The sequence below is a fragment of the Mustelus asterias genome, chromosome 5, assembly GCF_964213995.1.
Source record: "Mustelus asterias chromosome 5, sMusAst1.hap1.1, whole genome shotgun sequence".
Lineage (NCBI taxonomy): Eukaryota > Metazoa > Chordata > Chondrichthyes > Carcharhiniformes > Triakidae > Mustelus > Mustelus asterias.
In genome coordinates, this window is record NC_135805.1 from 42,536,187 (window position 1) to 42,658,082 (window position 121,896).

The 121,896-nt window shown below is 43.0% G+C and overlaps 1 protein-coding gene across 3 annotated transcripts; it reads right to left on the reverse strand.

Annotated features, from left to right (window-relative positions):
• Positions 1-36,357: 36,357 nt before the first annotated feature.
• On the reverse strand, positions 36,358-120,454 carry lca5 (lebercilin LCA5). Of its 3 annotated transcripts, XM_078212442.1 has the most exons (10): positions 119,743-120,212; positions 117,413-117,538; positions 110,119-110,150; positions 109,107-109,506; positions 90,173-90,702; positions 86,063-86,200; positions 84,473-84,569; positions 78,790-78,917; positions 62,563-62,716; positions 36,358-37,365 (listed from the first exon to the last, which is right to left on the reverse strand). In XM_078212442.1, the coding sequence occupies exons 4-10, from the start codon at positions 109,468-109,470 to the stop codon at positions 36,608-36,610; spliced, it is 2,169 nt and encodes a 722-aa protein (XP_078068568.1). In that variant the 5' UTR covers positions 109,471-109,506; positions 110,119-110,150; positions 117,413-117,538; positions 119,743-120,212; the 3' UTR covers positions 36,358-36,607. The 3 variants fall into 3 exon arrangements, with proteins under 3 accessions (XP_078068568.1, XP_078068567.1, XP_078068569.1); XM_078212441.1 differs by lacking the exon at positions 117,413-117,538 and having other exon boundaries at positions 119,743-120,454; XM_078212443.1 differs by lacking the exons at positions 110,119-110,150; positions 117,413-117,538 and having other exon boundaries at positions 119,743-119,864.
• Between the last annotated feature and the right edge of the window lie 1,442 nt (positions 120,455-121,896).

Genomic DNA, 121,896 nt, shown 5'->3' on the forward strand with positions numbered 1-121,896 from the left:
CTTATTGCCCATCCCTAATTGCCCTTGAAGGGGCAGTTAAGAGTCAACCACATTGCTGTGGATCTGGAGTCGCACGTAGGCTGAATCAGATAAGGATGACAGATGTCCTTCCCTAAAAGGACATTAGTCAACCAGATGGGTTTTTGCGACAAATGACAACAGTTTCACGGTCATCATTAGACTTTTAATTTCAGATTTTTATTGAATTCAAATTTCACCATCTGCCCATGATTTGAACCCATGTCCTCAGAGTCCCCAGCTCTGATGAAGGGTCATCCAGACTCGAAACGTTTGCTCTGTTCTCTCTCCACAGATGCTATCAAACCTGCTGAGATTTTCTAGAACTTTATGTTTTTGTTCACAGAGCATTACCCTGGATCTCAGGATTACTAGTCCAGTGACAATACCACTATGCCACCACTTCCCCTGAACTTTCCATTCCTCTGATTGGTCTTCTGAACACCCACTCCCCGCCCCCACCCACCCTCCCCCCACCCCACTTCTCTTCCTTTGCTCCACTATTGACAGCCATACCTTCAGCTGCCTGAACCCACGCTCTGGAATTCTCTTCCTCTAAGATTTTCCTCAAAACTCATCTCTCACCAAGTTTTCAGTCATTGTCTCCCTCTTTGTCTTCATTTGTTATCTGATTGCCTCTGCGAAGTGCCTTGGGAGGTTTTATGATGTGAAATGTGCTATACAAATGCCAATGGATGTTGTTGTTGTTGTTGTATATTTGCCCTGAAATTCCATGCCATTTTTGCCAGCCATTATCATAAGTCTGGTGGGAAACTAATGAAACATTCAATAAAATGCAAAAATCACGCATACCAGCACTACTATTTTTGAGTCCTGCAACCTCCAATATTGATGCACCTTTGTTATTTCTTCCCAGTCCTCAACAATAAATCTGCTTTAAAAATCAGCATCTACTGCCCTTTTATAGCATAACTTGGAAGCTCACATATGGTATATGATCTGTAATAAAATTTCACTGGCATCTTGTATCAATTCTAGGCAGCAATTGATACAAAGAAGTGTTACAGGCTAGAATTGTAAGCCATTCAGTAGTTTTTAAAAACAGTTCATTCATGAGATGTGAGCACGTTAGCAGGGTCAACCCCTGATTCCCCTTGAGAAGGTGGTGGTGAGCCCCCTTCTTGAACCACTGCAGGCTACATGGTGTAGGCACACTCAGTGCTGTTAGGAAGGATGTTCTAGGATTTTGACCTAGTGACAGTGAACAAGCAGTGATATAGCTCTAAGTCAGGATGATGTGTGACCTGAAGGGGCATCTGCTGCCCTTGTCCTTCTTGGTGGTAGAGGTTGTGGAATTGGAAGGAGTTGTTGACGGAGCCTTGGTAAGTGCACTGTGCTTCAAGGGTAGTGAATCTTTGGAATTCTCTGCCCAATGAAGCAGTAGAGGCTACCTCATTAAATGTGTTTAAATCACAGATAGATAGATTTTTAACCATTAAGGGAATTAAGGGTTATGGGGAGCGGGCGGGTAAGTGGAACTGAACCCACTATCAGATCAGCCATGATCTTATTGAATGGCGGAGCAGGCTTGAGGGGCTAGATGACCTACTCCTTCTCCTATTTCTTATGTTCTTATGTTCTTATGGTTGAGGGAGTGAATGCTTAAGGTGGTGGATAGGGTGCCAATCAAGGAGCTGCTTTGTCCTGGATGGTGTCGAGCCTCTTGAGAGTTGTTGGAGATACACTCATCCAGGCAAATATTCCTGGAGAGCATTCCATCACAGGCCTAACTTGTGACCTCTGGACAGGCCTTGAGGAGTCAGAAGTGGGCGACTCACTGCAGAATTCCCAACCTCTGACTTGCTCTTGTAACCATAGTGATTAAATGGCTGGTCCAGTTACATTTCTGATCAATGGTAACCACCAGGATGTTGATGGTGAGGGACTCACAGTTGAACGTCAAGTGGAATGGTTAAATTCTCTCTTGAAGAGAAGGTTGTTACCTGGCATTTATGCAGCTTGAATGTTACTTGCTGCTTATCTGCCGAGGCCTGAATATTATCCGGGTCTTGCTGCATGTGGACACGGACTGCTTCAGTATTTGACGAGTTGGGAATGGTGCTGAATATTGCACAATCATCAACAAATATCCCCATTTCTGACCTGATGGTGGTGGGAAGGTCTTTGATGAAGCAGCTGAAGATGCTTGGGCCTAGGACACTACCCTGAGGAAATGCTGCAACAATGTACTAGGCTGAGCTGATTTGCCTCCAACAACAACAACCTCTTTTTTTGCTAATTATGATTCCAACAAGTGGAGAGTTTGGTTTCAATTTCCATTGATTTCAGTTTTGCTAGGGCACTTTGATGCTACTTTGGTCAAATGCTGTCTTGATGTCAAGGGCAGTAACTCTCACATCACCTCTGGAATACAGCTCCTTTTCCATGTTTGGATCAAGGCTGTAATAAGGTCTGATCTTTGGTGAGCAGCTTATTGCTAAGTATGGAATTGCTTGATTGTCAAGGACATCTTCCATCACTTTATTGATGATTGAGAGTAAACTGATGGGATGGTAATTGGCTGGATTGGATTTGTCCTACTTCTTATGGGCAGTTTCTTATATTGTCAGGAAGATGTCAGTGTTGAAGCTCTGCTGAAGTAGCTTGGCTAAGGAAGCAGTTAATTTTGGAGCATAAATCTTCAGTACTACAGGCCCTTTGCCTTTGCTGAATCCAGTATTATCAACCATTTCTATATATACCTTGGAGTGAATTGAATTGATTGAAGAATGGCATTTGTGATGTTGGCTACCTCATGAGGAGGCTGAAATTGGACATGTGGCTGAAGAGGATTGTAAATCTGCTTTTTGCTTGACACTGCCACTAATGAAGATGGAGCCTTCTTTTCTGAACACTTTTTCACATGAAAGGCTCTGGAACTCTGTAATTCTCTCCTGCATAAGGCTGTGGTTAATTGAATGGATTTAAGTGACAGATCAGCCATAATTTAACTAAAGAGTGGAGCAGGCTTGAGTGGCTGAATGGCCCACTCCTGTTCCTGTGTCCCTAGAACCTTGTAGATCAAATTGCTTTAGTAATATTTCAACTGCACTGTCAGTACTTACAACATTGAGTGGAATTTTATGGCCTTGCTTGTCCTGAAACCATAAAATCCCACCCAAGGTCAACAGACATTCCCATTGTCTGCCCCTCGCCCGCGGCGATTCCTGTGGTGGGGTGGCGGTAACATTCCGGCCATTGTCTCACTCATTCAATTATGACATGACTCATAGTAATCCCTCTTATTCCACATGTTAGCTTTCCTTCTTACAGTGCTCAATAGAACTTTAAGAACCATAACACCATTGACTTATCCTCTATCCTTCTGTCGTGTATAAAATTGGAAGAATGGTTGAATGGCAGATGTAAATTTTCTGGAGTAAAGGTTATAGTGGGTGGGTGGGTAAGTGGAGCTGAGTCCACGAAAAGATCAGCCATGATCTTATTGATTGGTGGAGCAGGCTCGAGGGGCCAGATGGCCTACTCCTGCTCCTAGTTGTTATGTTCTTATGTTTGGAATTAGTATGAGCAGCCCCACATCAGTTGCAAAGTAGACCTCACAAGGACCTTTCCCCAACCATAGCTGAACAATCACCACTGTTGTAATATAACTTCTTCCAACTTCTCTATTAATCATTCTTATAGTCTTTCCAATTAAAATGGGCAATATACCACCAGTGTGATCCAAACCATGGAGAGTTCATGGCTACTGGAATCAGACCAGTAAAGACTCCAGTCATTGAATTTTGTCTTACTGTGCCTCACAACATCTACAGTCTGATATCTCAGCTCAGAAAAGTCATGTATAGAGTAGTCAGCTTATAAAGTTAAATGATAGGGTGGACAATTTTTACTTTTCTTTTACGAGACTCGAGTGTCGATGGCAAGGTCCATATTTGTTGTCAATGCCTGATTGCCCGTGAGACACAAGTTAGTAGTGAATTGCACTGTCCAATATTAGTAACCCCCCCCTCCCCCCATAGTATATTTCTTTATTTGCTATTTTAACTAAAGCATTGGCTAGTTTATTTAAAAACAGATTTACAAATCATTTTCGTCACAGATTTGAAAGTAGTAAATTAAGGTTAAGTCACTACATACCACGCATGCCCTGGAATGTTCATATTAAAATTTCAGAGCTTAACATAGGAACTCATAGTTGATGTAATAGAGTAGGTTTAATATTGTTAAACATGGGAGTGTTTAAATTGTAAGAATATATCATGTGGCTTTCAGAGCATGGTTTCAGAACAATTATGCATGAAAATACTTTCTTGTGGCAGTATCCTTACTGAGTGCTCCCTTTACCTTGGTTGAAATTTTATGTGGTGACTTAACCTATTACTACTTTCAAATCCACTACGTAAATGAATTTGTAAATCTGTTTAAAATAAATGAGCCAATGCTTTAGCTAAAATAGCAAATAAAGGAATGTACTACAGGAGAGTTACTAATATTGAACAACATAATTCAGATTAGCAAAAGCAGTAGAGTCCAAAGCAAGAAGGACATCTTTATGAGGGCTTCAAATTTGATGGCTTAAGTCTGTTCGACAGGAAAATCGGTAGCTCTTCCCTTTCATCTGTTCAGAACACAAGAGATTTCTAAACTGGGAAGCACACAATTTATTTCACAAATGGCCACATGCTTCTGCATTGAACCTCTTTGTCCCTTTTCAATTGCCAACTTGTTTTTTTAGTAGGTAATTATCTTCCCCTGTATTAGCCATTTGTTCCACCTGCTTAGTTGGCTAAATGCTAGAAATTACACGCAAGACTAGAAAATTCCACTTACTGACTCTGTGTTCATTCAGATACTAACTAGGCTGTTGTGAGGCAAACCCTGCAGCCAACAAAAAAAAAACAACAAACACGATGTCGTCCAGGTGTTCTACCAGGATTTTCCATTCAAAATCAATGAACTAGCCTCGATGATGTCGAACCCCAGCTAGCAGTACAGTGACACGCAAATAGTGTCCACTTGATGTCATGAATGCTGGACCTGCTCCAGCTTTTGAGGTCAAGCTTATCAACATATTGTGTGTGAGTTCCAGCTAGTCATGTTGTTATGATCACAAATGTATTGCAATGGGATATGTGATGTTCACAAGCAACCAAATTGAAGCTTAATGCAAGTTGCTGATGGATGAGTTGAGTGACTTTTCTGGAAGGACTGCGGGAGAAGGTTCAATCACAACGTTCAAAATGGGAATTAATACTTAAAGGTACATACCCCGATGCCAGAACATCAGAAAGGACCAGAAGTACCTAGCAACACCAGAGCTGCAACTGCAACCTGTCCCTTTCAAACTTTAGCCCTACCCAGAGATCACCAACCACCAGCATATCCAAAAATTTTCCATCTGTAATGCTGAAGTCAATGGGGGGAAGAATCTGGTGGGAGCAGCAAAATTGGTGAGAGATCACCCAAAACAGGCACTAAGAGCTGACACCAGGCATTAATTAGTTTTCAGCATTTGTACAACACATGAAAATTATAATCTCTTTTGAAATCTTTATAAAGTGTGTTCCTCTAGTAGGCACAGGTGGCATGGTGGCACAGTGGTGAGCACTGCTGCTTCACAATGCCAGGGACCTGGGTTCAATTCTGGCCTCGGGTCACTGTCTGTGTGGAGTTTGTACATTCTCCCCGTGTCTGCGTAGGTTTCCTACGGGTGCTCCAGTTTCCTCCCACAGTCCAAAGATGTGCAGGTTAGGTTGATTGGCCATGCTAAATTGACCCTAGTGTCAGGGGGATTAGCAGGGTAAATAATAAGTGGGGTTACGGGAATAGGGCCTGGGTGGGATTGTGGTCGGTGCAGACTTGATGGGCCGAATGGTCTCCTTCTGTTCTGTAGGGATTCTACAATTCTATGAAAACTGTATGCAAGTGGCAGAAATTTGCAAGTTTATGGGGAAAGAGCAGGGGAGTGAGACTTACTGGTTAGCTCTTTCAAAGTTAGCTCTTTCACAATGGGGCGAATGGTCTCCTTCAGTGCTGCATCATTCTATGACTACAAACTGTACTGATTGAGTGGGTCAGGAGCAAGGTACAGCACTCTATTGTAGAATTTAACATAGAACATAGAACATAGAAAGCCACAGCACAAACAGGCCCTTCGGCCCACAAGTTGCGCCGATCACATCCCCACCTCTAGGCCTATCTATAGCCCTCAATCCCATTAAATCCCATGTACTCATCCAGAAGTCTCTTAAAAGACCCCAACGAGTTTGCCTCCACCACCACCGACGTCAGCCGATTCCACTCACCCACCACCCTCTGAGTGAAAAACTTACCCCTGACATCTCCTCTGTACCTACCCCCCAGCACCTTAAACCTGTGTCCTCTCGTAGCAACCATTTCAGCCCTTGGAAATAGTCTCTGAGAGTCTACCCTATCCAGACCTCTCAACATCTTGTAAACCTCTATCAGGTCACCTCTCATCCTTCGTCTCTCCAGGGAGAAGAGACCAAGCTCCCTCAACCTATCCTCATAAGGCATGCCCCCCAATCCAGGCAACATCCTTGTAAATCTCCTCTGCACCCTTTCAATGGCTTCAACATCTTTCCTGTAATGAGGTGACCAGAACTGCGCGCAGTACTCCAAGTGGGGTCTAACCAGGGTCCTATAAAGCTGCAGCATTATCTCCCGACTCCTAAACTCAATCCCTCGATTAATGAAGGCCAGTACGCCGTACGCCTTCTTGACCGCATCCTCCACCTGCGAGGCCGATTTAAGAGTCCTATGGACCCGGACCCCAAGGTCCTTCTGATCCTCTACACTGCTAAGAATGGTACCCTTCATATTATACTGCTGCTTCATCCCATTGGATCTGCCAAAATGGATCACCACACACTTATCCGGGTTGAAGTCCATCTGCCACTTCTCCGCCCAGTCTTGCATTCTATCTATGTCTCGCTGCAACTTCTGACATCCCTCCAAACTATCCACAACACCACCTACCTTGGTGTCGTCAGCAAACTTACCAACCCATCCCTCCACTTCCTCATCCAGGTCATTTATGAAAATGACAAACAGCAAGGGTCCCAGAACAGATCCCTGGGGCAAATTTAAAGGCCTAAAACATTTTAAAGGGCCACCAGGCATGATTAGACTTGCAATAAGTTCCATTACAGTAGAAAAAACATCTTTGGTCAACAACCCTCTACCAACACCTCTGGGTGCAGCTGTGAAAACATTACTCAGGAAGAAAGTCCCATTTGGAGCGGAGCAGCTCACCGGAGGGGAGCATTCAGCAGCAGTGGAAGAATTTGATCACAGCAATAAGTGCAAACTGCATCACCCATTCCTGGCCACTCGGTTCCAAAGAAAGCTTAATGACCCTTACAGGAAAAGGTTAGAGGAGCCAGCCTCATTCTCCAAGAACTCACTATGCACTCGCTATCTGCCAAATTGTCGTTAAAAACCCATCTGGGTCACTGTCATCCTTCAGGGAAGGACACTCAGTTGCATCAATTTGCTCAATACTGTGAGTGTACCTATACCACATGGATTGCAGTGGTTCAAGCAGGCAGCCCACAACTATCTTCCGAAGGGCAATTAGGCGTAGGCAATTAATATTGGCCTAATCAGTGACATTCACATGTCAGGAATTATTATTAATAATAATAATAAAATGTCCTATACCCACAATATGTTTACATGTTTAAATTACTAACCCTCAAAGCAGGGCAAATGTCTTTTGATGCCTCCACCCAGTCTGCATGTGTTCCGGCCTTCAGGCTTATCATGCTACCTTATTATGGTCTGTAACAAACTGTTGCATGCTCACTTTATCGTGCCCATTATGGGCTGCATGCTGAGAATTGCATGTCATGGTAACCAAAAGTAACGTAGTTCTTTTAACTTTCTTTATTCACTGAGGGTGGGATTTTCCGGCCACACTCACTCCAAAACCGGAAAATCCCATCCAAGGTCAATGGACCTTTGCATGGTTCGCCCCCGACCCCCCTCCCCAACCCGCTATGATTCCCGTGGCGGGTGGGATGGGAAAGTTTCTCCCAAAGAAGACAGCACATAATAGCTAAGAGTGATTTCCAATTGGTGGAGCCATCCCAAACCTCCAGCCTCACATTTTGATGAGGCAGAAAGCAATCAAACTCAGGGGATAGGCCACTGAACATATCAGAGATGGGAAAGGAGGGAGTCGTATTGCAGTTGTGGGTTCGTCTTGACATTGTGCTTAGAAATCATAGATCCCTACAGTGCAGAAGGAGGCCATTCGGCCCATTGAGGCTGCACCGACCACAATCCCACCCAGGCCCCATCCCCACAATCCCACATATTTACCCTGCTAATCCCTCTAACCTAGGCATCCCGGGACACTAAGGGGCAATTTAGCATAGCCAATGCACCTAACCTGCACATCTTTGGACTGTGGGAGGAAACTGGAGCAACCGGAGGAAACCCACGCAGACACGGGGAGGACGTGCAAACTCCACACAGACAGTGACCCAAGGCCGGGAATCGAACCCGGGTCTCTGGCGCTGTGAGGCAGCAGTGCTAACCACTGTGCCACCGTGCCGCCCCCAGCTTCTGCTGCAACTTGCGTTAACTGCCCCTGAGCAATATTTTGAAACCCTCATTTCAAATTCCTTCCACCCAAAGCGACATTCTAAACTAAAATTAATCTTTTTTCTCTCTTCTGGGTGCACTGCAGGAAGAAGACATGTACCCCCTCAATCCAGTGCCACCTATACTTACTTTGGCTCTTCCAAGGAACCACAAATTGTATTTATTTAGTCGTTTCACAGAGGGACAGAAAAAATACAGGTAAAGGGCTAAAAATAATATCATGGGCTGAATTTTATGCTGGGGTGGGATTTCCACCACTGGCATGACAGTCAAGGGGGCGAGCCAGCTCCTGCTTGGCTGACTCACCTTGAAGCCATTGATTTGCCATCACACAGTTCATTGGCTTGAGGCAGGCCTTGCACCCCAATCAGGGTGGATGCCCCACCTCTGGGAGCTGCCAGCCAGAGAGCCAGCAGCTCTCTGAGCTCAGCAGCATCACGGGAGCAGTGGCCAATGCTGGGACTGCAGGCAGATCCCTGAAGTAGCGTCAGGAGTCAAGAGTCAAGAGACAAGGGTAGGATCGGGGTCACACCAGGGCTAGGCTGGCAGCCGCCGGCAAGGAGTGTGGGGAACTGGGGTGGAAAGGGCAGAGGGGAGGGAAGGGGAAAATGGTAGAGGAAGGGGATTGCCTTGGGAGGGGCGTTGGATTGGCATACAGGGCCTGAAAAGCAGGTAAACCCCCTTGCCGAACCACCACCGTGGGGGAGCTGGATACTTGGCACAAGCTTTCCACATCCTGGGTAAAGTTACAGTGGCGGCAAGTGGAAATGGGTAGTGATTGTATGGATACTTACGTGCATGCCACCGCTCCTCCCCTGGTGGAGCGTTGAAGGGAAGGGGGTGGCGGGGGGGGGGGGGTCACTGCCTTTTAAAAATGGTTGCTAGAAGAGGATCATGCAGAGTCTACCACATATCTCGAATACCACAATCCCACCCAGGTGGACTTGCGGATAGCGAAGAGCATTGTCGGGCAATACAGCAGGATATAAATAGGCTGGAAAATTGGGCGGAGAGGTGGCAGATGGAGTTTAATCCGGATAAATGCGAAGTGATGCATTTTGGAAGAAATAATGTAGGGAGGAGTTATACAATAAATGGCAGAGTCATCAGGAGTATAGAAACACAGAGGGACCTAGGTGTGCAAGTCCACAAATCCTTGAAGGTGGCAACACAGGTGGAGAAGGTGGTGAAGAAGGCATATGGTATGCTTGCCTTTATAGGACGGGGTATAGAGCATAAAAGCTGGAGTCTGATGATGCAGCTGTATAGAACGCTGGTTAGGCCACATTTGGAGTACTGCGTCCAGTTCTGGTCGCCGCACTACCAGAAGGACGTGGAGGCGTTAGAGAGAGTGCAGAGAAGGTTTACCAGGATGTTGCCTGGTATGGAGGGTCTTAGCTATGAGGAGAGATTGGGCAGACTGGGGTTGTTCTCCTTGGAAAGACGGAGAATGAGGGGAGATCTAATAGAGGTGTTCAAGATTATGAAGGGTATAGATAGGGTGAACAGTGGGAAGCTTTTTCCCAGGTCGGAGGTGACGATCACGAGGGGTCACGGGCTCAAGCTGAGAGGGGCGAAGTATAACTCAGACATCAGAGGGACGTTTTTTACACAAAGGGTGGTGGGGGCCTGGAATGCGCTGCCAAGTAGGGTGGTGGAGGCAGGCACGCTGACATCGTTTAAGACTTACCTGGATAGTCACATGAGCAGCCTGGGAATGGAGGGATACAAACGATTGGTCTAGTTGGACCAAGGAGCGGCACAGGCTTGGAGGGCTGAAGGGCCTGTTTCCTGTGCTGTACTGTTCTTTGTTCTTTGTACTCCACTGTCTGTAAATTGTCAGACTGCTTGTCTGACATCCTATATTGGGTGAGCAGACATTTCCTCCAGTAAAATATTGGGAAGACTGAAACCTTTGTCTTCACTTTGCACAACAAACTCCACTCCATGGATACCAACGCCATTCCTCTCCCCGATGGTTATCTGAGACTGAGCCTGACTATGTAACATATTTGAGCCATCTGGAAGTGAACTCCTGACTACATATCCATACAATCACTACCCATTTCCACCTCTGTAACATTGACAGTCTGCACTGATCTATTGCAGGAACCCTTATTCATGCCCTTGTTATCTCCAGCCTTAGCTATTCCAACACCTTCCACATTCTACCCTCTGTACCATTGAGGTTATCCAAAACTCCACTGCCCATGTCCCTACTCACACTAAGTTCTGTCAATCAATGTTCCTTTGTCCTCAGTCAAGCAATGCCTTGATCTTAATATTCTCATCCGTGTTTTCCAGTCACTGCGTAGCCTTTCTCCTCCCTATCTCTTTAAACTCCTCTAGTTCCACAACCCTCAGAGGTATTGGCGTTCCTCTAATTCTGGCCATTCGAACATGGGGTGGCACGGTAGCACAGTGGTTGGCACTCCTGCTTCACAGCTCCAGGGACCTGGGTTCGATTCCCGGCTTAGGTCATTGTCTGTGTGGAGTTTGCACATTCTCCTCGTGTCTGCGTGGGTTTCCTCTGGGTGCTCCGGTTTCCTCCCACAGTCCAAAGATGTGCGGGTTAGGTTGATTGGCCATGCTAAAAAATTACCCTCAGTGTCCTGAGATGCGTAGGCTAGAGGGATTAGTGGGTAAAATATGTAGGGATATGGGGGTAGGGCCTGGGTGGGATTGTGGTCGGTGCAGACTCGATGGGCCAAATGGCCTCTTTCTGTACTGTAGGGATTCTATGATTCTATGATTCATCTCCAATTTTAACTGGTCCACTATTGGTGGCCATGCCTTCACCTGCTTCGGTGCTAAGCCCTGGAACTGCCTACCTAAACTTCCATTTTTCTACCTCTTTTTCCTCCTTTAAGATGCTCCTTAAAACCGACCTCTTTGACTAAAATTTGGGCAACTGCCCTAACATCCCGAGTGACTAATTTTGCTATATAACATGCTGATGAAGCACCTTGGGATGTTTTATTATTGCTACACAAATAAAAGTTGTTATTTTCTTTATTAGTGCCACAAGTAGGCTTACATTAACACTGCAATGAAGTTACTGTGAAAATCCCCTAGTTGCCGCACTCCGGTGCTTGTTCGGGTACACTGAGGGAGAATTTAGCATGGCCAATGCACTTAACCCGCACATCTTTTGGACGGTGGGAGGAAACCGGAGCACCCGGAGGAAAGCCATGCAGATTCAGGAAACGTGCAGACTCCGCACAGACAGTGACCCAAGCTGGGAATTGAACCTGTGTCCCTGGCGCTATGAGGGAGCAGTGCTAACCATTGTGCTGCCGTGCCGCCCCGTGTTGTTACTGTAATAGACGGATGTTAGCAGAGCATCAAGCAGTGTTCCTCACACCCATTTTTAATTTTTTTTAAACAAGAATTCAATGACTTGGACAACTCTTGGGGCTTTGGAGTAAACCAGGATAAATACCAAGACATTGAAAAGTATTTGGGGAGTTGTGAGCCCATAAGAGTTAGGGAATAATGGCTGATGGGGATCTCTGGTGTTGATCTCATTGGGGTTGGTGGGTTTTGGGAGTTGTTACTCCACAATAGAACAATACAATACAGCACAGGAACAGGCCCTTCGGCCCTCCAAGCCTGCGCCGCTCATGTGCCCAACTAGATCATTCTTTTGTATCCCTCTATTCTCGGTCTGTTCATGTGGCTATCTAGATAAGTCTTAAACGATCCCAGCGTGTCTGCCTCAATCACCTTGCTTGGCAGGGCATTCCAGGCCCCCACCACCCTCTGTGTAAAATACGTCCCCCTGACATCTGTGTTGAACCTTGCCCCCCTCACCTTGAACCCGTGACCCCTTGTGTTCGTCACCACTTACATAGTTTGTAAAAGAAGACTGATTACAGAACAACAATAACAAACGTCTTGCATTTACATCGAGGATTAACAAACAAAATTTGACATCATGCCTTGTAAGGAGCTATTAGCTCAAAAAAATAGATGTAAAGGAGAGCTTTAAAGGAAGAGGAGATTTAGGGAAGGAGTTCTGGAACATCGTGTTTTGGTTGCTGAAGGCACAGTGGCTTCAGTACAAGGACAAAAAAAGGTGAGGGGACAGAAAGGAAGGTGATAGCGACCTCTGGAGGTGAAAAGGAACCAATGGAAAAAAAGTTGATAAATAACTTTAGAATCTCTTAAGCCTTCCGACTTCAGGCCCCAAAAGGCATTTCACAATCTAAAAGACTGATTCTTACTTCAAGCAGGAATCAGGGGTATGGGGACTGACACAGGAATCAAAACCTTTACTCTAATTGGTATGGTAAGCCCGAGAGATTTTACCTCCCGATTACTGCACAGGCTCTGACACCTGCCAGTGGCATCACCATCGGTGAGGAGTTGTGGGGTGGGGCGGAGGGGGGGTGGGATTGGTGCAGTGGGCTGGCAGTGGTCAGACTACTGCTGAAAGATCCATGGAAAGCGTCCCCAGCAAGCTAAGTATGGGGGTGGGATGGTGGGTGGTCGGGTGCACATGGCAATGGGGGCTCCGAGGTATCTTTCTGGGGCCAAGAATAACACGTGCACCGGCCTGTATTTTTAAAATTGTTTCATGGGATGTGGGTGTTTCTGGCAAAGCAAGCTTAAGTTGGTCATCCCAAATTACCCTTGGCCTGAGTGCATTACTGGACTATTTTAAAGAGTAGTTAAAAATTGACCACACTGTTGTGGGACTGGAGTAGCGTGCAGGCTAAGGATGGCAGATTTCCTTCTATAAAGGGGAAGGGCGGCCTGGGGTGGGCAGCCTTCATATGCCAGAAGTCTGTTATGTAAAAATGGTGGCGGGAGTGGAACTATGTTGGAAATGTGATTGCAAATTCACCCTTCACCATCTTAATCATAGAATCCTAGAATCCCTACAGTGCAGAAGGAGGCAATTCGGCCCATCGAGCCTGCACCGACCACAATCCCACATCCCATATCCCCGTAGCCCTACGTATTTACCCTGCTGGTGCCCCTGACACTAAGGGGCAATTTACCATGGCTAATCAACCTAACCTGCACATCTTTTGACTGTGGAAGGAAACTGTAAACTGGAGCACCTGGAGGAAACCCACCTGGGGAGAATGTGCAAACTCCATACAGACGGTCACCCAAGCCGGGAATCGAACCTGGGTCCCCGGCGCTGTGAGGCAGCAATGCTAACCACTGTGCCACCGTGCCGCCCACCCTTCGCCATCTTAATTCGGCCAGTCCTGAAATGGGACCTCTCCAGGATGCTTGGACTTGGGCCGAACAGATGCTGAGATTAACCATCTGCTCCACCTTGGTCAAGCTGAGAGACTGAATCGATGGGAGCATTAGTCAGACCATGGACCTCTGGTCAATGAGAATGCGGAGCTGAAGCCTGATCATGGGGAGTAGTTGTGCAATGAGAATGGAACATGAGTTTCCCCATGGTTGATCAGGACCCTAGTCAAACCATGGGTCTGACTGTTGAGTAGTTCAGTCACCATCTCTAGATTCCTGACAGGACTTCGGGAATAGCTCTTAACTCCAAGCTGATGGCCTCTCAGCTGCAGTGCTTGATGGGAAGCTGGAAGATTGATACAATATAAAAATGACAACCAAAATATTGGACAAAGTTCTGCAAGATGGGGCTTGATTTGATTTATTATTGTCACATGTATTGGGATACAGTGAAAAGTATTGTTTCTTGTGTGCCATACAGACAAAGCATACCATTCATAGAGTACATGGGGGGAAGGGAAGGAGACGGTGCAGAATATAGTGTTACAGTCATAGCTAGCGTGTAGAGAAAGATCAACTTCATGTAAGGTAGGTCCGTTCAAAAGTCTGATGGCAGCAGGGAAGAAGCTGTTCTTGAGTCACTTGGTACATGATCTCAGACATTTCCTGATGAAAGAAAATGGAAGAGAGTGTGTTCGGGTTGCGTGGAATCCTTTATTATGCTGGCTGCTTTTCCGAGGCAGCGAGAATTGTAGACAGAGTCAATGGTTGGGAGGCTGGTTTGTGTGATGGACTGGGTTTCGTTCATGACCATTTGTAGTTTCTTGCAGTCTTGGAGAGAGCAGGAGCCTTACCAAGCTGTGATACAACCAGAAAGAATACTTTCTATGGTGCTTGTTGGTGATCATGCGCATTAATGAAAAGGTAGTCTTTGTGCTTCATGCGGACGTGGGCTTGTTGGAAGGAGTCTGTATGAATGTGCAATTATTGAGGTCCTGGGCTTGGGCAAAGCTGTAAGCTGTGTTAACAACAAAGTCATGATGTGGAGATGCCGGCGTTGGACTGGGGTAGAGAAACCCTGGTGTTGTTAAACTTCTTAACAACAAAGTCCCAGCCTATTGCTTCCAGATGCCTGCAGTGAATGTGATGAAACAAGGCATGATTCACATGCTGACTGCAAGTATGATCTGTAGACTGGCCTAATATTACAGAGTTCCTGGAAGGAGCTGGAACCACAGAAGTCGAAGGCTGCAACATCTTTAACTGCAACAGACAGTGCTATGCCAGCTGGCTACAGACCTCATTGCAGCAGACAACACAACTTTGACATCCATTCAAAAAAAGCAGAGTCCTTTGCACTTCACTTGCCAGAACTGAATTGCCAGGAGGACCCCATGAAAGAAATAATGTGCATTAATAGAAGCCCCTTCCCAAGTTCATAATGTTCTACAGCCAATAAAAACATTTTATAGGTTTCTTTTTAACAACTTAGAGAATTTCAATGTAATACAAGAAAAATGTTTGCTGAATCTTGCCAGTGTTTTACTTCAGAGTAGCTGAAGATGTCTTTAGGGACTGTCGGTTTAGGCACTCAATGCCTGGTAAAAAAATGGGTGGCACATTCATGGCACAAATCTGTACTTGAAGGATGCCATTCGGGATCATTTTTTACTGCATTAGACTTTGATTTGCCTATCATGTGAACTTTTGCCTGAAACAAATAAACAAATAGAATCGTAGAATCATAGAATTCCTACAGAGCAGAAAGAAGCCATTCGGCCCATCGACCCTGCACCAACAACAATCCCACCCAGGCTGTATCCCTGTAACCCCACGTATTTACCCTACAAATCTCCTTGACACTTAGGGGCAATTGGGCATGGACAATCAACTTAACCTGCACATCTTTGGTCTGTGGGAGGAAACCAGAGCACCCAGAGGAAACACGCAGACACAGGGAGAATGTGCAAACTCCACACAGACAGTTACCCAAGGCCAGAATTGAACCCGGGTGCCTGGCACTATGTGGCAGCAGTGCTAACCACTGTGCCACTGTGCTGCCCATCGGTACATATAACTATGATGTTGTAGCTATCACAAAGATTTGGTTGAGAGAAGGACAAGGCTGGCAGTTTAACGTTCAGTGATTTAGATGTTTCAAGCATGATGGAGAAGGATGCAAAAGATTTGCAGTCTTTGAGGTGCTGTTAAGGAGGGAGTTCCAGAATTGTGACCCAGCGACAGTGAAGGAATGGTGAGATATTTCTAAGTCAGGCTGGTGAGTAGCTTTCAGGGGAACCTCCAGGTGATGGTGTTCAAATGTATCTGCCACTCTTGTCCTTTGAGGTGGAAGTGGTCGTGGGGTTGGAAGGTGCGGTCTAAAGAGCTTTGGTGAGTTGCTGCAGTGCATCTTGCACTGTTGCCATGATGTGTTGGTGGTGGAGGGAGTGAATGTTTGTGGATGGGCTGCCAATCAAGTGAGCTGCTTTGTCTTGGATGGTGTCAAGCTTCGTGAGTATTGTTGGAGTTGGAGCTGCACTCTTCTGGGCAAGTGGAGAGTATTCCATAGTGACATAAGTCAAAAGAGGTCAAGTGGGAATTGTCTGAAAGGAATAAAGTTCCTTTTCTATTTATGATCTGAGCTGTGCTTTCGAGAGGATGCTCGCTGTAAAAGAATGAAGAAAACTTTGCACATATAACAAAACAAATATTTGTCCTCTTTTTACAAATATATGATTAAGTGAATTATCTTGTCACTATCTTTAATTCATTCGCAAGACAGGGGTGTCACTGGCTGGGCCAGCATTTATTGCCCATCCCTAATTGCCCTTGTTAAGGGGGCAGTTGAAAGTCAACCATATTGACAATGATTTCAATACCACTATTGTCCCAATTGTAAGGCTAGAGCTGTCACGTCCACTGGGGAACGTATCCTTGCTACATTGCATGTCCAACTCTGAACCGGCAGCCAGTGCACAGTCATCGACAAAGAGGAAATCACAAAGTCTGTCCTTGGAGACCTCAGTCTTTGCCTGGAGTCACCTCAGAGTGAACAGCTTCCCATTCACTTGCTATCTGATTCTAATGCCAGGATCATCATCATGGGAGGCATCAGAGAGCATGGAAGAGAAAAATGAAGAGAGTTGGCAGTAGCATGAAGACCTATTTAACCACATTAGTGACTGGGAATGGGTCAGAAGGCTCATCATCATCCAGGACAGTCACTAGCGTGCCTTCATGGAACTGTCGAGACATTGGGATGGATTTCTCAGAGCAGCTGAATCTCTCCATTACCTTCCAAAGGCCATCATGGCTGACTATGTCAAAGCCCTTGGTCAGGTCAATAAATGTGGTGTTGGAGTTCAGGTTCTGTTCTTGGCATCTCTCTTGGAGAGTTGCCCAACTGTAAACCCATACTGGAGATCCTGAACCTTTTCTGAAATTGCACTGACTCTGGCAGCAGTCCTGGTCGACATGTGCACTTTGCAGTTCAGGAGGATTCTGGCAAAGATTTTGTCAGCGATGAAGAGGAATGAGGTTCCTCTATGATTGTCACAAGATTGTTGAGTTTCTTACTGCTGCTATATGTGGACAATAGAGGCATCTTTGATTTCTTGCAGAATGTTTCCAAGTACCACATCAAAGGTTCTTGTGGAAGATAAACGCTCATAGTGTAGGGGGCATCATATTAGCATGGATAGAAGATTAGCATGTTGGCAAAAAACAGAGAGTATGCATAAATGGGTCTTTTTCTGATTAGCGGGATGTGACAAGTGGAGTCCCGCAGGGGTCTGTGCTGGGGCCTCAACTTTTTACAGTTTATATCAATGATTTAGATGAGGGGAGTAAGGGCATGGCAGCTAAATTTGCAGATGACACAAAGAAGGTAGGAAAGTATGTTGTGAAGAGGACATAAAGAGGTTGCAAATGGATAGAGATAGGTTGAGTGAGTGGGCAAAAATCTGACAGAGTATAATGTGGAATAATGTGAAGTTGTCCACTTTGGTAGCAAGAATAAAAAAGCAGAATATTACTTAAACAGTGAATGGCTGCAAAATTATGAGGTGTATGAGTCAGAGAAAGTTATGGTACTGCAAGTAATTGAGAAGGTTAATGGAATGCTATCCCTTTATTATAAGAGGAATTGAACCTAAAAGTCAGGATGTTATGCAGGGCATTGGGGAGACATCAAAGTATCATTTGACCAAATGTGGCATCATGTACCAGTGGCACCTTAGTATCTTAGTACTATTTTGGCGTTCCTTCACTATTGCTGGGTCAACCTCCTTCCTAACAGCACTGTGGGTGTACCTACAACATAGGGACTGCAGCAGTTCAAGAAGGCAGCTCCACCACCACATTCTCATGAGCAATCAAGGATGGGCAATAAATGCTGGACTAGCCAGTGATGTCCATGTCCCTTGAATGAAGAATTAAAAAATAAATGAGCAAGATATTTCTCCTACGTTTCTGCACCCAGAAGACTGAAGAGCACAATATGTATGAAAATGTTCCAGTAACTGAAGTTGCTGGTCCAAGGTGGTTGTGGCCGGCAGGAGAATGACTCATTGGTTCTGCATGGGGAAACAAGCAGCTTTTTCCTTCTTACACCTGAAACACTAACTGGTGTTCCACAGTGAGGGGGGAAAAAAACGAGATGCAATGGCCTAGTGGCATTATCACTAGACTATTAACATAGAAACTGAGCTAATGTTCTGGGGACCTAGGTTCGAATCCTGCCGTGGCTGATGGTGGAATTTGAATTCAATAAAAACTATCTAGAATTAAGCATCTACTGATGAAATGATTGTCCGAAAAACCCATATGATTCACTGATGTCCTTTCGGGAGGGAAATTTGCCATCCTTGCTTGGTCGACATGTGACTCCAGAGCCACAGCAATGTGGTTGACTTTCAACTGCCCCCTGAACAAGGGCAACTAGGGGTGGGCAATAAATGTACAAGGCTGCTTCAGCAAAGCCTTATCTCAGGCCCAGGGTTGCATTCCGTGAGCAGAGCCTGTCAGCAGTGAGTAAATTCGCAAACATCAGTCTGGGAACAAAGAGGTGTGAGTCTGCCTGGCAAACTGTAAGTCCATGGAACAATATGCTGCCCACTCTGCCCAAGAAGCTCAGTCACTTTCACTGGGAGCTGCCTTCAGAAGCTTCTGAAGATCAAACAGCAGGATAATATACCAGACATTGAGATGGAATGCCAAACGTCTGCACCATATTGAAACAGTCACAACTGAGATGGGCTGGTCATGTAGTCAGAATTCCTGATACTTCTTACCAAATCGAATCTTCTATGGACAGCCTGGGTTTGGGGTAGGGCTCTTATGTTTGTCAAAGGACATTCTGAAGGCTTCATTTAGGAGTTCTGATATCGACTTGGAGTCCTAGGAGAAACTCACCCAAGTTCACTGTGCCTGGTGCAACCAAATAAAAGCTGTGTGGCCTCCTTCAAAAGAAAGCGCATATCAGAGCCAGAGAGAAAATACAAAGAGAGGAAATCCTTAGAAACCCTACATCACAGAAAGAGGCCATTTGGCCCATTGAGTCTGCACCGACCACAATCCCACCCAGGCCCTACCCCCATATCCACCCACTAATCCCTCTAACCTACACATCCCAGGACACTAGGGGCAATTTTAGCATGGCCAATCAACCTAACCCGCACATCTTTGGACTGTGGGAGGAAACCGGAGCACCCGGAGGAAACCCACGCAGATACGAGGAGAATGTGCAAACTCCACACAGACAGTGACCCAAGCGGGAATCAAACCCAGGTCCCTGGAGCTGTGAAGCAGCAGTGCTAACCACTGTGCTACCATGCCGGTCTATAGCCTAGTCTATCCTAGTCTAGCAATTTGTCCAAAACCAAATCATCTGGGGTATCCTGTCCAATTTTCAGCTGAACCTTCTGAATGTAGGTTAGGTTAGCAATCACCTCTGTGCCCATCAGAAGGAACCACACCAAACACACTAGAGGATGGACAGTCATCCTCACCACCAAGGGCAAACAAGAGAATAGGTGATGCAATATTGCCATCTACTGGTCCAGCAACATATGACATGTAAGTATCACAAGAGTGGCAGTCCAAGGATGATTGGCACTCCAAGGATGTTTGGCAATTCAAGAATGATTGCCACTCCATGGAATATAATTCAGCCCATTTTTCTTTTGCAAAGAATAGACATTGAAATTTACAAGCAAAATACTGCAGATGTTGGAATCTGAAAGAAAAACAGAAAATGCTGGAAAAATTCCCAACTGGCAGCATCTGAGAAGAAAGAAATTAGAGTTAATGTTTCAAGTCTGTAACTTTAAGCTTTTTTATTTATTAGTGTCACAAGTAGGTTTACATTAACACTGCAATGAAGTTACTGTGAAAATCCCCAAGCGCCACACTCCGGCGCCTGTTTGGGTACACTGAGGGAGAATTTAGCACAGCCAATGGCCAGGCATGCATCTAACCTGCACACCTTTCAGACTGTGGGAGGAAACTGGAGCACCCGGAGGAAACCCAGGCAGACATGGGGAGAACGAGCAGGCTGCAGTCAAACAGTGACGCAAGCCAGGAAGCAAACCCAGGACCCTGGCGCTGTGAGGCAGCAGTGCTAATCACTGTGCCATGGTGAGTGAGCGGGGAGGGAGGGAGAGAGTGCCAGTGAGGGACAGAGCGAGAGAGAGCATGTTACAAATGTACACACATCAGATCACCCCAGCTGCCTTTGTCCTGAGACCCAGGAACATCCTTTACATCAAATATATAAAATATAGAAACAGTCAAGACGATGAATGCTAAAATACCACAGACACTGTTAAGGTAACTTCATTTAAACCAGAGATTCCTGCCTCCTCATTCCACCAAACAGTATTTTGCAAAGATAGTTGAGCTGTTACTCGTAACTCAGATATTTGATACAGTACAGGAGACCATTTGGCCCATCATGCCTATTCCAGCTATCCAATTAATCCCACTCTCCTGCTCTTTCCCCACAGACTTGCAAATATTTTCCTTTTCAACTAGTTATCCAATTCCTGTTTGAAAGTTGGATGACCCTTCTTCAGAGTTAAAGAGAGGGAGAAATGTGTTGGATTATATGTGGTGTAAGAGGGGAGAGACAATGATCGGGCGAGTTGATCCCCCTGGCTAGTATAGGTCAGGGTAGCCGATGAGGTTAAACGTAAGGAGTCGCCTGATGCAACTCTTCAAAGCCATCTCAGTTTCTTGGCTAAGATGAAGCATGGGATCAAGCCAGGATTGAGAGCAATGCCTCATCCTGCCGGCTTGGGTCTTGTTTGTCTCTCTTGTGGGGGCCCTGAATTGGATTCAATTGGATTGAATAAAAATTTGAAAAAAAATCTCAGAACTGACAGTTTCAAAGCGAGTCACCTGACTAGCCAGTGGTTTAGGCTAGAAATTACTGATCAGATTAATTGAACTTTGAATGGGAAATAAATGATTTTAAGGAAAAGCTTTAGATTTTACTGCAACAACAAACGTTCCTTCTCTCAAAAACAGCTCCATGCTGACACAACATAAAACTCAAAACTTGAGGCATGATTAGTCTCACTGAGCGGTTTACAATCTCAGAGTCTCTGACTAGGCCTGATCCCTGACCCTGGCTGCCAACGAGTCGGCCTCATATATAGCAGTCAAAGTTCTTTAATGAGATCTATCGCAGTGGTTCTCAAATTGGGCTCTGTGGATGTCTGGAGGTCAATACAGACTTTTCGTAGGGTCTGCGACGCACAGCCAGCCATTCGGGTGGTGATGTGGGCAAGGGAAAGTGAATGAATGACAGGCAGAGGTGTGCTCTGCCCCCCACCAGGTGTATCTGGTCTCTCCCTGCTCATGTACTGCTTTCCACATGCTCTGCTCTCTCTGTACTATCGTTGAGGTTAGACAAGCAGTGTGCATTGAGAACATAGACTGAAGAGATTCAAGAAGGCAGCTCACCACCACCTTCTCAAGGGCAACTAGGGATGGGCAATAAATGCTGGCCAGCCAGCAACGCCCATGTCCCACGGATGAATGAAAAAAAAAGAACCAGGCATTGACTTAATGTATTTTTAACAGCATTATAAAAATGCTCCTACTGCAGCCCTTTCACATTATAATTGTGATGGGTGGATTCATGACTTCTAATCCATTGAAAAGAGAGTCCATCATGCAAAAAAGTTTCATAACCACTAAAGAATATTAAAAATGTACCTGTCATGATGGCAATAGGTGATCAGCCTTTCGTAGAATTCAAAACAATGTTTGCTCACACTATTTACAGCATCAATGAAACATATAATTCAGTCAAGATCCACAGTTTTCTGGTCATGGAGTGGCACAGTGGCACAGCGGTTGGCACTGCTGCCTCACAGCGCCAGGGATCCAGGTTCAATTCCTGGCTTGAGTGACTGTGTGGAGTCTGCACATTCTCCCCATGTCTGCGTGGGTTTCCTCTGGGCGCTCCGATTTCCTCCCACAGTCCAAAAGATGTGTTGGTTAGGTGCATTAGCCATGCTAAATTTTCCCTCAGTGTACCCGAACAAGCTCCGGAGTGTAGCGACTAGAGGATTTTCACAGTAACTTCATTGCAGTGTTAATGTAAGCCTACTTGTGACACTAATAAATAAATTTAAATGTACAAAATAGTTTGAAGGCCTCCCGCAACCCAGCCCCCGACCCCACTGCACCTACTTAATAACAACATTTTGGAACTTAATGAACCAGATAAGCAAAATCTAAACTGAGAAGGTTTTACTACACACTGATCTGAGCTTCTTTAACGATGAACTCCAACAGAAAGGAGTTTCAGGCCATGTGTATAACAGGTGACTAACCCAGACTGCACCAGTTTTAATGTTACCCTGTTATAATTTACATCTGTGTAACTCAGTCCATCTGTTCCTTGAGCGACTGCGTGTTTCAAAGGTGTGTTACAGTAAGGAATTTTACTGTAAGTCAATGTGGGCTTTTAAACAGCATTCACCATCGCACAAAGGAAAATATTCAATTTTCATCAGGCCGCAGAGAGCAACCCACTGTCCGTTCAACATTGCTCCAAATTCACATTGAACCTTTAAAAATCAGTCTAATATTTCAACTGCAGCCCTCGAATTGGACGTGTTTGTGTGTATTTCTAAATATGCTTCTTTGTAACACAGGGTGAAATTGCCCCAAAATTGAGTGTCAGCTTCAGACTGAAAACCGATGTGTATCTCTCCAGATGCATGGCCAAGTTTTCATTCCAGGCTTTCTGGTGCTAAGTGCGCAGAGAATCTGGGGACGTGGTTTACACCGTCAATCTGACGGGGCGGGCTCCACAGAGATCGGGGCACCATCTTTGATCTGCGCAAAAAAAAACTCCTCTCCAACCAAAGAACACGGAGTGTGATGTATGGACTGCCCCTTTAAGAGTGTGTCCCTTTAAGAGAGGTCAGGTGATCCCTGGGCAGTTAGCTCCTCCCAGTGCGGAACCCCGTTGGGCAGTCTTAGACCTGGATGTGAATGAGTGCACACCTCAAATAAAGAACTCCCAGTATTCAAGTTACCAACCCTACCTCGTGATTCTTTACGCATCCTTGGTCTATAAGGTCATACATAACAACTGACGACAAGGCTGCTTCATGCCCTATGCATTCAGCTGGCGTTCCGTTCTGGCAAAGGGAGAGGAGATCGTACATCGCTCCAGACTTTGTATGGATGGCGCTGGATAGGAACTGTAGTGCGACAATCCCGTGAAGAAAGGGTAGGAGTGTTGGGACTGCATTTCTTTGTTTTGGACTGTCTGCTCAGGGAAAGCTAGGACTTGCCTGGGAGCCAGCCGAAAACGTCACGGGAAGCGGGCATTGAGGGGACTTATGTTGCGGGCGGCTATCAGTGGCGGCAGAAGGAGATTTTGGGCCTAGACTCGTATGAAAACTGGCACCGAGGGGACTTGGGCTGCAGTCGAAGATGGGGAAGGAGTGCTAACCACCGTCGTTGAGGGAGTGCCACCCTCAATTCTTCTTCCAAGTGGTATTTAACATGGAGGAGTACTGATTCAGCTCAGAGACAAGCAGTTTTTCACAAGACCTCATTAGGTCCAGCAACAATGTTGAGGACTTCCGAAGCTACCATATGCCACCATATACCACTGCCAGAACTGATCGGCTTCACCCCATACTGTTGGGATGTTCAGCCTGAGCTCTTGTTTCTCTGAACTATCTGCTTCCATTTTGGTCCATTGTATGTAAATGTTTCATTTCAATCCACCAAGAGAAATAGTCAACAATGATGAGGAAGGACTTACTATTGTACTTGAATAGATCCATTCCCGAATGCTCCCACAGTCTGGTAGGGAGCTGGGTGGGGATAAGGGGCTCCCCTGGTCTGGTTTGTGCAGAGTGCACAACTGGCAGTTTAAAATCATCTCTTCAATTGCTCTTGATATTTCCGGCCAGGAGACTGCAGACTGGGCTCATGCTCTGCACTTTGTGATGTCCAAGTGGCCTTGATGGATTCATTCTCAGATCGCTGGTCAGCGTAAGACACTAGCAGATCCTCAATGACAATGTGCTTCTGCTGTTCAAAATACATTTTCATAACATTGCCACTTGGATGCAGCAGCAACCCATCTTGTAGGCAGTGCCGACAGATGTAGACCCACTCTTCATCTCACACCTGCTCCTGGTGTATCTGTCGAAGATTGTTGGAGCTTAGCAGCAGCAATGTTGTCAGGAACTGAGACCATGACTCAGCATTCCAAGATGTCAATCTGGGATCATTAATTTCTCCCAAGAAGCATTGTCAGACTTTGTCTTGCTGTGGCTTATCCATCACTTGTTTGGGATCCTCCATGCGTTTCAAAATTTTTGGATTTACACATCTTCCCAAAGTGTCCCAGGTGGTTGCAGGGGAAGCATGGCTCAGTGATTACTGGACACTACCTGTAGCTGTGAGGTCTTTTGGCACCACAGCGGTGACATGTTCAGCCACCATCTTGTGTTTTGTCGGGTACTGCTTTCCTTGCCCTGGAGTCTCTTTGCCCTTTTATTGATTAATGAGTTGGGTATGGTCTGTCCCATGTAAAATGGATTGGTTTTGCCGGCTACTTCCACCGTCTGACGATTTGGATGATTTTTTCCAAAATTCAAAAGTGTATCATTGTCCACTCCCACTACTATTTGGTCTCTTATGTGCTCCGACTCAAGGTCAACATAGTCACGGCCTTCAGCCAATCTGTAATATTCATTTATGAAAGAGTCTAAGATCTCCATGGTCATTTGGACTCTCTTGTTAATTTTTGCTCGCCCTAAAAAGTTCATCGCTTCTTGGGATTAAAATAGGTAGCAAAAAACTTCATGACCACTTCAAAGTTATTGGAAGATCCATTTACCCCTGGTCTGGCACTTATGCCATTGGCTATTGGACCTACTGAATATAATGGTGTATTCGCTTGTTCAGTATCTTGTTTCTCATTCAAACCAGATGCTCTCATATATCTTAAAACCCTTCTCCATAATGCCCAATTTGATGCCTGGTTTGGCCCTTACATTTGCCTAAATTAGTCTGGCAGTGCCAATTTACTATCCATGGCTGTTTTCAGCATGGGAGAATACATTTTTAAAAATTATGCTGCAGTAATCAATTCTTTTCTCTTTCCGCACAGGTCGGGATTTGGTGAGCTTCAGTTGCAGTTATGGATTATGTTTTAATTCTGCAGAATTTGATTCTGCAGAAAATCTTTTAAACCAATCATGCTGACCAGCTAGTTGTTTTCCTAAACTTGGAGAATCGAATTGAAGCTGATTATTTGCTCTGACTTGTCCATGAATATTTTTTCTGTTTGTGCGCTGTCATCAAGTGTTATGGCACCAACCCTGGATCTGGGCTGCAGCATTCCTAAAGCTACGATTGTTAAAACAATTGGTCTGCCCGTGCTGCCTGATTACTTGAAAGTTTAATTCAACCTTTTTTTTTGCATTTTCTCACCTATTTGCGATTTGGCTAGATCCTTTGACTCTGTTTTTGATTGGGTCCCACTATGGACTCTATATGCGCCGGTGGAGACCTCATATGCTGCACAATGGATCTTTCTTCTATCTTTCAGCCTCCATGTCTGTAATGGAGCTTCTTAGGCCATTTGCAGTTTTCTTTTCAAGGTCTTCAAAATTAGGTGCACTTCTCTCAGGTCAGACTGCAGTTTCTGTACTTCTTCATTGTTAAGGATTTTAGGGTCCTTTACCTGCTGCCACCGTGTTGTAAGGTTGAATGTTGTCTGATGAAGAGGCTAAGAAGCTTGCGCTGAACAACAACTGTCTATTAATACACACAACTACACATATGTACAGGATACAGTCCTGACCAACTACTATCTTCATGCCAGACTCACTCTATCACTACAATCTACTACTCCCATGTGAATCTCTAAATCATATTGTGAGCAGTACTGTTTCCACAGTCCCACATTAACCCTTAGAGTCCCAAACACCCTAATATAACAGCTAAACCACATGGACCACAGCACTTCAGAAAGTGGCTCACCGCCACCTTCCGGAGGGTAACTAGGGGTGGCCAACACAGGCTGGTCTTGACTTATCCCATAAACGAATAAAAGGTCCGCACTGCCAGAAGTGGCTTCATCTGACGGCAGTGCACAAAAAAAATGTAAGTGTGCGCTGCTCTAATTCACATCGCTAGGGGGCAGGGTGTCACCAAAAGTTACTGCCATGAGGGCTTGGTAGAAATCATACAATGACGCATTCAAAAAATCAATTTATGCAAGCCTACTCATTTGTAATTGAGATTTTACTTTAGAATCACAACAGCTTCATTGTCATAGGATTGTTTAGAGTATGGTGATTCAGAGTAATAATAACACGCTGGGGTAGGTGACAGCGATACCAAGGCATCTGCTCTTAATTTTTAAGACAAGATCCTGGAAATCCTTGCACTTGGGTTATTTCTAGATTTAACTATTGCAATGAATATTGAGACTCTGACCTTCTCTGCGCGTAAACTTAAGCTCACCCATGTTAAGAACAAAGAAAATTACAGCACAGGTACAGGCCCTTCGGCCCTCCATGCCTGCACCGACCATGCTGCCCGACTTAACTAAAACCCTCTACCCTCCCGGGGACCATATCCCTCTATTCCCATCCTATTCATGTATTTGTCCAGACGGCCCTTAAAAGTCACTATCATGTCTGCTTTCACTACTTCCCCCGGCAGCGAGTTCCAAGCACCCATCACCCTCTGTAAAAAACTTGCCTCGTACATCTCCTTTAAACCTTGCCCCTCGCAAGTTGGCCTAACTTGAACCAAACAATACTTTTCACTGTATGGGATTACATGTGACAATAATAAATTAAATCAAATCAAATCAAATCAAAAGTGCTGTTCATCTATATCAGATGAAAGTCTGCCATGTGCACCGCTAGGTAAGGGAAGAGAAACCACAGCGAATAACTGTTCGTCTCTTACCCGTACTTGCTGATCTACATTGGTTCCCCGTTGAGCAACATCTTGTCATCATTGTTTTCAAATCACTCTACAACATTGTCATCTTTCCTATCTTTATAACCTCCTCAGATCCTACAAACCTCCATATCTCTTTGCTCCTCCAATTCTGTTATCTTGCACAAGCCCAATTTTAGTTGATCAACTAATGGTAGCTGTGTTTAGAGCCTAAGTTTGGGGTTGCCTTCCTGGAATCTCGCTGCCCCTCTGTCCTCCTTTAAGATGCTCCTTAAAACTTACCTCTTTGACAAAATATCTCTTTGTACTGCTCAGCATCATGTTTTGTTTGACAACGCTTTCATAAAGTGCTTTGATACGTTTTACTATATTAACAGTGCTATATGAATAAAAACTGCTTTTTGAGTTAAGGATGAAGTTAGAGACCAGAAATAACCTGTAGGGATAGAAGGATTTGGCTTTGGAACATGAGCTGGAAAGCTGATTGAGAGAGATGGTAAATAAAGGAGTAAGGGTACAGGTTTAGGATGACTTTTTCTGCAGAGGTTAAAGACCAACTTGGAATATTTCTGTATTGCAAATTTCTATGCAATCTTCAATGGAAAATGACTCCGTAAGCCTAGCTTAACTGCAGCAGGTGGGTTAGCCATGGGAAATGCATGGGGTTACGGGGTGGGGATGGGGGTGTGGTCCTGGGATTGATGCTCTTCTAGAATGCCAGTGCAGAATGCTCTCCTTCTGTTGATGTTAGACTAATAGGTCTGCAGTTCACTGTTTGCTCTCTCCCACTTTTCTTAACATTTGCAAAATTCCTATCTAATCAGACCCATCCTGAACACAAGGAATTTTGGAAAATCAAGCTAGCTCATCCACTATTTCTAGAGATAACTCAAATTTTTTTTATTCTTTCAGGAGAGGTGGACATTGTTGGCTAGGCGAGCATTTATTGTCCACCCCTAATTGCCCTCAAGAAGGTGGTGTTGAGCTGCATTTTTGAACCACTCCAGTCTATATATTGTTGGAACACCCACAGTTCTGTTCAGAAGTTTGGGAATTTTGACGCAATGGCAGTGAAGGAATGTCAATATAGTTTCACAACAGGATGGTGTGTAACTTTCAGGGGAACTTGGAAGTTGTGGTGTTCCCGTGATTCTGCTGCCTTTGTTCTTCAGGGTAGTAGAGGTTGTGGGTTTGGAAGGTACTCTCGGAGGAACCTTGGTGAGTTACTGCAGTGCAACTTGTAAATGCTAATAGTGTAAATGTTTAAGGTAGTGGATTAGGTGCCAATCAAGCGGGCTGCTTTGTCCTCTATGGTGTCAAGTTTCTTGAGTGTTATTGGAGCTGGACTCAGATTTTTTCCAGCAGGTGCACTGCCTGAACTATCACGTGAAGTTCTTTTCATAGACCTAACAGGTCTTCCCTGCAAGCGTTCCCATCTTTTACCAGGGTCTACTCAAAGTCTGGAACAAGGTCACCTCGTGCCACAGCTCTCCCCCATCTGGACTAGTGGCTGTCGTCAGGGAGCCGCTGCTCAGGAATCTGCACCTCCACCACCATTTCAGCTGCCTGGCAGAGGTACAGGCTGTGGCTGCCGGGGTGGCCAGGGTTGGGGATGTGCTGGGTGGTAGAGGAGTGGACTGGATGACACCCCATGTATTGGCACATCACGTGGCGGTGAGGGGCCAGTCCACAACCAATGCCACCCATGACCTCAAAACGATCATGCTCGGATCCGAAAGCACTCTTGATCTCAGGGCAGTCAGCAGTCCACTGTCTGAGTGCACCCTGCTCAGAGGAATTTCACATTGGCCTCAAGCCCCAAATCCCCCTTGAGAGCCGGAGCCGCACAGCCTGAGTCACCTTGTGGAAATGCCCTCAGTGCCCTTTCATACGGCACAGAGGGGTTTCCTGTATGGGCTACTGCTGCACACCCTTCACTTCCTTGCCCCTGTCCGTCATCCAGACATACCTTGGTGTGCCTTGTTGCTGTCTGGTGGCAGAGGTCCCCAGTGGAAGTCCCTTTACAGTGGAATCCTCTCCCTTAACATTGGGGACCAGGGGTGGATGTTGCACTCAGCAGTTTTATAAAACTGTAGGATGCATCGGTTCATTGACTCCCAAGATACCTGTCCTTTTTTGCACTCTTGTGGAGTCTATGCTTACATAGGTTGTTTTAAAGTGAAATCTCTTTTAAGTTGGATAAAGAATATTTTGTTGCAGTTTTGTTTGCACCTCAGCCCCACGCCCCTGATCTATGGGCACCCGGTGTGAAGAGGGGTGGGGAAGGAGCAAGACCTCCTTGTGAACTTGCTCCTGGGCCTTGTCAAACTTGCCATCGACAAGTCCAGGCAGCGGGTGACTGAGGGTCATAGAATCCCTACAGAGCAGGAGGAGGCTATTCTGCCCATCTAGCCTACACCGACCACATTCCCACCCAGGCCCTATCCCCATAATCCCACAAATTTACCCTGATAATCCCCCTGACACTAAGGGGCAATTTAGCATGGCCAATTAATATAACCCGCACATCTTTGGACTGTAGGAGGAAACCAGAGCACCCAGAGAAAGCCCATGCAGACACAGAGAGAACGTGCAAACTCTATGCAGTCACATGAGACTGGAATTGAACCTGGGTCCTTGGTGCTGTGAGGCAGCTGTACTAAAGACCGTGTCACCGTGCCACCCATGTCTGACCCGACTATCTGGCCCTCTTCCAAGACTACAATCTCAGCTGGGTGTCCCTGGAGGGAGAGCTTGCGGTGTCCACCAGCACCCTTGAGGCTTTCCACGATCATTGGGAACCGCAGAGACTGGGGTGCGTTATTGAGCCTTTAATCATCTTTTAGTTTAATGATTTAAGTTTCATTTGTGATTTGTTTAGGGAAGTATCCCTTTAAGGGGCTTCCCCTTTTACTTTGTCCCTCACTTTGTTTAATTGTATTTTAACAGAAATAGTTGGAGCTGCACTCATCCAGGCAAATGGCATGCATTCCATCACACTCTTGATTTGTGCCTTGTAGATGGTGGGCAGGCTTTGGGGTGTCAGGAGCTGAGTTATTCACCGCAGGTTTCCTAGTAAAGGAGCTGCTCATCACCACAGTATTTATATGGCTGGCTCTGTTCAAATTCTGGTCAGTGGTAATGTTGATAGCGGAGTATTCAGTGATGGTAATGCTATTTAATATTGGGGGTGGGCGGAGGGTGGTTAGATTCTCTTTTATTGAAGGTGGATCATTAACTGTCATGTGTGGCACTTCTATTACTTGCCACATATCAGTCCAAACCTGGATAGTGTCCAAGTCTTGTTGCATTTGGACACAAACCTCTCCAGTATCTTTGGGGTCATGAATGCTGCTGAACATTGTGCGATCTTCCGTGAACATCCACATTTCTGACCTCATGATGGAGGGAAGGTCATTGATGAAACAGCTGAAGATTGTTGGGTGTAGGACACTACCTTGAGGAAACCCTGCAGCAATGTCCCAGGATCAAGAGGATTGACCTCCGACAACCATCTTCCTTTGATTCAAACAATGGAAAGACCCCCAACAATTCCCATTGGCTTTAGTTTTGCTTGGGCTCCTTGGTAGAAACATAGAAAATATGTGCAAGAGTAGGCGATTCAGCCCTTTGAGACTGCACCACCATTCAATATGATACAGAATGGGATTTATCCTAGGATTCTCTGGGAGGCGAGGGAGGAGATTGCAGAGCCTTTGGCTTTGATCTTTATGTAGTCATTGTCTGCAGGAATAGTGCCAGAAGACTGGAGGATAGCAAATGTTGTCCCCTTATTCAAGAAGGGGAGTTGAGACAAACCTGGTAATTATAGACCAGTGAGCCTTACTTCTGTTGTGGGCAAAGTTTTGGAAAGGATAAGAGATAGGATTTATAAGCATCTAGAAAGGAATAATTTGATTAGGGATAGTCAACACGGTTTTGTGAAGGGTAGGTCGTGCCTCACAAACCTTTGAGTTCTTTGAGAAGGTGACCAAAGAGGTGGATAAGAGTAAAGCAGTTGATGTGGTGTATATGGATTTCAGTAAAGCGTTTGATAAGGTTCGCCACGGTAAGCTATTGCAGAAGATACGGAGGCATGGGATTGAGGGTGGTTTAGCGGTTTGGGTCAGAAATTGGCGAGCTGTAAGAAGACAGAGGGTGGTGGTTGATGGGAAATGTTCATCCTGGAGTTCAGTTACTAGTGGTGTACCGCAAGGATCTGTTTTGGGGCCACTGCTGTTTGTCATTTTTATAAATGACCTGGATGAGGGCATAGAAGGATGGGTTAGTAAATTTGCGGATGACACTAAAGTTGGTGGAGTTGTGGACAGTGTGGAAGGATGTTGCAGGTTACAGAGGGGCATAGATAAGCTGCAGAGTTGGGCTGAGAGGTAGCAAATGGAGTTTAGTGCGGAAAAGTGTGAGGTGATTCACTTTGGAAGGAGTAACAGGAATACAGAGTACTGGGCTAATGGTAAGATACTTGGTAGTGTGGATGAGCAGAGAGATCTTGGTGTCCATGTGCATAGATCCCTGAAAGTTGGCACCCAGGTTGATAGGGTTGTTAAGAAGGCGTACGGTGTGTTAGCTTTTGTTGGTAGAGGGATTGAGTTTCGGAGCCATGAGGTCATGTTGCAGCTGTACAAAACTCTGGTGCGGCTGCACTTGGAGTATTGCATACAGTTCTGGTCGCCGCATTATAGGAAGGATGTGGAAGGATTGGAAAGGGATTTACCAGGATGTTGCCTGGTATGGTGGGAAGGTCTTATGAGGAAAGGCTGAGGGACTTCAGGCTGTTTTCGTTAGAGAGAAGAAGGTTAAGGTGACTTAATAGAGGCATACAAGATGATCAGACTATTAGATAGGGTGGACAGTGAGAGCCTTTTTCCTCAGATGGTGATGGCTAGCACGAGGGGACATAGTTTTAAATTGAGGGGTGATAGATTTGGGACAGTTGTCAGAGGTAGTTTCTTTACTCGGAGTAGTAAGGGTGTGGAATGCCCTGCCTGCAGCAGTAGTGGACTCGCCAACATTAAGGGCATTTAAATTGGATAAACATATGGATGATATTGGAATAGCGTAGGTTAGATGGGCTTTAGATTGGTTTCACAAGTCGGCGCAACATCGAGGGCCGAAGGGCCTGTACTGTGCTGTAACGTTCTATGTTCTAGAAGGCGGAGGTGGTGCTAAAAAGTGCCCATTAAGTGATCAGAATGAGTGAATGGCAGAAAGAGGTGCAGATTGTTAAAAGACTGAATGAGGAGTGTGGCAGTTCCCCTGAAAGGGAGGGGGGTGGGGGGCGTGGGCAAGGAGGAGAGCTGGAATGGAAAGTGGAAAAATGGAGGTGAGAAAGAAGGATGATAAAATGGATGAATAGCATGAAACAGAATGAATAAAATAAATGGAAAAGGGGTGAAGGTGTAGGAGAGAGTTCATGCTCTGAAGTGGTTGAACTGCCTGCACCGACCACAATCCCAGGATTGATGGGCGGAATGGCCTCCTTCTAAACTATGTGGATTCTATAGTTCTATAGCTCAATGTTCAGTCCAGAAGGTTGTAAAGTGTCCAATCGGAAGATGAGGTGCTGTTCGTCCAATTTGCGTTGGGGTTCGCTGGAACATTGCAAAAGGCAAAGGACGGACAAGTGGACAGGAGAGCTGGGTGGTGTGTTGAAGTGACAAGCAACAGGAAGCTCTGGGTCCTATTTAAGGATGGACCGAAGGTGTTCAGCAAAGCAATCACCCAGTCTACGTTTGGTCTCTCTGATGTAGAGTAGACCACATCAGGAACAGCGAATGCAATAGATCAGATTGGAGGAGGTACAATGGAGTTGTTTGCTAGACCACTGAGGGGCAGTTAAGAGTCAACCACATCTCTCTGGGTCTGGAGTCACATGTAGGCCAGACCAGGTAAAAATGGCAGATTTTCTTTTCCTAAAGAACATTAGTGAACCAGATGGGTTTTTACAAATACATTAATGGTCATCATTAGACTAGTTTTTAATTCCTGATGTATTAATTGGATTTAAATTACACATGTTGCCATGGTAGGATTTGAATCCTTGTCCCCACAGCTTTAGCCTGTGGCCTCAGGATGACTAGTTCTGCCTATCCTAAATGCTCTTGAACTGAACATTTTAGAGGACAGTTAAAAGTCAACCACATTGCTGTGGGTCTGGACTCGCATGTAGCCCAGACCGGGTAAAGACAGCAGATTTCCATCCCTAAAGGAAGGAAATATATGGGTCTTTAAAACAATTAAGATCATTTTATGGTCACCATTAATGGGACTGGCTTTATATTCCAGATTAATTGAATCTAAATTCCACCAGCTGCCACATTGGGATTTGAATCTGAGTTTTCAGAGCATTAGCTTAGGTCTCTGGATTACTAGCCCAGTGACATTTCCATATGTTATCATCTCCCCATGGTGTAAACCATCAGGTCCCAGGAATTTGTTGGATTTTAGATCCTTACATTTCTTTGCTGATATTAATTTCCTCACTCTTTTGAGCCCCTAGGTTACTATCTATTTCTGGTGTAACAGTAGTAACAGAAGTAACTGAGACAACCATAATGAAATTTGACTCGATCAACAGTGAAGGAAGAATGAATGGATTTTGCGTATGTTAAACCTTTCAGTATTGAACTTGCCAGCAACTTTTACCCAGGGAGACAGCAATTTTGTGCTTAGGACATGTTAAATTACTGTAACTAATAAAGTCAACTAGAGCAATAAATCAGGCAAAACAAATTATATAGTGGATACACAATTAAAATTTACTTTCAAAATCATATTATATAACTTGTAGCATTATACTTAGGTAAGCAAGAATTAAATGATTTAAAATAGTATAAAAATACAATGTGGCAATAAATAAGCTTTTAAAACTACTTGACATTCTTTGGAAATTGTGCATCAATATATACAGTAATTTAACAAGCTGTTTTTGAACTGTGTCTACTGTTAAGAACTAATCGACAGTGCCTTAAGATAAAATGATTTAGCCGTTAAACAGACCATTTTGAACTGTATTTTTCAACGGTTACAAGAAAAAATAAAATGAATATTTAATCTAATAGATTACCACATTTGCGAATAATTATTCTACAAAAATACCAGTTGCTAAAATGATAGAACTAACAAGTTCCCTCAAGACAATTATGGCTTGCTATGCTGTTGCCAACCTTGATGGCAAGTGCTACACAGCATGATTTAAAATAGGCAAGTTAAAATCTTTTTCACTTTTGCACATAAAATCTTTACTCGATGGCATATCACATGACAGATGCACATTAATTGCTCCAGAAAAGTTATTTTATCAAATGCATTAATCCAACCAAAAGACAAGTCAAATACTTTAAGGAGGTCAATGCATTTACACTGCAATTTGCTCTACTCTTGGCCTTTATTGTTTGTTTTGCGAGTTCAGTCCAAATAACAATGACCTTTTTCTTTAATGCAATACTGGCATTAAGTATTTTCCCTAATGTTTAGTCATTTCAGAAGGCATATTGGGGTACATTTTTATGGAACACCTGAGCATACCAGATACTAACAAAATAGTTGGAGCACAGGCCTGTAGAATAACCCGCCTTTATTTTCCTTCTAAGTGAATTAATAGTGCGATCCTGTCCAATTGTACACAGAGTCAGGGAAAAAAAACCCTATTGCATACTATACATAAGTAATTCAGATTTTTGAAATGGTCATTGAACTTCAGATATGCAACTGATTGGAGGTTAATTCCATTTTGAGAATTCACTGTCAAAACTATCCAGACATCTATATCTGAGACATGCAAGGTGTATTGGAGCAGTTTGATTTGTTGATTGTTCCTACACAGTAACTGAACATTTTAGACAAGACTTTTTTTTGTTGAACTCAGTACCCAGTCCCAGTGTTGGAGACTTACATCAGGAACCAGACTTGCGGAACCACGAGTTGGATCATTTCCCAATGTTGCGTTCCTGACTTCTAAAAGTTAGAGTTTGACCACAAGACTTTGGTCCCCAGGAGTTAGAGTCAGGTAGGAGTCAACAATGCCAGTCCCAGAAGCAGACTTGAGACTGTAATGACGGCATGGAGTTGGCGAGTCAGGTTTGTCAGAAGACCCACCTCGATTCACTGGGGCAAAGTCCCAGTTCTATATATATGGTTGTTAGGCCCTAGTCCTCAACTCACCTACCCAACCCCCATCATATCCTCTATGCCATCCCATCTCCCCTTCTAATACTCCTATGCATCCTCTATATGCACTCTTCCAGTATCCATTAGTTACACCCACTAAGTTGCAAACTAATGAGCCACATCATTTCACTAGCAAATAGCCGAAAAGCTCCAGAATCTGACAAAATAAGCAATCAGGCTTTGAAAATTTCCTTTGATAAAAAGTCCTCCTCTTACAACTTTATAAAAGTGTCAACAAAGCATTGCCTACAGGGCTTAATGTATTAGTCAGTCTTGGAGCTCAGCCAAGCATTCTTTGTCATATATACATTTTTCCAGATGGCCTCATTAAGAATGCTTGGCTGAGCCCCAAAACAGAGTAATACATTCAGCCCTGTAAGCAGTGTTTACACAGCTGCAAAGGGGAGTGACTGGTTGACACTTTTATGAGGTTGTTTTTCTTTCTTTGAAGTGGTTTCTCAACGCCTGTTAGTTTATTTGGTCAAGATTAGGAGATATTAAAAGGACCTGTGCTTTTTTCTATGGATGAGTGTGTTTGATTGACATTTTTATGAAGTTAAAAGGGGAACACTCTTTTTGGGGGAACACCAAGATGTTGATAAGACCAACATTACATGTACTTAGTTGACAGGTCGAACAGAAGAATTGGAGGATTTAGTTGGATCGCTATCAAATCCAGCAGTCCTCTGCTGGATTTGATATCGATCAAATAACAAATATGAAAAGGGAAGATTAGCACAAGTGTCACTTTTCCAGACAGGAAGAAGAAAGTAATGTAGAAGCATCTATTTTTCCAAATGAAGTTAGTGAGCAATTCATTAGTATGGAAGGAGTAAAGACAATGAAGACTCAAAATGGAGAAATGCACCTTCAAGCAGCAGATATCTTATAAATCATTAATTTTAGAGTTTGGAGATAACAAGAGACAAATACTTTGAATTGATAGAATGAATGTCTTACACTCCCACTTGTAACAAACATAGCTAAATGAATCAGTGAGGTTGCTCATATTTTGGGAAGTTTTAAGTTATGTGAATTTGAACATTTTGATAATATCTTTCATGAGAATGCTCCAGATCGTAAATTCATCTGTGTAACATTTGTTTTACAATACTACCTCTTCTATTTCATCCTCGAGTGAATCAATTGCTTTTCCTGCTGGTTTAATTGAGGTGAACTTGGAGTAGTGATGATTGGAGCTGATGATGCCATCAGTCAAGATGGAATCACCATTAACATTTTTCTTTAGGGGTATGCTTGTTTTTTCCCAAGGAAAAGGGTTGTTATCCCATTTAGATTTGTCTACAGCAGGAGATATTGCAAACTTCTCTTCCTTAGAGGCAAAGCCAGTGGCCGTTCCAGAACCGAACAACTGATCCATCAAATTAGACTTTCTGTCTTTCAATAGAAGGTCGTGATGGCCATTCATCTGTTCCTCTTTGCCATTGCCCTTTTGCTCGATTAATCCAGACCTCCCAATTCCTTTTCCAAAAGATGGCGCATACGTACCAAAGCTCAGCTCATCACTGAAATCTGTGGTCCTGGTACTTCTGCGACCATAACCTTCTGTTGGTGTATTCTCAACTGATTTGAGAAAGTCATTGGTCTTTTGCAATCTTTCTGGGGAATCACGGCTTTTCAACATTTCTGTAGAAAATGGGGACAACGTGTTGTTGTGCGGTGAGAACAAGGAACTTCCATTAGCCTCTTCGTCAATCTCTCGCATCTTTGCCAACAAGATATCTTTCTTGTGTCTCTCGTCTATTTTTGCCACGTTTTGGTGCTCATCCTCTCTTGCACTGGTTTCTTTTTCTCTCCTTTCTTTCTCCTCTTTTTTTCTTTCCAGCTCTTCGCGTTCCCATTCTGCAAATGCATAAGACAGTTAAGCTGATTACATCAATTCCAGGATTCAGAAAACAAACAACAGTAACTCTGACGTTAGTGTATCTTTAAGAGTTTTTTAAAATCATGTTCTCTGTAGCTCACAGCCTTAGCTGATGTCATTGTTGCCGACGGTCTACGAGAGTCCTTTTATTGCTCTTTAAGTGGCTTAAATGGGGGCTGTTTATTTTTATTCTGGGTTGTTTTATGGCCCTGCATTGTTGGGAGGAAGGTCATGGGTTCTGGTCAGGCTTTTTTTTCTCTAGGGAATTCAATGTTTCATTTTCTGTTTTTGGCTGGCAGCAGTGTTTAGTTTAGAGGAGAGTGGACATCAGACTGAAAGCAGTGTCTCTCTCCCTTTCCCCCTGGGTTTTGGAAGTTCTGCTGATCAGCTGAAAGCAAGGCTTCTTGCCTACTTGCAGTAGAAAATCTGCCGTTGGTGGTTTGACCAGAGTCTACCTGGGATTCTGGGAAGCTGTTCTGACTTTAAACTGTTCTAGGTGTGTCAAGAGGACCATTAGAACTTACAAGACTGAGAGTTTTCAATTCTCCAACTAAAGGACTCAATTCCAGTATCACGTCAGCATTAGACTTTGCTGTGTTGAACTTGTTTAAAGGGTTTTGTCTATGGAAGGTCTGATTTTGATTGGAACATCTTAAGATACATTTTTAAGGGTTATATATCATTGAGGTTGTTTTGTTTTTGTTTGTAATTGATAAAAGTTATTGCTCATTTTCTTTCCATACATATTAACTAGATTCTAAATTAAACTCTGTTTGATAAAAGCTCCCTAGTGGGTTATTTGAATCATCCTGAGATGAAACATGTCATGCTTATTCTAGCCAAATTCATGATGCAAAATTTATGATCCAGACGGGTTCCATAAAACACTTTGGAGTTTCTGACCTAAACCATAATAGCAACCATTTGACTTTCGTACAAATTAAATTTGCCAAATTAAACACAAGAAAATAAAGGCCAACATTTATAAAGGACCTTTTATAACCCCAAGATGTCCCAAAGTTTTACAGTTAATAAAATATTTTAAAAGTATTTTTGCAGTCACTGCTGTAATGTAGGAAATGCAGCTGCCATTTGTGCACAGCAAGCTCTCTCAAACAACAATTAATTATCATCTTTTAGGTGTTGAGGGAGAAATGTCAAACCAATGAAGCTCAGATGATCACAATTTGGCCGATTGTGCTTGTAACAATCCTTATAAAGAGCTCTCAAATTAGTTTCACTCTTCTGCACTTCCCGTAAGTTTAAGGGAAGTGTTTTTCCTTTTAAGTTTATACCCAACTTCTTTTTCAAAGTTACTATCCGCCACCTTTCCAAAAGATGCATTTCTGATCATAACCATTTACTGCAAAAAAAATTCACCTCCCCTTGTTTGTCAGTCACTTTAAACCCATATATTTCTTTTCAGTGAATAGTTTCAATAAACTGTATCCAAACTCTTCATCGTTTTGCTTCTGCTCTTAATCTTCTCTGTTCTAAAGAGAACAATCTCTGCTTCACTAGTCCCTTTACAATACTGAATTCCCTCAGACCCTGTATCAATCTAGTAAACCTCTTCTGCACTCTTTCCAAGACCTTGGCATTTTTCCTAAAGTGTGGTGCCCAGAATTGAACACAATACTCCAGTTGAAGTCTAAACAATATTTTGTAAAGGTTTACCTTAACTTTGCTGTTTTTGTATTAAATGGCTCTTATTTATAAAGCCAAGAATCCTGTTGCATTTTTAAACAGCCAAGCTGCCAAGGTTTCTGTATGCGAACGTCCACGTACCTCCATTCCTACAGCTCCTTTAAAAATGTACCATTTTGTTCATATTGCCTCTTCTCATTTTTTCTTCCACTTCACATTGCTTTGCATTAAATATAATTTTATAAATATGTCTACTTATTTAACCAGTCTATGTCTTCCTGAAATATGATTCCTTCATCAGGTTGATCACCTGATGAAGGAGCAGCGCTCCAAAAGCTCGTGATACCAAATAAACCTGTTGGACTTTAACCTGGTGTTGTGAGACGACTTCTTTCTTTTATTCAGAGAAGCAACTGTTCACCAGTAGACTCTAATGTCTGTCCTTTTAGTCCAACGTTTCAATTTTGCGAACAAGTCTACTTTGTGTCATATTTTTCAGGACTGGGCACTAGAAGAGCTTTCCTGCTCTTCTTTGAATGTTGCTCTAGGATCTTTTACATTCACCTGAAAGGGCAAAGGGTGTCTTGGTTTAATGGCTTATCCTAAAGATGGCAAATCTGAGTCCAAAACTCCCGCAGTACTGCACTGAAGTGTCTGTTAGATTATTACTCAAGTCTTTGGAATAGGGCTTGAACCCACAACATTCAGATTCAGAGGTGAAAGTGCTACTAACAAGGCTATCTTTCATTTATACAGTTTACTGCTTCAAACTTTATTTTAAAAATTGCTCTTTGTATCTCACTAAAAGGTCAGTCAAAAATGACAGATAGAGGTACAATAAAATATAGTAATAGTAAAAACAAACTTGCATTTTAAACAATTACTTTAACAACACGGTAATCAATTTTCAATATTATCACAATACCGCTGTTTATACATTGGAAAAGATTAAAGCATAAAGTTACCATCTATCATGGATCCAAATACTGGGCATTGAATATTGTATGAGATAAAATAGTAGAACATTAGTTTATTTTCAATAAAGCAAGAGCTTTTAGTCTTCTCTGGATCAATTTTAACAGGAGACCAGCTCTGTCTGTCCCATGGTGAGAGAGACAAGAATGATAAGGAATTATTTCCATATATTTACCCATTACCAGTTTTGGAATGGCACCAGCAGAGGCCTAGGAACAGATTACCTGTTGTCCTCGTGGGTTGGAGGACTGTAAAGGGAGAGAAAAACTATTCTAGAAATATTGGAGAACATGACAGTGCAGAACTGCATGCTTTTATAAACAATGATCCAAAAACTAGTGCGATAATAACGTTTAGCTTATAACCCTCTTCTTATTAACTTAATTAAGTTTAAGGTTAAATAAATTCCACAAACTTGGGCAGCTACACAATTCTTTTTTTTTTCCCCACAAGGGTAAAGTTCTTCCATCCTGGACTAAGTTCCGTGAGGGGGGGCAAGACAGGGAGTGCTTCCTGATGCGGAGCCAGACGAGAAACCACGCCAAATCCTGCAGCCCCACAGGATGCACCTGGGGTTTAGTGCCATATTTCGTGGCATACTCGATTCCACATGTCACATTGTCATATCTCGGTGCCATATTTAAAAGGCTCCCAATATCAATCACCACATTGAAGAAAGAAGGTGGATCTCCTCAATGATACCGAAAGTGGAAGATGCTCTGATTGATGCTCTCCTCCACCCCCCCCCCCCTCCCCCTCCCCTCTGGCGGTCTCCATCCTGAACTCTGGAGGAAGTTCTGAATTCTGCATTCCACGTTATTCCAGAAATGTTCTGGACCAGCGTTTTCCCTGCTGGCCGCGGAGAATCGGGCATTTTGGGGGGTGGGGGGGATTGATTCCGATGATGCCTTCATTTGCATCCAATTAGCAGGATGCAAATCCATTTCATGCAAGCCACCAGCAGGTTTGCTGATCCGCCATGGAGGGCATCAGCAGAAGACGCTGTGGGAAATTCACGCCAGCATAAAAGCGATTTTTGGGTCTCCCACTGAATTCTCCACCCCGTGCCCAACATTGAACCTGCTGGCAGGGGCCTGGGAGAATTTCACCCAGGATGTGTGTGTCGCTGGCTTGGCCAGCATTTAGTGCCCACCCCTAATTTCCTTTGAGGAGTTGCAGCCGGAGATGTGCAGCCCTGCTGCAAAAACAGCATCGCTATATCTGGCTCCTCAGTCAAATGTATCAAACAGTGGGAAGTTTCTGTGCTTGCACTGTAGATGGGAAGTAATCTCGCCACAAACATTAAGTCAAATCATATCATGTCCAGTACCCTTTTAGTGTCATGATTAAGCGCTAATTACTTCAAATCAACCTTTCAGGACTGAAAAAGAACTACAGTGTGGAGTCTCATTCCTTCAAGTATTGATTCCTGATGGAGATTTAATTAAAAAAACCTTTTCATCATCATCTCTTTTTTGCTCTCTCAGGTTATGGGATAAGCCATTTAGGACTGGGATGAGGAGATTCACTCAGAAGATATTGAAACTGTGGAATTCTCTATCACAAAAGGCCATATCACTAAATATATTTAAGAAGAAAATATAGATTTCTAGACTCTAAAGATGTCAAGGCCTGTTGGGAGAGTGCTGGAGTAGGGCATTGAGATAGAGGATCAGTAATGAACACGCTGAATGGTAGAAATGAGCTCAAAGAACCAAATGGCCTACTCCTGCTCGTATGTTTCCATGTTTTAAATCTTTCCTTTCGCTCTGTATCTGATTCACCATTGAATTCAAGATCCTAACTTACATTTCCTTGATTCAGACTTTGTACTGCTCATTTCACAATACTTCAATTTGATTAGTTGCTTGCCCAGTTCACTTTGAGCACCTGTGAAGGTTGTCCCGCATTGTTTTCATCTTTCACTAATAGCAACTTGCCATGTGAAACATCAAGAAGAAATAAACAGGCAGCAAACCAAAGAAAGAGTGGGCCTGGGTAACCAGTCAAGTTCACTGGCTTTGTAAATCTTGTTCCATAGTGGCAACCATTCAAATTACATCAGTTTTACAGTATTTTTACTGGAAATAGTTATCTATAATTGAATGTCAGTTGTAACGAACATGAAACAACCTATTGTTTGTATATTGAAATTCAAGAACATGATTTTGGCAACATTTGGACTACTTGCTAGCTCGCTTAAAACAACCAGTTATTTGTTTTGAAATTTATTACTCTGATTAAGGTCTGCAATGTCCATTTATGGTCTCAATTTATCCGTTTAATTTGAGCTTTCAAAAGAAAAAGCCTCAAATTAGAATCAGTAAATTCTTAATAGTAGAACTTATTTCTGGCAGGATTTTTGTTGACAAAGACATGCCAACACGCAGAAAGATGCCAAATGTTGTCGAAGTTTTTCTGTTTGGGGGTGGGTTGGGGGGGGGGGGGGGGGGGGAGAGGGTAGGAGAAATGCCAGCTTCTCAATCTTTAACTATAATTATACATTTGGTTACGTAACTTAATTGTGGGTGGGAACGAAAGCTTTAGAATTTTTATTTTTGGAAAGGTTAAATTTGAAGTCTGATAAGCAAGTACACTTAATTCATTATGTGGGAGGATAAAGCAGAGAGAATTTTAATGGCATATATGATGCACAGAAGCATAAAAAATCTCTTCCTGTGCCTACTCATTTTTAAAAATATTTTTGAGACAAAAGATCTATTTGTAGAACAATGAAATAAATCCGAACAGAATTAGTGTTTTGATCTGCTTCATTTTATAGGACGAGCAGAGCTAGACTGAGGAAACATGGGCCATCTTACACTGTGCGAGCAGCTGACAGAAAATAGAGGTTGGCAAACTTCCAGGATGTGTTCAGCTTTGCTTTCCTAAGGAAACTAGAATCCCTCCTGCTTCTAATGTGAGAACTCTGGAAATGCATCTCGAGGTAAATGTGACTGTTATAGACAGCAGCTGTCAGGTTTCCATAATTCAGATATACAGCTAAACGTGTATGTTTAATAATAGCACTATTTTACAACGTCAATTATTAGCATCTGGCATGATTGAATGTTGAGAATTAACTTGTTACTTCCTGGTCAGTCTTATTATTGAGAGGAGCAGATACACACTCACCAGAATGTGATAGTTAAGTCATTATGGGCAAGTCACTTTTACACCTCTAGTTAGTTTCGTTTATTAGTCACAAGTAGGCTTATATTCACACTGCAATGGAGTTACTGTGAAAATCCCCTAGTCGCCACACTCCGGCGCCTGTTTGGGTACACGGAGGAAGAATTTAGCATGGCCAATTCACCTAACCTGCACATCTTTGGATTGTGGGAGTAAACTGGAGCACCCGGAGGAAACCCACGCAGACACGGAGAACATGCAAACTCCACACAGATAGTGATCCAAGCCGGGAATCGAACCAGGGTCCCTGGCGCTGTGAGGCAGCAGTGCTAACCACTGTGCCACCATGCCGTCCCACTAAGAAAGTGGTGATGGGAGTGTGGGGCTGGAGATCATTACCAAGATAGGGTGGGGAGAGAACATGGAAGAATTTTAAAACAGTAAATATTTTAGAGCAAGGCACTGTCTGACCAGGGGTTAATGAATCATAGAATCATAGAAACCCTACAGTGCAGAAGGAGGCCATTCGGCCCATCGAGTCTGCACCGACCACAATCCCACCCAGGCCCTACCCCACATATTTACCCGCTAATCCCTCTAACCTATGCATCCCAGGACTCTAAGGGGCAATTTTTAACCTGGCCAATCAACCTAACCCGCACATCTTTGGACTGTGGGAGGAAACCGGAGCACCCGGAGGAAACCCACGCAAACACGAGGAGAATGTGCAAACTCCACACAGACAGTGACCCGAGCCGGGAATCGAACCCGGGTCCCTGGAGCTGTGAAGCAGCAGTGCTAACCACTGTGCTACCGTGCCGCCCTGTCAACAAGCACACTGAGCCAATGAGTAATACAGGAGGTGGAGTTTGGATGAACTTGCGATTACAAAAGGTAGAATGTGGGATGCTGACCATGAGAACATTGAAATATACAAGTCTCAAGGCAGGAAAGGCATGGATGAGGGTTTCAGCATCAAACGAACTGAGTCAGGTACAATAGAAACTGTGAATGCCAGGCCATCCAAACTATTAGCTAGTAAATGTAATGCATAATGTATTTTCTAAGGCACTGTATTAGGGTATGAAGTGGAAGATTTCTAACCAGTTAATACGGCTTTTAAACAGAATACATAAGGCACTGACAGGACTACCAGTAAAGAGTTAAATGATTCTTGAAACAAGTTAATAAGCTAATGAAAGAATAGTTTGCACACATGAATGCAGTTAGAGAATTAAACAAGTAATTATGATTTTAAAACAGGTATGCTGATATTTTGATGTATTTTAAATATTGTATGAATCACTTCGCTTCAGCCGAAGGCAGATTACTACAAGATATGATGATAAAGTGAATAGTTCAAAACCAAAGGCCTGGGAACTCTGTAGTTAGCAAAATTCATATCAGAAAGTTTATTATGCGAGAACACATATTGCAACATGAATAGGAATATTTATTGTCTAGATTTGGGTTGGGGACGTGCCTAGACACGGGATCATGTGTCTATCCAGTCTGGCAATGATCTGGTGGGAATGTCCATTTTGATCCCTGTAGTAGCATCTAGGGTAAACAGCCAACATGGAAGTGACTTTAGCCAAGATGGGAGTTGGGGCCAGATTTAATGGACAAATGAGATATCATTATGCTGGATGGTAAAATGCAATTGGCTGAGGTGAATGTCAGGGATTATTATTGATGTGTGTATACTAAATATAATTGATTTTAAGCTAATGTGAGGCTGGAATGATTGATAAGAAAAACTATAACTGATCTGTTTTTGATTGTATACGTCAGATTCATTGGAGAGGATCTGTCGCTCTATCTCAGAGCTACTTAACCCTTTTGATGATCTCCTTACAGCTGCTTGTTTTCTTTAAATAAAATGTTACGTCTTTATACAGAGATATCTGCCTCAGGAGTTTTGTATTGTCTACAGTTAAGACAGTACCGGTCATCTCGTTTCACCCAATAACAGGGAATCCAAGGGGTACCCCAAAAGATATGCTGGGGAACCCCATGAGAGTCTCCATGCAAGGAGTGGAGGGGAAATTTCAATAGGCAATTACCATGCACTGGAAACCATCCGATTTAAATGTGAGTTTGGCTCTCTTAGCAGAATAGTTACCCAGGCACAGTTAGAAGAATTAAAACAACTTCCAATTGCTGGCTCACTATATTAATTAACCCCCTTCCCCCCATCGGGCCTGACCCCCTGACCACTCCCTCTAACTATCCCCCCCACCACCTCCAACTATACCCCCAATTCCGACCACCCACCTGACCACATTTCCCCCCCCCCCTCCCCCACTGACCACCCAAACACATCCTACTCCCTGACCCATCCTATCCCCACCCCATCATACCACTTACCTTCTCCCTGGCTTCTAAAAGTTGCAGGGAGCTTTAATCTAGCAGTTATGGCAGCTAATGTTGTAAAAGGAGGTATGGCTTCACTTTCATTGTGCTTCTACATGGCAAGGGGGAAGAGTCCCAGGAGCCAGTACGCTGCACATTTCTTAGCAGGCCCAGGTTGGAAGGTTTTTGGACAGAAACATGCAACTCCTGACTGCAAAAGAAGTGGATGGCAATCTAATGGTGATTGCCATTACTCAGAAGTTCTGGTCCAACTTGAAGGCTCGAATGGCTGAATGGCCTTCTCCTGCAACTAAGTTCTTAACATGATTTAGTAATAGTAAGTCACACAGGTATTGTACTGGTAATGAATATAGCATCTATGGTCAAAGACATGTGAAAAGGGCTTAAGTAAATGGGCTGAGAATCCTCAAATATGAGAAAAATGAAATACCTTAGATTAATTTACACTGGAAACTTGTAAAGAACATACTTTGGAGCGTGCGAAACAAATACACATTAAAAACTATTAAACACAGACTAAAACAATTAAGATATTGAGATGAAATAAAGAAAAAGCCTATAAAGGGAGAAAGGTGAAGAAAAATACTAACCTTCAAATGAAGTATAAAAAGATAATGAAAGAAAAACTTAGAAATTAGAGCAGCTGCAGATGGTTGAATGCAACAAGAAATTCTACGAGTTCTGTAATAGTAGGATCAGAGAAGAATTTAAAATGCTCTAAGGGTGCAAACTTGAAACAGACGATGAATTAAATGCTGGAAGTACTCAGCAGGTCAGGTTGCATCAGTGAAGGAATTATGGAGTTAAATGTTTCAGATTAGTGGTGTTTTATCCAAATAACCTTTCATTTCAGATTTCCGACATTTGAGGTACTTTAAGTTTTGAATTAAATAATTAATTCATGGTCACTAGTAGGTTAAGATTTAGGGTTTTTTTTTGTATTTTTTGGCTCAACATTGACAGCACTCCTGCTACTGAGTCAAAAGGTTGTGTTTAACTTCAGTCTTAAGCAGATGTACTGGGCTAATACTTCAGTCAAGTGCTGCACTGTCAGAGATGCCATCTTTTGGATGAGACATTAAACCAAGCTCTTGCCTGCATAATAAGTGGATAAAATAATTCAATGATACATGTGACTTGGTCAACATTCTTCCCTCAAAGACCACCAAAATTTTATCTGGTCATTTGCTGTTTATAGAATCCTGCTCTACACAAATTGGTTTCCGTGTTTGCCTGTGTAACAACGTTGACTGCAATTAAAATAGTTAGTTGCAAATTGCATCGAACATCTTTCAACCATTGCCAGAAGCCAGAGGATGGTTGTAAAGGGTTGTTTTTCAAACTGGAGGTCTGTGACCAGTGGTGTGCCTCAGGGATCAGTGCTGGGTCACTGTTATTTGTCATTTATATTAATGATTTGGATGAGAATATAGGAGGCATGGTTAGCAAGTTTGCAGATGATACCAAGATTGGTGGCATTGTGAACAGTGAAGAAAGTTATCTCCGATTGCAACGGGATCTTGATCAATTGGGCCAGTAGGCTGATGAATGGCAGATAGAGTTTAATTTAGATAAATGCAAGGTGATGCATTTTGGTAGACTGAACCAGGGCAGGACTTACTCAGTTAATGGTAGGGCGTTGGGGAGAGTTACAAAACAAAGAGATCTAGGGGTACAGGTTCATAGCTCCTTGAAAGTGGAGTCACAGGTGGACAGAGTGGTGAAGAAGGCATTCAGCATGCTTGGTTTCATTGGTTAGAACATTGAATACAAGAGTTGGACGTCTTGTTGAAGTTGTACAAGACATTGGTAAGGCCATACTTGGAATACTGTGCACAGTTCTGGTCACCCTATTATAGAAAGGATATTATTAAACTAGAAAGAGTGCAGAAAAGATTTACTAGGATGCTACCGAGACTTGATGGTTTGAGTTATAAGGAGAGGCTGGATAGACTGGGACTTTTTTCTCTGGAGCGTAGGAGGCTGAGGGGTGATCTTATAAAGGTCTATAAAATAATGAGGGGCACAGATCAGCTTGATAGTCAATATCTTTTCCCAAAGGTAGGGGAGTCTAAAACTAGAGGGCATAGGTTTAAGGTGAGAGGTGAGAGATACAAAAATGTCCAGAGGGGCAATTTTTTCACAGAGGGTGGTGAGTGTCTGGAACAAGCTGCCAGAGGTAGTAGTAGAGGCGGGTACAATTTTGTCTTTTAAAAAGCATTTAGACAGTTACATGGGTATAGAGGGATATGGGCCAAATGCGGGCAATTGGGACTAACGTAGGGGTTTAAAAAAAGAGGGCGGCATGGACATGTTGGGCCAAAGGGCCTGTTTCCATGCTATAAACCTCTATGACATTGGAAACACTACATAAATAGAACTTCTTTCTTCATCTAGAAATGGAAAACTGTAGCTCTGCATGTAGACCTACAGACCCACTGTAATGAGAACAACTCCTGCTTTTTGGCATAAAATGACAAGTGCCAAAAAAAATCCTCATCAAATGCGGATTGGTGAACAAACCTACTGCAACTTTCTGTCACACATTGAAATTTAGTCCTTTTTTAAACTTGTTTTCATTAAAATCTTCAACTGACAGTAAAACATGTTCTTCTTTCTTTATAGTTCAGAATAGAGATACGAACTCAATAACCTTAGGGCAAAGAGTGAAAATTTAGATATAGCAGAAATACTTTTATCTACAGAACAAAGACAATAGAAAACAGAAGTCAATAAAGGCAATTAGTGTGAAATAAGCAATTGAGAACTAAGGCAAATAATTCTGAGAATTTGATGCATAGTGAGTTTTCTAGCAACAAAAGCAGGCTCTATTGGTCAATGCTAGTGCTTGTAACTGCGCAAGCCTTCTTCTACCCCTCTTCATCTAACTCTATCAGCATATCCTATTTTTTGCTCCTTTGCCTTTATCTGGCTTTGCCTTCAATGCATCCATGCGATTCACTTCAACTGCTCATTGTGGTAACAAGTTTCACATTACAACCATTCTTAAATTTCCTGATAGTCAACAATAAACCTATCTAATATTTATGGCTCATACTGCTGGTCTCATGCACATGTGAGAACATCCTTATCATAATCTTAAAGGTCTCTATCAGGTGGCCCTTCAGCTTTATCATTGAGAGAAGAAGCAAGTGCCCGAGCCTGTTCAATCCTTTGCAAATAGAACATAGAACATAGAACAGTACAGCACAGAACAGGCCCTTCGGCCCACGATGTTGTGCCGAGCTTTATCTGAAACCAGTTTATACACAATTAGGAAGATACCTTCAGTTATTTCTATATCTGTTTAAGTGTCCTTTATGCTTCCCTTTCATAAGGCGGTGGCGTAGTAGTATTTTCGCTGGACTAGTAATCCAGAGACCCAGGATTACGTCTGGGGACCTGGGTTCAATTCCCATCATTTTCAATTTGAAGATGTGCTGATTAGGTGCATTGGCACTGGAGTGTGGCAACTAGGGGATTTTCACAGTAACTTCATTGCAGTGTTAATGTAAGCCTACTTGTGACACTAAGTAAAATTTTTTTAAAAGTCAATAAAAAATGTGGAATTAAGAAGTCTAATGGTAACTGTGAAACCATTATCCATTGTTGTAACACCCCATTTGGTTCACTAATGTCCTTTAGGAAAGGAAATCTGCTACCCTTACCTGGCCTGCCTACATGTAGCTCCAGACACACATCAATGCCCTCTGAAATGGCCTAGCAAGCCATTCAGTTGTATCAAATTGCTAAAAAGTCTTAAAGGAATGAAACCAAATGGACCACTCGGCATCAACCTAGGCCACTGCAAATTCCTACTTAGTAACGTCTGGGGGCTTGTGCCAAAATTGGGAGACCTAGTCTCATAGACTAGTCAAGCAGCAGCCTGATGTAGTCATATTGACAGAATCATACTCTACAGACAATGTCCCTGATACCACCATCACTATCCCTGGGTATGCCATTTCCAACGGTGGAGGCACACTGGTATACAGTTGGGAGGGAGTTGAGTGTCCCTGGGAGTCCACATCATTGACTCCAGGCACTGTTAAATTTCATGGCATCAAATCAAACATGGGCAAGGAAACATCCTGCTAAATGCCATGTACCCTCAGTAGATGAATCAGTACGCCTCAATGTTGAGCATCACTTGGATGAATCACTGAGGATGGTAAGGGTGCAGAATGTACTCTGAGTGGGGAATTTCAATGTCCATCACCAAGAGTGGATCAGTAGCATGACTACTGACTGAACTAGTCAAGTCCTAAAAACCTAGCTGCTAGACTAGGGCTGCAGCTAGTGGTGAGGGCATCAAGAGGGGAAAACATACTTGACCTCATCATCACCAACCTGGCTGCTGCAGACGCATCAGTCCATGATGGTATCCGTAGGAGTGACCACCGCATAGTCCTTGTGGAGACAAAGCCCCATCTTCACATTGAGGATACTCTCCTTTGTGGTGTGTGGCACTACCACTGTGCTAAATGGGGATAGATTTCAAACAGATCCAGTAATTTAAGAAATGGGTATCCATGAGGTGTTGTGGGCCATCAGCAGCAGCAGAATTGTACTCGACCACAATCTGTAATCTCTTGGCCCAGCATATCTCCCACTCTACCATCACCATCAAATCAGGAGATCAACCCTGGTTCAATGAAGAGTGTAGGAGGGCATGTTAGGAGCAACGCCATACATATCTAAAAATGAGGTGTCAACCAAGTGAAGTTACAACACAGAACTAGTTGCATGCCAAGTAACATAAGCAGCAAGTAATAGACAGAGTTATTGCCTATTTCACTGGAGGAGGTGGTGACACAAAATATCCCATCCTCAATAATGGGGTGCCAAACACATCAATACAAAAGATAAGGCAGAAACATTTGCTACAATCCTTGGCTAGAAGTGCGGAGTGGATGATCCATCTCTGCCTCCTCTGGAAGACCCCAGCATCACAGGTGCCAGTCTTCAGGAATTCAATTCATCCTATGTGATAAAGAAATATTCTGGAAACAGTACTGAAATCGTATACTCCAAAACTTGCCATGCCCTTAGTGAAGCTGATCCAGCACAGCTACAACATTGGCATCCACCCTGCAATGTGGAAAATTGCCCAGGGATGTCCTGTACACAAATGCAGGACAAATACAGTATGAAAGTAAGCTTACAGGGAACATAAAGATTGACACTAAGAGTTTCTATAGATATGTGAAGAGAAAGAGGATGGTGAAGACAAATGTAGGTCCCCTACAGACAGAAACAGGGAAATGTGTAATAGGGGACAAAGAAATGGCCGAGCAACTGAATACATACTTTGGTTCTGTCTTCATAAAAGGGGACAAATCAGATGCCAGAAATGTTGGAGAATGCAAGATTTAGGACAGGGAAGAACTGAGGGAGATCAATATTAGTGGAGAAATGCTACTGGGAAAGTTAATGGGATTGAAGGTGGATTAATCTCCAGGGCCTGATAATCTACATCCCAGGGTACTTAAGGAAGTGGCTCTAGAAATAGTGGATGCATTGGTGGTCATCTTCCAGGATTCTATAGACTCTGGAACAGTCCCTGCAGATTGGAGGATAGCGAATGTCACTCCAATATTCAAAAAGGGAGGTAGAGAGAAAACAGGGAATTATAGACCAGTGAGCTTAACATCGGTATTGGGAAAAATTCTCGAGTCCATTATCAAGGAATTTATAGCAGGGCATTTAGAAAGCAGTGGCAGGATCCGACAGAGTCAGCATGGATTTATGAAGGGGAAATCATGCTTGACAAATCTGTTGGAATGCTTTGAAGATGTAACTAGTAGAGTTGACAAGGGGGAACCAGTAAATGTGGTATATTTGGACTTTCAGAAAGCATTTGACAAAGTCCCGCACGAGAGATTATCGTGCAAGATTAAAGCGCATGGGGTTGGAGGAAGTGTACTGAGATGGCAGAGAGGAAACAAAGAGTAGGAATTAATGGGTGCTTTTCAAATTGGCAGGCAGTAACTAGTGGGGTGCCACAGGGATCAGTGCTGGGACCCCAGCTATTCATAATATATATTAATGATTTGTATGAGGGAACAAAATGTAACATCTCAAAGTTTGCAGATGATACCAAGTTGGGTAGGAGGGTGAACTGTGACAAGGATGCAGAGATCCTTCAGAATGATTTGGACAGGTTGGGTGAGTGGGCTAATCAATGGCAGATACAGTATAATTTGGACAAGGAGATTATTCACTTTGGAAGCAAAAACAAAGCGACAGATTACTACCTGAATGGATGTAAATTGGGAGAGAGGAGTGTGCAGTGGGACCTGGGTGTCCTTGTGCACCAGTGACTGAAGGTAAGCATGCAGGTGCAGCAGGCAGTAAAGGCAGCAAATGGCATGTTGGCCTTCATTGCGAGAGGTTTTGAGTACAGGAGCAGGGATATGTTGTTGCAACTACACAGAGCCTTGGTGGGGCCACAGAATATTGTGTGCAATTTTGGTCTCTTTTTCTTGCTCTCGAGGGAGTGCAGTGAAGATTTACCAGGCTGATTCCAGGGATGGCGGGACTGATGTATGAGGAGAGATTGACTAGGTTAGGATTGTTTTCGCTGGAGTTCAGGCAAATGAGGGGGGGGATCTCATAGAGACTTAAAAAATTCTAACAGGTCTAGACAGGATAGATGCAGGGAGGATGTTCCCGATGATGGACCAGTCTGAGTTATAAAGAAAGTCTGAGGATTCAGGGTAGACCATTTAGGATGGAGGTGAGGAGACATTTCTTCACCCAAAGGAGTGGTGAGCCTGTGGAATTTATGACCACAGGAAATAGTTGATGCCAAAACATTGAATGCATTCAAGAGGCGGCTGGATATAGCACTTGGGGCAAATGGGATCAAAGGTTACGGGGAAAAAAGCAGGATTAGGCTATTGAGTTGGATGATTAGCCATGATCTTAATGAACGGCGGAGCAGGCACAAAAGGCCAAATGGCCTCCTCCTGCTTCTATGCAAATCCAACCCTGCCAATCACTTCCCTATCAGTTTATTCTCGATCATCAGTAAAATGATGGAAGGGGTCATTAACAACGCCACTCAAGTGGCATTTACTTAACAATTACCTGCTCACTGACAGTCAGCTTGGATTCTGTCAGGGCCACTCAGCTTCTGATCTCATTACAATATTCGTTCAACCATGGACAAAAGAGCTGAACTCCAGAGGTGAGGTGAGAGTGACGAGTGACAGCCCTTGACATCAAGGTAGCATTTGACAGAGTGTGTCAGCAAGGCAATTTAGCAAAACTGGAGTCAATGGGGGCATGAGGAGTGGGAGAACTCTGCTAGTTGGAGTCATAACTACCACAAAGGAAGATGGCTGTGGTTGTTGGAGGTCAGTCATCTCAGTTCCAGGACATCAAAGAATAGTGTTCTAGGCCCAGTCATCATCAGCTGCTTCATCAATGGCTTTATTTCCATCATAAGTCAGAAGTGGGATTTTTGGGCCTACTGCCAAATTCTCCCCCCCACCTCCTGCCATTGAACCCTCCAGCAGGGGCATGGGAGAATTCCATTCTAAGTGTATAAATACTTGGTCTCTGATTAAATTTGCTTGGCAGTTTGTTTAAGAGGTGCAGTTCACTCTTTAATAAAAAGTTTATTTATCACAAATAAGGCTTACATTAAAACTGCAATGAAGTTCTGTGAAATAAAGACTATGGTACTGTTTTTAGCTGGATTGATTAAAGAATTGTTTACAAAGAAAATGTATCAGAAAAATAATCAAATACTGTCATTAGAATTACATCAGACATGTGGTCCACCTTTGGCATTTTTGAATGGCTTCTGAGTGTATACATTTTATATAATTAAAATTGACATGATCATGACTATGCTCGCATTTAACTGCCTAATGTAGCTACTCGAATGAAAATAACGTTAACCAACTGAATGCATTTTAAGCACATATATTGTTGTACTCCTGGTGCTGAACACAGACCATGGATAGAGTCAGAGATTTACAGCATGGAAACAGGCTCTTCGGCCCAACTTGGCCATGCCATCCCTTTTCTGTGACCACTAAGCTAGTTCCAGTTGCCCACGTTTGGCCCATATCCCTCTATCCCCATCTTAACCCATGTAACTGTGTAAATGCTTTTAAAAAGACAAAACTGTACCTACCTCTACCAGCTTGTTCCAGACACTCACCACCCTGTATGTGAAAACTTGCCCCTCTAGACCCTTTTGTATCTCTCCCCTCTCACCTTAAACCTATGCCCTCTAGTTTTAGACTCCTCTACCTTTGGGAAAAGATATTGACTATCTAGCTGATCTATGCCCCTCATTATTTATAGACCTCTATAAGATCGCTCCTAAGCCTCCTATGCTCCAGAGAAAACAAGTCCAAGTCTATCCAGCCTTTCTTTATAACTCAAACAATCGAGTCATTGGGGTGACTGTAATTGATACATGAAATTAGATATATTGGTCTCCTTTTATTAATAGTGGTACAAGTGGTTTGACATGGGGAAGGCAAGCAAGGCTGTATCTACAGTGAAAGCTCTGATCAGATGTGCCTCCTTCATCGGTGGTGAGTTTACATATTACAGGTTGTGTTTTCAATAGCGTCCTCACAAGACCCTCAATACCAGCACCAGGCCAGGCCACCTTCTTGTCTAGCTTGTTCTACATCTTTCCTCTCTATTTCTTCTTCCAAGGCTTGCTTCTCCCCTTCTTTTGATGAGCTGTGCCCCTCCAAGGTTTCACCTTCTTCAAGGCTCACACCTCCCTGGAGGGCCATATTGTGGAGAGCACAGCAGAATGCTAGAAGTGACATTCTTGCAGGAGTATACTGTAGGCAGCCACCCGACTGGTCCAGGCACCAAAACCGTATCCATCAAAGCCCAATGGCTCACTCAATGATTGTAAAAGTGAGAATCAGCTTCAGTTTTCTTTGCATCTCTCTCTCCTGAAAGGACATGTAGCCATCACTCCAAATGATGTCCCCTGGGTTCATGGAGCTTGGGTTGGACAGAAGAGCAGCTAGAGGATGAAGATGTCATGGCAACTGCCAGAAAACAAGCACATACACGGAGGAATCTGAGGTTTTGTTGGTTTTTAGTCCCTTAAGTTTCTCCAATACTTTTTTTCTGCTAATTACCTTGAGTTATTCGCTCGTTAGCCCCTTATTTACCCTCTATTTCTGGTACATAATGTGAATCATCTGCTGTGAAGACAGAGACAAAATACTTATTCAATGCAAGAACAGTTTCTTCCCTGCCGCTGTCAGACTTTTGAATGGACTTACCTTGCATTAAGTTGATCTTTCTCTACACCCTAGCTATGACTGTAACACTACATTCTACACTCTCTTGTTTCCTTCTCTATGAACGGTATGTTTTGTCTGTATAGCGCGCAAGAAACAATACTTTTCACTGTATACTAATACATGTGACAATAATAAATCAAATCAAAACCAAATCCTCAACTCCCATAATAATTTCTCCCATCTTTGCCTCTAAGGTAGTGTTTCCTAACCAGTGTGCGTGCCGTGGAAAAAAAAGATACAAAATGTGTTAAATTTGGCTTCAGTATTCCTGGGTTAAGGAAGTGAATAAAACTGTTAGTTAAGGTTCTCACTCTTAGTCACTATTCAGCAAATGTTGTACATAGGCGTTTGAGGGGGCAAGATAAGGCTTAGCAGTGCTGACATTCACAATCAAGATTCAACCATGAATATCGTCCACTTGGGTATGATGTCAGAGAATGAGTGGTAACTATGGGACTGTACCCTAGCAATGCAACAATGCTTTTAGGAGAGGAGGTGGTGATGGTAGCTGGAAGAAAACAGCAGCAGCAATAGAGAAAAAGGAAAGAGATTGCCTTTTATTTATGTGCAACTTTGTATGGTGAGGTGTGATTAAACTCATCATGATCAAGGAATGAACAAAATCACACAAACAATTTGAAAAGCCAGTCAATACTGAAACATATTATAATCTTAACTTGAATGAAGCAAGTTTGACTCATCTTCTAAATCACCTTATTTAAGAATGTATGGTTACTTCGTTTGTTTACTTCAAATTAATGAATAATTCAATCTTTCAAAATTAGGAATAGGTTTCATATATTTATTTGAAGTGCAAATTTAAGGGAATGAAGAACAGGGGATTGCTAATAACACTCACTTTAACAAATGAAATAGCTCTCAAAATATACTGTTGGAGATAAACAAATTTACAGAATAAGCAAGTGGAGACTAAGCAAAGGTGGTAATTGGGTCAAAAATCAATATCACGTAAGAATAGTTTATTCTTCAAAGCCTACAAGGAAAAGGAGTTTATTACAAAACAAATAAAAGTGGAGTCTGGAGTGCTAGATTTAGCCTCAGAATTCCTGGGTTAGGGAAGCGAATCAGTCAGCCAAGGTTCTCCCTCTAAGGGTGAAATTTTAAGCTGACGGGTTTTACAGTCCTGCCAAAGTCAATGGAGTTTTGAACGGCTCACCACATTAAACAGACCAGTTCCTGCCACAATGTGTGTGTAAAATTCCTCCCCTAATCACTATTCAGCAGCAGATGCTTAAAGCATGCCAAGTGGCTGAAATGGAACAGAAATTGAAAATTGATCTTTTACTAACAATTATCCCTCTCAGTAATTGATAAGAAAGCAACGTTTTGAAAAGGCAGGAGAGTGAAACGCACCATAAGCTGCCCCAATTATTTAGCCAGAAATGCAAGAGAAGTGAGAAGGTACAAGAGAAAAAAAATCTAAGTGAATTTGTAGTACAAGGAGGGCTAGCGGGGTTATCCTACCTACAACTTATACTCTAAAAAGTAGTTTAATAACCCAAGCAACTACATAAAAAAGGTTTAAACAGGATGGCAGTGCAGGTGGTATGTAATAATTGCAGTACTGGGAGTTTGTGGAAAGCACTGCAATCCAAGTCAACCACACATACAGCAAGTCTATACCTTGAAAAACTTTAGCTTAGAGTTGTTGAGCTGGAATTGGGAGGCCTTAGGGAGGGGGAGGGTCACCTGCATGCTTGATCCAGGAGGCAAGGTTGTAGTGCAGATCTGGTTATTGATCAAGGACAGAAAAGTGTGATTGAGAGTTCTGAAGTTTTGAAAGACACTATATGAATGTAAGGCTGTCTTTATTTGCATTTCCTCACATCTAATCAAGATGTACTGCTTCTCATGGTGTGGAACCCAAAACTACTCAGTTTTCCAACTGTGGTTTTACTAACATTTGACGCAACTTGACTTTTCTATTTCTCGTCATAATATTTAGCATTCCTTTAACTTCTTCATCCTGTTTTTAAGGTCTTGTAAACTTTCCCCTTGCACTTACACATATTCCAGATTTTTCCTCAAAAGTATAATTATGTTTTTAAAACCAAAATGTACCATTACTCATTTATTGGCACTGGGAAACATCTGCCATCAATGATCATTTTTTTTTGCACACTCCTTATCAAAGATCCTTAAAAAGTTCCTTTTGGTTTATAGCATTATTTTGTGCCTCCTATTTCAGTAATATCTGAAAATTTAAACACCATATCCTCTCGCCCCATATCCAACTGACTGATAGGAACAGTGAACAGAATTTTTCCCAGCAGCGAACCCTGTTCGATGCTACTAACCACTTCTGGAACTGCATAAGCCTGAGCTGTCCCCAATTTAGCAGGGAATTGGAACGGTCAAGAGCAGTCTGCTTGCCTTCACCCTAATTGAGACCCTTATGTGACCAATTAATGGCTACTTAAAGGGGTTACTTCACACTCGGCTTCAAGTTTGAGGCTGACAGGAGGAGTTCAGAGACCGGAGGGAAAAGGGCTGGTGAGTGGTTGCATGCCTGGTGGATCATCTCACTTGGGTCTCAGGCGGGGCTCCTCCATTACTGTCACTAAGGATGCACCCTTCCCACCTGCCTTTCAAAATTTTGTGCCAAATCTAACTTCCACAACATTTTAAGCTGTAGTTACTGGAAAAGCCCATTTGTTGTTGAATGAACTTGATTTGATTTGTCACACGTATTGGAATACAGTGAAAAGTATTGTTTCTTGTGTGCTGTATAGACAAAACATACTGTTCACAGAATACATAGGAGAGACGGAAAGGATAGGGTGCAGAATATAGTGCTGCAGTTACACAGTGCAAAGAGAAATATCAGCTTAATATGATAGGATTTTGTGTGGAAGCTTATGGTCTAAAGCACAGCTGGATAGTGTTTATCCTACTCTCCTCTGAAGCAGAGGATGATCGAGTGGTATAACTGGTGGGAGTTTACTGCTCAATTCATGATCTCCTACAAATTATCTAGACATTTTTAGATAAAAGCACATTCCACTGCTTAGGAAGCAAGGGCTTGCTTATGAAGGTAGTCTCAGATATAAAGCATACAAAACTGTTTTAAGTAAAACTCTAAAAATATACATAGTTATATCGAATAGCTTCAAGTCTTAGATATTTGCATTTATCCCTGCTTGTTATGGTATCCTCAGTGTTACCTCAGAGATTCATTAGTGGCATTCTCAATGGTCTTATCGGTGGCTAGGTGGAGTTAATGATCTAAGGCAAGCCCTAAAAAACACATTTCAAAGCACGTATTATTCATGGAAGCCAGAGGAGATTATGAACATGCCATCAGTTCAGGAGCCCAGGGCTCACCGTACTCATCCCTAAACAAAGGAGAAAATCTATGCAAGGCTCCATCTCCAAACAGAAGCAGTCATTATTTCCATTGCTCTTAACCAAACGGGCTTGCAGTGCAGCCTGCCAAAATTGTTTCTCCATGTTTTTCAAGCAGTGCTCCCAAAAATGTACCTAATTGGAGATTCAACTCTATCAGGCTGATCCATCTGCTCCTCGTATACCATGGATACATCCATTGAAAGGTAGGGATGGCATTTGTTAGATGAGACAAATGCATTCAGTCCTTTTAACAGGCAGAATGGTATAACGACAAAAAGAATGGTTCAATGATAATACAGATTAGTGTAAATATGGACAGACACCAAAACAATTGTAATCGGAAAAAGCTACCTTAGAGTTCAGGTAACTGAAACAAAACAGACTAACTGATCATTTAGTTTTCAATTCAAAGGGACAAGAAGATTTACAAAAACAAACATCCCTTTTGCTACTGTAAATGACCTCAGCTAACAATTTCCGATTTGTCACCAGAACTTGGAGACATGCCAGAAGATGTAGCCTCAGACCTTGAGCATTTTGGAAGCATAAAGCGTGCCTCCCTTCTCTCAACAACAAGTTTAATTTATATCATACCTTCAATGCAACAAAATGGCCCAAGGTGCTTCACAGGAGTATCACGGGAAAAGATTTATTACCGATCCATAAAAGGAAATATTAGGCCAGATGATCAACAGTTTAGTTGAACAGATAGGTTTTAAGGAGCATATTAAAGGAGGATAGAGAGGTGGAGATAGATATAGGGACTGAACTCAGCCTTAGTGCCGAGGCAGCTAAAGGCTTGACTACAAGCAGTGGAGTACTCAAAAGGGCAGAAACTGCCAAAGTCCAGAGATCCTGCAGGGGTGGGGCAGGGGGAGTTTTGTAAAGCTAAGGGAGATTGCAGAGAAAATAAGGGGCAAGACCAGGGAGGGATTTAAAAACAAAGATGAGAATTTTAAAATTGAGGCGTTGCTCGATTGGGAATCCCCACCCGACCTAAAAAAAAATGGCTGCACCTACCCTGGCATTTCCCCCCCTCCAGTATCCGGCTTGATCTCTATCGCAGCAGCTATCCAGCCACTTTCCTGGGTTGTCAGCCACTCCCAGTGTTATAAATGCAAAACTATAAAGCAAAACACCAACACTTGCACATGCATGCTGTGAATTTTGCAACATGGTTGTGCAAGCAGATTTTATTTTAATCATTATTTGTATCTTTAGAATAGCAGCATAAGTGACAGCTCAGATAAATGGCTGGTGCAGAGCAACGGTCTCCTGTAAAAGATGAATAAATGTAACTTTTATGATGGGGCAATTTATTTAGAAAAAAGAAACATGTTAGCAATGTTCTTAGATGGTGACATGTCTCTTCCTCTGACTAATTTGTAACAAAACAAAAGTCTGTTGTTGGATGCAATTTTATATTATTTGCATTGCTATATACTGTATAACAAGCAAACTGAAATACTGATACATCCACACTATCAGAAACCAAGCAAGTTGGTTATTTTATGACATTTTTCTTTTTTTTTAAGTGGAAGAAATTCCATTGTTGACAAGGGAGACAAAAATACAAGCAAATCCCTCTTAAATTTTGCAGTATAAAGTTCAAGGGTTAAACTTGTGCCTAGCCATCAACCATATAAATTATTTTTAGATGTGAATGTTTTTGTCTAATGAAAATAATGATTTAGGCAAAAGATCACAAACAGTATTGTGCTCATTGTCATTGTAACTAAACAGCAAGACTATGAGCATGCAGGTATTATGTAGGTTACACATCAAATACCTGTAAAACAATAAAAAGGGAAAAAACCAACCAGGAGTGCAAAATCCACAGACTGCATTCAGATCATTGCATTTTCACATCAAATTATTTGTTTTCTTTAAAATGTTGTATGAAACTAACAAGGGGACATAAGAAGCCCAATATCACAATGAGATCAGAAGCAGAGGGGTCAAATGACATCCCTGTAAAGCACCTGAAAGTGTTTTGTTGTGTTGAAGGCACTATATCAAATGCAATTTGTTGCCCTGCCCGCCAGTCTTCTTCCCTTAAACCAAGGGTTCTCAACCTTTTTGCCTCTAAGGTTCCTCCATCCACAGATCCCCTATAAAACATGACAATATCCTCCCCCCGCCACTGCACCCCCCCCATCCCCGCAGTATTTTCCTTCCTTGTATGTACCTGTTTGTATGGGAGTCTTAAAAGCACAATAATTGCTCTCCTTCCCCAATAAAGGAACTTCAGAGGAGCTGTACCGTTATAAAATGATTAAACGAAGATACTCGTGAATCTCAAACATTAGGAGTGAATCACTCATGCTGGTTTAAACATGTGATTTACTGTAGATGCCACTGATGATTAAACACCCCATGAGTCTTGCAAAGAATCGCAATCTGTCTCACTCCAATGATAAACCTGACACCTACCATTGTCCTGAAATGTTTCTAATTACTTGTTCCCTCCCACGAGTGTGGATCAAAGCTCCAGATACTGGTCGCAAGCTTAAACCTGCCTTCACTTCACGAGCCTTACTGTTCCTCCTAAGGCTGTTGTCTAGTTATAGCTAACATGCTACCACACATGGTGTCTACATGCCACAAATAAACTGAAATATCAGCCGTGCTACAATCCTTGTGTATATCACTTCATATGGGCAGTCAGATAAAGGAGATGGTGGCCAAATGTAAGCAAAACAAAACCCATCAGGTGAACAGGTAGACTTTACTAGTGTGTTGGATGGTGAAAGTGGCAGCATAGAAGTGTGGTCAGGCACAAAAGTTCCATCAACTCCAATGCCTCAGTGTCTTTCGTGTGTTTGTGGTCAGAACTGGTCACAGTACTCAAGGTATGGTCTGATCTGAATAATATGTAGTTTGACTATGATTTACTTTGCTTTGTCTTCTACTGTTTGAGCTACAAAGTTAAAGAGATGACTAGAGGTTGTATGCACTAAGGACCAGTGATCTGAATGGAGCAGAGTGGAATTAACATTAGAGTAAGCAAGACTTGACAAAGAATGGAAATGATCACCGATAAATAGAAACTGAGTACATGAGGGGACAGACTCTGGGAAATCTTAGTTAATATAGATACAGTAAAAGGATGAGACATTAGGTACAGCACAAAGTAATGAAGCAGGTAACTGGATAGCCTTGAAAATGACATTGCCAAAAGACCATGGAACTGCCTAGAACCAGACACTATCTAAGGCTTTAGAGATGTCAAAGGCAATGAAAGATGATTTATGAAAATATTCAAGACCAAACTCGAGAGCTAATTACTGTTGATCCTATTACCATAAGCGAAATAGTCATGCTAAAAACAATACTGAAATATGGATTATAGATTCACAGAATCCCTACGGTGCAGAAGGAGACCATTCGGCCCATTGAGGCTTCACTGACAACAATCGCATCCATGCCCTATCCCTGTAACCCCACGTATTTACCCTGCTAATCCCCCTGACTAAGGGGCAATTTAGCATGGCCCATCAACCTAATCCACACATCTTTGGAGTGTGGTAGGAAACTGGTGCGCCCAGAGGAAACACATGCAGACATGGGGAGAATGGGCAAACTCCACAGTCACCTGAGGCTGAAATTGAACCTGGGTCCCTGGCACTATGAGGCAGCAGTGCTAACCATCATGCCAGAACTTTTTTTTAAAAATGACAATTTGAAGGCCATTTTTGTACATTCCATAAACTTTAGCAAGTATAGATCAAAATACAAGTTGTTTTCAGTCATATTTTAAGAATAGATAGTTTGAAAGGCAGATTGGGTTACCCTATCTTGGGAATAGGGAAGTCATTAACAAATTTCTAAAAAGGAAAGACAGCGTGAACTGAAAGAGTGAAGAAAGGGCATAAGACAGGGATGAATTTAAATGCACCTATTTTAAGGATGATGGTTGATCAAAAGAGGTGATACAAACAATCCAACTTAACATTGGCTGCAATAGTACAATAGAACTAAGCAATGCAGGGGGTTCTTTACAAATACTACCACAATTAGAGTTAAGAACAGTTAGCCAAAAACATAAATTTTCTCTTTGGAAGCTAGCAACTGCACCATCAACGCAAAGGAGGAATGGAAAGGAAGATTCACATAAGTTACCAGACAACTTGGGAAGGGAACAAGTTGAACAACTGTTGGAAAGTCAGAAAGCCAGGAATACTTGCTTATTGTGAATGAAGACAACTATTAGAACATTAAGATGGAGTTGCACAGTGAATACTATGAAATCATTATTAAAACTTTAGATGAAAGAACAGAAAACAGGACACTGACTGAATGCTGATCTCCAGGTAAACATTTTCTCTGTCCATTAATGCTGTGGTTATAGCATCAATAAAATAACATTTATACTCTTACTTTCTTTCAGCCTTTGAGCTTTTAACTCCAACTTCTGCTGTTCATGCTCTCGTTTGAGCATTTCTTCACAAGCTTTCTCATGTTCTTGTAGTTCCTTGTCCCGTCTTGGACGATCTGTCCATTCCAGAGTCTCATTGTCATGGTGCTCTTGTACCTGTAAGAAATTAGAACAAGCATTATTTATAGCATTAAAAATCCAGTAAATGGCACAATGCATTCATGGTCCAGACTTAACACTGAGTTCAACAATTTTAAATTATAATTTCTTCCCTTGTTTTGTTTTTTCTTTGCAGATTTTGGTTTTCCTCTCATTTATTCCTTGTTTTTGATGATAATCGTGTCTCCTTCTACCATTCATATCCCCCTCTGGTCTCATTTTTAATTATCTCAAAATCTAAATATACCAATTTATCCTTTCTATATTGTTTATAATCTTACATATCACTATAACATTATCTCAACAATAATGAAACTTAGTTTATTTATTTACAGATTACAAACATAGACCTCCTAACTCAACAACCAGTTTGCGTCTATTTATACGGGCAATAATGAATCCAAAGTGATTGCCCACAACCTGCATACAATTAAACACAATTAATATTTAATTAACAAATGAGTTACTGGATGTCTGAGTCAGTGGTTCACATGCTTTACCCCAAATTTCCTTTGGCATTCTGAGTTAAATGGAATCAGCTCCAGCTGCACTATTAACGTTTGAATACTTTTTTAGTCAAGACGACTTTAGTATTAACCTCTATTGTAAAGACAAAATGGTGCCTACTAGTCCGAACATATTTAGATACATAACATTTCACAGGCATTGACAACAAGACAGTGAATCACATCCGACTGCGAAGAACAATACTGCTGCTGGAATTGTTTCTTTGCCGAAACTAAACAGCAATCTCCAAACCCTCTATAATTCAAGCTACATGCAGATTTAAAGCTAGTTTTTATTTTCTTTATTCAAATGATTACAATTACTGGATGCACTGATAATACAAAATTTAGCTTTCTACCAATTCCAAAATTCTGGCACTTATTTAGGCTAATTTGAAACAGAAATAGCACAATAATGATTAGATGCAGAAGTAATCTAGTTCTATTCTGGGGAAAATGTCAGCGAGAAAAGAGGCAGTGTTTCCTTAGCAATGCGACATAATTTATTTATGACAGGACTGGGTGGTATTTTTCCTGTGCAGGGAATTTTATAATATTACAACAAAAAAGTCGAGACAGTAAAAGCTTGTGTGCTGTATTGTTGTGAACTACAGACAGACACAACAGAAACAGGTAAATGAGCTGAAGTATTAAAGAAGACGTCCATGAAATAAGGCAAGAAAAGGTTATGATTTTGAAAATGACGAAATACAATTCTGGTCCTGAATGGCAATTCACATTATTTTTATACTGTTATTTGGTTTTTAATTCCTGACCAAAATCTAATTGGAGCTTCAGATGGGTTATGGTGGAAAGAAAAAAAAATACATTTTTAAAAAAATCCAACAAGGGCAGTCTCATTCAGAGGTGTAGCAGAATCATCTCAATTTCAACAGAGAAATTCAGTTTTTCTTCTTGGCAGGGATCTCTATCTCTCATCATCCAGTGAGGGTACAAAATGAAAAAATGAGAAGTATGAGAAAGATTTGATTTTGGGCTACATTGCTGCATAGCTAGAACCGAACAAAGGCTAAAGGGATGAGGAATGATGGGGAAGGTATCTGTGTGGCATTGCACGCAGATTTGCATTGATTCACTGGGGCAGGTAGAATTAATGAAAAAAGTTAACAGTAATAATTTTTCAAGATGAAGGATGCCATGCATATCCAAAAAACACAGATTGCGTTTGCTATAGTTTGAACAAATTGATTGCAATCTAATGAATTGAAAATGGCAAATCTGACTCTACTTCAACTGTACAATTTGGCTAAAAATAAAAATGTACCAAATCAGAGCTGAGTAGGTTGGGAATGTAATAAGCAAAAGTTTAAAAAGTAGCAGGAAAATCACTATTGAGAATTATGCTGATAAAAAAAACCAATGTTGAAATACTACTCAGGAAAATGTCACACAAAGAAAGGGAACCAATAAGTTTGTCCACAGTACTATCTGGAAATGTTTTGATCCACAATTTTTCCCCCTAAACAACCAATGACAAACGTTAACACCAGGACTATAACTTGGTTAAAAACATGAACTTGCATTTATGTAACACCTTTAATATGACAAAACATCAAATATGATTAAACACTATAAGCCATAACTTCCTACTTTCAACAATGTTGACCTGACCAATTTGCAGGGACTGCAATTACTGCTGAGCTGAGGGCTGGGTTGGATTGGATTGGTTTGGTTTGGGCCAAATTTCTGGTGGATATGCCCACTACCAGTTTCATTAGGCTAGGTTTCATTAGGCTGCAGGTTAAAGATAAATTGTAGATAAAGATAAACTCAAAAGTCTTTTATTTAATTCATCACTCTCAGCAAAAATATATCCCAATAAGGAGAAAAGATACTAAGAGAGGGGTAAACCAGCCATGACTAACCAAGGAAGTTAAGGAAAGTATTAAGTTGAAAGAAAAAATATTAGGCGCCAAAAGTCAGTGAAAACTCTGAAGATGAAATAAGTTCTAAATCCAGTAAAGGAGGACCGAAACGATAATAAAGAGAGAGAAAATAAACTATGTGGGGAAACTAGCTAGGAATATAAAAACTGACAATTAACAGCTTCTTTAAACACATCAAAAAGAGAGAGGTCAAAGTGCATGGTTAGTAAGTTTGCAGATGACACCAAGATTGGTGGCACAGTGGACAGTGAAGAAGGTTATCTCCGATTGCAATGGGATCTTGATCAATTGGGCCAGTGGACTGACGAATGGCAGATGGAGTTTAATTTAGATAAATGCAAGGTGATGCATTTTGGTGGATCGAACCAGGGCAGGACTTACTCAGTTAATGGTAGGGCGGTGGGGAGAGTTACAGAACAAAGAGATCTAGGGGTACATGTACATAGCTCCTTGAAAGTGGAGTCACAGGTGGACAGAGTGGTGAAGAAGGCATTCGGCATGCTTGGTTTCATTGGCCAGAACATTGAATACAGGAGTTGAGACATCTTGTTGAAGTTGTACAAGACATTGGTAAGGCCATACTTGGAATACTATGTACAGTTCTGGTCACCCTATTATAGAAAGGATATTATTAAACTAGAAAGAGTACCGAAAAGATTTACTAGGATGCTACCGGGACTTGATGGTTTGAGTTATATGGGGAGGCTGGATAGACTGGGACTTTTTTCTCTGGAGCGTAGAAGGCTGAGGGGTGATCTTATAGAGGTCTATAAAATAATGAGGGGCATTGATCAGCTAGATAATCAATATCTTTTCCCAAAGGTAGAGGAGTCTAAAACTAGAGGACATAGGTTTAAGGTGAGAGGGGAGAGATATGAAAGGGCCCAGAGGGGAAACTTTTTCACACAGAGGGTGGCGAGTGTCTGGAACAAGCTGCCAGAGGTAGTAGTAGAGGCGGGTACAATTTTGTCTTTTTAAAAAACATTTAGACAGTTACATGGGTAAGATGGGTATAGAGGGATATGGGCCAAATGCAGGCAATTGGGACTTGCTTCGGGGTTTAAAAAAGGGCAGCATGGACGAGTTGGGCCGAAGGGCCTATTTCCATGCTGTAAAACTTTTAACTCTATAAACAAAAGGTTTCTTAGAAAATGAATCTGGGGACTTAGTTATGGGGAACAAGGAAAGGGCAGAAGAGTTAAACAGATATTTTGCATCAGTCTATGGTGGAATATATTTTGAACGTCCTATTAATACGAAAGAATATGGGGAGGAATTAATTAACATCACGAGAGAAGTAGTATTAGACAAACTAATGGGCTAACAGCAGATAAGTCCCCTGGACCTGATGGCTTGCATTTGAGGATCATAAAAGAAGTCGCTACAGAGATAGTGAATGCATTGCTTAGAATTTTCCAGAATCCTTGGATTCTGGAGAACTGGAAAGCTGTCAAATGTGACACCGTTATTTAAAAAGGGAGGGAGGAAAAAGCAGGTAACTATAGGCCGGTTGGCCTAACATTTCCGGTTGGAAAAATGTTGGAACTAAGGAAGTAGTAGCAGCACACTTGGAAAATCAGAATCTAATCCAGCAGAGCCAGCATGGCTTCATGAAACGGAAATCATGTCCGACTAATTTATTAGAGTTTTTTGAGGAAATCTCAACCAGAGTGGATAGAGGGGAACCAGTAGATGTGTTGTTTTTGGACTTCCAGAAGGTATTCGACAAAGTACCTCAAAAAAAGGTTAAGTCATAAGATAACAGCCCAGGGTGTTGGAGGTAGTATATTAGCATGGATAGAGAATTAGCTAATGGGCAGGAAACAGCAAGTGGGGATAAAGGCTTTTTTTTCAGGTTGGCAAGAGCTAGGACTGCAACTGTTTACAATATATCAATGACTTGAAGAAAGGAAGCAAATATATTGTAGCCAAATTTGCAGGTGACACAAAAATAGGTGGAAAGTCAAGTTGTGAGAGGGATACAAACAGTTTACAAAGAGATATAGTTAGGTTAAGCATGTAGGCAAAATGTTGGCAAATGGAGTAGAATGTGGGAAAGTCTTGCTGCAATTGTACAAGGTACTGGTGAGACCACATCTGAAGTACTGTGAGCAGTTTTGGTCACCTTATTTAAGGAAAGATATTACTTCATTGGCAGCAGCTCAGAGAAGGTTCATTAGAATGTCCCCAGTATGGAGGAATGAGGAAAGATTAAACTGGTTGGGACTCTACTCATTTGAATTTCGAAGAATGACAGATGATCTCATTGAAGCATATAGGATTCTTAAGGGGCTTGACAGGGTAAATGCTGAGAAGATGTTTCCCCTCATGGGAGCGTCTAAGACCAGAGGGCATAGTCTCAGAACGAAAGGGCACCAATTCAAGACTGAGATGAGCAGGAATTTCTTCTCGCAGAGGGTTAAGTGTCTTTGGAACTCCTTGCCACAGAAGAAAAATTAAAAGCAACTGTTAAGTTACCTGGATGTGCTTTTCTTGCAATTCTTGCTATCTTTTGTGTATATTTAAAGCAGGACAATTTTCAATTGAGATACCCTTAAATGTACTAAACTGTTTGCATTGTAGCCATGCTGATAAGAGCACAGTTATGTTGCTCAGACCATAGCATTTACGTAGATGATGTAAGATTATCAAATAGCAATTTGTGTAGCAAATTGGAAGGTCAAGCACATCAGGATGAAGAGGAAAAGAGTTACGAGGGTAGATCAAACTAACAGGAATATCTCTCAGTTGATTGCAGGATCTGGCGAATAGCAATGTCGCATTTTGAGAATAATGGCACCGACCTGAAGTGGCAAGCGCTGAAAAATGGATAGCAACTTGTCCAATGCACAGGAGTCTCAACTCTCATGGCTACCTTAACATTTGGCACAATCATTGGAACTGAAAACACACTACACAGTAAGGTCCAAAGGAAACAAGCAAATCTGATGCTCATAACTAGAAACTTGGCTGAGATTCTCCCAAACAAATTCTAAGTGCCAAATTTGCGTTAAAACTGGACTAACTCCCGCTGGTTTTTTTAGCGGGATTTTCAAAATGAATCTCCCACACTCTTGAGCACTGCAGAGTGCCTCAGTGTGAATCACGATAAAAATCCAGGGGCAGGGCCTATTCCCGCAGGGGAGGCCTGAAGCCTAGCACTGAGCAGGCCGCTGTGCATGCGCTGGTCTGTCAGCGCCAAGATCGGTGCTTGCGGAGTAGCCCCGGACTGTCGGTCTCCCAATCGCTGGCCAGCCCTGCGACCCAGCAACGCTGCCCCTCTGACCCCCCCCAATCGTTAGCCTCCCAGATGTTTCTGGGCTGCCCCCCTCCCCACCCTACCACACAGTTAACTCAACATTACAACAATTATACAACTCTTCAAGACTTCTCCCTGCCTGGTTGATGTTGAAGCTCTGTAACAACAAAGATAAAAAAATAAATATTTTAGTTAAGAACTTCTATCTCACTGAGGTGGTTTCAGCCCAATCCACACCCAACAACCTGCTCTGAAAACTCTGTCCACATTTTGGCAGCTGTGACAAATACCACCACAACATTCTAAATCTCACAACATTCCAACTCACACAACATCCTACAATATTCTTTAAAAATAAAGTCAATTGACTTAATCTCCCAGTGTTAGATCCTTTAAAAAAATCCAGGTTCCGGATGCAGGTCCACACCTTTGCCAAAATCTAATCAGTTCTTCCTTCGACCACAACCTTCCTTAAAATTTATCCATTCGTTTTTGAGATCTATTGTTTACAAATAAAACATTACCTTTGTCCACCTTCAGTGACGAAAGTAAAAATATAGAAAATTAGAGCTTCTGGTAGTTAATTGTTTGTCCATTGGATGTTTGGTTGCATTTAGGTGGGAGGCAAAAAATTGAGAACTCATGTGTGCTCATAGATATAGGATTAAAATGAAAGAAATGTTGATGGTTAGAGACAATCATCAATAGGCAATGAGGTCATTGGAACATAGGAATTAGGAGCGAGAGTAGGCAATTCAGCCCTTCGAACCCGCTCCACCATTCTATATAGAACATAGAAAAGCTACAGCACAAACAGGCCCTTCGGCCCACAAGTTGCGCCAAACATGTCCCTACCTACTAGGCTTACCTATAACCCTCTATCTTACTAACTTCCATGAACTTATCCAGAAGTCTCTTAAAAGACCCTATCGAATCCGCCTCCACCACCACTAGCGGCAGCCGATTCCACGCACCCACCACCCTCTGAGTGAAAAACTTACCCCTAACATCTCCTCTGTACCTACTCCCCAGCACCCTAAACCTGTGACCTCTGGTGGCAACCATTTCAGTCCTGGGTAAAAGCCTCTGAGAATCCACTCTATCAATACCTCTCAACATATTATACACCTCCATCAGGTCACCTCTCATCCTTCGCCTCTCCAAGGAGAAAAGACCTAGTTCTCTCAACCTATCCTCATAAGGCATGCCACCTAATCCAGGCAACATCCTTGTAAATCTCCTCTGCACCCTTTCTATGGCTTCCACATCCTTTCTATAATGAGGCGACCAGAACTGGGCACAGTACTCCAGGTGGGGTCTGACCAGGGTCCTATACAGCTGCAGCATTATCTCCTGATTTCTAAACTCAATTCCTCTATTGGTGAAGGCCAGTATTCCATACGCCTTCTTAACCACAGCCTCCACCTGCGACGCTGCTTTGAGTGTCCTATGAACCCTTCTGATCTTCCACACTGCCAAGCATCTTACCCTTAATATTATATTCTTTCATCCTATTCGACCTGCCAAAATGAACCACCACACACTTATCTGGGTTGAAGTCCATCTGCCACTTCTCCGCCCAGTCTTGCATCTTATCTATGTCTCGTTGCAACTGCTGACATCCCTCTACACTATCCACAACACCACCAACCTTTGTGTCATCAGCAAACTTGCCAACACATCCTTCCACTTCCTCATCCAGGTCATTTATAAAAACCACAAAGAGCAAGGGTCCCAGAACAGATCCCTGGGGCACTCCACTGGTGACTGACCTCCATGCTGAAAAAGACCCATCTACAACCATTCTTTGTCTTCTGTGGGCAAGCCAGTTCAGAATCCACAAGGCAATGTCCCCTTGTATCCCATGCCCCTTCACTTTCTCAATAAGCCTTGCATGGGGCACCTTATCAAACGTCTTGCTGAAATCCATATAAACTACATCTACCGCTCTTCCCTCTGCTATTTCTACTGGTTCTTCTGTACTATAGGGATTCTATGATTCTGTCTTGAACCTCTCCCATTTTACTCTACAACTATAACCTCTTGTCCTAGTTACATCTTCAAAAAATTCAATTAGGCTCGTAAGGCATGATCTGCCTTGGACAAAGCCGTGCTGGCTATTTCTGATCATACTATTCCTTTCCAGATGTTCATAAATCCTGCCTCTCAGGATCTTCTCCATCAACTTACCAACCACTGAGGTTAGACTCACTGGTCTATAATTTCCTGGGCTATCTCTTCTCCCTTTCTTGAATAACGGAACCACATCCGCAATCCTCCGGAACCTCTCCCGTCTCCATTGATGACGCAAATATCATCGCCAGAGGCTCAGCAATCTCTTCCCTCGCCTCCCACAGTAACCTGGGGTACATCCCATCCGGTCCCGGCGATTTATCTAACTTGATGCTTTTCAAAAGCTCCAACACATCCTCTTTCCTAATGTCCACATGCTCAATCGTCTCAGTCCACTGCAAGTCTGCACTGCAACTACCAAGATCCTTTTCCACTGTGAATACTGAAGTAAAGTATTAACACAGAACACAGAACAGTACAGCACAGAACAGGCCCTTCGGCCCACGATGTTGTGCCGAGCTTTATCTGAAACCAAGATCAAGCTATCCCACTCCCTATCATCCTGGTGTGCTCCATGTGCCTATCCAATAACTGCTTAAATGTTTCTAAAGTGTCTGACTCCACTATCACTGCAGGCAGTCCATTCCACACCCCAACCACTCTCTGCGTAAAGAACCTACCTCTGATATCCGTCCTGTATCTCCCACCACGAACCCTATAGTTATGCCCCCTTGTAATAGCTCCATCCACCCGAGGAAATAGTCTTTGAACGTTCACTCTATCTAGCCCCTTCATCATTTTATACACCTCTATTAAGTCTCCCCTCAGCCTCCTCCGCTCCAGAGAGAACAGCCCTAGCTCCCTCAACCTTTCCTCATATGACCTACCCTTCAAACCAGGCAGCATCCTGGTAAATCTCCTCTGCACTCTTTCCAGCGCTTCCACATCCTTCTTATAGTGAGGTGACCAGAACTGCACACAATATTCCAAATGTGGTCTCACCAAGGTCCTGTACAGTTGCAGCATAACCCCACGGCTCTTAAACTCCAACCCCCTGTTAATAAAAGCTAACACACTATAGGCCTTATTCACAGCTCTATCCACTTGACTGGCAACCTTTAGAGATCTGTGGATATGGACCCCAAGATCTCTCTGTTCCTCCACAGTCTTCAGAACCCTCCCTTTGACCCTGTAATCCACATTTAAATTTGTCCTACCAAAATGAATCACCTCACATTTATCAGGGTTAAACTCCATTTGCCATTTTTCAGCCCAGCTTTGCATCCTATCTATGTCTCTTTGCAGCCTACAACAGCCCTCCACCTCATCCACTACTCCACCAATCTTGGTGTCATCAGCAAATTTACTGATCCACCCTTCAGCCCCCTCCTCTAAGTCATTAATAAAAATCACAAAGAGCAGAGGACCAAGCACTGATCCCTGCGGCACACCGCTAGCAACCTGCCTCCAATCCGAAAATTTTCCATCCACCACCACCCTCTGTCTTCGGTCAGACAGCCAGTTACCTATCCAATCGGCCAACTTTCCCTCTATCCCACACCTTCTCACTTTCATCATAAGCCGACCATGGGGGACCTTATCAAACGCCTTACTAAAATCCATGTATATGACATCAACTGCCCTACCTTCATCAACACACTTAGTTACCTCCTCAAAAAATTCTATCAAATTTGTGAGGCACGACTTGCCCTTCACGAATCCGTGCTGACTATCTCGGATTAATCCGCATCTTTCTAAATGGTCGTAAATCCCATCCCTAAGGACCCTTTCCATCAATTTACCAACCACCGAAGTAAGACTAACCGGTCTATAATTACCAGGGTCATTTCTATTCCCTTTCTTAAACAGAGGAACAACATTCGCCATTCTCCAGTCCTCTGGCACCATCCCCGTGGACAGCGAGGACCCAAAGATCAACGCCAAAGGCTCTGCAATCTCATCCCTTGCCTCCCACAGAATCCTAGGATACATTTCATCAGGCCCAAGGGACTTATCGACCTTCAGTTTATTCAAAACTGCCAAGACATCCTCCCTCCGAACATCTATTTCCTCCAGCCTATTAGCCTGTAACACCTTCTCTTCCTCAAAAACATGGCCCCTCTCCTTGGTGAACACTGAAGAAAAGTATTCATTCATCACCTCGCCTATCTCTACTGACTCCATACACAAGTTCCCACTACTGTCCTTGACCGGCCCTAACCTCACCCTGGTCATTCTTTTATTCCTCACATAAGAGTAAAAAGCCTTGGGGTTTTCCTTGATCCGACCCGCCAAGGACTTCTCATGTCCCCTCCTAGCTCTCCTAAGCCCCTTTTTCAGCTCATTCCTTGCTAACTTGTAACCCTCAATCGAGCCATCTGAACCTTGTTTCCTCATCCCTACATAAGCTTCCCTCTTCCTTTTCACAAGACATTCCACCTCTTTTGTGAACCATGGTTCCCTCACTCGGCCATTTCCTCCCTGCCTGACAGGAACATACCTATCAAGGACATCCAGTATTTGTTCCTTGAAAAAGTTCCACTTTTCATTAGTTCCTTTCTCTGACAGTTTCTGTTCCCAACTTATGCCCCCTAATTCTTGCCTAATCGCATCATAATTACCCCTCCCCCAATTGTAAACCTTGCCCTGCCGTACGGCCCTATCCCTCTCCATTGCAATTACAAAAGACACCGAATTGTGGTCACTATCTCCAAATTGCTCTCCCACAACCAAATCTAACACTTGGCCCGGTTCATTTCCCAGTACCAAATCCAATGTGGCCTCACCTCTAGTCGGCCCATCCACATATTGTGTCAGGAAACCCTCCCGCACACACTGCACAAAAACTGCCCCATCCAAACTATTTGACCTACAAAGGTTCCAATCAATATTTGGAAAGTTAAAGTCCCCCATGACAACTACCCTGTGACCCCCACACATATCCATAATCTGCTTAGCAATTTCTTCCTCCACATCTCTATTACTATTTGGGGGCCTATAGTAAACTCCTAGCAACGTGACCGCTCCTTTCCTATTTCTAACTTCAGCCCATATTACCTCAGTGTGCAGATCCCCCACGAAGTGCCTTTCCGCAGCCGTTAAACTATCTTTGATTAACAATGCCACTCCTCCACCTCTTTTACCAGCTTCCCTACACTTAGTGAAACATCTATACCCCGGAACGTCCAACAACCATTCCTGTCCTTGTTCTACCCACGTCTCCGTAATGGCCACAACATCGTAGTCCCAAGTACCAATCCACGCCCCAAGTTCATCTACCTTGTTCCGGATGCTCCTTGCATTGAAGTAGACACACTTCAACCCACCTTCCTGTCTACCAGTACCCACCCTTGACCCTGATACCTTCCCCAATACCTCACCACCCTCACTGACTTCTGGACTACAACTCCCTTTCCCACTCCCCTGACAAATTAGTTTAAACCCCCCTGAAGAGCCGTAACAAATTTCCCTCCGAGGATATTGGTGCCCCTCTGGTTCAGGTGCACCCCGTCCTGTTTGTACAGGTCCCACCTTCCCCAGAACGTGTTCCAATTATCCACGTAAACTTGAAAAACTGCTGTTAAAGTAAAGGCCAAAAAAATACACACACTAGCTGACTAATTAAATAAATAAACAATTCAATTAAGCTCTCACCAGCACTGCTGCCTTCAATCACCCCTCTCAGCTTGCTCCAGTGGATCAATGAGGGGGAACCTCCCAGATAACTGACTTTTAAAGTTAAAATAAAAACCCTTCCCAGACTCCTTTGCTGCCCACTTCTAGTTTTCACTTTAAACTTGAAAAACTGCTGTTAAAGTAAAGGCCAAAAAAATACACACACTAGCTGACTAATTAAATAAATAAACAATTCAATTAATCTCTCACCAGCACTGCTGCCTTCAATCACCCCTCTCAGCTTGCTCCAGTGGATCAAATGAGTTCATTTGAGTACCTCTGCTATTTCTACCGGTTCTATACAGACTTGCCCACCGTCACATTTGATAGGTCCTACTCCTTCACATCTCATCTTCTTGCTCTTAACATACTTGTAGAATGCCTTGGGGTTTTCCTTTATCCTGTCTGCCAAGGCCTTCTCATGACCCCTTCTTGATCTTCTAATTTCCCTCTTGCGTTCCTTCCTACTAGTCGTATATTCTTCCAGATTTCTAACATTACCTAGCTCCCTGAACCTTTTGTAGGCTCTTCTTTTCTTCTTGACTAAATTCGTTACAGCTTTCGTGCACCATGGTTCCTGTAACCTACCATAACTCCCCTGTCTCATTGGAACGTTGCTCTGCAGAGCTCCAGACAAATTTTCCTTGAAAATTTGCCACATTTCTTCTATGCATTTCCCTGAGAAAACCTCCTTCCAATTTATGCCTCTAATTTCCTGCCTAATAGCCTCATAATTGCCCTTACTCCATATAAACACTTTCCTAGCTTGACTGATCCTATCTCTCTCCAATGCTAATGTAAAGGAGATAGAGTTATGATCACTATCCCCAAAATGCTCTCCCACAGAGATCTGACACCTGCCCAGGTTCATTCCCTAATACCAAATCAAGTACAGCCTCTCCTCTTGTAGGCTTATTCACATACTGTGTCAGGAAGCCCTCCTGAACACACCTAACAAACTCCTCCCCATCTAAACCCCTTACCCTCGGGATATTCCCATCGATATTTGGGAAATTAAAATTTCCCATCACGATCACTCTGTTATTATCACATCTCTCCAGGATCTGCTTCCCAATCTGCTCCTCCACATCCCTGCTACTATTGGGCGGCCTATAGAAAACACCCAGTAAAGTTATTGACCCCTTCCTGTTGCGAACCTCCACCCATAGAGATTCCATAGACAATCTCTCTGTGGCGTCCCATCTTTTCTACAGCCGTGACACTATCCCTGATCAACAGTGCCACTCCCCCACCTCTTTTGCCTCCTTCCTTGTCCCTCCTAAAACATCTGAAACCCGGCATTTGAAGTATCCAGTCCTGTCCCTGAGATAACTAAGTCTCTGTAATGGCCACCACATCACACTTCCAAGTAGTGATCCACGCTCTAAGCTCATCCATTTTGTTCACTACACTCCTTGCGTTAAAATAAACACATCTCAACCCTTCGGTCTGAGCGCTCCCCTTCTCCGTCACCTGTGTATCCTCCCTCTCACACTGTCTACAAGTCCCTTTTATTTTTAAGCTAACCTCCTCTCTCCCAGTCCCTCATTTTGATTCCCACCCCCCAACCATTCCAGTTTAAACACTCCCCAGCAGCCTTAGCAAACCTTCCCACCAGGATATTGGTCCCCCTGGGATTGAAGTGAAACCCGTCCTTTTTGTACAGGTCGCACCTGCCCCTAAAGAGGTCCCAATGATCCAGGAACCTGAATCCCTGATCCCTGCTCCAATCCCTCAGCCACGCATTTATCCTCCACCTTATTCCGTTCCTTCCCTCACTGTCTCGTGGCACAGGCAGCAATCCCGAGATTACTACCTTTGCGTTCCTTCTTCTTAACTCCCTACCTAACTTTCTATATTCTCCTTTCATAACCCCTTCCCCATGGTTCATATTCTCCTTACATAACCCCTTCCCCATGATCATAGTTGATTTCCATCTCATCCTAACTCTACTTACCTGCCTTTTCCCCGTAGCCCTTTATCCCGCTTTTGACCAAATATTTATCTATCACTTTCTTGAATCCATTGATCGATTCTGCATCCACTGCACTCTCAGGCAGCGAGTTCCATAGATTGACAACCCTCTGAGAGAAGTAGCTTCTCCTTATCTAAGGGCGAGACGGTGGTGCAGTGGTTAGCACTGCTGCCTCACAGTGCCAGGGACCAGGTTCATATCCAGCCTCAGGTCACTGTCTGTGTGGAGTTTGCACTTTCTCCCCATGTCTACGTGGGTTTCCTCCATGTGCTCTGGTTTCCTCCCACAGTCCAAAGGTGTGCGGGTTAGGTTGACTGGCCATGCTAAATTGACCCTAGTGTCAGGGGGATTAGCAGGGTAAATAAAGGTTATGGGAAAAGGGCCTGGGTGGGCTTGTGGTTGGTACAGACTCGATGAGCCAAATAGCCTTCTTCTGTACTATAGGGATTCTATGATTCTTGAACCTCTCCCATTTTACTCTACAACTATAACCTCTTGTCCTAGACTGTTCTAGAAGGTGAAACATTTGGTTAACATTTACTTATCAATCCTGTTGAGTATTTTATGTATCTTAATTAAATCCCCCATCATTCTTCTGTATGCCAGTCTCTTGTGTGGCACCTTATCAAATGCCTTCTGGAAGTCCAGATAATGTGGCACCTTATCAAATGCCTTCTGGAAGTCCAGATAGATCACGCCCACAGGATCCCCATTATCTACCTTGCTGGTTACATCCTCAAAGAAATCTAGTAGGTTTGTCAAACAAGACTTGCCCTTCACAAAACTGTGCTGACACTGGTGAATTGAGCTTTGCTTTTCCAGATACTCAGTCACCTCCTCCTTAACGATTGACTTCAGCAACTTCCCACCAAAGAGGTCAAGCTGATTGGTCTACTGTTTCCCACTCTTTGCCTCTCTCCTTTCTTGAATAAGGATGTCACATTAGCACGTTTCCAGACCACCGGTACATTTCCGGAATCCAGGGAACTTTGGAATATCATAACTAATACATCCATTATCTCTGCTGTCACCTCCTTTAACACCCTAGGGTATAGGCCACCAGGTCCGGGGGACTTATCTACTTTTAAACCCTTCAGTTTACTGAGTACCTTCTCCCTGGTTATAGTAACTTCGATGTGGAGATGCCGGTGTTGGACTGGGGTAAGCACAGTAAGAAGTCTCACAACACCAGGTTAAAGTTCAACAGGTTTATTTGGTAGCAAATACCATAAGCTTTCGGAGCAATGCTCCTTCGTCAGATGGAGTGGTCTCTGTTCTCAAACAGGGAACAGACACAGAAATCAAATTACAGAATACTGATTAGAATGCAAATCTCTACAGCCAGCCAGGTCTTAAATGTACAGACAATGTGGGGGGAGGGAGCATTCAACACAGGTTAAAGAGATGTGTATTGTCTCCAGACAGTACAGCTTGTGAAATTGTGCAAGTCCAGGAGGCAAGCTGTGGGGGTTACTGATAATGTGACATAAATCCAACATCCCAGTTTAGACCGTCCTCATGTGTGCGGAACTTGGCTATCAGTTTCTGTTCAGTGACTCTGCGCTGTCGTGTGTCGTGAAGGCCGCCTTGGAGAACGCTTACCTGAAGATCCAAGGCTGAATGCCCGTGACTGCTGAAGTGCTCCCCCACAGGAAGAGAACAGTCTTGCCTGGTGATTGTCGAGCGGTGTTCATTCATCCGTTGTCGTAGCGTCTGCATGGTTTCCCCAATGTACCATGCCTCGGGACATCCTTTCTTGCAGCGTATCAGGTAGACAACGTTGGCCGAGTTGCAAGAGTAGGTACCGTGTACCTGGTAGATGGTGTTCTCACGTGAGATGATGGCATCCGTGTTGATGATCCGGCACGTCTTGCAGAGGTTGCTGTGGCAGGGTTGTGTGGTGTCGTGGTCACTGTTCTCCTGAAGGCTGGGTAGTTTGCTGCGGACAATGGTCTGTTTGAGGTTGCGTGGTTGTTTGAAGGCAAGAAGTGGGGGTGTGGGGATGGCCTTGGCGAGATGTTCGTCTTCATCAATGACATGTTGAAGGCTCCGGAGGAGCTTCTCCGCTCCGGGGAAGTACTGGACGACGAAGGGTACTCTGAGCAGAAACTGATAGCCAAGTTCCGCACACATGAGGACGGTCTAAACCGGGATGTTGGATTTATGTCACATTATCAGTAACCCCCACAGCTTGCCTCCTGGACTTGCACAATTTCACAAGCTGTACTGTCTGGAGACAATACACATCTCTTTAACCTGTGTTGAATGCTCCCTCCCCCCACATTGTCTGTACATTTAAGACCTGGCTGGCTGTAGAGATTTGCATTCTAATCAGTATTCTGTAATTTGATTTCTGTGTCTGTTCCCTGTTTGAGAACAGAGACCACTCCATCTGACGAAGGAGCATTGCTCCGAAAGCTTATGGTATTTGCTACCAAATAAACCTGTTGGACTTTAACCTGGTGTTGTGAGACTTCTTACTATAGTAACTTCACCAAGTTCCACTGCATTAACTGCAGTTTTTGAGACAGAATTATTTTCTACTGTGAAGAGAGAGAAAGATCTCCAGTGTTCTAGCCTTCACTGCCTGGATATCTGCATTGTAATCAAATACAACCTACTGGAATAATACGCCATTGTCTTCAACCATTTTGTATACATTCGAAAAAACATACCGTTTGTGAAAATTCTCCTTTACTTTTTAGTTCCTCTTCACCACTAAATACTAGGGGTGGAGTTGGTAGTTCTAAAGGCAAGAAGTACTCTTCAGTCTGTACTTCTTTCACATTGTTGGGCACTGTAGCTAAAATAGACAAAAAACAAGTAGTAATAAACCAGATTAATTACATTTTTGTCATTTATTTATATGAAGCAATCTCTTCCGGTATTGCACATTGGAGTAAAATCTTTTACTTAAAATCCAGTAAGTGCCTGTTTTTGTTGACTGTTTTCCCTCCATAATGGCCTTGTGCTATTGGATACAGATACATTGTACAATGGTTTATAAAATGATTAAATAGTATATGAAATGAAATCTGAAAAATTGGTTACTTCATTAATTTGAAGCTTGCAGAGAATTGTTTAGCTTTTGGCCATTAAATAGGACAATTCTGCCTCATTGTCAGCTGGTACTGTTAGCACTTAACTTCATATTTAGAGATTACACACACAACAGGAGGGAAACTATCATACACAGAAAGCAACAAGAAAACAAGCTATTAAGATGTTCCATACATGCAGTAGTCTTTTGTGCATTAATATGTTCTTTTATGGCTATTTCAATAAAGTTATAATATTGTAAGTAAGTCTTCAGACTATTATTTACATGATTACTTCATTCAGCAAGAAGCACGACAAATCCAACCCAGCCAATTACCGCCCCATCAGTCTACTCTCGATCATTAGTAAAGTGATAGAAGGGGACATCAACAGAGCTATCAAGCAGCACTTACTCAGCAATAACCTGCTCACAAATGATCAGTTTGGTTCTGCCAGGGTCACTCAGCTCCTGACCTTGTTACAGCCTTGGTTCAAACATGGACAAAAGACTTGAATGCCAGAGGAGTTGAGTTGAGAGTGACTGCCCTTGTCATCAAGGCAGCATTTGACTGAGTATGACATCAAGGAGCCCGAGCAAAATTAGAGTCAATGGGAATCAGGGGGGAAAACCTCCATTAGTTGGAGTCATACCTGGCACAAAGGAAGTTGGTTGTGGTGATTGGAGTTCAATCATCTGAGGTCCAGGACATCCTCAGGATAGTGTCCTTGGCCCAATCATCTTCAGCTGCTTTATCAGTGACCTTCCTTCCATCAAAAAGTCAGAAGTGGGATGTTCACTGATGACCGCATAATGTTCAGGACCATTTGCAACTCCTCTGATACTGAAGCAGTCCGTGTCCATATGCAGCAAGAGTTGGACATTATACAGGCTTGGGCTGACAAGTGGCAATTAATATTCCTGCCATGCAAGAATCAGCAATGACCATTTCCAACAAGAACTGATGTAACCATTGCTCTTTGACATTCAAAGACATCAGCATTGCTGAATCCCTCACTGTCAACATCCTACGGGTTACTATTAACCAAAAATGGAACTGCAGCAGCCATATAAATACTGTGGCTACCAGAGCAAGTCAAAGGCAAGGGATCCTGCAGCAAGTAACTCACCTCCTGACTCCCCAAGCCTGTCTGCTATCAACAAGCCCAAGTCAGGAATGTAATAGAATACTCTCCACTTGCCTGGATGAGTGCAGCTCCAATAACACTCAAGAAGCTTGACACCATCCAAGACAAAGCAGTCAGCTTGATTGCTACCCCCTGCTCAAACATTCACTCCCTTTACCACCGATGAACAGTGGCAGTCATGTGAACCATCTATAAGATGCACTGCAGGGACTCACCAAGGTTCCATTCCCACCTTCCAAACCCACGACCACTACTATCTAGGACAAGAGCAGCAGATACCTGAGAACTCCACCACCTGGAGGATCCCCTCCAAGTCACTCATCATTCACTTGGAAATATATTGCTGTTGGGTCAAAATTCTGGAAATCCCTTCCTAACAGCACTGTGGGTGTATCTATACCTCAGGGACCTCAGCGGTTCAAGGCTGCAGCTCACCACCGCCTTCTGAAGGGCAACATAGATGGGCAATAAATGCTGGCCTGGGCAGCGATACCCACATACCGCGAAGGAATTAAAAAAATCTATCAACATATATGCAGAGATGCACTAATCATAATAGCGCCGAGTCTGGGCCTAGAAACAAAGATAGACAATTTTATTTACCTCAATATGTCTTCCAAACAAAATATTTGTGTGTACACATATTTAACTCACCAAGGCTCCTTCGACACCACATTCCAAACCTGCAACCTTTATAGATAAGGGCAGCAATGCATGGGAACACTACCACTTGCAAGTTCCCCTGCAAGCCACACACCATTCTGACTTTGAACTATATCATCAGTCCTTCACTATCGCTGGATCAAAATCCTGGAACTCCCTTTCGAACAGCATTATGGATGTACCTACTCTACATGGATTGCAGTGATTCAAGGCAGCAGCTAACCACCACCTTCTCAAGGATAATTAAGGATTGGCAATAAATGCTGGCTTAGCCAGTGGTCCCTACATTCCGTGCAAGAATAAAGAAATATAAAAATCACCCATTGTGTTAATTGGGTCCATCTACATCTCCTAGTTCCCTCCATTGAGAAAAACTCCAGATTTCAATTCCCCTCTCCACATTAAAACTTTTTCATGTTCTACACCATCAGTGAGCAAAAATAAACCTTCAACCCCTCTCAAATGGGAGTAAGTTTACAGCCCTTAATCTCCCCACTTCATGGATTGTCTCACTTTGCCCCAGTGAACAAGATTTCAATCCTAGCCTTCTGATGAGTAAGATTTCTACCCCATTCATCACATCTTCATTACCCACCACTGCTGTGAAGTGCCGCCACCAATCTCAACCCCCAACCCCCTCCTTGTTGGTTGCTGTCTAACCCAGCACTGCTGCCACATTTTCCCCTCTCCAATTCACCATGAGCTGCAAATACCTCTCGTAGGTTACTTCTACCCTACTATATAACACACTTGACAGTAATGCCCGACTCTGATCCACAACACACCATAACATTTTATGTCCCACTGAACTTTCATGGTAATTATTTATTTTCATACATCATTATTGAAGCCATTAGGTTTTAGTTTTTACAGATAAACAAATGCAACTACAAAATATTGAAGAGCTGAAATTCATAGAACTTTACCCATCGTATCTGTGCTGACTATTCCACTTTCTAGCTCTTGGTCTGCAGCCTTGTAGATTACCGCACTTCAAGTGTAATATGGTGGTTAAATCTGGACATAGTAATCTGGTTGTGGCCTAACTAATACTTATTTACCTGTCATTCTAACTTCAGGGACCTGGAAACATGCACTTCAATGTCCCCTTTTTTTATTATCCTCTCAATTTTTTTAATATTCATTCATGGGATGTGTGCATCGCTGGCTGGTCTAGCATTTATTGCACATCTCAGAGCATTTAAGAGTCAACATTGTTGTGGATCTGGAATCACATCTAGGCCAGACCAGGTAAGGATGGTAGATTCCCTTCCCTAAAGGACATTAGTGAACCAGATGGGTGCTTACAACAATCGATTATGGTTTCAAGGTCATCATTGGAATTTGAATTCCCGATTTTGTACCGAATTCAAATTTCACCACCCGCCATGGTGGGATTCAAATGCAGGACCCCACAGCATTACCCTGGTTTTTGGATTATTAGTTCAGTGACAATGCCACTACACCATTACCTCCCCTTTATTCGATATTCCTTGCTTTGTTATCTCTTCTCTCAATGCAATATCTCACACTTACCAAATTGAATTCCATTTGCCACTTTTCCACCCACCTGACCAGTCCATTGATATCTTCTTGCAATCTACAGCTTTCCTTCTCACTATTAATCATTCCGGCAGTTTTTACAACTTTTGCCGCAAAGTTCTTAATCATGTCCCCTACATTCAAGTCCAAATCATTGAGATATACCAGACAAAACAAGGGGCCTAGTGCAGAGTTCTGAAAACAGTTTTCTATCATAAAAATACCTGCGACCACTATCCTATGCTTCCTGCCATGGAGCTGATTTTGATTCCAACTTGTCACTTCCCCTTGGTCCCCATGGACTCTTACCTTTCTGACCAGTCTGCTAAGGAAGACTTTATCAAAACAACAGAACACAAGAAATAGTAATAGACCACAAGGTCCATCGAGTTAGTTCCACCATTCAACGCGATCATAGCTGATCTTAGGCTATAACTCCACTTTCCTGCCGAGACACCAAAACTCAATCTATCTCAGCCATAAATATTATCAATGATGCAACACCCACAACTCTCTGGGCATAGAGAATTCCAAAGATTCACAACTCTTTGAGTGAATCATCTCAGTCTGAATGATTGAGCATCAACCCGAGATTGTGCCCCTTTGTTTTAGATTCCTCAACCAGTAGAAACAACCTCTCAGTATCTATCCTGTCAAGCCCTTTCAGTATCGTATGTTTCACTGGGATCAGCTCTCATTCTTCTAAACTCCAGAGAAGATAGGCCCAATTTACTTAGGCTCTCATCATTAGATAATCCCCTCATCTCAGGGACCAATCTAGTGAACCTTCCAATCCTTCCTTAAATATGGAGACCAAAACTGCACAGTGTGGTCTCACCAAACGCCTGTACAATTGTAGCAAGACTTACTTATTCCAATCCCCTTGCAAAAAAGGTCAACATGCCATATGCTTTGCTAATTTCTTGCTGCACCTGTATGCTAAATTTGAGTTCCTTGTAAGAGCGTACCCAACTTCCTCTGAACACCAAAATTTACAAGTTTCATGCCTTCTGAAACACATTCTGCTTTTCTATTCAAAGTGAATAACCTCACTCTCCCCCACTTTATGATCCATCTCCCATTTAGCTATTTAGCCACTTAACCTATCTTTGATTTGATTTATTATTGTCACATGTATTAGCATACAGTGAAAAATATTATTTCTTGCGCGCTATACAGACAAAGCATACCGTTCATAGAGATGGAAACGAGAGAGTGCAGAATGTAGTGTTACAGTTATAGCTGGGGAATAGAGAACGATGAAATTAATGCAAGATAGGTCCATTCAAATGTCTGACGGCAACAGGGAAGAAGCTGTTCTTGAGTCGGTTGTAGCTTCTCCGTGGCCTCCTCACAACTAACATTCCTACAAATAATCTTGCTAAAATTCACGGAGACGACATCAAACATGTCACCCACATTGATTCTCAATCGTTACCTCCTCAAAAAGTCAAATGCAATCTTCCCTGAACAAATCATTGTTGACTGTTCTTAATTAATGTGACCAAAGAAACTTGGCTTTTTAAGTTAGCTTAAAGCAATGGCCTTGGTCAAAGGTCTGCAATCAGGGTCGTTTTTCAGGTTTTTTGTTGAGTTGACAGCTTTTTTTGAAGTGTTTATTCGGGTTTTTTTTCATTTTTAAGGTCAGTTTGTTATTGAAGTTAACCCTTATACAGCAGTATTTAGTCCCAATTCTAATGAGTAAAGTTACAAAATAATACACAATAAATCTTTTTAAAAAGATGCAGTGCTCTGATTTTAAGATGATATAAATTTACTAATTTATCAAAATGGATGACTGACAAAAATATTCCTTTTTTATTTGCTGCTCATGTCTAAATGAACAAAACAGCGTTAGGATTACTTAAACCTGTATATGAAAGATTATCTTTTATAAAATGCACACAACTTTCATATTCAATTTAATATTGCCCTCGACAGGAATTTTAACAACAAGGAAAAAAATACCTTTTTTCTTAGGTATGCTTTCAGTATCTTTCTTTGGTGATGCTTTGAGTATGCGGTTGGCATAAATATTCTTTATATCTAGCTCCTTTTCCTTCCCCTTTGAATAAATATGAAAAAAACTTTACATTTTAGAAGAAACAGCCAAACACAGATAACATATACTTTTCACTAGCCCGACAATTATGTTGCTATAGGCACCTTGGCTAAGGTCAGCTAATTTAGAACAGTTTGCAATCAAACCTAGTTTTCTTGGGATGTAAAGCTAAGTTTCACACAGAGCAGTCAGCTTACTAATTGAGCTACTGGGGAGCTTAGCTTTAATGTTAAAAGTAAATCGTCTTTAAGTGATTAGATCAGCCCAGGTTACAGTTATCTTTCTGTGTGTTAGCTTTTCCATACGTTTTATTCAGCAGTTACTTTCTCTTGTCAGTGCTGTATGCAATACAATGTCTGAAATGAAGAGTACTAAAGCAGTGAAATCAAAAAAGGGAGCTTTATGAGGGAAATAAGGTTCTCAAACAAAATCAATACATCCTTCATGTCTTATCCATTCAATTAAAACTCATTTTAATTACAGGGAGTTGTAAGTATCTGGATATATAACTGCCAGTGGACTTTTTAAAACGTCCACATTCATTGGGACGGCACAGTGGCATAGTAGTTAGAACTGCTGCCTCACAGCACCTGGGTTTGATTCGAGCCTTGGGTGACTGTGTGAAGTTTGCAAGTTCTCCCTGTGTCTGCATGGGTTTCCTCCAGTTGCTCCAATTTCCTCCCACACTCCGAAGATGTGTGGGTTAGGTTGATTGGTCATGCTAAATTGCCCCTTAACGTCAGGGGTTTAGCAGGGTAAATACGTGGGGTTACAGGTATAGGGCCTGGGTGGAATTATTGTCGGTACAGACTCGATGGGCCAAATGGGCTCCTCCTGCACTTTAGGGATTGTATTGTATTTTCAGCTTTCAGTTGGCCTGAGATCACAGTAATGTTACAAAGGCTTAGAGTATATCTTGACCAGAAATATTTGCATATAATAAATAATTAAAAGTTAAAATGGCAATGAGCAAAAACAAATTCACTGGAGTAAATGAATTATAATCACACTTCTTCTCCAAACACTCCTACATTATTAGTCCAAAGATGTGCAGGTTAGGTTGATTGGCCATGCTAAAATTGCCCTTAGTGTCCTGGGATGCGTAGGTTAGAGGGATTAGTGGGTAAATATGTAGGGATATGGGGGTAGGGTCTGGGTGGGATTGTGGTCGGTGCAGACTCGATGGGCCAAATGGCCTCTTTCTGTGCTGTAGGGTTTCTAAGATTATGAAAATTAATTTGAAGCATGGTTGCCTTTTCAGTGCAAAATTTTCATTCGACTAAACTTAATTTGTCTATATATTTTAACAATATATTAAATTTATTCTGATTGGGTAGCTAACAACTTCACTGAATAAATTAAGGTTTTCCAGCATATTAACAATACACCAAGACAACAACTTTCACTTATTAGTCAAATAATGCCCGTTATACATTGTTGCCAACTGGTCAGAAAAAAATTCTTCCATTTGACAAAGCCTTTATAATGCAAAGTACCTTCAGTTTATGATTAAGATGCTGGATTGTCTCCTGGAGATTTTGGATGTTTTCCTGAGCCACATGCGCCTTCTTCCGCTCAGAGGCCACTTGCCTAAGGAAGCTGTTGTTAGTCAACCCCAAGTTTTTCTCCAGCTCCTTAATTTGAGAGATAAATTTAAGAAAATGAACTAGATGTTTCATATTGTCTTCAACTTTACCATACCCTTCAATATAAATTGTTTGTAATCTGTCTGGTTGCACTCAAGGTACGGGTTTCATTTGGGGCAGGACATAATTCTAATTACTATCAGATGTTCCACAAATTTACCACAGTTGATGCTATGAGCACGCAAAGGTTTGAAGAATTTGTGCTCGGCTTCCAGCTGGGAAGCCCAAGGCCTTCCTGTAATCCATTAGAAAAAGATTTCACCCACAGATTCAGCCGATTACACAACTACCCGATATTGAAGAAATTGGCTTTGAACAAAGGTCAACTCAGAATTATGAGTGCTCAGGGCTTCTGTTGCTCAGCAGGAAAAATAATTTCCTTTGGGAATCTGGGAAACAGGTCTAATTCCAATTAAAGGAGCAGGAGGAGATTGCTGCTTTATGGACAGAACGCCAAAATTTGATCTTCAGGATTCAGTTGTAAATATTATAACCTTGCATTTAAGGAATCAGACATTTCTATTCTAAATCAGAAAACAATTACAATGTCAGGATGCGCAAAAAATAAAACTAACTTTAGCTACATTTGGATAATTTGCTCAGGATAAATATTTATCTAACACCATCCTCCAAACTGAGGATATTGGGGACATTTCCAAGGAAGTAACTGAGGAGATTTTGAACTGAGGATTAAAAAAAAATAGTTTAATTTTTGTTGATGAAAATAGGCTGCAACATTTAATTTCCTACTCAAACTGAATCTTTCATAACACCACTGGCTGCAGCTGTGAACCACAACTCCCCTCATCAGGGTCAGGTCATTGATTGATCTTACTAATCATCTTGACAGCTTGCTTGGAATAAGGACAAATATTTGAAAGAAAGAGAGGGAGGGAGTAAACTGAAAGAGAGGGGGAGAGCAAGAGATGGGAAAGAATGGGGGTGGGGTGAGATAGAAGAGGGGGTTGGGCAGCGACTCCAAGTAGAAGTGCGTAGGGGAAGGAAGATGCAGGGGAGGAGAAGGATATGTAGTGGTGCGGGAGAGTCATGGCAGGGGAGAGGGTCAGGAAGTATAAGCGGAAAGGAGTTGATAACCTTTTGCCAGAACTGGAGATGTCACAGGTTTTAAGTTCAGAGGCAGGGAAAGAGGAAGTGGAGAAAAACAATCAAAGTCAAGAACTAAAGAAAGGCCTGCTAGGGAAGAACGCAGGGGAAGTTCATGCTTGTGGACTGAATAGAGATGTTCAGCAAAGCAATAACCCAGGTGATGAAAACACATGGATTGCATCACCTGTGCTTGCAAAGAAAGGTACTATGGGATTGTGTATTGTGGGTGGCGCTGGCCAATGTACCATGGATAGATTTTAAAAAACCTTGGATTGCTGAAGCTGAATGGAAGAAAATTGGCATTATGCCAATATTGGCGTAAAATGATTCATTGAATGAAGTGGCTGGGGCAGCACGGTGACACAGTGGTTAGCACTGCTGCCTCACAGCACCAGGGACCCGAGTTCAATTCCTGGCTTGGGTCACTGTCTATGCAGAGTCTGCACATTCTCCCTGTGTCTGCATGGGTTTCCTCCAGCTGCTCCAATTTCCTCCCACAGTCCAAAAGATGTGCTGGTTAGGTACATTGGCCATGCTAAATTCTCCCTCAGTATACCTGAACAAGCGCCGGAGTGTGGCGACTAGGGGATTGTTACAGTAATTTCATTCCAGTGTTAATGTAAGCCTGCTCGACATACAGATAAATAAACTTTAAACTAGGTGGCGAGGACAATCCCTTTTGTCAGTTAAGCCCTGCTGCCTTCCACACTAATATAGGTCTTCCCTTTAAGTTCTCTTCTCCCCTGCTCCTCTAACTTACTTGTCCCTGCATTTGCCTAAAACTTATTAAATAAGACCATAAGACATAGGAGCGGAAGTAAGGCCATTCGGCCCATCGAGTCCACTCCACCATTCAATCATGGTTGATTTCAACTCCATTTACCCGCTCTCTCCCCATAGCCCTTAATCAGACCATAATCTGTAATATCTTCCAGACAAAAGGCCATTGATCTGAAATATTAACTTTGCTTCTCTCTCCACAGATGCTGCCTGACTTGTCGACTATTCCCAGCATTGGGTGTCTCATTTCATAGGAATTACCATCTCATTGCAGACATCCTTGACACGCAATCCTGTCAATTTATTCTTTTGCAAGCAGTGGTTCTAGCAGACTGGATCACAAGAATACAATGAGTGACATTGTGCTAAGCAAGTTTGACCAAAATGAATATCATGTGACTTGAATTGCAGTGACACTGGGACATGGATTTTCTGCTCCCATTTGCATTGGGTGGGTTTGGTGACAGGAGCAGGAATATCTCAAAAAGTGCTCAGTTGCATTTTACGTTGGCATGAAAGCTTGCCGCAATTGTTCCCTCCCCAGTCAATGGTGGGCCACATTTCCCACTATTGAACATCTGAAACATCATTTGAATAGTATCATTCCCGGATTCTACCTCCACCCCTCCTGTCAGAAACATCTATCTACTGCAACGTGGTGTCAGAACGGTACAAAGCACAACGGGCTTCAAAAGTCATGCACCTGTTGAGCAGCTCTCCAATGGGAGCTCAGGGATGAAAAAAGTGCTTATGGAGAGGGTTACCAGGGTTTGACTCAGGAGATACCATGTTTGACTCTGCGGGTACTGGAGTAAGACTGGAGAGGAGGCCAAGAGATTGACTCTAGCGTGAGCCCCGCATTTAACCCTAATGACTTCCGTTAGGAGAGGGCTCCTAATCCCTGGCTGTGTGCCTAGGTCCGCATTGACAAGTGCGCCCCCACCCCACAACAGAGCAGCTTGGCTCACCAAAGGCAGGAGCAGAACCATGAAGACATTAGCACTAACCACTGCTGCCACCACTTCCCATGCTGGATTGGTGATCTTGCTGGCAGATTGACAGGTCTTTACCCAGAGCACAGGTATGTCACATTGTGATGGTCCTCCACATTGTGTCTAGCAGACAGCCTAGAGAGGTGCAGGTGAATTTCATGGCAGTATGCTTCTTTAGCTTTAGTAGCCACAAGTATGCTAGCTGTGTGCAGGGACAGTTTTTAAATATGGCGCCCTGATCATTAAGGCGCTGAGGTGAAGGCAAATCAGAAACCGCCCAATGATATGGTATGGAATCTGTGCATGAAAATTTTTGCCACACTAAGTGCTGCACTATATGGCATAAAACACTGCCATTGCTGTTGATAGGCTAAATGCTGCTTTTCCCGATTTCCAAGAAAACCTTGCCCTGGGTTTTCACCTCATTGCCTAATTAATATTCATTGTCAAAAACAGAATAAATGTTTCAGTTCTTAATCAGGATAGGTACTTTTGTTAGTGGTGGCTACTGGGATTGACTGAAGAAATGACTCTGCTTTCCTACAAATAATTTGTTCCCACCTTCTCAAGAGCAATAAATGCTGGCCAAGCCAGTAATGTGAAAGAATCAAATAAATTAATACACAAACTGCATCTGGGCTTTTGACAATCTAGGCACAGCTATTGTCCTCATTGAGTCAAGCCTTAATTACATCACTAACATAAGCACAAGTCCTGTTAGGCGTTTTCAACATTAGAACCAATAAAAATATTAGGTCAATTTTACTTGCGCCTATTCAAAGCATTGTTCAGAAGTGATCCAGAAGATGAGGGAAAAAGTTGCTAAACATTTTGTTATTCTTTTCTCAACGTACATGGAATCAATAAATCCCTGTATGACAACAGGCTTTATATACATACAAAGAACAAAGAAGAGTACAGCACAGGAACAGGCCCTTCGGCCTCCAAACCTGTGCCGATACATGGTAAGCATCCAGATTCACCTCCCAACAAATGGAAAAATTCGTATCGAGCTACTACCCAAAAATGTGTCAGATGAGGAGCAGAAAAGGCAAACGTAACAGTCTTACAAAAGCATTACCTTCAATTTTCTTTCACTCTCTTCCATTTTGACTTCAGCTTTGGCAAGTTTCTGTGCCAGTTCATCTCGTTCCACCAGATGTTTGTCCTCTGAAAGTTTCTTTAATTTCTGCAGAGAGCTTCTAGTACGATAAAGTTCCTCCTCGGTGTCTTTCAATTGTTTTTCAACTGCTCTTTCTTTCTCCTGTGATTTCCGAAGTCGTTCTCGAAGTACCCTAACCTCATCATTGTGACGGGATATGAGCATCGAGATCTCATTTTCTGTGTCCTCAAACTTATTGAGGGCTCTCTCTTGTCTGTACTGGAGTCGCTTTAGGATTTTATTTTCCTTCTGCAAATCCTCCAGTTTAGCCTGTAATTCAGTAACCTCATTTCGTAGTTCATTAATTTTCAGCAGCCTAGCAGATAACATGCGCTTAGTCACCAAGTCCACCTCTTTGTGAACAGTTTCTTTGTTTAAGCTCTGGGTACAGGATCCCCAACGGCGACCACCACGGTTTGCTGCTTGCCTGGAACTAGATTTCCCATTAGCTGCAAAGCATATTGAAGGCATGATTAAACTGAAACTTGATCAGATTAAGACAAAAACTTCATTAAAACAGGGACAACAGATCATTCAAATATCCACATTAGCACAAATCCAAACTATTATCCATATAAGCTGGAACACTGCACAAACTCAAAAATTAAGAGCTAAGCAAACAACCTGGCATCAACTGAAAACAATTTACAGTTATAAGCAAGTGACAGACAATGCCAGAATTTCTGACGTATTTTCAGCTAATCTCCTGTTAAATATGTTAAAGGAAAACAATATAATTTGATGTTTAGTCAACATATTTATACAAAAAGTATTCAACTTGTAAAAGTCCAGTGTGAAGTTGCTAACTGGAAAAAATATAGGAAGCAAAAGAGCGAGAATTGATACTTCAGTGTCTGGAAGGGGAAGCTTCAACAATATTTAGCAGTCTCATTCTTACTGCTAAAATGCACCACAAGCAAAATAAAAATCTCAAGAGCTCCTCATTTTACCAGACACTGTTTTGAGACATCTTACCAGACACTGAGGGTGCTGCAGCTCACTGCTGATGCGATACTTCAACAGTATTCACTGGATGTGCAAGGCTATGGGAAAACTTGTAAAATGGCAGAATTTTAATTATTGAAGAACATGGGGTGTGGTAAACCAAGAGTGGATTTCATAAAAAGCAGCAAAAACGTAAACTGAGCGCACTGCAGCTCTGGTAAAAACAAATGCACTTACATAAGCAAAGTCAAATCTTCATAAAAAACTGCTTTCATAGTCATGCTGCCTTTTCACTAAAAGGACTCCAACTGTATCTCTATGACAACACTGCTGAGATTCAGCACATCCGACATGACATGCCAACAAGAATACGTCTGGCATTGAAAGCAAAATGAATGTGAGGTCCCTAAAATACTCTCCCATCAAACAATGTTGGAAGAGAGTAAAAAAATCTAGCTAAATAAAAATCTATACTGGCCAGTTAAATCAGCCAATTTAAGATGGGTGAATAGTGATGCCAAAATTAACCCCAGCATTACTGGGTTGAAGGAGGGTGATTAAGAAATAGAAAAGAGATACAAGGAAACAAACAAGAGAAATTTCATCTTGTTGCTTTCTAGCGACCCCTACTGATATTCCAAGTACATCAACACTGTTTACCATCAGAAAATATTAGTGCACAGTATATATCTGCATAGATTAAAAAGGGCCACTCAGATCAGCTGACTTTGGCTCTCTCATACCATGGAGCTATGTTACGGTCCCCAGTGGAAAATGAAAGAGATGGCAAGAAGAAGAATCAAAGTTTACCATAAAAGCTGATGTACAGACAGTCCTCAGACTAAAGACACAATTGGCTCCTGAAAACCGAGTCTTAAGTCGAGATGTTATACGTCGGAGACAATTTTCCAGTCAGAACAATGTTACAGTGGAGAATTGGCTCCTGAACCGAGGCCCCATAACCCATTTTCACCAAAATAACTCAGACTTTTGTACTCAATTAATTATTTAAAAAAGTATTATAAAACATAAATTTTAAGAAAAAGTTTGGAAATAAAAAGATTCACCAAGTAAAAATGTCTTGGAACAGCAGAAATGCCTTGAGTCAGGTAATCGGCTGGGCAGCACAGAATGTCAATGCACATGTATGAATACTTGAACTTGTTCACTGTCGTGCGTCATAAAGTTAAACCCAGCGTTGTAACTTTGAAACAGGGTACAAATTTATAAATGCTGTATCATTCATCGTTAACTCAAACATCATAAACAAAGAGCAAAGAGAACAAGGAACAGTACAGCACAGGAACAGGCCCTTCGGCCCACCAAGCCTCCGTCGACACATGACGCCTTTCTAAACTAAAAACCTTTTGTCTCTACGCAGGGTCCATATCACTCTATTCCCTGCCTGTTCATGTTGGTGTCAAGACACCTCCGAAATGTTGCTATTGTATCTGCTTTTACCACCTCCTCTGGAATCACATTCCAGGCCCTTGCCACCCTGTGTGTAAAAAAACATGCCTCTCACAGCTCCTTTAAACTTATCCCCTTTTACCTTAAGCTTATATAGAAATGGTCAAAAGCGTCAAGTTTTTAGCGATCCAGATCACCAACAACCTATCCTGGTCCCCCCATGCCAACACTATAGTTAACAAAGCCTACCAACACCTCTACTTTCTCAGAAGACTAAGGAAATTTGGCCGGTCGACTACGACTCTCACCAACTTTTACAGATGCACCATAAAAAGCTTGGTATGGCTCCTGCTCTGCCCAAGGCCGCAAGAAACTACAAAATGTCATGGATGTAGCCCAATCCATCACACAAACCAGCCTCCCATCTATTGACTCTGTCTACACTTCCCATTGCCTCAGCAAAGGAGCCATTGCAGACCCCACGCACCCCGGACATACTCTCCTTCCACCTTCTTCCATTGGGAAAAAGGTACAAAAGTCTGAGGTCATGTACCAGCCGACTCAAGAACAGCTTCTTCCCTGCTGCCATCAGACTTTTGAATGGACCTACCAAGCATTAAGTTGATCTTTCTCTACAACCTAGCTATGACTGTAACACTACATTCTGCATTCTCTCATTTCCTTCTCTATGAATGGTATGCTTTGTCAGTATAGCACGCAAGAAACAATACTTTTCACTGTATACTAATACATGCGGCAATAATAAATCAAATCTATGTCCTCTAATAATTAACATTTCGACCCTGGGAAAAAGATTTGACTATCCAAGCCTCTCATAATTTTGTAAATTTCTATCAGGATGCCCCTCAGCCTCCAACGTTCAAGTGAAAACATACTAAGTTTGTCCAATTTCTCCTCACAGCTAATATCCTCCAAAACAGGCAACATCCTGGTAAACCTTTTCTGTACCCCCTCCAAAGTCTCCACAAACTTCTGGTAGTGCAGTGACCAGAACTGTACACAATGTCCCAAATGTGGCCTAACTAAAGTTCTATTCAGCTCCAACAGGACTTGCCAATTTTTATTATCTATGCCCCGACTGATGAAGGCAAGCAACCTTCTTGGCCACCTGATCCACTTGTGTTGCCACTTACAGGGCACTGTGGACTTAGTACACCTAGGTCCCTTTGTATGTTAAACTTCTTAGGGTTCTGCCATCTACGGTATACTTCCCTCTTGCATTAGACCTTCCAAAATGCATCACCTCACATTTGTCCAGATTAAATTCCATTTGCCATTTCTCCACCCAAGTCTCCAGCCTATCTATATCCTCTGGCAATCCTCCTCATGGTCTGCAGCTCTCCCAATCTTTGTGTTGTCCGCAAGCTTACAAATCAGACCACCTACATTTCATAAAAACACCCTTCCACTGCTACTCCTAATGGAATGGAGCTGGGATTTTTGTTTAGGTGCATAGGGTCATATGATAATGTGGATAATGGGAGGAGCTAGGTATGTAGCAGACAGAGAAAAACAGCTATCTGTTCAGTTTCTGGCTGGGGTTGTTTCAAGTCAGACATCTGCAAGCTGCACTGAAAACCAAAACCTCTCTGAAAGCTTCAAGGCTGTTGACATAAGTTATAGCAAGTATGCTTAGTTTGCTAAATGTATTTAAAGTGTCATTTACATTGAAGAGGAAATGTTGCTTATTTGGAACTGAAATGGAGATAAGTGAAAAATTAGAGTTGTTTCCTTTCATTTTTCAACTATTGTTTAACTGGTAAAAGTTAAGCTGCTTGACTTTGTTAGAGTTATATTTAAACTATGTTGTGAATAAAGCTTGTTTTGATAAAAGATCCCTAATTTTGTCAGTAGAATTACTGCTGGAGCAAAGCATCCTATCCTCACATTTATGCCAAAATAGAAAAATTGTTGGGGGTCAGGTTTCATAATATACCTTGAGGTTCAGGTCCAGGACCCTAACAATATGGCTACTCCAATTTAGTTTCTGGGCAATGGTAACTCCCAGAACTTTGATAGTGGGGAATTCAGTGATGGTAATGCCATTGAATGTCATCAGAGAATTGTTATGGCGCAGGAGGTCGTCATTTGGTCCATTTTGCCTGCACTAGCTCTCCAAACGAGTATCATGACTTGGTGCCATTCCCTTTCTTTTCCCCGTACCATCTAATGCCAGTCATTGAATGCCTCGATTGAACTTGCTCTATCACATTTCTAGGCAATGTAGTCCAGACCTGAACCAGTGTGTGTGAAAAGATTTTTCTCACATCACATTTGCCTCTTTTACAAATTATTTTAAATCTGTGCCCTCTCATTCTTGATTCTTTTATGAGGGGGAACAGTTTCTCCCAATCTCCTCTGTCCAGCCCCCTCTTAATTTTGAATGTCTCTATCAAATCTGCTTAGCCTTCTTCCTCTCCAAGAAGAACAGTCCCAAGCTCTCCAATCTATCCTCATAACTTGAAGTTTCTCATCACTGGAACCATCCTGTAAACCTCTTCTGCGCTCTCTTCAATGAGTTCACATCCTTCCTATTGTATGGTTTCAGAATTGTACACAATATTCTAGCTAAGGTCTTACTAGTGTCTTGTATAAGTTCAGCAATACCTCCGTGCTGTTGTACTTTATGTCCCATTAATAAAGCCCAGAATACTATATACTTTATTAACTGCTCTCTCCACCCTTCCTGCTACCTTCAATGCACATATAGAACATAGAAAAAATACAGCACAAACAGGCCCTTCGGCCCACAAGTTGCGCCGGTCATGTCCCTACCTACCTAGGCTTATATATAGGCTTACCTGTAACCCTCAATCCTATTAAGTCCCATGTAATCATCCAGGAGTCTCTTAAAAGACCCTATCGAGTTTGCCTCCACCACCATTGATGGCAGGTGATTCCACTCACCCACCAGCCTCTGAGTGAAAAACTTACCCCTGACATCTCCTCTGTACCTACTCCCCAGCACCTTAAACCTGTGTCCTCTCGTAGCAGCCATTTCAGCCCTGGGAAAAAGCCTCCGAGAATCCACCCGATCTATACCTCTCAACATCTTGTACACCTCTGTCAGGTCACCTCTCATCCTTCGTCTCTCCAAGGAGAAAAGACCGAGCTCCCTCAGCCTATCCTCATAAGGCATGCCAACCAATCCAGGCAACATCCTTGTAAATCTTCTCTGCACCCTTTCAATCATTTCCGCATCCCTCCTGTAATGAGGCGACCAGAACTGAGCACAGTACTCCAAGTGGGGTCTGATGAGGGTCTTATAAAGCTGCATCATTATCTCCCGACTCTTAAACTCAATCCCTCGATTGATGAAGGCCAGCACACCATACGCCTTCTTAACCACCTCCTCTACCTGCGAGGCCGATTTAAGAGTCCTATGGACCCGGACCTCAAGGTCCTTCTGATCCTCTACACTGCTAACTGTCTTACCCTTGATATTATACTCCTTCATCCCATTTGACCTGCCAAAATGGACCACTACACATTTATCCTGGTTGAAGTCCATCTGCCACTTCTCCGCCCAGTCTTGCATCCTATCTATGTCATGCTGCAGCTTCTGACATCCCTCCAACCTATCCATAACACCACCAACCTTCGTGTCATCGGCAAACTTACCAACCCATCCCTCCACTTCCTCATCCAGGTCATTTATGAAAATGACAAGCAGCAAGGGTCCCAGAACAGATCCCTGGGGCACTCCACTGGTGACCGACCTCCATTCAGAAAAAGACCCAACTACAACCACTCTCTGCCTTCTGCAGGCAAGCCAGTTCTGAATCCACAAGGCAACAGCCCCTTGGATCCCATGCCCTCTCACTTTCTCGAGAAGTCTTGCATGGGGGACCTTATCGAACGCCTTGCTGAAGTCCATGTAAACCACATCTATCGCTTTTCCTTCGTCAATGTGTTTAGTCACATTTTCAAAGAACTCCACCAGGCTCGTAAGGCACGATTTGCCTTTGACAAAGCCAGATATACCCGAGGTTCCTCTGTTCCTGCATTCCATTAAGAATTTTATCCCTTATTTTGTATTGTCCTTTCATATTCATCCTATTAAAATGCATCACCTCACACTTCTTTGCAATGAACTTCGCCTGCCAGCAATCTGACTACTCCACCAACTTGGCTATGACATTTTGAGGTTCTACACTCTTCTTCATAGTTTACAATATTTTCAAGTTTTGAGTCATCCACAAACTTTGAAATTATCCCCTGCACATCAAGATCTGGTTCATAACATACATCAGAAAAAGCAAGGATTCCCAATATCAAACCCAGGGGAACACCACTACAAACCTCCCTCCAGCTGAAAAATATCCACTGACCATTTCTCCCTGCTTCCTATTATTCAACCAATTTTGTATCCACTTTGTTACTGTCCCTTTTATTCCATGAGCTACAATCTTTCTCAAATCTGTTGTGCGGCACTCTATCAAAGGTCTTCTGAAAGTCCATGTATACCACATCAACAGTATTGCTCTCATCGACCCTGTTACCTCCTCAAAAAACTGCAGCAAGTTAGTTAGACACGATTCCGATCAACCCACATTTGTCCATATGACTACTAATTCTATCTAGAATTTGCCCACCACCGATGTTGAACTGAGTGGCTCATAATTGCTGAGAATATCGTGGCAATCTTTTTTGAACAAAGGAGTAACATTTTCAATTTGCTAATCCTTTGGCACCTTCCCTGAGTCTAAGAAGATCATGACCTGCAATTTCTATCTTTAATCTCTTCAATATCCTTAGATGCACCTCATCTGGTCTCAACTTGCAGTACTGGCAGTCTATTTATTCAACACCTCATCCTTATCAATTTTGAATTCTTCCAGGGACAGAGTATTCATGTCTGTTACTTTTTTTTGGTAACATCTACCCTCCTTGATAAGATAGATACATAATATTCATTTAATACCTCCGCCATGCCCCAGCCTTCATGTGTAAATTCTTTTAGGTCCTTAATAGGCCCCACTCCTCCTTTAATCACCCTTTTACTATTTATATGCCTATGGAAGACTTTAGGGCAATGGCAAGATTCTTCGTTTGAGATGGTCATTGCCTGACACTTAAGTGACAAGTAATATTCATGCCACATATCAATCTAAGCCTAAACGTTGTCCAGGTCTTGCTGCTTTTGGACATGAATTGCTTCAGTATATCAGGAGTCACAACTGATGCTAAATGCTGTGCATTCATTAGCAAACATCCGCACTTCTGAACTTAATGACGGAAGATCATTGATGAAGCAGCATTGATGGTTGGGCCCAGAAGGCTACACTGAGAAACTTCAGCAGTCATGTCCTGGAACTGAGCTGATGGACCTTCAACAACCATAACATCCTCCTTTATGCTCTGCATGACTCCAACCAGTGGAGAACTTTCACCAATTCCCATTGCCTTCAGTTTTGTTCAGGCTCCTCGAAGCTATGCGTGGCCTTGATGTCAAAGGCATCCACTCCCACCTCACCTCTGGAGCTCAGCTCTTTTGTCCATGCTTGAATCAAGGCTGTAATAAGGTCAAAAGCTGAGTGTCCCTGGTGGAACCCAAACTGAGCGTCAGTAAGCAGGTTATTGCTGAGCAAACGCCACCTGAAAGCACTGTTGATGGCCCCTTTCCATTACTTTAATAATGATTGAGAGCAAACTGATGGGCCAGTATTGGCTGGGTTGAATTTGTACTGCTTTTTGTGGACTGGACATACTGATTTTGTAGACTGGACATACATGGGTAATTTTCCACATTGCTGGGTAGATGCCAGTGTTGCAGCTGTACTGGAAGAGTTTGGGTAGGGGTTCTACAAGTTCTGGAGCACATGTCTTCAGTACTATTGCGGAAGATTGTCAGAGCCCATATACTTTGTTGTATCCAGTATATTCCGCCATTTCCTGATAACACGTGGGGTGAATCAAATTGGCTGAAGACTGCCATCTCTGATGCTGGAGACCTCTGGAGGAGGCAGAGATGGATCATCCAAAATGGCACTTCTGGCTGAAGATTATTGAAAATGTTATCTTTTGCACTGATGTGCGGGGCTCCCCCATCATTGAGGATGGGAATATTTGTGAAGCCTCCAGTTAGTTGTTTAGTTGTCACCCACATGTTCACAATTGGATGAGATCACTTGCTGCTTAGCACACAAGTAGTCCAGTGTTGTATTTTCACCAGGTTGGCACCACATTTTTAAGTATGCCTGGTGTGGCTCCTGGCATGCCTTCTTGCACTCTTCATTGAGCCAGGGTTGATCCCCTGGCTTGGTGGTAATAGCAGAGTGGAGGATATGCCGGATCATAAGGTTAGAGTGTGGTCAAGTACAATTCTGCCATTCCAGTCGATGGCACACAGTGCCTCATGGATGCCCAGTCTTAAATTCTGTTGGGAATCTATCCCATTTAGCACAGTGGTAGTGCCACACAACATGACAGGGGTATGCTTAATGTGAAGGTGGGACTTTGTCTTGGCAAGGACTAGGGCTGTGGCCATTCCTACAGTAAGAAGTCCAACAACACCAGGTTAAAGTCCAACAGGTTTATTTGGTAGCAAAAGCCACGAGTTTTCGGAACAGGCTGTCCCTTCGTCAGATTGGCTGAAGACTGCCATCTCTGATGCTGTTCCGAAAGCTCGTGGCTTTTGCTACCAAATAAACCTGTTGGACTTTAACTTGGTGTTGTTAGACTTCTTACTGTGTTTACCTCAGTCCAACGCCGGCATCTCCACATCATGACTGCCATTCCTACAGATATTGTCATGGGCAGATGTATCTGCGGCAGGCAGGTTGGTGCAGAAGTGATCAAGTATGTTTTTCCCTCTTTCTGGTTCCCTCACCGCATGCTACAAATCAAGTCTAGCAGCCAAGTCTTTCAGGTCTCGGCCAACTCACTTTGTTCTGACTCGACGCTACCAAGCCACTCTTCATGATGGCCACTGAAGTCCCCGACCCCGAGTACGTTCTGTGCATTGCCACCCTCAGTCCTTCCTCAAGGTGGTGTTCAACATGGGGGAGTACTGACTAATCAGCTGGGAGGGGGGGGTGGGTTTGGTACGTGGTATTTAGCAGTTGGTTGACCTGATTTTGTGAGACTCCATGCAATCTGGACTCAATGTTGAGGATTCCAAGGATAACTCCTTGGAGTCCTCAACATGAATGCATGCTACTGTCTGTCCTGCCATCTGAGAGGTCGCCAGTGAACATACCCCACTGCCATTTTACGCTCTAACGAGAATTGATTGACACAAGGCTGGACTCCCACCTACCACTCAGGAGGGGTGGCCTCTTTTAAGGAACTGGAACAGCACAACAGCGGCTGTAAGAGGCAATGCATGAAACTTCTTGAGCCAAGACTCGGCAACCAGAGAAAAAGGTGTCAAATGCCTGGGCACGGAAGGTAGGGAAGGCTTAGCAGCATCTCCAGGGAAGCTATTAAAATTGCTGCACGGTCATGGCAGGCGGAAACCCAGAGGGAATCCCATCCATGCTCCCACATCCTGGCTCAGAACCCACTGGGGGGGGGGGGGGGCTAAATGTTGATGAGTCCCTGGAGCTGATGGTTTGCATCCTTAGGTCCAGTGCCTGCAATCTTCCAAAAATCTTTAGATTCTGGTAAGGTCCCAGTAGATTAGAAAACCACAAATTTAGTACCTCTATGCGAGAAGAAGGGATGTATAGGTTAGGGGAATTAGTGGGGTAAATATGTGGGGTTACAGGCCTAAGGTCTCGGTAAGATGCTCTGTCAAAGAGTCAATGCAGACCTGATGGGCCGAATGGCCTCCTTCTGCACTGTAGGGATCCTATTATCCTATGAAGCAATTAACAGCAGATGTGTCAGGAAAATTGACACAAAAGTCAAAACGTTTGCTTGTTTGTACCTTCACACATACTCTGAGGAATAGTGGGGAAGGATTGGCAGGCTGATCATCAACCTTTGAACACATCACGAACACTGCTTTCGTGACTAACAGTCCTGGAGTGGGACTTGAATCCAAAGCCTCTGGTTCAGAGGCAAGGGCACTACGTGCTGAGCCCCAAGACCTCCTTTTCAAGAAGTACTTGCGGATAAAACTATCCGAAATTAGTTTTCAGAAGAGAACACCCAAATTTTCCCCTGCAAACGATGTGTCCTTTGAAGAATTCTGCGATCATGTTCAAATGTGTAATCTTAGAGATTGTCACCGATGTATTGTACAAAAAATTCAGTATTATTGGACGGCACGGTGGCACAAACGTGGTACGGTGGCACAGTAGTTAGCATTGCTGCCTCACAGCTCCAGGGACCCAGGTTCGATTCCCAGCTTGGGTCTCTGTCTGTGTGGAGCTTGCACATTCTCCCAGTGTCTGTGTGGGTTTTCTCCGAGTGCTGCGGTTTCCTCCCACAGTCCAAAGATGTGCAGGTTAGGTTGATTGACCATGCTGAATTGCCCTTTAGTGTCCCGGGATGCATAGGTTAGAGGTGTAACAGGTAAATATGTGGGGTTACGGGGATAGGGCCTGGGTGGGATTGTTGTTGCTGCAGACTCCTGATATATATTAATGAACTAGACCTTGGCATACAAGGCACAATTTTGACATTTTCACTTGGTACAAAACTGGGAAGTCTTGTGAGGAGGATGCTGCAAAACTTCAAAAAGGACATAGACGAGTTGATGAAATGGGCAGACAAGTGGCAGATGAAGTTCAATGTGGAGAAATGTGAAATGGAGAACATAGAAAGACAACATTGAGAGTGTACAACTCTAAAAGGGGGGCAGGAGCAGAGGGTCCTAGGTGCATTTGTGCATGAATCAGTGAAGATGGTAGGACAGGTTGAGAAAATGATTAATAAAGCAAATAGTATCCTAGACTTTACTAATAGGGGCATCGTGAACAAGAGCAAGGAAGTTAGGCTAAACCTGTTCAAGTCCTAGTTCAGCCTCAGCTGGAGTATTGCATCTAGGCCGAGGCACCGAACTACAAGAAAGATGTGAAGGCATTGGAAACAATGCAGAAAAAAATCATGAGAATGGCTGCAAGGATGAGAAACTCTAGTTACAAAGATAGACTGGAGAAGTTAAGAGTGTTTCCCTTGGAGAAAGTGGAGGGGAAATTTGACAGAGGTATTCAAAATCATGAAGGGTCTTCACAGAGTAGGTAGGAGAAACTGTTCCCATTCATGAAATTGAGAATGAGAGGACATAGATTCAAAATAATTGGAAAAAGCAGCAAAAATGAGAAAAGATGTTTCAACATAGCGAACGGCTGTGGGAGGAAACCAGAGCACCCCGAGGAAACCCACACAGACACGGGAGAATGTGCAAACTCCACACAGACAGTGACCCAAGCTGGGAATTGAACCTGGGTCCCTGGCACTGTGAAGCAACAGTGCTAAGCACTGTGCCACCCCATGCCTCCCCAATCTGAAATGACTAGATTTTCGCTGTCCCAAGAGCGTTCAGGGATATGGAGCCAATGGAGATAAATGCAGTCAGAAGACACATTATTATTTACCTCATTGAATGGCAGCGCAGGCACAAGGGATTGAATGAGTTACTCCTGTCCCTACTTTAATGGGACCTTGTAACGTAACAAAGGTGTTTCACAGAAGTGTTATCAAACATTTGCCACCAAGCCACCGAAGATCACAGAATTGTTACAGCACAGAAGGAGGCGATCTTGCCTGTCATATCTGCATTGGCTCTCTAATACTGCCCTTCACCTGCCTTCTCCCGACAACTTTGCACATTCTTCCTTTTCAGAAAACAATTTAATTCCCTTTTGAATACCTCAAGTGAACCTGCCTCCACTACACACACAGGCTATGCAATACAGCTTGCCGATACAAAAAAAGACCCATTTATCTCGATTCTGCTTTCTGTAAAAGGCTGCTGAAGAAGATTAGGGCACACGGAGTTGGGGGTAGTGTGTTAAAGTGGATTGGGGACTGGCTATCCGACAGGAAGCAAAGAGTCGGAATAAATGGGTGTTTTTCCGGTTGGAGGAAGGTAACTAGTGGCGTGCCGCAGGGATCGGTACTCGGGCCGCAACTGTTTACCATTTATATAGATGATCTGGAGGAGGGGACGGAGTGTAGGGTAACGAAGTTTGCAGACGACACAAAGATAAGTGGAAAAGTGAATCGTGTGGAGGACGGAGAAGATCTGCAGAGAGATTTGGACAGGCTGAGTGAGTGGGCGAGGATATGGCAAATGGAGTATAACGTTGATAAATGCGAGGTTATACACTTTGGAGGAAATAATAACAAATGGGATTACTATCTCAATGGAAACAAATTAAAACATGCTACCGTGCAAAGGGACCTGGGGGTCCTTGTGCATGAGACGCAAAAGCCCAGTCTGCAGGTACAACAGGTGATCAAGAAGGCAAATGGGATGTTGGCCTATATCGCGAGGGGGATAGAATATAAAAGCAGGGATGTCTTGATGCACCTGTACAGGGCATTGGTGAGGCCGCAGCTGGAATACTGTGTGCAGTATTGGTCCCCTTATATGAGGAAGGATATATTGGCATTGGAGGGAGTGCAGAGAAGGTTCACCAGGTTGATACCGGAGATGAGGGGTTTGGATTATGAGGAGAGGCTGAGGAGATTGGGTTTGTACTCGTTGGAGTTTAGAAGGATATGGGGGGATCTTATGGAGACTTATAAGATAATGCGGGGGCTGGACAGGGTGGAGGCGGAGAGATTCTTTCCACTTAGTAAGGAAGTTAAAACTAGAGGACACAGCCTCAAAATAAAGGGGGGTCGGTTTAAGACAGAGTTGAGGAGGAACTTCTTCTCCCAGAGGGTGGTGAATCTCTGGAATTCTCTGCCCACTGAGGTGGTGGAGGCTACCTCGCTGAATATGTTTAAAGCGCGGATGGATGGATTCCTGATCGGTAAGGGAATTAAGGGTTATGGGGATCAGGCGGGTAAGTGGTACTGATCCACGTCAGATCAGCCATGATCTTATTGAATGGCGGGGCAGGCTCGAGGGGCTAGATGGCCTACTCCTGCTCCTATTTCTTATGTTCTTATGTTATGTTAGTCAACCAATCCTTCATCTGTGTTAATATGTTACCCCCTACACCATGTGCTCTCATCATGTTTAGTGACCTTTGGTGCCTTTTGGAAATCCAAGCACGCATTTACTGGTTCCTCTTTATCCACCATGAATGTTACTGTCAAGGTAACTAATAGATTAGTTAAACCTGATTTCTCTTTCATGAAGCCTTCCTGATCAAATTGTGATTATCTAAGTATCCTGTTATAACCTCCTTAATAATGGATTCCAGCAGTTTCCGTGTGACAGATGTTAGTTAACTGGCATGTAGTTTTCTGCTTTCTACCTCCCTCTTTTTTTAAAATAAAGATGTTACATTCGCTATTTTCCAATCCAATGTAATCTTTCCAGAATCCAAGGAATTTTGGAAGATTATAAGCAATGTATCTGCTATCTGTGCCACCACTTCTTTTAAGGTCTGAGGATACAGGCCATCTAGTCCCAAGGACTTGTCAGCCTTTAAGTTAAATAGTTTTCCAAGCACTCTGGTGATGGTACATGTATTAATTTCATCCCTCCCCATCATCTCTTGATTTTCAAGAACATTCGGGAAGTTTTCTAAGTCCTCTACCATGACAAGACACAAAAATGCCTGTTCAACAGCTCTGCCATTTCTTTGTTTTCCATTCTACATCAATGGGGACAAAGTAGAAATGGCCGAAAGTTTCAAGTTTTTAGGTGTCCAGATCACCAACAACCTGTCCTGGTTCCCCCCACGTCGACACTATAGATAACAAAGCCCAACAATGCCTCTACTTTCTCAGAAGACTAAGGAAATTTGGCATGTCAGCTACCTCTCACCAACTTTTACAGATGCACCATAGAAAGCATTCTTTCTGGTTGCATCACAGCTTGGTATGGCTCCTGCTCTGCCCAAGGCCGCAAGAAACTACAAAAGGTCGTGAATGTAGCCCAATCCATCATGCTGACCAGCCTCCCCTTCACTGACTCTGTCTACACTTCCCACTGCCTCAGAAAAGCAGCCAGCATAATTAAGGACCCTACACACCCCGGATATTCTCTCTTCCACCTTCTTCTGTCGGGAAAAAGATACAAAAGTCTGAGGCCACGTACCCATCAACTCCAGAACAACTTCTTCCCTGCTGCCATCAGACTTTTGAATGGACCTACCTCGCATTAAGTTGATCTTTCTCTACAACCTAGCTATGTGTAACACTACATTCTGCACTCTCTCGTTTCCTTCTCTATGAACGGTATGTTTTATCTGTTTGGAAGGAAGAAACAATATTTTTCACTGTATACTAATATATGTGACAATAATAAATCAAATCAAAAAATTATCAATTGGCCAGACTCTCTCTCTCGGACCAACACTAGCTTTAGTTACTCTTTTCCTATTCAAATACTTGTAGAAACTTTTACTATCTGCTTGTATATCACTAGCTATCTTTCTCTCATACTCTGCTTTGTCTCTTTTTAGTCATTCTCTTTAAACATCGGTCCAATCCTCTGACCTACCACTAATCTTTGTAGATTTGTACAGTGTTTCTTTTCAATTTAATACCATCCTGACTTCCTTATTTAGCCACAGATGATGCATCCTTCTGAAACAGCCTCCCTTTATCACTAGGATAAAATGTTTCTGAGCATTATTAAATATCTCTTTAAAAGTCTGCCACTGTGACTCGACTGTACTACCTTTCAACCTTATTGTTACCCAGGCCACCTTCGCCAACTCTGCCTTTGTACTCACCTTTATTTAGGTTTAAAACACTAGTCAAGGACCCTTTGCTTCTCCATTTCAAACTGAATATGAAATTCTACATTATTGTGATCACTGTCACCTAGAGGTTCTTTCCCACGAGGTTATTGATTAATTCTGATTCGTTGTACATTACCAAGTCTAGGATAGAGCCTGTTCCCTGTTGACACTAGAATTTACTGCTCTAAGAAATTATCTAAAAAAAGAGATGAATTTATTTTCCAAGCTACCTTTGCCAATCTGATTCTCTCAATATACATGTAGACAATAGTCACCCATGATCATCACAGTACCTTTCTTACACACCCCATTTATTTCTTCCTGTATGCTCCATCCTACAGAATTAGGAACTACTTTTAGGAGTCTATAAACTACTCCCACAAGTGACTTCTTGCCATTCCTTGTTGCTATTCCCACCATCTTTTCCTAACTTCCTGGTGATTTGATGCGTCAAATACCCTTCAACAATCAGGTCCCAGTCTCAGGTATTAAGAAACATGGTTGAAAGGTGACCATGAGGTCACACATATTTATCTCTATCTGTGCTAACAATTCATCCCTTTTGTTACAAATGCTACATGCAATCAGACATAGGACCTTAAACTCTTTTTTTTCAGCTTCATCTGCTGGTGCACTCTTACAATTAAATGTTCTGTGCCTTCCTGTCACACTCTGGAACTCATTACCCAAATTCCTGCCCTGCTCCATTTACATTGTTTTTTCCATTTACTTTACGATATATCTTCTCATATGACCCCTCCCCCCTAATGTTCAAAGCTTTCTCTGCCACCCTAGTTATATGATTTTCTAGAACACTAGTCCCAGTTTGGTTAAAGTGTAGACTGTCTCAACGGTACAACTTCCACTTTCCCCAGTACTGGGGCCAATGGAATCAAAACCCATTTTTTCCACACCAATCTTTGAGCCACACATCCATCTCTCTCATCTTATTTACCCACGCCACCTTGCTCGTGGCTCACACAATAATCCAGAGATTACTACCCTTGAGGTTCTGTTTTTCAATTGAGCCGTTAGCTGTTTATAATCCCTCTGCAGCCCAGAGCAGATGTTCTTGATGCTGACACCAGATAGGCAACACAGTTATCTGGACTCACGCTCTCGACTGTAGACAATTATATTTATCCTCCCTGACTGTATTGCCTCCTGTTAATACATAGGAACATAGGAATTAGGAGAAGTAGGCAAATTTAGCCTCTTGAGCCTGCTCCGCTGTTCAATCAGATCATGGCTGATCTCTCTCTGATCTCAAATCCATCTCCCCACCCATTCCCCATATCTCTTTATCCCTTTTTTATTAGAAATAAAATACCACATTCCTCTTCATTTCCTTCACTTGAATGGCATCCTTCACCAAGGTGCCACTGTCAGTCCACTTATCCACTTTCTCCTCATCCAAAAAGCACCTCATTCCTGTTCAACAAAGTCAGGGCTTGGGCTTCTCCATCACTAAATGCTGGTTTCCCTATGTGCCTGACTTGCAGCCACACCCTGCTCTCCTTGACCATCGGCCAACTTCAACATTCTGCCGAGCTGAAGAGGAGCGATTGCCTCCTGGAACATAGAGTCCAGGTAACTCTCTCTCTCTCCATGATGTCCCGCCTGTCTGCAACTTAGAATTTCAGCTCAGCAGCTCGGAACCGAAGTTGGCCAAGCTGCAGATACTTACTGCAAATACGGTTTTCCAGGATTGCAGTGCATTCCAGATTTCCATATGCTGCAGTCATGGCATACCACCAGCCCTGCCATTTCTGTCCAACATAATTTAATTAGTCAATAATTAACACAGATAAAGAAACAGAAAGTTGCACTCACCTAGCTTGGAGACAAGGAAGGAAATTCACCAACCACCGGAAGCCAAAAAAAATAGAAAAAGGAACACCTCTTTCGCACTGTACCAGAAATTCCCACCTGAACCATATTCCCCCAACTCCTCATTCAATCTTCATTTCATCCAAACGTGGTCTGGTGTCTGTATGTCCCTTTTTTTTATACTTTTCCAATTCAATCAAATCAAATCCAATTCAGAGTCTAGTTGAGACATTTCAGACCCAGGCTGACAAGACAGGGCGAGCGACCAAATCACCCTGTCCTGGGCCTGATCTACATGAGCCAAGTTGATTGGAGGAGCAAAGCAACACCTCCTCCAAGACTTGAGCTCATTTGCATCTTAGCCAAAAGGCCGGGATGCAGCTTTAAAAAATTGCTTCATATGAAACATATGAAGCTTCAATGTAACCCAATGACCTCAACCAAGTGCAGCATCCAAGTATGTCCCTTTCTGCGGGCGAGTTTAAATAGAGCTTCTAATGAATCAGCAGGTTGCTCAGCTTTCTGCTACAGTAATTAACACCTATTGAAGGCAACTTTCAGCTGATTGACAGCTGATTAACTGCCACTTTAGGCAGCTCATTGTTTAACTAGGCTTATTCAACTAACAACGTTTGAAAGTAAAAATTTAACTCTTAATCTAAATTTAAAATCAAGAAAAGCTTACCAGAATTTCTCTCCAAACAATATTCCCAACTTCTCACTCAATCTACGCCTCACTCAGGCATAGTCTCATGTCCATTTGCCCCTTTCTGCCTGTCCCTGAACCTGTGTGAGTGTCTTAACAAAATGGAAGCCCTTCTTTCTACATCACCCCTTTAGCCACGTATTCACCTATCCAGTCTGTTTGTATCCAAGCAAACTTCTTGTTGCAATATGATGTTTGCTGATTAGAACTGAATACTGTACTCTGTTTCTGACTATTGAATTGTAAAACCTTTGTCTAACTTCCATAGAATGAACATGATTGGAGAAATCTATGAAACTAACATTCTATTAGAATTTCTATTGCTTCATGGTATTGTCTTGATATTGAAGTAATTAATCTACTGAATCAGAGCCACTTCTGATTGTTATGTTTATTGTAGATAGAGAATATACTTTTCTGATCAATGTGCACTACTGCACATTTCTTGGTATTAATATTTGCCAAGTATCTTTGCAATTGATAATAATGGATTGAAACTGTTCTGCAAATCTCAGCTGCACCTCAGATTCTCATGCTTTCCCTATTTAAAGGTTATCAGAATTGATAAATCAATATCAGTATTCATGTCACTAATGTAAACTACAAACAATAAAAGACCATGGAATTTAACACCTCAGTCAATGTAACATTATACACTTGAAAATTGCAAGTATCAAGACTCAGAAAGCCAGCTGAATCAGCATTTATTAATGCACAGCAACAAAGCCAAGGTGCTTGGATGCAATTGTAAAAGTGATAGCTCTTTAAATGTGTACATGTGTACAGGTGCATATCTCAGGGATGATTGGAAGACACATTTTAATCTGCCAATGAGTAAACAGTGAGGGATGTCTTCTACAATCCACAGAATGAAATAAGCACATCTCCTGAATACTCCTGTTTTCCATGTTTTGAACCAACTTCTTGTTAAGTCCAGAAATGATCCTGGATCCTTTTAAACTGTCTTTCAAGTCATACTTTTCAGTTCAAAAGGGAGTAAAGGTAAGGAATTCCACTATTACTCAATGGCATCCTTAAACCGGTTAAGGAGCTTCTTCAGGCTGAATCAAGTTCTCCTAAATTCACTTTTTAAAATTACAGGATATCATTAGTAATTTCTCTTAACATTCTGCCCAAAAATGATTTTAACTATAGTTACAAATAAAATGAACAAGCTTACCTTGATTATGGTTTGGATTGAGAGACTTTTGTTTTGCTTGTCCTTTTCTCTTAGGACTAGGTGTTCTGGATCTGGAGGTTTCTGAGTAATACTGATCAGACGTATATGATGAATCATCACAGTCGTCTGAATAATAGGAGTCACTATTTTTATCATAGTCCATGTTCTTTTTAGTCTTCACTGGATCTCTCATTGTGTTCCCACTACTTTGAAGTGATTTGATTTTCTTTTTTTTGTCACTGCATGAGCTATTACCATTTGTTACAAACTTTCTTCGTGAACTAGCTCTACCAGAGTGCAGAATTCTTTCAGTTTCTGAATCTACTGTAATGTCTTCATTAAAGTATCCATTTTGGGATTCCATGTTGGTCCAAGACAGTTCTCATCCACAACCTTTAGGCTTGAAAATAAAAATAAATCATTTTTCAGTGAGTTGAATGCAATCCTGTGAATTTTTATCAAAGTAAGGCAATGCTGTGCTGGGAATTGGAATGTTTTTTGTTGACTCTTATAGCTTATGAAGCAAGGACAGCATAGAACAACACTGCCCTTATTCCCCACCATACCCCCATACACCCACACAAAAACAAAAAACCACACTCGATGCTCCCTAATTTAGCAGTGCGATTATTCCAATTTGCAAAACACCTATTCTACGGACAGCCTGATTAAGAGGACAGAAACTTTATAGCCACTTTGATGTCTATAATCTCTTTATTTAGGACACTCAATAGCAGTAAGTGAAAAATTTAATCTGTCTGCTAAAGATCAGGCATAGGAAACATATAAAATAAAATCTCTCTAGGGATTGATGCTCAAATATACTGTTGAAGAAGTCAAGGTTTGCTGACAGCCAATATCTAAATGCCTGAAGAATAAAAATAAAACCAGAGAGTCTAAATTTCAGAGGAGCAGGTTATATTCAAAGCATATGAAAGCATGACCAACAGCACATTTGTTGATGAAATATTGTACAACATGTTGAATCATAAAATATCAATTTTCTAGCTACCTTGAAATAGTTTTGTCATACAGCCAGATCGTCTGAGGAGACAGAAAAGCATATGTATTACCAACCTTACAAATAACAATTTTCCAACACTGTGCTATGCTTGTTAGTACAAATGTTGAACTAGTTAAGTTAATCACTATTCTAAAAAGCTTTTTTGACATTGAGCCACTGTCAAATCACTGTCAGTAACTAGCATAAAAACTGATAGAATGACTAACGTTTTTCTTTAAAATAACATTATATTTAAAGAAGCTTGCTTAGTACAGAATCAGAATAATTCGCATGCAGGAGGAGGCCATTTGGCCCACTGAGTCTGCACTGGCTCTCTGAAAGAGCATTCTATCTAATCCCATTCTCATGCCTTATTCCCGTAACCTTGCACATTCTTTCATTTCAGAGAGGAATCCAATTCCCTTTTGAATACCTTGATCAAACCTGCCTCCACCACCCTGTCAGGAAGTTTGTTCCAGACTCCAATCACTCCTATGTCTTATGTTCCTATGCTAGAGGCTAACAAAGCTAAACTTATTTTCACTAGAAAAAAAAACTGAAGAGCGACATAATCCTCGTCTTTCGAAAAGTGAAATGAATAGACTATAGTGATGACTTCTCCAGCTGCTAAACTAAAACACAAATTAAAATAAACAAGCCTCATGTATGACTTTTTAAAAAAAACATCTGGTGCTTTCTTCCCTCAGATTATATAAAAGCAGTAAATGTTTCTATTCAAAATGAATTTGAATAAATATTTAATTGGTGACAGGACTGAAGGTTTAGGGTTAGGTTTAGCAGGAGGTGACGTCAATGTTACAAAATGATATGATAGATCCTTTGCTTGTGGACTGAGGGATAAGGGCAATGCCATAAGATACTCAGGTTTGGATGGTTGAGTTTAATGGATATTCTTTGGGTTGACTTAACATTGGTGATCAGGATGAATTGTTAATCGTATTCCCTCAAATAATTTGTTGGGCCACTATCAGTTATTGGGTAAATATAAATAATCTGTAAAGCACTGGACTGGTTCAAATACACTTTTTTATTTCTTGAGTGATATTTTTCTCTAGATACTATCAACAATGAAAAAGCATGAAAAAATATTAATACAGCACACTTTAAAAACCGAGGTTAAAAATTGCTGTATCGTTAAACTGTGCATTTATCAGAAGTTACAAGAGCATAAATGGAGGATTCATTTTGAACTGATGTAAAAACAATAAATTTGTCAACTGGACTTTGCTCACATCAAGCACCAGTTACCTGACGAAGGCCCAGATTATTAGAGTGAAATTTGACACATGGGAATATGTAGGACTGGAAAATATATTTTGGTTCATCCAGACAGTCCAAGAGTTCACAGATTGTAGAGTTAAGTGCCATTATTCCTCATCAAATGCCTGTTTGATTCCCTATTTTTAAAAAACTCTTACTGCTCTCTGTATCACATTCTGTATTCAATCTTAAATAAGCTACAATTTCCTCTAGTTAAATATGGGATAGGCTGAAGCCATCATCTTTGGAATGCACCACAAAAAATACCTTGACCAAGACCATCACTGTTCTCAAGTTGAACCAATGTTTAGAATCTCAGCATCCTATTTAACCAACCTGAACGACTGCTACTGTATCCTCTCCATACTCTACCACAAACACTACCCTTCCATCCACCTAACATTTCCTAGCTCTGCCAAAGCTCTCAGAATCACTTGTAAGACTTAGTTCATACAACTCTGCAATCTTCAGTTCATCTAATTCCCAATTGTCTGTCCTATCCTGCACACCATCATTCCTGTTTGTTGTTGACCTACACTGATACCCAGTCTCCCAATGGTTCCAATTTAAAATCCTTGCCCTTGTTTGCAAATTCCTGGCTTTACCCTTTCTCGATACTACAGGCCACTACGCCATTTGCTTGCCCTTCTGGTCTCTTATACAATCCCATTTCCTTCACCTGAACATGGTGCCATTATCCATCTCAGCCCCATGCTCTAGAATCCTCTCCCTAAATCCCTCTGCTTCTTCATTTCCCTCACTTCTTATAAGATCTTCCTGAAAACACACCTCTCTTGATAACACCATATCATCATCATCTTGGACCTGACATCCATTTTTATCAAATTAAAATACAATGATGTACTTTGAGAGATATTTCCATATAAAAGATGTTATAAGTGTACGCTGTGACTTGAAAGTTTAGAAGCTGTACAGGAAAGTCATTTTCAGTTATAATCTGAACATTGGCCTTGTACATTTTGCAATTCTAGCATATCCTACAAAGAATCCACAAAGTAACAACACCAGTATTATTTTAAGGTCAGCTGTCACTAGCAGCTGGAATGCACCTGTTCAGAATGATGATTATTTAAATGACCACAGGCAGCACACTTCACAAAAAGAACATTCAGTGAACAACAGTACAGAGTTCCTTATACCACGAGAAAGCAACAGGCAGAGCTAAAATATTTCAGAAGAATTCTTCTGCAATTGTTTGTAACTGGTGGAAGAGCAACATTGGGAAATACAAGTAATCTACCAGTTTTTGGATTAACTGTGCAAAGAAACCAAAAAAAGTGTATTTTTAAATAAAATGACAATGTTAGCCAACTTCCGTATCGGCATCCTTTCATCTACAAAAGTTGACGGACACATAGTAAACAAATCCATTTCAGATGGGGTGTCTTCATGTGTTGATAGCTAAAGAGGCCAATCTCGAGAGGCTGGTTCTGTCACACATGAAGCCACCAACTCTTAGTGTTTTTGACATTGTTGCCAAACTGCTGTAGCCACTGGTCATCGTGTGGTGCACACCAACCCACAGGTGATGCTGCCATTTTCTTTCTTGGTCAGCTAGTGACTCCCAGGTGTGATAATCAATATTTAGGGCCATCATGTCACGCTTGCAAGCATTCCTCAAGCAGAACGTTTTGCATCCAGCTGGTCATCTGAAGGTAGCTCCTGCTACCTCACCATGCAGACTCCTTGAGCATGCAACTGCCTTCCATCCTGTGGACATGCCCAAACCAAAGAAACCACCCGTTTGATGAACATTAACAAGCATGGGAGCTTTGCCTTTGAAATGAAGCCACATTTATGATTTTGACCTGCCAAGATATACTCAAAATACACCCAGACAGCGAAGCTGGAAATTGTTGAGCTTCCTTTCTTAATAGCTGCAAGTCATCCATGTTCTGCATGAAGTCAGAGAATGAAGAAATACTCACCTGGCACTATGGGCCGGCACAGTGGTTAGCACTGCAGCCTCACAGTGCCAGAGACCTGGGTTCGATTCTAGCCTTGGGTGACTCTCTGTGTGGAGTTTGCATGCTCTCCCCATGTCTGTGTGGGTTTCCTCCAGGTGCTCCGGTTTCCTCCCACAGTCCAAAGATTGGTAAGGTTGATTGGCCATGCTAAGTTGTACCTTAGTGTCCTAACATGTATAGGCTAGGGGAATTAGTGGGCTAAATATATGGGGTTACGGGGAAAGGGCCTGGGTAAGATGCTCTTTGAAGAGTCAGTGCAGACTCAAAGAGCCAAATGGCTTCCTACTGCACTGTAGGGATTTTATGATCCCATGAAGTAAGCAGATGTCCCTCGGAGCTGAATACTACCAGGAGCTGTTTTCTGTGAGATGGTCATCTCCCAGTCTGCAGTTGATGCTTTCCTTCCCATCATGGATGAGTTAGATGAAGAACCTTCATCACTTGAGTTTGAGAAAGCCATAAACTGCTTAGAAAATAGAAAGACACCCAGCAAAGGTGTAATTCCAACCAAACTGCAAAAGTGTGGAAAGTCCCATCTATTACCACATTTTTATGATCTTCTCCTTTTCTGCTTGAAAGTAGGCTCCATTCCACAGGAGATGCGGGATGCAAAAATCATCACGCTGTCCAAAAACAAAGCCAACACAGACTGAAATAACTACAGGGTCATTTCACGCCTTAGTGTCTCAGGGAAAACCTTTGCTAGGGTCATATGTAAAATATTCAATTTACTTGCAGGCCGAGTGTACCTAGAAGCACAATGCAGTTTCTATACAAGCAGCTCTACTACGGACATGATCTTCTCCATATGCCAGCTACGAGGGAAGTATACGAAATAGGTTATACCTCTCTACCGTACTTTCGTGAATCTCGCTAAGGCATTCAACAGAGTCAGCAGAGCACAGCTCTACAAGACTCTGCAAAAAAAAGCTGTCCATAAAAGCTCCTCAGTCGCATCCGCTCCTTCCATGACAAGCAGCACTTTTTTTAAAAATTCCTTCACAGAATGTGGGCGTCATTGTCCAGGCCACCATTTGCTGCCTATTCCTAACTGCCCTTGAGAAGATGGTGGTGAGCCACCTTCTTGAATCATTCCAGTCCATGTGGTCATAGGTACACAAATAGTGCTGTTAGGAACGGAGTTTCAGGATTTATTTCTAGGACATTGAAGGAACAGTGATATAGTTTCAATTCAGGATTGTGCGTGGCTTGGAGGGTACATGCAGGCGATGGTGTTACCATGCATGTGCTGCCCTTGTCCTTTTAGTGGTAGAGTTTGCAAGTTTGGAGTGTGCTGTCGAAGGAGCCTTACTGAGTTTCTGCAGTGGATCTTGTAGATGGCACTGCTGCAACTGTTCGTCAGTCATGGAAGGAATGTATGTTTAAGCTGGTGGATTGGGTGCCAATCAAGAGAACTGCTTCATCCTTGGATGGTGTTTTTGGAGCTACACTCGCTACACTGTAGAGTTTATTGACTCCACTTCCAACAGTTTCACAGTGAAGAATGGAGCGAAACAGGGCTGTATCCTAGTGCACAGTTTGTTTGGCATCTTCTTATCCATGCTCCTGACTTTTGCCTTCCCTGCAGATATGGAAGGAGTCGACTTGCACACTAGGTCAGATGGAAAGTTCTACAATCTATCAAGACTGAAAGCAAGGGCAAAAACACACAGCATCCTAATCAAAGAACTCCTGAGTCTCAACAAAGAAATTAAACCAGACGGACCACCTGGCATTGACCTAAGCACCGGAGAAGACAATGGCAACAAAAAAAGCGCTGTTGACCCTGCAAAGTCCTCCTTACTAACATCTGGGGGCCGGTGCCCAAATTGAAAGAGCTGTCTCACAGACTAGTTAAGCAACAGCCTGATGTAGTCGTATTCACGGAATCATACCTTACAGATAACACCCAAGACACCACCATTACCATTCCTGGATATGTCCCTCCAGCAGGACAGACCCAGCAGAGGTGGCAGCACAGTGGTATACAGTCGTGAGGGAGTTGCCTGGAAGTCCTTAACATCAATTCGGGACCCCATGAAGTTTCATGGCTTCAGGTTAAACATGGGCGAGGAAACTTCTTACTGATTAACATGTACCGTTCTCCTTCAGCTAATGAATCAGTATTCCTCCATGTTGAACAACACTTGGAGGAAGCACTGAGGGTGGTAAGGAGGCAAAATGTACTCTGGGTGGGGGATTTCAAAGTCCACCATCAAGAGTGGCTCGGCAGCAGCACTACTGATCAAGCTGATGGGGTCCTAAAGGATATAACTGCTAGACTGAGTCTGCAGCAGGTGGTGAAGGAACCAACAAGAGGAAAATACATACTTGACCTCATCCTTGCCAATCTGCCGGCTGCAGATGCATCTGTCCATGACGGTATTGGTAAGAGTGACAACCGCACAGTCTTTGTGGAGACGAAGCCCCGCGTTCACATTGAGAATAACCTGCATCATGTTGTGCGGCACTATCACTGTGCTAAATGGGACAGATGTCGAACAGTTCTAGCAATTCAAGACTGGGCATCTATGAGGCACTGTGGGCCATCAACAGCAGTGGAACTATACTCCAACACAATCTGCAACCCCATGGCCCGACATATTCCCCACTCAACATTACCATCAAGCCAGAGGATCAACCCTGGTTCAATGGAGAGTGCAGGAGGGCATGCCAGGAACACCAGGCATACCTAAAAACGTCAACCTGATGAAGCTACTAAACAGGACAATTTGCATGCCAAACTGCATAAACAGCAAGTGATCCCACAACCAACAGGTCAGATCCAAGCTCTGCAGTCCTGTCACATCACAGTCGCGATTGGGGTGGACAATTAAACAAATCACTGGAGGAGGGGGCTCCACAAATATCTCCATCCTCAATAATGGAGGAGCCCAGCACATCAGTGCAAAAGATAAGGCTGAAGCATTCGCAGCAATCTTCAGCTAGAAATGCCAAGTGGATGATCCATCTTGACCTCCTCCAGTCATCTTAGATGCCAGTCTCCAGCGAATTTGATTCACTCCACATGATATCAAGAAACGGTTGGAGGCACTGGATACTGAAAAGGCAATGTGCCCTGACAACATTCCGGTAATAGTACTGAAGACTTGTGCTCCAGAACTTGCCGCTCCCCTTGCCAAGCTCTTCCACTACATTTACAACACTGGCATCTACCCGACAATGTGGAAAATTGCCCATGTGTGTCCGAAACACAAAAAGCAGGACAAATCCAACCTGGCCAATTACCACCCAATCAGTCTACTCTCGATCATCAGTAAAGTGCCATCTCAGTAAAGCATCAACAGTGCTATCAAGCAACACCTGCTCAGTCATCCCAGTTTGGGTTTCGCCAGGGTCACTCAGCTCCTGACCTCATTACAGCCTTGGTTCAAACATGGACGAAAGAGCTGAATTCCGAAGGTGAAGTGAGAGTGACAGCCCTAGACATCAAGGTCACATTCGACCGAGTGTGGCAGCAAGGAGCCCCAGTAAAACTGGAATCAATGGGTACCAGGGGGCAAACTCTCTGCTGGTTGGAGTCATTCCTGATACATAGAAAGATGGTTGTGGTTGTGGAGGGTCAGAGATCTCAGCTCCAGGACATCTCTGCAGGTGTCCCTCAGGGTTGTGTGCTAGGCCCAACAATCTTCAGCTGCTTCATCAATGACCTTCCCTCCGTCATAAGGTCAGAAGTGATGATGTTTGTTGATGATTGCACAATGTTCAGCACCATTTGCGGCTCCTCAGATACTGAAGCAGTCCATGTTCAAATGCAACAAGATCTGGACAATATTCAGGCTTGGGCTGACAAGTGGCAAGTAACATACGTGCCACACAAATGCCAGGCAATAACCATCACCATAAGAGACATTCTAACCACCTTGACATTCAATGGTGTTACCATCACTGAATCTCCCACTGTCAAAATCCTTGGGATTACGATTGACCAGAAACTCAACTGGACTCATCACATAAACACAGTGGCTACAAGAGCAGATCAGAGGCTCGGAATACTGCAGCGAGTAACTCACCTCCTGACTCCCCAAAGCTTATCCACCATCTACAAGGCACAAATCAGGAGTGTGATGGAATACTCCCCACTTCAGCTCGAACACTCAAGAGGACTTCTGGAGGAATTCAGAAGAATGACGGGAGACCTTATAGAAACATATAAGATTATGAAGGGAATAGATAATGTAGAAGCAGGGAAGTTGTTTCCACTGGCAGGTGAAACTAGAACTAGGGGCCATGGCCTCAAAATAAGGGGAAACAGATTTAGGCCTGAGTTGAGGAGGAACCTCTTCACCCAAAGGGTTGTGAATCTGTGGAATTCCCTGCCCAGTGAAGCAGTTGAGGCTACCTCATTGAATGTTTTTAAGGCAAGGATAGACAAATTTTTGAACAGTAAAGGAATATGGTGAGTGGGCAGGTAAGTGGAGCTGAGTCCACGAAAAGATCAGCCATGATCTTATTGAATGGCGGGGCCAGATGACCTACTCCTGCTCCTAGTTCTTATGTTCTTATTGACACCATCCAAGACAAAGCAGCCCACTTGATTGGCACCACATCGAACAAACACCCACTCCCTCCATCACCGATGCTCAGTAGAAGCAGTGTGTACTATCTACAAGATGCACTGCAGCAATTCACCAAAGATCCTTAGACAGCATCTTCCAAATGCATGACCACTTTCATCGAGAAGGACAAGGGCAGCAAATACTTGGGAACACCACCACCTGCAAATTCCCCTCCAAGCCACTCACCATCCTGACTTGGAAATATATCACCATTCCTTCAGTCAGTGGGCCAAAATCCTGGAATTCCTTCCCTAATGGCATTGTGGGTCAACCCACAGAACACGGACTGCAGCAATTCAAGGTGGCAGCTCAACATTGCCTTCTCAAGGGCAACTCGGGATGGGCAATAAATGCTGGCCAGCCAGCAACGTCCATGTCCCATAATGAATAAAAAATGCAGTGCAAATCACCCACATAGAAACTGTCACTCCCATACATGTAACTTCTTCTCCCTGATTAGTGTCAAGAAAATCAGTGGCACAGTAGTTAGCACTGCTGCCTCACAGCTGGGACCCGGGTTCAATTCCGGCCTCGGGTGACTGTGCAAACTCCATACAGACATTCTCCCCGTGTCTGCGTGGGTTTCTTCTGGGTGCTCTCGTTTCCTCCCACAGTCCAAAGATGTGTGGGTTAGGTTGATTGGCCATGATAAATTGTCCCTTATTGTCAGTGGGATTAGGAGGGTAAATATGTGGGGTTACGGGGATAGGACCTGGGTGGGATTGTCATCGGTGCAGAGTTGATGGGCTGCAGATTCTATGATCCTATGAAAACCACAGTGAAAAGTTTTTTTTAAGTTTATTCATTAGTGTCTCAAGTTGGCTTATATTAACGCTCCAATGAAGTTACTGTGAAAATCCTCTATTCGCCACACTCCGGCTTTTGGGTACACCGAGGGAGAATTTAGCATGGCCAACGCACCTAACTAGCACATCTTTCGGACAAGGGACAATGTGTTGCATTTCAACCCTGACCACACTAAATAACATGCCAGTCGAAGTAGTCAGCTACCTTCGATCCACAGGTGACAGAAAACGTCCCTTGGTGCAGAACTTGAAACACACAGAAAGAGCAGCTTGGCTGATTGACGAAACTGGCAAGGAATAACACTGAACTGACTCTTCGGATCAAGCTAACAGTTTAGAAGGCCTGTGTTCATTGCACCTTGTTGTATGACTGTGAAACTAGGGGGTAGCAATGGTATAAACCAGTTTCAGATTCGACAATGTGCAAACGCTATTCACAGAAAATCTGCTCACAAAGTAACATTTTTGCAACTTGACAACCTCCAGCAGTTAAAAACAATAAAAGCTGATAACTTTTAACAAACATACCAATTACACTGAGTAATCTAAAGCTTCAGAATTGAGTAAAGATTTCAGGTCTATCTTAAGAAGATCGAATTAAAATCCACAATTGCTGGTTTCGGGGCAATCGATAAGAAACCAGAACGGTGTGAGGGAAACAAGAATCAGCTGTCCCAAGCAAGGAGGCAGATGATAAAGGCGGACAAGTTAGACCCGGAGTCAATAATAATAACAGCTCGAAAATAATCTGATGTGAACAGCCGGATACCAGGCGAGTAGCGCCAGCTCCTCGCTCCCATGTAATCCTCCAGCCGGGGCTCAGGCTGCTTGTCAGGCCGCTGGGGCTCAGAGGGGAGAGGGCGGTGGGGCTCAGAGGGGAGAGGGCGGTGGGGCTCAGGGCCGGGAAACAAGCGACCCCAGGGACGGGGAGTCACACAAAATGGAGTCGGCTTCCACGCACGGAAATTAATTCCTCACCTCGACCCTCCGCCGGTGCGGCCAGCTAAGGTCCCAGCTGGGCCAGGGTGGCCTGGCGGTCCTGGCTGGCTTCGGGGCCGCTCTTCCCTGCGCCTCGCTCTGTCTCACCGGGCCCCCCTCCCCGAGCCGTTGCTATTCGATACCGCGAGCACGCTCGGCCGTTGCTATTGGAGACCCTCCCCTCCGGCGAGTGTGCTCCCCGCCGTTGCTATTGGAGACCCTCCCCTCCGGCGAGTGTGCTCCCCGCCGTTGCTATTGGAGACCCTCCCCTCCCGCGAGCACGTTCCGCCGTTGCTATTGGAGACCCTCCCCTCCGGCGAGCGTGCTCCCCGCCGTTGCTATTGGAGACCCTCCCCCTCCCCCGCGAGCACGTTCCGCCGTTGCTATTGGAGACCCTCCCCTCCCGCGAGCGTGCTCCCCACCGTTGCTATTGGAGACTCTCCCCTCCCGCGAGCGTGCTCCCCACCGTTGCTATTGGAGACTCTCCCCTCCCGCGAGCGTGCTCCCCACCGTTGCTATTGGAGACTCTCCCCTCCCGCGAGCGTGCTCCCCACCGTTGCTATTGGAGACTCTCCCCTCCCGCGAGCGTGCTTTTCACCGTTGCTATTGGAGACTCTCCCCTCCCGCGAGCGTGCTCCCCACCGTTGCTATTGGAGACTCTCCCCTCCAGCGGCCGCGCTCTCACCCAGTCGCTCTGTGGCGCGCTCCTCCCGGGGCAATATTTACAGAGGCTGCCAGGGTAACCCCGGGCAAGCTGCCAGAGCCTAGCCCCACCCGCAACACCATCGCAATTGCATCAACAAACACAGAAATGCTGCAAAACTCTCAGCAGGTCAGGCTGTTGGTGGGTGGATGGATGGGGGGAACAGCGTTAAGCTCAAGTCTCTTTCATTAGAAAGAGATTTCCTAGTAGTTGTGCCCCTCTGTGAAAATGGGACTTTTGGGGATTAAGTTTGAAGAGACTGGACCAACCCCCTGGTGTCTTATTAGAGTTGCAATTTGTTTTGTTTGTATGGGAAGAGGAGCAGAGTTAACGCTTCGGGCGAATGACCTTTCGTCAGAACTGTACCTGGAGCAGATTCCAGGTCAAAGAGGACACTTTTGCTAAATCTGCTGACTTCTGTGTTTAGGTACATAGGAGAAATGACCAGCCAGTCCATAAAGCCAGCCCTAGCTGCAATCATGCTGTGTAACTGCTCACTTCCAGGAGATTCCGCAATCTCCTGGAAGAGGCAAAGCAAACAGGAAAAAGACACCCAGGCCCAAAAAGGGAAACTGGAAGATTCCTATCTACTAACTCCCTGAGGTTATATCTTCTGAAGTCATGGAGTCCTTTTCTGTGTGCAGGCTGGGAACACACAGTTATGCCTTAACTGTGCAGTCTTTCCAAGTTTCCACATCATGGTTTCCAAGTGTTGCCAACTTTGATTCCCACACTCCAGCCATGAGTCACCATCCTTGTGGTGCACAGCCTTCCTATGCCAGTTGGAAAGCAAAAAGACTCATTACCCAACTGGATGTTGCTTGACTGTGCAGTCAGTGTGGATTGATCCAATTCCGGGAGAATCCACACCAACACTGAAGGGTTGGCAACCCTTGCCTTTCACAACTTCTCTTTTCCTCTCCCCTACCTCCGTGCTGTCAGAATCCTCGTCAGACATCCAATTTTGGATGAACTGTAACTTCTTTCACCAAAGCCGTCATCTTTATCAGTCACCACGAACTTAGCAGTCTCCCTGCTGAGTAAATTATCTGCCCTGGCCATTGTCTTAGACTGGATTGGACTGTTATCAACCTATTTGACTCCAAGATGAACCGCCGTCCCCTTGAACCTCTTCATAACATTGCCTGCTTCCATCCTTACCTCAGTTCAGTTACTCCTGAAATCTTTGTTTATTTGTTTGTAACCTCCAGACTTGATGATTATAATGTTTTCTTGGCTACCCTCCCATCTGCCAGAAACTTCAGTATGCCCAAATCTCTGCTGCCTGCATTCTATCCCAAGCCACTTCTATTCTTGCTGATCTATGCTAGTGTCTGTACCCCTAATTTTAAATTTATCATCATTTCTTTAAATTCTACCTCATAACAACAGAACAATACATATTATAATGAATTATTTCTAAGCATTTTCCTCAAACCAATATCGGATAT

Bases quoted from the DNA above. Each gene is read 5' to 3' on its own strand.
- lca5 (XM_078212441.1), bottom strand. From the start codon at position 109,470: ATGGAATCCCAAAATGGATACTTTAATGAAGACATTACAGTAGATTCA. The intron at 78,918-84,472 runs GTATTTTTTTCC...TGTCTATTTTAG, and splicing joins AAGCATACCTAAGAAAAAAG to CTACAGTGCCCAACAATGTG. The intron at 37,366-62,562 runs GTAAGAGTATAA...ATGCATTTGCAG, and splicing joins AGCTCAAAGGCTGAAAGAAA to AATGGGAACGCGAAGAGCTG.